Source organism: Oncorhynchus kisutch, linkage group LG6, assembly GCF_002021735.2.
Source record: "Oncorhynchus kisutch isolate 150728-3 linkage group LG6, Okis_V2, whole genome shotgun sequence".
Classification (NCBI taxonomy): Eukaryota; Metazoa; Chordata; class Actinopteri; order Salmoniformes; family Salmonidae; genus Oncorhynchus; species Oncorhynchus kisutch.
The window spans coordinates 81,504,873-81,649,051 of NC_034179.2; the positions used below are offsets into that span (position 1 = coordinate 81,504,873).

Genomic DNA, 144,179 nt, shown 5'->3' on the forward strand with positions numbered 1-144,179 from the left:
GAAATTAGGGTTAGGAGTTAGGGTAAATTGTTAAGGTTAGAGGAAGGGTTAGCTAACATGCTAAGCAGTTGCAAAGTTTCTAATTAGCTAAAATGCTAAAGTTGTCCTTGATGAGAATCGAACACGAAACCTTTGGGTTGCTAGACGTTCACGGTATATGCCCGACTTTCATTTTTGGCTTAAATTATCCATCTTATGTAACCATGCCGAACATATCATACTAATTTGAGTGTCCTGAATTTACATTTACTATGTTACATCTGGTCTATGAGACCAGGCTGCTGGATGAGAGCTATTTGTGGAGAAAGTAAAAGGTGACCAACTACCTAATGCTGATGGACAGGCTGAACAAAACATCCGTGGTTAGTTTGAGAGAGATTGGAGAGCTGCAATGACGTAGATATAGGTCAGGTGTATCATTCAAAGGTACAGGTATAACATTCAAAATCATATTTATTCAGATATATTCACACATTGTTATATTTGTATTTCATACTTCCATGTACCTGTGGGCTGTCACTAGAAAGAAGAGACATTTTTCCCCACATTGCTTGAGTGTTTGTCATTTTTTTAAACTAACAAATTACTTTATTGTTCTCTCCCTTCTTCCATTCAAGCTCTCCTTTTTCCTTCAGCTGTCCTCGTCACCTCATCCCTTCCTTTCTCAAGTTAACAGAGCGAGGTGGGAGGAACATGGGGATAAGGTTGAGGTTAAAGGTGTCAGGGCAGAGCCTAACATAATGCTGTGTTTGTAGGACCAAAGTGGTAGCTGGTGATGTGGGGGGGCAGAGGACACTAAAGCTCAACACTGAGCCTCTGAGAATAAGGGACTACACCTCACAGCTGTGTACATAGACTAAAAACAGACAAATTAACGTTGAGTCGGACTGATGAGGGGTGGCCATGTTGACACAGGGGTTCCAGAACATTCTGTCTCTAAAGCTATACTGCTGGCATTCTACAATCCCCCTAGCCTGACTCATTCTTATAAATATGAGGGAGAGGAGAAGTGTAATTGGAAGACAGACAGAGAGTGAGAAGGGTAGAGACCAATTGGGAGATGGGTAGAGACCGAGAGGGGGAAGGGTGGTAGAGACAGAAGGAGAAGGGTAGAGTCAGAGGGAGAAGGGTGGTAGAGAGACAGTGGGATAAGGGTGGTAGAGACAGACAGAGAGAAGGGTGGTAAAGACACTGAGACAGAGTGAAACTGTGGCTTAGAATTCAGCAAAAATTAGATGGGAGTCAAGGCAGTACCAGAGAGCCAGGCAGAGAATTGAATAGAAGATGGACAGCAGAAGGATTTTCACAAGGAGGGACAGAGTAACAGATCAGAGAAGAAATTTGAGGAGAGGGGTTGGACTTAACCAGTGACTCAATAGTGTCCTGGCAACACTGTATTATTGGACTGTGAAGCATGACTGCTTTGATGTGGTTTTATGTGCCCGCTTGAATATGTGTGCCAGTCAAGCCGTGCAATAAAATAGAGATTAATAGCAGGACAGGGTATGTGATCTGAATGACAGTTCTCTGACACTGCAATAGTTAAACACATAATAAATACACCTTATTACACTGTCTACAGCTATTACACAATGTACTTTTAAGAATTACCACAAACAAAATGCTGCATGGTGACATGTTCACGAAAGCGACAATTTCCCTTTGTCATCCTCCATTGAATTGCGTTAATGTTGAACGAATCTTCAACAAGGCATCGTTCTGGATGGGCAGAGAAAGAGGACATCTAGTGGAGTAGAGAAGACTGAAAACAACTGCCATTTCCCTCTTTCCTCAGCGTCCCCCACCCACCCCACTCTTGAATATGTATCCAGCAGCATCATACTGGCTATCAATACCATAGTCCGACAGACACAGTTATCAGGTAGTAATAAATATTAAATTTTTCCCATCAGTTCAATATTAAAAATGAAGTTCATGACATACGTTCAAGGTTAGCTCATCTGTCCATATTAGTTTATGTGTAACAGTGTGTTGAATGGTGTGCATTTCTCTACATAATTATTTACAAGTAGAAGAAACTGCTCCACATAAATCATGTTGGCATGGCAATCATCGGCCTCCTCCATTAGCTGCTCCACCCCCGGACTGATCCTGAGCTCCTGACATCATCAGGAAGAGAACGAGGGGAACAATGTACATCCACTGGAGAGAGGAAGGCAGATGTTCATGTTATTATCAAATGATACAAGATGTTAATCTAACTCAGGGTAAGACTACAAGCTGTGATTAGTGATGCTGCTCCTGCACAACAGTCCCACAGTTTCATCCCGTTCAATGTCCACCTCACTCACCTCACTCACTCAGGTGAACAGTGAAGTGAGACACAACTCAAGGTCAATGCCAATGACAAGTGTGTAAAAGAAGGAGGCACAAAATCACTGTGGTGACTTTGGCTACTTAAACTGTGATAATCTAATCCACTTTAGCAATGAAGGTGTGTATGTTGTCTAATCCTATTTGACCAGAGTGCTTCAGCTTATTACTAATCAATGGGACACACCTGGATTAATTAAAGGTCTGCAGTGACAAAAAAAAAAGATCATTAGCACTGGATCATTAGCATTGACCTTGAATGACAAGGACAGGAAGGGAGGGACAAACAGGAAAAATGATTAGTGAAAAATGTTAGCGTTAATCAAATCAGTGAACAGTATAACACATATATACATAAGCTTGCAAGAAGCAGAAGAGACACGGAGCGAGGCACAGACATAGGCTGACAGCCCAGAGTGAGTTGCTGAATGAGCCAAAGTGAGAACAGTACTTGAGTGGGAATCAGCTCTGCTGCTCTTCGGCTCCCCCTGCTGAGGGTTGTGCCGAACTGCTGGCCATGAGGAAGATTGCACCTCCCAGAATCAAATACCACTGGAACACAGCACAGCATAGCACGAAGTCAACAAACGGCACAGCACAGCACTGAGTCAACAAATGACACAGTCACAATCAGCAACACAAACTCAGACAACAGCACTGATTAAATCAAACACAGCAATGGAAGCACAGCACATAAAACAACACAGCACAGACCCCTATACTGTGAATGCGGTTGGAGCAGTTTGTGAGGTAACGTTGGTCAACGGAGTTAAACTCGGGATACTACCCTGCTCCCATTCGGGTTAACTCAGGGCTAACTCCATTTATCCTGAATGAAGTGTCTGAGCCACGAGTCGAGGACCAACGCAATCAGATTCCCTCCCTCTCGCAAAGATTGAGTCACCATCCCCTTCATTTGAGGAAGACGACTTTGTGTGTTAAAATACGTAGAGTTAGCGGCAGGCGGACAACCAATATCAACCGTCGGAGTACGGATAAAGCCTGGGCTGGAATGTGAAGCTAACTGAAGCTAGCTAGCTTTAGAAAACCCCGAGTAGCTTCAAATCGTAGCATACCCCTCAGGACAGGACATATCCGGATTGGCTAGGGTTAGACAAAACAAAGACACCTAACAACATGCACATATACACCGAGTATACCAAACTTAGGAACACCTTCCTAATATTCAGTTGCACCCCCCTCTTTGCCCTCAGAACAGCCTCAATTCATTGGGACATGGACTCTACAAGTAGGGCAGTTACAGTGACCGTATTACTGCCACACCGGCGATCACGAGTCATGATTACAGTCAAATTCCACGTGACCGTTTAGTCACGGTAATTAGGCTTCTCCAAGCTCTTATGCTGCTGCTGATCATTAGTAGCCTACAAAACTTGCTAACTGCCTGGTACTCAGCTCTCTACTGTCCCTCTAATCACTTTGACATCAATGCAAATTTAATCGAAAATCAAAACACGTAATGAGAGCCCATGCGTGTGATGGCCTCTTAAACAGAGGAGGATCCCGTCAGCTTTCTATGGGCTAGGCCTACTATATTTATTTCTCAACTTTCATAATATTAAGCACATTGCTTCTCTTTACAACAGGAGATTAGCTGACCTGGCTGGCAAGAAAATGAACCACGTGAAAATCGTCCTCTATTCGCTATTTAAGTGCATAGATGATATGTATTTCTTCCCCCTGCCCGTTCCGACACGTGGATAATGGTACATTCTAAATCAAATACTAAATAATGTGTGAAATTTAGTTATGTAAAGACAAGAATAAATCAAGAATAGTCTGATGGGTGATAATATTAGTCTTTCACTTGTGAATGATGTGTTATCACTTGTGAATGATGCCCAGCTTGTGTGCAGTAAGGAAAGAAACAGCGCATGCCTTTTTTTGCGACTTTTTCAAATCATAGTCGCACACCTCATGTAGCCTAGTTGTGATACAAACCATATCAAAAGTTGCCAAATAACTTCTGAAAATGATGCATATTAAAATCAGCTTTACAACGGGTTCAGAGCCTAACTGGCATACATACGCAGCATGTGAGTCAAGTTTGGGGGAAGACAATTTTCACCATAAAAATACACCTTATAAATATATAAATAAAAGCATTACATGCATAATCGCATTTGCGGTCACCTTTGAGAATGATATTTTCCCACTAATGGACAGCCGCACTTTTAGCCTACTGTCATGTGCGCATTGCTGCGCTTATAATGTGAAGAAATGCCTAATAGTTTAGCAACATTTTAAACTAAATGTTCTGATCTGTTGTATCAGCTTCATTGCTTAAAAAATGTTTTTTGATGCTAGTGGTGGTTTTCATTTGGGATCTATCCCATCCCACAACTGTCCTAGACTATTTTGGGAATATTTATTTCTCGCACAGAATAGGTCCATTTTTGTACTATGGGGGATTGACATGGTCTAGTGCTTTTGCTATTCGTTAGGCCTTCTCATCTTGTTGACTGACGAAAAGTAAATGTGGACAGTTCTTCCAATATCTTCAATATGCGCCTCAGAATTGGATAAGGACGCACGCAGTGGCGTCCCCAAGGTGTCTGTCTTCACTTGTAGCCTGTGAGAAAGACATGATCACGTGACGGAGAGCCATTTGAGTGAGAGGTGCTTTGGATCATGCAGCCAGGAGAAGGGAATTATAATTATTATATTCAGCCCAAGGGCACAACGACCACTGGTGGCAATGGCATGGATTTTTTAAGGAGCAATACGGCCACACAAAGGGGATGCCACCAGGAAATTCGAGGCATTATCAAGTGCTTGTCAAATTGTGAATGAGAGACTGATGTGTACAACCTACGCTAGAAACAAAGCAGAGCTCATGCCTTTCATGCAACTTTTTTCAAATCATCATTAGTCGCATCATGCAGCCTTAGAATGTATTAAAAATCAAAACATATAGCCCAACATTTGTATCACAACTAAAGTTACATAAATATCTCTAAATTAAGGAGTACCTGTTTCTTTGTTAATTGCTCAACACAGAATAGCCGCATGTGCGCACTCCCTCAAATCAAAATATCCTTTCTATTTTATTCAACCAATTGTATTCTTGATATTATAAAATAATATCAAATAATGCCACGGAATTTTAGCAAATCTTGTCTGCTAAATGAACTAGTGCAGCCCACAGCCACATGGCATAGCCAGATCAGGGCCTAACACTCAGAGTATGCTACCCTGTTCTGAAATAGACCACATTTTCTTCATGTCATGTTTCTTTAGACCTGTCTAAAATAAATAATGGATTTATTGTGAAGGTGTAGGCTATATTACATGGATTTATTACATTTTAAAATGTAGATGTTCCAAAGATCTCCATCAGTTGCTTGTAGGCTGTGCGTGGAAGACAGGAGATGCTAAATGTGTTTATGTTAATTAACGGTAAATTACCGTGAGACCGGCAGTTATTTGCTTGACAATCACCGGCTTATGAAATGTCATTACCGCCACAGCCCTATCTACAAGGTATGGAAAGCGTTGATGTCCTTTTGGTGGTGGACCATTCTTGATACACACAGGAAAGTGTTGAGAGAGGACAAATCCAGCAGCGTTGCATTTCTTGACACAAACCGGTGCGCCTGGCACCTACATACCATGTTCAAAGGCACTTAAATATTTTGTCTTGCCCATATACCCTCTGAATGGCACACATACACAATCCATGTCTCAATTGTCTCGAGGCTTAAAAATCTTTCTTTAACCTGTCTCCTCCCCTTCATCTACACTGATTGAAGTGGATTTAACAAGTGACAATAAGGGATCAAAGCTTTCACCTGGATTCCCCTGGTCGGTCTGTCATGGAAAGAGCAGGTGTTCCTAATGTTTCGTACACTTAGTGTATATGTATATAATGGAACAGAGCAGCTCAAGACTGAACAGCAGAGCGGAGTTTAAAAGACTTGAAGAGCCCACAGTGCAGGACACAAACCACAGATGTCTATGCACACTTACATATTTGGCAAAGAAGGATTTCTGCTCCTGTGGCTTGCCTCTCTTTTCATGTTCTATGTCCATGCGCTCAATAAACAGAGCAGTCTCCGGCCTGGGGGAGAGGATGATGAAGGATATTGTTAGACAGAGAAAGAGAAAGGTTGAAGTCGACTCCAAACTTCAAAAGAGTTAGAAAATCAAATCAAATTAAGATTTGATAAAGCCAGAACCATATTTCTGTGACCAGAACATCAATAAGGACTGATGACTCACTGGGGTGCATTAGTAGGCGCTATGATGGTCAGCGTAGTGTTAAAGGCCTCCAGATCAACTTCGTCCTCCACCTCTGTCCCCCGACACGCGCCTGGAATGGTCACTATGGAAACGCCGATGAGGTAGCCTGAGACATCCGTGTGGAGGGTGATGACATCGCTGAGGTGGGATTCAACTAAAGAGCACTGAGGGAGACAGAGAAGAAACATATGTTTACAAAACAAAATGCCAATGAGGTGTGTTGTCTTTTTAATTTCAGCTTGCTATGAGGGTAAGACACACATACCGCTCTGACGAACGCCGTCAGGTAGCCATCCATCTGGCGCTCTGTCTGCCTGTCTGTCAAAGACACTCTGGGCACTCGGATTTTGTACAAACCATCCACAGCAGCCACTTCCTGTGTCAGAGGGACAGGAGGGATACAGATTCAGAACAAAATCCTGACTGCTGACAGTAAAATCAAAACCACATCTGCCTCTACCTTCCTCTCCCACCTTCAGAGTTTTCCTGTCCTCCTCTGATAGCTGGCTCTGGGAGAGGGACACACTGGTCTCCCTCCCACCCCTTAACTGCAGAGCTCCACGCATACGGAACCGAGACACATCATCTGAAAGAAAGAAATGGTATAACAACACACGATGTTCACCAAAATCGTGACCTTGATATCTCCTTCATTTGGAAAATAGAACCTTGAAGAATAACGTATCAGTTAGACAATACATACTCACCAACTTCAAAGGAATGCTCAAGAGGGACAGAGAATCCACTGAAGTCTGTGTCCAGCCCATCACCAGTCTGTGGAGAAGGAAATAGATGCAGTTTTACTAGAAAGAATAGATTCCGACTCTTGCTTACAGGTACACTGTGGTGAAACAAGCTTCCTGTTTAGATTAAGACACTGCGGAGCTGGAGCGAGATATGGCTTGGAAAACGTACCTCAATCCACAGAATTGTGTTGTACTAGGAATTGTCCAATTATCCCAAATGTTAGACCGAGAATTTATTTTTTAATGGCAGTGTCTGTCAGCCAATCAGCTACTTTGTTGTCCCCCCGACTAAAAGAAAATATTGGTCGACCAAGAGTTGTCTGTTCTTTCGACCAATCGATTGACACATCCTATGTGTTTCAACTATATGCACAGAGCCTGTCTGATGCTTTAAGCGAACTGTTTGATGAAATAGTTAAGACACAAATGACTAGAGGGAATCCGACCGCAATTGATTTGATTGTGCTGCCTGGCTCAGATTTGCTGCTCTGTGTTACAAAAAAAAGAGACAGCGAATGACTGTGACTAGCACCCGTTGTCTCTCTCTCCTCCCTGCTGCAGAGACCACCACAGAACATCAGTGTGTATAGTGTTGTGTCTCTCTCCTTCCTGCTGCAGAGACCACCACAGAACATCAGTGTGTATATCACTGTCTGTGTTGCTGAAGCTGCAACATAATTACAGCCATTTCTGACTGAAAAGTTCTGTTACCGAAATTCCTCATGTTTAGGAAAAACTATCCCTATTCCCTCAACCTGTGCTCTCTTTATGTGACATATGTATGCTTTGCAATCACGTGACCAATAGGGACTGACCTATAGCATATCATAATCACATCAATAAATTGGTTATAACAAACTCTGTACACCTTAACACATGTGACAGCAAAATGAATGCAGAGGACGTGACAAATAAACTTGAAGCAGGGGAACATTTACTGGTTGCGCAGGAGGTAAAGGGGAAGCCAGATGGGTGGAATAAATTTAGCCAGTTGTGGAAAATACTGGAGATCAAGAAAAAGATGGTATGGAGCAAGCGCTGCGTGCATATTAGTCCTGTGTGTGCCAAACAGGTGCCATTAGACTACAATATAATTTTCCTGACCGTTTCAAACAATGTAAACAACACTAAATAAATTAGTCTGTTGTAATGTTTTTTTGTAAAGCCTTTATTACAGCAAAGACTAAAATAATTTGTGAATGCATTTCCGAAATGAAACGGTTTAGGCCTATTTATTGTTTACGCTAATTATTAATTAAATCATTACTTGTTATTTTAAAATTAAAATGCTTGATTCCATTGCTGTGTGATGACATCAACGGATAAATGATTGAGTGATGCAGTAGCCTATATAAGTATATAGGCCTAAGTAAGTTATGGTATTAAGACTAAACAGGATGCACTCTTTGGCCTAAAGCTTGATGGTGGTTATACGAGGTTGCTATACTATGCCTACTCATGATAATGACATGACGTATTATTATAAGGATGATCATAATAATAATAACAATATGAAGGAGATCAAGGAAAAGGGGTTATTATTATCATAAATATTTTTTTTCGGTCAATTTGGAACAGGGCAAACACTAAATACATTATAAATAATGCCAGAGAGGCTGGTCAATTTTTTTTTAAAAGTGTAAAGCCTTTATTACAGCATAGCAAAGATTAAAAACAGCAGAATTTGTGAAATTGTTGGTGCTCACAGAATCAGTAGGCTATCAACTAAACACTCAAATAGGCAACAGAAGCAGGATCTGTCTTACATTTAACAGTGAGGCTATTGATTATAGACCTAATTAATTTGGCGTTTCCTCTCTCCTCATTTTTCTTAGACATTTAAGGCAAGGGCTGTTTTCTCCTCTAACTAGCTGCTGCCCCAGCCGCATTGTTCTCAACACCAATATGATGGTTTACTTTGATTAGCAGTCCTTCATTCTTCTCGGTGGTGTAACAGTTGGGATAATGGGACATTTTGAAGTGTAAAGCATTTTCTCATCCCCCGTGGTGTATTAACCTAAGCAAGAATCGAAACTATCCGACCCCAACGCAGATGTAAACAAGCGTAGGATCGGAATCTATTCTGGCTAGTAGTTTTACTTACTGCATTGGCAGTTCCCAGGGCAGATCTGCACTATGGCCTGCAGAACTAATTTGATTGGCTTTTGAAAGTTGGGGGTAGAACATTTTTCAATAGAAGTGTTGCAGCAAGAAGGAGCAAAGAGTGCAGTAGGCTAACGTTAGATAGGGCCCCATTGGATGCTGTAATATAGATATATACCCTGGGAACACTTTACAATGAGCAGTTCAGATGTAAGATGACATTTCCACAAATTGGTCCTGCCATTCAAACATTGTGGTATTGATCCGAATTCTTCTTGGCTTGATTTACAGTGCGTATGTGTTGAACACATCCGTACAATATTACAAATGACTACCATGGCGTGACAAATTGAGCACCACCACCAAGGCTGTCAAAACCACCTACCTAGATAACGTTAGCTAGCTAAACAACACAATATCAATCTAGCTAGCGTTACTATAACGCTAATTTTGCTGCCTACTTAGCCAACGTTGCATGTTTGATAGACGTTGGTGAAAACATTATCTGCACAGTAAGTAACGCTGTATTTGATGCATATTGAACAGCTGTTTTGCATTCATGTGTTGTCTTCATTAACTCATTTGGCTAGTTAGCTAAGGTCGGACGGTTAGCAAGAGCTAACAGCAAGCACACTAGTTGTCCAAGTTAATGGAATTAGATATTGGCAAAGAAAAAAAAAAGTGGTTTTGACATACCTTTCTGCCAGTGTTGCAACACGCAAAATCAGCACACAATATAAGTATTGTGGGAATAATTGACAGTAACAAAAACGACCGTGGAACTGAAGCCATTTTGTCGGACCGTGCGTCAAAGTAAACATTGAACTACAATGTTACGCGATGACGTAGTATACTGGAGTACGAGCACTGACCTATAGTAAACTGCAGGTGGCTATAGAGTAGCGTTGATAGCTAACTTCATGCAGGACTGTTGAAATGTCTAAAACAGAAGATTGAAAAACGAAAGGAAGGCCAACTCTTTGGTGACTCAGGTGTGAAACGCCAACCCTCACAATTCAATAATGCTTAGGCCTAAATGTCAGAAATTATGTATTGTAGCGACACGCACAGACGTGTCGTGTGTGTTAGGCTATTAGCTGGTTGTGTTGAACTTACCAGTACCCAGTGTTCGCGGGATCCAACATGCCAATCAACCTGCTATATGCCAATCACGGGAATGCCTGTAATGTTCTGATGCCGGGCTTCCTGGTGGTTGGCGGAGTGGCGTGGAGGGGGGTTGGGCAGGGGGATGGAGCATTGGAAGTTAAGACAAGGTTTAGCCATTGTTCTTTCTCTTACGTCTGGCCTTCACAAGAGAAGGTCACGGTTGTTTTATAGATTGTAAAATATAATCAAGCCTACACAGCAGTGGTAGGCTTGATTACCAACAACGACGAGACGGCCTACAGGGAGGAGGTGAGAGCCCTCGGAGTGTGGTGTCAGGAAAATAACCTCACACTCAACGTCAACAAAATTAAGGAGATGATTGTGGACTTCAGGACACAGCAGAGGGAACACCCCCCTATCCACATCGATGGAACAGTAGTGGAGAGGGTAGTAAGTTTTAAGTTCCTCGGCGTACACATCACAGACAAACTGAATTGGTCCACCCACACAGAGAGCATCGTGAAGAAGGTGCAGCAGCGCCTCTTCAACCTCAGGAGGCTGAAGAAATTCGGCTTGTCACCAAAAGCACTCACAAACTTCTACAGATGCACAATCGAGAGCATCCTGTCGGGCTGTATCACCGCCTAGTACGGCAACTGTTCCGCCCACAACCGTAAGGCTCTCCAGAGGTTAGTGAGTTCTTGACAACGCATCACCGGGGGCAAACTACCTGCCCTCCAGGACACCTACACCACCCGATGTCACAGGGTGGCCATAAAGATCATCAAGGACAACAACCACCTGAGCCACTGCCTGTTCACCCCGCTATCATCCAGAAGGCGAGGTCAGTACAGGTGCATCAAAGCTGGGACCGAGAGACTGAAAAACAGCTTCTATCTCAAGGCCATCAGACTGTTAAACAGCCACCACTAACATTGAGTGGCTGCTGCCAACACACTGACTCAACTCCAGCCACTTTAATAATGGGAATTGATGGGAATTGATGTAAAATATATCACTAGCCACTTTAAACAATGCTACTTAATATAATGTTTACATACCCTACATGATTTATCTCATATGTATACGTATATACTGTACTCTATATCATATACTGCATCTTTATGTAATACATGTATCACTAGCCACTTTAAACTATGCCACTTTGTTTACATACTCATCTCATATGTATATACTGTACTCGATACCATCTACTGCATCATGCCTATGCCGCTCTGTACCATCACTCATTCATATATCTTTATGTACATATTCTTTATCCCTATACACTTGTGTGTATAAGGTAGTCGTTTTGGAATTGTTAGCTAGATTACTCGTTGGTTATTACTGCATTGTCGGAACTAGAAGCACAAGCATTTCGCTACACTCGCATTAACATCTGCTAACCATGTGTATGTGACAAATAAAATTTGATTTGATTTGATTGTCCTTCATTTATTTGGCGTGGGCTACGGCCAAACAGTAACCTGTGTGAAGTTAGGTTAATCACTCGTAAACTCAATCCTCTGTCTGGACAATTGTTCCTCTATGATGTAGTCAGGTCATTAAAAAAACAAATACATTACAGTTCCTCATTGTAGGATGCAAGCATTTGTGTAAACATGTGGTTAGCGTGTAATTGAATACATTTTTGATTTTGTTTAAAAAAGTCGAATAAGATAGTACTTTATTAATCTCCCAAAGGGGAAATTTGATAAAACAATAAAACACAACAAAGGACGCACAGACGCTAAAAGCAGAACATCAAATGAATGTAAAAAACGAAGTGTTCTTGTGACTTATTGAAGAACACGTGATTAGTCTTGTTCAAAACATAATGTGTTGAGCTCCCATTCTTTGCGTTTTAATTTCACTGTCTTAATATATTACCCTTCTTTTACAAAATCATTTATAGGCCTAGGGTTATCCGTGAGACTAATTATGTATATTATGGACTTCAAATATATTATTTGCTGTGACATAGAGAGTGAGTGCGAGCATAATAGTAAATCGGCTACACAGATACTCACATTGTCACACATTCAATACAAGCAAAAGGCCCAGGAGTGTAGTCATGTACCATCCTGTTCACTTGAAACCTGTATATTTTACCTTCCTTCCCAGGATTCCTGTTTCTGTCTGAATGTGTGAGCGTTGCTTATGGGACATGGCAACTCCCCTGCCATGTGATTCTCTCAAATTCTTGCTTTGAATCCATTCCCTCTCGCTGGGGCTGCCCATTACTCTCTGTCACCACTCTCAGACAATGGTACTGCCTCTCTGTACACCCCTCCATACTATTCTTAGGACAATCAGCACCATGTACACAGCATGTCCCTTCATGTGAAACTGTAGAATGACCTTCAAAAAGAATAATCTGGATGCATCACGAAACTAGAGTGAAATAAGATTTTCATGTAATTTAATCCACAGAGTAAGGATTGTTGACATATATTTGGCATATTTATCTTAACGCATAATTGAGAATTAATTAATTGAATTTAGAATATTTTTGACATTTTGGCCTTACCCAGGCCTCCTTTAAGACTCCATAATGTTTCATCTGTAGCTGCTACAAAGCAACAATTGGTGTCAACAATCCTTCCAAAAGACCCTTCTATGGATTACATTTTGTGGAAATCTCTGAAATCACCTTCTTTTGTTGTAGTTTGTGAGGAATCACCCATTAATATCTTATGAGCCCCTACTGAGAAGTTAAGAACCTTGGAAGATCAGAGTGGGTGCACCAGTTGGTGTATGGTCCTTAACTTGTATCTCAAATTAGAATTTTAGTGTTAAAATAATCAAGCGTCAACCTCTAATATGGATCATTCAGTCCACTCGGGTCAGATCTATAGTAGCAGTTCAGGTCCATTCCATGAAATCCAAATAAAAATCAATTTAAATTACAGGTTGTAATTCAACAAAATAGAAAAAATGCTAAGAGGGATGAATACTTTTGCAAGGCACTGTACGTTGTTATTCTGGCACCACTCGGCCAGGTCTCTGACCTCTTCACTTTAGGCTGTCTCGTCGTTGTCGGTGATCAGGCCTACCACTGTTGTGTCGTCTGCAAACTTAATGATGGTGTTTGAGTCGTGCCTGGCCACACAGTCGTGGGTGAACAGGGAGTACAGAAGGGGACTGAGCACACACCCTTGAGGGACTCCAGTGTTCAGGATCAGCGTGGCGGATGTGTTGCTACCTACCCTCACCACCTGGGGGCGGCCCGTCAGGAAGTCCAGGATCCAGTTGCAGAGGGAGGTGTTTAGTCCCAGAATCCTTAGCTTAGTGATGAGCTTTGAGGGCACTATGGTGTTGAACGCTGAGCTGTAGTCCAGGTGGGAAAGGGCAGTGTGGAGTGCAATAGAGATTGCATCATCTGTGGATCTGTTTGGGCGGTATGCAAATTGGTGTGTGTCTAGGGTTTCTGAGATAATGGTGATAATATGAGCCAATGCCAGCCTTTCAAAGCACTTCATGGCTACGGATGTGAGTGCTACGGGTCTGTGGTCATTTAGTCAGGTTATCTTAGTGTTCTTGGGCACAGGGACTATGGTGGTCTGTTGGTATTACAGACTCAAGTTAGGGACATGTTGAAAATGTCAGTGAAGAGACATGCCAGTTGGTTAGCAAATGCCAGGAGCACACGTCCTGGTAATCCGTCTGGCCCCACGGCCTTGTGAATGCTGACCTGTTTAAAGGTCTTACTCACGTCGGCAACGGAGAGCGTGATCACACAGTCGTCCGGAACAGCTGATGCTGTCATGCATGCCTCAGTGTTGCTTGCCTTGAAGCGAGCATAGAAGTGATTTAGCTCATCTGGTAGGCTTGTGTCACTGGGCAGCTCGCGGCTGTGCTTCCCTTTGTAGTCTGTATTAGTTTGCAGGCCCTGCCACATAAGACAAGCGTCGGAGCCGGTGGTGTACGATTCGATCTTAGTCCTGTATTGGCGCTTTGCCTGTTTGATGGTTTGTCAGAAGGCATAGGAGGATTTCTTATAAGCTTTCCTGGTTAGAGTCCCGCACCTTGAAAGCGGCGGCTCTACCCTTTAGCTCAGTGCGAATGTTGCCTGTAATCAATGGCTTCTGGTTGGGGTATGTGCGTACAGTCACTGTGGAGACAACGTCCTCGAACCACTTATTGATAAAGGCAGTGACTGATGTGGTGTACTCCTCAATGCCATCAAAAGAATCCGGGAACATGTTCCAGTCTGTGCTAGCAAAACAGTCCTGTAGTTTAGCATCTGCTTCATCTGACCGCTTTTTTATTGACCAAGTCACTGGTGCTTCCTGCTTTAATTTTTGCTTATACACAGGATTCAGGAGGATAGAATTGTGGTCAGATTTGCCAAATGGAGGGCAAGGGAGAGCTTTGTATGCGTTTGTATGGAGTACAGGTGATCTAGAATTTTTTCCCTCTGGTTGCGCATTTAACATGCTGATAGAAAATAGGTAAAACTGATTTAAGTTTCCCTGCATTAAAGTCCCCGGCCACTAGGAGCGCCGCCTCTGGGTGTGAGGTTTCCTGTTTGCTTATTTCCTTATACAGCTGACTGAGTGCGGTCTTAGTGCCAGCATCCGTCTGTGGTGGTAAATAAACAGCCACAAAAAATATAGATGAAAACTCTCTTGGCAAATAGTGTGGTCTACAGCTTATCATGAGATACTCTACTTCAGGCGAGCAAAATCTAGAGACTTCCTTAGATTTTGGGTACCAGCTATTCTTTACAAATATGCAAATAATACATATGGAATCATGTAGTATCCCAAAAAGTGTTAAACAAATCAAAATATATTTTACATTTGAGATTCTTCAAAGTAGCCACTCATTTGCCTTGATGACAGCTTTGCATACTCTTAGCATTCTCTCAACCAGCTTCATGAGGTTGTCACCTGGAATGTATTTCAATTAACAGGTGTGCGACAGACCATCATTACTTTAAGACATGAAGGTCAGTCAATCCAGAATATTTCAAGAACTTTGAAAGTTTCTTCAAGTGCAGTTGCAAAAACCATCAAGCACTATGATGAAACTGGCTCTTATGAGGACCGCCACAGGTAAGGAAGAGCCAGAATTACCTCTGCTGCAGAGGATACGTTTATTAGAGTTAACTGCATCTTAGATTGCAGCCCAAATAAATGCTTCACAAAGTTCAAGTAACAGACATAACTCAACATCAACTGTTCAAAGGAGACTGTGTGAATTGGACCAAGAAAACGAGCAAAGGACATTAGACCGGTGGAAATCTGTCCTTTGGTCTGATGAGTCCAAATTGTAGATTTTTGGTTCCAACCGCCGTGTCTTTGTGAGACACAGAGTAGGTGAACGAATGATCTCCTTGTGTGTGGTTCCCACCGTGAAGCATGGAGGAGAAGGTGTGATGGTGTGGGGGAGCTTTGCTAGTGACACCGACAGTGATTTATTTCGAATTCAAGGCACACTTAACCAGCATGGCTACCACAGCATTCTGCAGCGATACGCCATCCCATCTGGTTTGTGCTTAGTGGGCCTACAATTTATTTTTCAACAGGACAATGACCCAAAACACCCCTCCAGGCTGTGTAAGGGCTATTTGACCAAGAAGGAGAGTGATGGAGTGCTGCATCAGATGACCTGGCCTCCACAATCACCCCACCTCAACCCAATTGAGATGGTTTGGGATGAGTTGGACTGCAGAGTGAAGGAAAAGCAGCCTACAAGTGCTCAGCATATATGGGAACTCCTTCAAGACTGTTGGAAAAGCATCCCTCTTGAAGCTGGTTGAGAGAATACCAAGAGTGTGCAAAGCTGTCATCAACGCAAAGGGTGGCTACTTTGAAGAATCTAAAATATATTTTGATTTGATGAAAACAAAATTGGTTACGACATGATTCCATATGTGTTATTTCATAGTTTTGATGTCTTCACTAAACAGGTGGGGCACCACTGATTTTGTTGGATAAACCTGGGTCAATGGAAACTTGCCTAAGGTGTCTTGTGTTAGACAGTCAAAAGTGATATAGAGAACAGTCAGACAATCAACCTGTCAATCAATGCTAATCGGTGTGTAAATCAATTAGGTAATGGGCTGGCTCCTGCCCTACCGTGTTAACCAATTAACAGTTTCCAGCCCGGTCGTCCTCTTCATTACTGCATCCAACCCCCATTCACCTCTATGTTGTCTTCCTTTCCTTCTCACCCTCTACCCCTTCCTTCTTTCCTCAGAGCTCCTGGATCCCCTCTAGGTGTCATCTGACAGTCTTTTCCTGGGGAGGGGGACTGAAGTGGAGAGGGAGGAGGGAATAAAAAGGGATGAAGGAGGAAAAGCAGACACTAACAGACAAGGAGTGAGGGAGACACAGTCGAAGGAAGAGATAGACACACTATCGCAGCTATGCCCGAAGCCAAGAAGCCAGGTAAGCAGGTCCTACATATCATAAGCTTCAGTACTGTTGTACAGCTAGTGTCCTCTTTGGACTTCTGTGTATCTATATTGGTCAGTGTTCTTCCTGTCATCGACCGAGACAGACTCTCTAGTACTCCCATAGGCTGGTTCCCTACGTAAGATAGTATGTTGTTGATAATGGGATATGTTGTTGTTTTTGCACTTTATAACCCCATAGCGTTCAAAGTAGTAATATATGAAGTTTATTGGCATATCTGTTGGGAAATGTTACGATAAGCATGACAAAGTGATGAAATCCTCTGAATTAACATAGGCTGCATTCATTATGAAGGTAGAGTGAGGTAAAGAGAAAAGTGGATGGCAGGAAAGATAGTGAGAATCTGCATGTTTTTGTGATGGTGGAGAGTCCAGACAGTGGCAAGGTAGAGGCCTATCTCGTCTCAATAGTTAGTTTGGAACTTTTATTATTATAGACATTATGATAAGGGTTAAGTTAGGTCTATGGTTAGAGTGGATAGTTAGTTAAAATGTTGTTGATAGATTTTTGATCTACTGAACATCTACAAACCATCTATTTGACACCATCGAAAATAGCACATATCTGTTCAAATGAGGTTATAGATTATAAAAGGTTCATGTTATTATTTGCACAGATCTGTGCTCTTTTACACCACAAAGTCCTCCCGTGTCTGTAATAGACCCACACTGTTGATATGGGGGAAAAGGGGTTCCAGTGTGAGGACTTATACATTGTTGGCCTATATTCAGACAGCATTAACACCAGCAATACGTAGGTCTTTTATGCATGGAATTAGTTGTTGTGAAGACCTAGACATTGCAGCTCCGGCATCTGTTGACAAAACATTGCCATAAGTGTCAGTGAAATTTATTGCCCGTATGTAGTAATGTTTGTCTATCTGAGGGGATCTAAAATATGTCATGGTCTCTTTTCAACAGTGACCTTAAGGCACTGTAAATCACATGGCAACATGACATTTGAGAGACTCAAACAGGGAGGGAGGGAGAAGAATCATTCTTAGAAAGAAAGGTGCTATCTAGAATCTTAAATGGTTCTTGGGCTTTCCCCATAGGAGAACCCTTTGAAGAACCCTTTTGGGTTCCATGTATAACCCTTTCTACAGAGGGTTCTACCTGGAACCAAAAAGCGTTCTACCTGGAACCAAAAAGGGTTCTCCCATGGGGACAGCTGAAAAACCCTTTTGAAACAATTTTTTCTAAGAGTGTAGTGTGGAAGAACAGAGTAGAGCAGTAGCATAGTAAAGCATACCGATAAGATGAGGGGAGACAGATGAACGAGATGATGTGTCGGAGGAGGTTATGCCATGTCAGGTGTGACCTCTTCACATCACTTCTCTGCACCTCAGAGGCTCAATCTATCTGACCCTGATTGCCTGTCTACTTCACTTACACCTCTACTGAACTCTTTCATTGGGCTAACCGATTAATGTGGCCTGTTTGGATCCTTACCATAGACTATTAACTATATACAGTAAATGCATTCAAAGGACATACAATATATTGTACTGTATTTACTATATGTTTTATAACTCTTTTACTGTACTCTGTCATCTTACCTTACACACCCTTCGTTTCACCACTGTTATTCCTGTTTATACTGCCTGCCTGGCCGGCTCAGAGTAATCCCACACCAATTTCTTTATGTCTCAGCCATGTGTTGCCAATCTAGCATCATGACATCATGTAGATCGTGTTCCTGTCACCACATTAATTCCATCCTTTAGACTGCACTCCCTTACTTTTCCACCAACCCCAATCCTTGCCCCCCCTTTGAACTTCAACTCAGCCCCGGAGCCTTCCCCTCCCCCATGATGACTGTCTGGTACTCAAGAAGCCACTGGGACATGGAGAAAGCACGCTTCCCGATAAACAGCATTAAGAATAGTTCTGCAGCCTGTGTGCTTAGCCTGAGGAAGGGGATTGAGCATACCAGAGAGGGAATACCTAAGCTTGGTCAACCTAGTGTTGTGGAAAATATGAATATTTTATCAGAGATATTAATGATTAGCCATGAATGTCTTGTGTTTTGGACATACAGTATATGATTGTGAGACACATCATGGTATCAATTACAGACAATATGAGGGGTGATAACAGGTGAAGAGTTGTTTGTTGGTGCTGCTTCCCTTCATCAGGGGAGCGAAAATAACACAATTAATTATTCTCTGTAATGCAGTGAAAGATCAGCATCTTTACACCCCCCTCCCTGGGGGTCTGGAGCAGTAGACCGGTGCAGGGAAATGTCCCTAATAGAGTGTTATGATATCCCACCAACGTGTTTTGCGGTGGGGCCATTTGATTAGTGAAAGTTTAGGGTTTCATGACCCCTTCAAGTAGAGGCTCTTCAGAAGGGGAGAACCATCTTAATCAGTGAATAAAAATTTAAACAAATAGTGAAACATTTAAAAGTGATCTTTTTTAGATAAAACTCTACTAAAGATATTCACGTCACCAAATAACTGATGAAATCACTCTGTGAAGGTCTACAGTAGCCTTAACAGCACTCTGTAGGGTAGCACCATGGTGTAGCCAAAGGACAGCTATTTTCCGTCCTCCTCTGGATACATTGACTTCAATACAAAACTTAGGAGGCTCATGGATCTCACCCCCTTCCATAGACTTATACAGTAATTATGACAACTTCCGGAGGACGTCCTCCCACCTATCAGAGTTCTTGCAGCATGAACTGACATGTTGTCCATGGATCAGAGAATTAATCTAAAACTGAAAGTATAAGCTACAGCTAGCTATAGCACTGCAGTGCATAACATGTGGTGAGTAATTGACTCAAAGAGAAAGACAATAGTTGAACAGTTTTGAACAAATTAATTTGGTTGAAACTAAGGAACTAAGGAAATTAAGGAACAGTGAAAACACGTTGTCTGGAATAATGAATCACACTTCACCATCTGGCAGTCGAATGGATGAATCTGGGTTTGGTGGATGCCAGGAGAACGCTACCTGCCCGTATGCATAGTGCCAACTATAAAGTTGGTTGGAGGAGAAATAATGGTCTGTTTTTCATTGTTTGGGCTAGGCCCCCTAGATCCAGTGAAGGGAAATCTTAATGCTACAGCATGCAATGACATTCTAGATGATTATGTGCTTCCAACTGTGTGGCAACAGTTTGGAGGGGGGGGTTCCTGTTTCAGCATGACCTAATCGCCCAACATCAGTGCCCGACCTCATTAATGCTCTTGTGGCTGAATGGAAGCAAGTCCCCGCAACAATGTCTAAACATCTAGTGGAAAGCCTTCCCAGAAGAGTGGAGGCTGTTATAGCAGCAAAGGGGTGACCAACTCCATATTAATGCCGATGATTTTGGAATGAGATGTTCGACGAGCAGGTGTCCACATACCTTTGGTCATGTCGCATATGTTGACGTTAGCTAATATGGTGACAATGATGCAGGCTGTGTGTAGCACTTATGGTATGAAGGTTTGGCTTGGAAAGGTTTTTTCGCCTGGTCACAGAAAGCTGTTGTGTTGTGCACTGAAGTCCTCAAGTGAAGGGAAAATGTGAAAGGAGGAGAGTGTGTAGATGTGATGATGCTGTTTGTATGGCTGCTATGAATGTGAACTGTGTGATCAGGGGTGTATTCTTTCCACCAATTCTGTTGCAAAATGTTTCTTAAACAGAAGCAAATGGAACTAAACGGGATGGACCTACCTGTATTTGTCCAATAAAAACTTGTTTTAGTAACTGTTTGGACTAATGATTACACCCTAGATCAGTTAGGTGCAGGCAAGAGTGTGCAATGCTGTATTGAATGTGTCACTGTCTGTCACGTTGATTACACCAATTTGTCTCTTGACCTGTGCACCTACGTTAAACTTTAATTTGTAGGCTAGGATGTAGCAACCTCATGATGGGTATAGGACAAATTCAAATATCACGCCGTAGTCTAAACCTATCACTGTTACACAGAGCTTGGTGAAAGGAATATGAATGACAGTCATCCAATATACTGTAATAGAATTAAGGCCCTTAAAATGAACCGTCCTCCCTAATCTTAAATGGCACCGACTGCCACTGACCCGCTCTACCCACACCCCTCCCCACACCCCTCCCCACACCCCTTTCCACCCCTTCTGGACTGGGCCCTGCTGCTTGGACAGAGTGGCAGGGAAAGACTGGCTTCTCCTGAGCCTCCTGTTCCACACCCTGCCCTCATGAAACCGAGGCAGTGAGTATAGCATTACCTCATACCAGGGCCTTCACCATACCCCCCCAGGTATGCAGCTCTGGCTTGATGGATTACAGACAGATGCACAGTCAACAGAGAGCCAGAGGAGTTCACAATCAGAGTGTGAACCGTTAAGCCCCAATATGTCATTAACTGAGACTTTATAAACACTCCGTAAGCATTTTGTGGCGGATAGGAACACTGGCAGTAGTATTTGGTAATGTCCTCTAATGTAAAAGTGTTTTTCTGCGCTTTGAGCCAGGCCTATTTTAAGCGCCCTCTGGTAAGGCATGGAGAGAGATGCGGAGGGAATGGTAATGAATGGAAAAGATAGAAGACAGTTTGGGATGATATTTATGGGGTCTCATTTATTCCATTCTGAAGATTCTACTTCCCTTAAAGAGGTGTCATTTTCCTCTGTGCCAAAGTGGTTTTTGTTGAAAGCTTTCTATTCACAAGACGTTCTAAAATACATATTTACGACAATACCAAATAGTATTTGGTATTGTCCTCTCTCTCCGTTTACTTCTCTACCACTCCTATTACCATGTCTCATCCTCTCTCCTCCACTGTTCCACTATAGACCTTCACCCCAGATGCGTGCCTGCAGATGGGGGAGGGGTAGCGGAGAGAGACATCACTTGAGGAATGCATACAGGCTATAATTCTTATCATCATTACTGTCTAATAAAATACGGTGTGATATACTACCCTCCCAGGTTCCCTCCCAGGTTCTCTCCCCTCCCTTCCTATGCTCCCTTACAGGCTTACCTCAGTACTGTAGTACCCTAGTAAATGTCCATTCCACCTCTTCCTGTTGCCATGTTGGAAAACATGGTGAAACAGGTTAAACAGGTGAAGTTATAGTTGCCAGCCTAGTGACTTCTATAGCCCACACATGCTGTGTTAAAAGACAGCTGAAGCAATTACACAGCACAACTACTGCACAGTGGAAACAAATACACCTGGCTGAGACCCACCACAACCTCCGCCAAGTTACAACCACAAATAAATACTACATTAGAGTGGTATTAATGCTATTCATAGCAAGACCTGATGCCAGCAATATAGGCCTGCATATACAGTGCCTTGCGAAAGTATTCGGCCCCCTTGAACTTTGCGACCTTTTGCCACATTTCAGGCTTCAAACATAAAGATATAAAACTGTATTTTTTTGTGAAGAATCAACAACAAGTGGGACACAATCATGAAGTGGAACGACATTTATTGGATATTTCAAACTTTTTTAACAAATCAAAAACTGAAAAATTGGGCGTGCAAAATTATTCAGCCCCCTTAAGTTAATACTTTGTAGCGCCACCTTTTGCTGCGATTACAGCTGTAAGTCGCTTGGGGTATGGCTCTATCAGTTTTGCACATCGAGAGACTGCATTTTTTTCCCATTCCTCCTTGCAAAACAGCTTGAGCTCAGTGAGGTTGGATAGAGAGCATTTGTGAACAGCAGTTTTCAGTTCTTTCCACAGATTCTCGATTGGATTCAGGTCTGGACTTTGACTTGGCCATTCTAACACCTGGATATGTTTATTTTTGAACCATTCCATTGTAGATTTTGCTTTATGTTTTGGATCATTGTCTTGTTGGAAGAAAAATCTCCATCCCAGTCTCAGGTCTTTTGCAGACTCCATTAGATTCTTCCAGAATGGTCCTGTATTTGGCTCCATCCATCTTCCCATCAATTTTAACCATCTTCTCTGTCCCTGCTGAAGAAAAGCAGGCCCAAACCATGATGCTGCCACCACCATGTTTGACAGTGGGGATGGGGTGTGTTCAGGGTGATGAGCTGTGTTGCTTTTACGCCAAACATAACGTTTTGCATTGTTGCCAAAAAGTTCGATTTTGGTTTCATCTGACCAGAGCACCTTCTTCCACATGTTTGGTGTGTCTCCCAGGTGGCTTGTGGCAAACTTTAAACAACACTTTTTATGGATATCTTTAAGAAATGGCTTTCTTCTTGCCACTCTTCCATAAAGGCCAGATTTGTGCAATATACGACTGATTGTTGTCCTATGGACAGAGTCTCCCACCTCAGCTGTAGATCTCTGCAGTTCATCCAGAGTGATCATGGGCCTCTTGGCTGCATCTCTGATCAGTCTTCTCCTTGTATGAGCTGAAAGTTTAGAGGGACGGCCAGGTCTTGGTAGATTTGCAGTGATCTGATACTCCTTCCATTTCAATATTATCGCTTGCACAGTGCTCCTTGGGATGTTTAAAGCTTGGGAAATCTTTTTGTATCCAAATCCGGCTTTAAACTTCTTCACAACAGTATCTCGGACCTGCCTGGTGTGTTCCTTGTTCTTCATGATGCTCTCTGTGCTTTTAACCAATTTTTCAGTTTTTGATTTGTTAAAAAAGTTTGAAATATCCAATAAATGTCGTTCCACTTCATGATTGTGTCCCACTTGTTGTTGATTCTTCACAAAAAAATACAGTTTTATATATATCTTTATGTTTGAAGCCTGAAATGTGGCAAAAGGTCGCAAAGTTCAAGGGGGCCGAATACTTTCGCAAGGCACTGTATGTTATGGTATTCATTCAACTTCCATTACTCTCCCTCCACCATGCCTACTCCTTAGAATATGCCCCCTCCTTCTGCCTTTGTCCAGAAAACACTATACTGTAACTGCTCTCTTCTATCTCCTCCTCTGACGAAGAGGTAGAACAAGGATCGGACCAAAATGCAGCGTGATGATGATTCATGATTTATTTAAATGAAGGAAAACCCTATACAAGCAGAAACGACAAAAATAACGAAATGAAATAACGAAAACCGAAACAGCCCTATCTGGTGCAAACACAAAGACAGGAACAATCACCCACGAAAACACTCACAGAATATGGCTGCCTAAATATGGTTCCCAATCAGAGACAACGATAATCACCTGACTCTGATTGAGAACCGCCTCAGGCAGACAGACTACGTAGACACCCCACAAAACCCCTAAGACAAAAACACACCACAATAACCCATGTCACACCCTGGCCTGACCAAATAATTAAAGAAAACACAAAATACTAAGACGTGACATATACCTCTTATTTTACTAGGCAAGTCAGTTAAGAACAAATTCTTATTTTCAATGATGGTCTAGGAACAGTGGGTTAACTGCCTGTTCAGGGGCAGAACAACAGATTTTGTACCTTGTCAGCTCGGGGATTTGAACTTGCAACCTTTCAGTTACTAGTCCAATGCTCTAACCACTAGGCTACCCTGCCGCCCCAACTCATATCATCGGAACTGTCAAATAAAACCACCAAATGATGGAGCGATATAGAGAGCAGAGGCTTAAGTGTACCCCCATGCTGCCAAAAGCATCACTCTCTTCATCCTCATCATAAAACGATGAAACTCCATCAGTCACACTCTGCCCCCAGCATAGATGCCCGCCAAATGCCAATAATACCATTGATACTCCACCACACGCACAGCGGTATAAATAGACCCTTTGAATATAAATCTCCTCTTGAGTCCTTATGTGAATATGCCCGCTTGGTGCTACAGTTATATATATATATATATATATTTATGAAATGTGAAAATGCCTGCATTATACGCAGGTTGACGTTGATTTTCATTCATCTTGCCCCGTATGCAGAACTGAGCTTTTTCCAGTAGATGGGCCAGCTGCAAAGTCAAATTCATCTGTATCGTAAAAATGAATGACAATAATGAGCTTTTTGGTCATAATTTAAGGTTAGGGTTAGGCATTCGGGTTAGCAGTGTGGTTAGGTTTAGGTTTTGATGACTTTGTAACTGTGCCAGCTAGTGACCACACTTCAGAACTGCATCCAGGGTAAGATTCATGACAAAAAATTCCAACCTGCGTATTATACCATGGTGACTTTTATAGATAAACAAGCACATGCTGATGTCTAGATAAAGATGTTTATTTGTATCACATACTGTAGGTTATACACTTAGAAATATAATTACTAATTGAAGTACAATACTAGATACAACTACGAACACTGAACATTTGGACTTTATTAGCCCACACAGGAGGTTAGGTTTAGGTCCTCATATTGAAGTTTAGAGACCACAACTGATGTATAGAACAATCTTAAAATGATCTACTTTGGTTTAGAAACAAGCATCATGAAACCTCTAAACACAATAAATTCATTTGATTTGGTGAAAATCACCTGTTTGGACCTAACTTGCTTACTTCTTTTTCCATGTGGTTTCTTCCATGAAATGATGGAAGAAACCCCTTTGGCTCAACTTAACCCACTCTCCCATACTGATATGCATGATTTTTTGGGGTGTGCAGCATCACATTTGAGTAATGTTATGAGTAATGAGACATGTACGGTGCATTCTGAAAGTATTCAGACCCTTTGACTTTTTCCACATTTTGTTACGTTACAGCTTTATTCTAAAATTGATTAAATTAATTGTTTTCCTAATCAATCTACACACAATAGCCCATAATGACAAAGCAAAAACTGTTTTTTAGAAATGTTGGCAAATGTATTACAAATAAAAAAGAGATACCTTATTTACATAAGTGTTCAGACCCTTTGCTATGAGACTCGAAATTGAGTTCAGGTGCATCCTGTTTCTATTGATCATCCTTTTGATGTTTCTTTAACTTGATTGGAGTCCACCTGTGGTCAATTCAATTGATTGGACATGATTTGGAAAAGCCTGTCTATATAAGGTCCCACAGTTGACAGTGCATGTCAGAGCAAAAACCAAGTCATGAGGTCGAAGGAATTGTCTGTAGAGCTCTGAGACAGGATTGTGTCGAGGCACAGATCTGGGGAAGGTACCAAAACATTTCTGCAGCATTGAAGGTCCCCAAGAACACAGTGGCCTCCATCATTCTTAAATAGAAGAAGTTTGGAACCACCAAGACCTCCTAGAGCTGGCCAACTGGCCAAACTGAGCAATCAAGGGAATAAAACCTTTGTCAGGGAGGTAACTAAGAACCCGATGGTCACTCTGACAGAGCTCCAGAGTTCCTCTGTGGAGATGGGAGAACCTTCCAGAAGGACAACCATCTCTGCAGCACTCCACTAATCAGGCCTTTATGGTAGAGTTGCCAGACGTAAGCCACTCCTCAGTAAAAGGAACGACAGCCTGCTTGGAGATTGCCAAAAGGCACCTAAAGGACTGTCAAACCATGAGAAACAAGATTGTCTGGTCTGATGAAACCAAGATTGAACTCTTTGGCCTGAATGCCCAAGCTTCACATCTGGAGGAAACCTGGCACCTTGCATACAGTGAAGCATGCTGTGAGGATGTTTTTCAGCGGCGGGGACTGAGAGACTAGGCCGGATCGAGGGAAAGATGAACGGAGCAAAGTACAGAGAGATCCTCGATGAAAACCTGCTCCAGAGCGCTCAGGCCCCAAACTGGGGCAAAGGTTTACCTTCCAACAGGACAACGACCCTAAGCAGCCAAGACAACGCAGGAGTGGCTTCGGGACAAGTCTCTGAGTGTCCTTGAGTGGCCCAGCCAGAGCCTGTACTTGAACCTGATCGAACATCTCTGGAGAGACCTGAAAATAGCTGTGCAGCGATGCTCCCCATCCAACCTGACAGAGCTTGAGAGGATCTGCAGAGAAGAATGGGAGAAACTCTCCAAATACAGGTGTGCCAAGCTTGTAGCGTCATACCCAAGAAGACTTGAGACTGTAATCGCTGCCAAAGGTCCTTCAACAAAATACTGAGTAAAGGGTCTGAATTCTTATGTAAATGTAATATTTTTTATATACATTTGCAAACATTTCTAAAACCTGTTTTTGCTTTGCCTTTATGGGGTATTGTGTGTACATTGATTGAAGAAAATAACAATTGAAAATGTTTTAGAATAAGGCTGTAACCTAAACATTTTTGGAAGAAGGGAAGGGGTCTGAATACTTTCTGAATGCACTGTATGTCAGGCGTATGTCACACGTCTATAGGTTGTAGATATCTCTGTGGTGTTGAGGGTCACCAAGCGCCATTAACGCAACATGTTGCCTTTTAACTCACGGTTGTAGACGTGTTAAAGTGTCATGCCTGCTCCCTCTCCCCCTCCCTGCTGCTCGAAGGCACCAGGCTCCCCAGCATCACGCACACCTGCCTTCCCCTGTCATGCGCATCAGCAATTATTGGTCTCACCTGGACTCAATCACCTGTGTCATTACCTCCCTTATATCTGTCTGTCTCAAGCTCTGTTTCCTGGTTCAGGATTAATGTTCGTATGTCATTGTGTTACCCGTGTGCTGACGCTGTTCCTGTCTTGTTCCATGTCTGTTCCTCATTAAATGTTCAACTCCCCGTACCTGCTTCTCTACTCCAGCGTCAGCCCCTACATTAAAGAGCCTATAGGCAGGTATTTCAGAAGCTCTCTAACATTGGCTTAGGAAAAGGAATCCTCACCAAGCATACTGTAGATGCATTACCGCAAGGCTAAAATATATAACTCTAATGGTAGTATAAAACAAACATATGTTATTTTCAACATATCACAGATTCAACTCTTTAAGACAACTCTTGCTAATGTGAGCTGGGTCAGTGATGAAATTAGCGAACACTTCAAAGATTAAGCCTTTGAGAGTGATGTATAAACAGAGGCCACACATGGCAGTAGACTGTCTATGGCATACTACTACTGTATCTGAGGGAGGAGAAGCACACAGAGAGAAGGAAGAGAGGGAAATGTCAAGAGAGATTAAGAACATTCCACAGAGGTTACCCTTCAAAAGAGAGAGAGAGCGAGGGAGAAGTCGAGGGGGAGAGAGCTGAGAGAGTGTGTGTGTGTGTGTATATTTATATATATATATATATAAGAAATACTCAGGCTACCTGGTACGAATGTTGAAAGATTCTGTATATTTTGAGAAAGAATATGACATCCTTAATCCATATAACCCTGTGAGTGAAGACGTGCACTTTCATTTACTGTATAGCATAGTTCAAAAGCCAAATGCCCCCCCCCCCCCCCCCCCTGCACTTCCATTTCTTATTGAATGGTAAAGAACTTGCCATTTTGATTTGTCCCTGATTTAATCTGTTAATCTCAAATGATGATGATAATATAATATGATGGATTTTTCCCAAAAAGATGAAGCACCACTTTCGAGAGCATTGAGGCTGAGGCATGAATACAGAGAGAAGAAATATCCTCCGTCATATATGTATGTGTATGTGTGTGTGTGTGTGTGTGTGTGTGGTGTGTGTGTGTGTGTGTGTGTGTGTGTGTGTGTACTGAACAAAAATATTAACGCAACAGGCAACAATTTCAAAGATGTTACTGAGTTAAAGTTCATATAAGGAAATCAGTCAATTGAAATAAATTCATTAGGCCCTAATCTATGGATTTCACATGACTAGGAATACAGATATGGATTTTGGTCAGAGATACCTTAAAGAAAAGGTGTGGATCAGAAAACCAGTCACTATCTGGTGTGACCATTTGCCTCATGCGGCGCAACACATCTCCTTCGCATACAGTTGATCAGGCTGTTGATTGTGTCCTGTGGAATGTTGTCCCAATCCTCTTCAATGGCTGTGTGTAGTTGCTGGATATTGGCAGGAACTGGAACACGCTGTCGTACACGTCGATCCAGAGCATCCCAAACGTGCTCAATGGGTGACATGTCTGGTGAGTATGCAGGCCATGGAAGAACTGGGACATTTTCAGCTTCCAGGAATTGTGTACAGATCCTTGCGACATGGGGCTGTGCATTATCATGCTGAAACATGAGGTGATGGCAGCGGATGAATGACACAGTGGTGAAGAATTATCAAGAGAATATCCCCGGTCATCCTTACTGCCTCTGATTTGGCGGACTCACTAAACACACATGCTTCGTTTGTAAATTATGTCTGAGTGTTGGAGTGTACCCCTGGCTATCCGTAAATAAAATAAAAAACAAGAAAATGGCGCCATCTGGTTTGCTTAATATACAGAATTTGAAATGATTTTTACTTTTACTTATATTTTAGCATATACATTTACTTTTGACAGTTAAGTACATTTAAAACCAAATACTCTCAGACTTTTACTCAAGTAGTATTTTACTGGGTGACTTTCACTTTTACGTTTTCTATTAAGGTATCTTTACTTTTACTCAAGTATGACAATTGGGTACTTTTTCCATCACTTGAATGACACAACAATGGGCCTCAGGATCTCGTCATGATATCTATGTGCATTCAAATTGCCATCGATAAAACGCAATTGTATTCATTGTCCATAGCTTACGCCTGCCCATACCATAACCCCACCACCACCATGGGGCACTCTGTTCACATGGACATCAGCAAACTGCTCGCCCAGACGACGCCATACACGTCTGTGGTTTTGAGGCTGGATGAACATATGCCACGCCGCATTTTGGTCCTCCGATCCTTCTCGCCTCTCCTCTTCAGATGAAGAGGAGGACGTCCGTGACAACCTGTGTAATGACCATGCCGTTTAATCAGCTTCTTGATATGCCATCTTGGCAAAGGAGAAATGCTCACTAACAGGGATGTAAACTGATTTGTGCACATAATTTGAGATATATAACCTTTTTGTGCATATGGAACATTTCTGGGATCTTTTATTCCAACTCATGAAACACGAGACCAACACTTTATATGTTGCATTTATATTTTTGTTCAGTATATATTTAGAGGAAGGCTTGACAGTGATGCGGCAGCTTGGGTAGAGAAATTTAGGAAATCAAACACTGGTTCATCAACTATCTCACAGGATATTTGTTAAATATACACCATGGTATCCATCTCTGATGGAGCTGACCCTCAAGCCCTCAACTGAACACTTCTCACCATATCTGACCCCTGATGGCCTTTCTCATTTACCTCTCCCTCTCGCTCCTTCTCACTTTCTCTCATTTCTCGGCTCTCTTTTCTCTCCTTCTCTCGCTCTCATCTTTTCTGTCTGTCTGTCATTCTGTCTGTCTCTCTCCCTCGCGCTCTATGACTTAACGCTGTACTTAGAACTTTTGGTATGAGTACGGCAGACAGACAGACACTGAGCTGGCCTGTGATAGAGAGAGTGCTGACAGGTCGTAACCAGAGAGAAGCCTTGGCCAAACTGGGCTGAAGGCCTGAAGGAGAGAAGGGGTTGGGTGTTGGTCTAACCAAAGACAATCACTTGTCAAATTCCGGCCTGTTTTTATAGTATCCTAAGGCATCTTATTTAGCAACGGAATCTAGGGATGGTCTCATCTATCAATTTCTGCTATCATACATTTTCATGGGAATCTGAACAGGGGATTTGACTGGTAACCACCGTCCTGGAACATACTGTAGTATAGGGACAGGATTTGTCATTTTGATTGCTGACTTCTACACTGTTGTCACAGAGGAGACCATGCAGTGATAGTCACTACATGTTCCATATTTCTCCTGTGCTTCACAACAGCCACTCATCCTGTCATTTAACAATGTCATGATGGGTGGTTAAACAAATGCTTTGTGCCAGCTTAGTACACAAGGCCTTGTCATCGGGGCTTACCGTCTCATGGCATGTGCTCAATGGTGCATAACACCCATCCCAGTCAACAATAGTGGACTGAGCAGCAAATGGAGCATCAGAACTTCACTGACCCACTTACCCTCCCTCTATGGACTGAGCCTGCTAAAAAAGGCTCAGAACCTGGGCTAAAGAAGGCTTTTAATGCCCTGTGTGTCAAAGACCCCCCGAGACCTAAGACAGTGGGTGTTGCCAGGGATAAAACTAGATGTGCTGAGAACGCTAACATATTGCTGCCTGAAAAACAAACCTTTTCAAAAATAGATGTGTCAGTTGATCAGTATGCCAACACTGAGAACACAGCCAGGGTCATTCAGCACAACCAGAGTGTCAAGGCCAAAGCTTAAATCTCAGAATCGCAGTTCGGTATACTCATGGGACAATAGTTCTGAAAAGTCTGTTGTGATTGATCAGATGGAGATGGTTCGGGAGACTTGGTTCATGTTCTACATTCTGTGGTTGGGTAGTTTAATGGATTTAGCTCACTACAAACCCCAAGGCACTGAGACTATTTATGTTATCACTTTAACAGGTGCTCTGAACAGGGACACTGTCTGTACAAATTATAGCTTTGGATGGCAGATCCATGTGTCCGGCGAGAGTTTGAGCCAGAGATCATTACCGTTACTGTGTGGTTCAGTTTGTTTTTCAGTAACTAAGACTTCATCTCTACAGTTATTGTAAATGACATCGCCAAAGTCAAGGATCGGTAGGATAGTCAGTTACTGAAAAATAAAAATAACGCATCCTCAAGACTAAGATGCTTTTGATAAACCCTATCAAAACCCTAATAGCCTCCAACAGTCTACTCAGCAAATTGGATGCAGTCTATCACAGTGCCATCTGTTTTGTCACCGAAGCCCCATATACTACCCACCACTGCGACCTGTATGCTCTCGTTGGCTGGCCCTCGCTTCATATTTATCGCCAAACCCACTGGCTCCAGGTCATCTATAAGTCTTTACTAGGTAAAGCCCCGCTTTATCTCAGCTCACTGGTCACCATAGTAGCACCCACCCATAGCACGCGCTCCAGCAAGTATATTTCACTGGTCACCATAGTAGCACCCACCCATAGCACGCGCTCCAGCAAGTATATTTCACTGGTCACCATAGTAGCACCCACCCATAGCACGCGCGCTCCAGCAAGTATATTTCACTGGTCACCCCCAAAGCCAATTCCTCCTTTGGCCGCCTTTCCTTACATTTCTCTGCTGCCAATGACTGGAACGAACTGCAAAAATCACTGAAGCTGGAGACTCATATCTCCCTCAATAACTTTAAGCAGCAGCTGTCAGAGCAGCTCACAGATCACTGCACCTGTACATAGCCCATCTGTAAATAGCCCAACCAACTACCGCATCCCCATACTGTTATTTATTTTATTTATTTTGCTCCTTTCTACCCCAGTGTCTCTACTTGCACACTCATCTTCTGCACATTTATCACTCCAGTGTTTAATTGCAATATTGTAATTATTTCACCACTATGGCCTATTTATTGCCTTGCCTCCCTTATCCTACCTCATTTCCACACACTGTATATAGACTTTTTCTATTGTATTATTGACTGTATGTTTGTTTATTCCATGTGCAACTCTGTGTTGTTGTTTTGTGTCGCACTGTTTTGATTTATCTTAGCCAGGTCGCAGTTGTAAATGAGAACTTGTTCTCAACTAGCCTATCTGGTGAAATAAAAAATTAAAATGATCTTCTCTTTAAAACTTCCCATCTCTATCAAGAATATACACACAGTAGCCACTGTTTCTATAGCATGTTGATGTTTATTGGGATGAATCTTGTCCTGGAGGCATAAATGAGTGATATCCACTACAAAGTCAAAATTAGCTATATATTGTAAAAAAATGTATTTAAGGTTAGGGTTAGTCGTAAGGTTAGCAGTGTGGTTAATGTTAGGGTTAATTATTTTATGATTTTGTGGCTGTGCCAGCTAGTGACTACATGGCAGAGCTGCCTCCAGTACATGAGTCATCCCAATGAACGCCAACCTTTTTTTTCTATATACAGTTTACTTACATTGACTCCAATTCCAATACTATTTCTTTGCCAGAGGCAATGCCTGAAGAAATTGGTAAGAACTGCACAAAGCAAGGTTGAGTGAATGTGCAACTCCTCTGTGGTTACATTAGAATATGTATTTGTTTATCGTATGAACTTATGTGTTATGTGTCTACGTACCGGTACAATATTGTATGTACAATGTACATGGGAATGCATTAATGTATCAACATTCTGACTTTACACTACAGTGCTGTGTGCATGCGTGGATTATGCATATCTAGACTTCTACATAATACATGTGCATTCAAATAAGTTGTGAATGTTTGTATGTATGCATGTTTGCACAGTGTGAAGTCAAATATTGGTAATTCACAGTGGTGATTATTTTATATTATATCAACTATATTGTAAGTTTAATGGTCCATGATGTTTTTGAGATGGTATGGTTGGAATCTAACCTTTGCCCTATTTACATACTACTGATGAAAACATATGTCACTTAGTTATTCATTATTGTATATGTTTGTCTTTAATTGTAGCAGCCAAGACCGATAAGGCTGCAGCAGCACCTGCTGGTGAGTCCACTCATAACAAATGGATGACAAATACTTATACATGAAATACTTCGATGAATGGTTAGGCCTGTACTACAATCAATGTCTGATTCAATTTTTCTCCTTTTTTATTTTTGAAATTTTTATTTTTACAGATAAGGGTGGGTGAGAACAGGGCATGTGTGTGTGTGTGTGTTAACCTGTGTCCCTTTGTGTGTGTTTGTTAGTCAGTAGGGCATAACCATCCCCTCATCATTCCAATGTAATGTCGGTTAACTGTTTTCCCTCACTCAGCGAAGCCATCGGAGGATCATGGTAAGGCCTCTAAGACCAATCAGAAGTAGCTTTCTGTGGGGATGAGACAGAGTGGCCATGCATGATTCTCACCACGCACCATGACAGTGTTGATCAGATAGAACACCAATACACTTAACTTAGGCTTCACACGTTTATATTCACGCCTATCACAATATCCTACTGGTTTATGCCTGACAAAGCAGACTATATTCATTTAAATGATATAGTAGTCATTATTCTTCTGATTCTTATTCTGTTTTCTTTGTTACCTGAGATAACAGGTCACCAATCAGTTGGTAAGAGCTATGTTATTGTTGAGGTGATGTTTGTTATATGGGTTATTTTGGCAAGCACTGGAGTGTGTGTTTCTGGGTGCGTGTATGTATCTGGGTGTGCGTGTGTGTGTGTGTGTGTGTGTGTGGTGTGGTCTGTGTGAGTGTGTTATTTTTTATTTTGGGTGTGTGTACTCTGTAAAAAAAAAAATATGTTGGATCAACGTACATTTGTAAAACAACCAGCTGCAATAGGATTGTGAGTTTGCTCAACAAACTCACAACAAAAAACAATTGTACGTTGAATCAACATCTTTTTGTTACAGTGTATACATACATGCATACGTGGAGGATTGTTCAGGAAACGTTTCGGATTTCCTTGTACTCAGTGTGTGAGTTTGTGTGAGTGTCTGCTACTGCAGTATACCACCTTTATTACACACTTACTCCACACTGAAATCCTCTCGTTTTAGTGGCAGAGGCCCAGCCTGCTGAAGAGGGTTAGAGCTATTCTGTTGTGACATTTGTGGATGTATTGCATGTGGATGTGTGCAGGTATAGGTTTTTGTCCGTGTTGTATGTTTGTATCTGTTTTTGTACGTCTGTGTGTGTGTGTGTGGGTGTGTGTTTGTGCGTGTGACTGTCTGTACATAATGCTAGCTCCAATACAGACTTAAGTCCAGTACCTCCTACTGAAATCCATTTGTGTGTATTAACAGAGGCCCAGCCTGCTATAGAGGGGAAACGTTTTTGTGGCTGAATGAATTACATAAATGAGTGTATGCAGCACGAGCACATGGGTTGTTGTGTGTGTACACGGTAAGTTTGCATATATTGTGAGAGTGCTGTATGTGTACACCGTGCATCATGTCAGCTCTATTCAACAATGAAGTCCAGTCGTCCTCCCTGATAGCCCTGTTTATCTTTACTGACAGAAGGCGAACCTGCTGTAGAGGGTAAGAGCTGTTCTGGCTTAATATGGTCCTTCAATGTATAACACACACAGCATTAAGTTGAAGTCAGTGTGTTATCTACGGTTCATCAGAGAGATGGTGGAGGCATTTGCTTGTGGGTATACGAGTAATTTATGTGTGTGTGAGAGTGTATATGTAGGATTTTAATTTGAGCCAGATTGCTACAGCAGGAAAATAATCCTGCAGTAACTGGAAATGTGAATTATTATGTTGATTATAATTCATGGATATTTTTGTAGGGATACACTTTACGTTAAGGCAAATCAAGTCTGACGTTTTAAAGTGGAAATTACAAACTTTGGAAGCCTTTTTAAACCTTGAGTGCACGACAAGTTTACATTTCCTGCTGTGCAGGAAAATTCTGATCAACAAAAGAGTGGTCAAATTAAGAACCTACATCTGTATGCATACTGCATTGATGCTAGCTTTGGTACAGACTCAGATAATTTGGTACAGTCTAGTTCATATCACTGAAATTCTGTCATTGTATTGACAGTGGTCGAACCTGGCTAAATGTGTTAGTTGCGTCTGTGTACACTATGTGTTTGTGGATGTGTATGGGTGAGTTCATATTACGTCATGTAAGGTAGCTCTACTCAACATTTAAGTCCAGTTCCTTAAACCCTCTTATTTATAATGGGTAAGAGCTTTTCTGGCTGAATGTGATACTTACGTGAGTGAATGCAATGTATGAAGATAGCATTCTGTATGAACAGGTGTGTGTGTGTGTAAGTCATCCTATATTTACTAAGTAATTACTCAAGTTCCTCTTCTAAAAGCCCTTCATTTTCTTGGCAGAAGACCAGTCTGCTATAGAGGGTAAGAGCTTTTCTGGCCTAACATGTCACTTGTACGGAATGTGTGTGTGTGTGTGTGTGTGTGTGTATACATGTGTGTGTATATATGTGTGTGTACGTGTGTGTGTGTGTGTGAATGCTTACATGGTGCAATACTACTTATTCAGTTCATCCCCCAAAACCAGCCTGCTGCAGAGGGTAAGTGCTTCTCTAGCTGAATGTGTTACTTGTATGTGTGCGCATACTGTTATGTGGAAGTGTACCTGTATGTGTGGATAAGGTGCATCATGCTAGCTTTACAAATGGACAAAACAGTTTTTCTAATTCTACACATTCTCAATTAATGCCCTGCCTAATATCTTATCATTTTCATTAGCAGATGGTGTTACAGATAGCAAGAGCTTTTCTGGCCTATTGTGTCACTTGTAAAATGTGTATGTGATGTGTGTGCTTGTGTGCAGGACCGGCTTTAGCCTGTTTGGGGCCCTGAGCGAGATTTGGTTGGCTAACAAAATCAATGGGGGTTGAGACCCCGACAGAGTGTTTAGGGGGGGGTTTGGGGGGCGTAAGTGACCGCTTTTGACGCTTATGCCTGGAGCCAGCCCTGTTTGTGTGTACAAGTTGCATCATGCTAACATTAAAATCATATAATTTTCATTAACAGAGGCCCAGCCTGCTCCAAAGTATAAGCTTTTCTGTCTGGATGTGTTACTTGTACAGAGTGGGTGTGCAATGTGCACCATGCTAGCATTACTAGTCGTGTGTGTGCCTACTATTATGTGGAAGTGTGATTGTATGTATGTGTGTGTGTGTGCCTACTATTATGTGGAAGTGTACCTGTGTGATTGTATGTATGAGTGTCTGGCGCATCATGCTAGCATTACTAAGTTATTTCACCCCCTGCCTAATATGTTATCATTTTCTGGTATAGATGGCCTAACATGTCACTTGTACAGTGTGTGTGTGAGTGGTGTGTTTGTCTTTTTAAAATGCGTGCCTCATGCTTAACAACTCATGTTAGTTAAATGTATCCCCTAAATCCTCATGATCTTTTATTAACAGAGGCCCAGCCTGCTACTGAGGCTAAGATGTTTTCTGGTCTAACATGTCACTTGTGCATAATGTGTGTGGTAGAGTGTGTGCGTGTGTGCGTTGTCTGTGTACGTACAAGGTGCAACATACTAGCATAATCACTGTGTTAGTTCATTCATCTGCTAAAATATTGTAGTATCAGAGGCCCAGCCTGCAACATTAAAACAGTCCCAGCCTGCAACATTAACACAGGCCCATCCTGTAACATTAACACAGGCCCAGCCTGCAACATTAACACAGGCCCAGCCTGCAACATTAACACAGGCCCAGCCTGCAACATTAACACAGGCCCAGCCTGCAACATTAACACAGGCCCATCCTGTAACATTAACACAGGCCCATCCTGTAACATTAACACAGGCCCAGCCACAACAGAGGGTAAGAGCTTTTCAGTCAATGTGTTAAGCCTTAATTTACACCCTACGCTGTATGCAACTACAATAAGCTTGGCAAAATACCAATCCTCTATAGTTGCGAAGCTAAAATATGCAGACGTGTGCAGCCCCACAATTAGAAAGTTGATACAAGTACGCAGGAGGATCGCCATTTTACGTAGCTAATTGCATTGGGAAAGTATTCAGACCCCTTGACTTTTTCAACGTTTTGTTACGTAACAGTCTTGTTCTAAAATGTATTCAATAAAAATCTACACACAATACTCCATAATGACAAAGCAAAACAGGTTTTTAGAAATAGTTGCACATTTCTTAAATAAAAAACATTCCTTATTTACATAAGTATTAAGACCCTTTGTATGAGACTCGGTATTGAGCTCAGGTGCATCCTGTTTCCATAAAAAAATATATATATTTAATCCATTTTACAATAACGCTTTCAGGTTAAAAGAAATATGGAAAAAGTGAAGTGGTCTGAATAGGATCCGAATGCACTGTATATTAGCCTTTACTTGTTTATTTGTATCTTGTATACATATTTGAAGAAGTGTCTTTTGGGTGGGTGTGTGTGGGTATTTCAGTGTGTGCTTCTGCATATAGTACCAGTGAAAGTTTAGACACACCTTCTCAAACCAGATATTTTCTACATTGTAGAATAATAGTGAAGACATCAAAACTATGAAATAACACATATAGAATCATGTAGTAACCAAAAAAGTGTTAAGCAAATCAAAATAGATTTTAGATTTTAGATTCTTCAAAGTAGCCACCATTTGCCTTGATGACAGCTTGCACACTCTTGGTATTTTCTTAATCAGCTTCATGAGGAATGATTTTCCAACAGTCTTGAAGGAGTTCCCACATATGCTGAGCACTATTTGTGGAGACCAGGACATCTGATGCAGCACTCATCACTCTCCTTCTTGGTCAAATAGCCCTTACACAGCCTGGAGGTGTGTTTTGGGTCATTGTCCTGTTGAAAAACAAATTATATTCCCACTAAGTGCAAACCAGATGGGATGGCATATCACTGCAGAATGCTGTGGTAGCCATGCTGGTTAAGTGTGCCTTGAATTCTAAATAAATCACAGACGGTGTCACCATTAAAGCACTCCCACACCATCACACCACCTCCTCCATGCTTTATGGTGGGAACCACACATGCGGAGATCATCCGTTCACCTACTCTGCATCTCACAATGACATGACGGTTGGAACCAAAAATGTGGACTCATCAGACCAAAGGACAGATTTCCGCCAGTCTAATGACCATTGCTCGTGTTTTTTGGCCCAAGCAAGTCTCTTATTATTGTTGTCCTTTAGTAGTGGTTTCTTTGCAGCAATTTGACCATGAAGGCCTGATTCACGCAGTCTCCTCTGAACAGTTGATGTTGAGAAGTGTCTGTTACTTGAATTCTGTGAAGCATTTATTTGGGCTGTAATCTGAGGTGCATTTAACTCTAATGAACCTGTCCTCTGCAGCAGAGCTAACTCTGGTCTTCCTTTCCTGTGGAAGTCCTCATGAGAGCCAATTTTATCATAGCGCTTGATGGTTTTAGTGACTGTTCTTGACGTGTTCTGCATTGACTTACCTTCATGTCTTAAAGTAATGATGGACTGTCATTTCTCTTTGCTTATTTGAGCTGTTCTTGACATAATATGGAGTTGGTATTTTACCAAATAGGGCTATATTCTGTATACCACCTCTACCTTGTCACAACACAAATGATCAAACACATTAGGAAGGAAATAAATTCCACAAATTAACTTTTAACAAGACACACCTGTTAATTTAAATGCATTCCAGGTAAAAATCTCATGAAGCTGGTTGAGAGAATGCCAAGAGTGTGCAAAGCTGTCATCAAGGCAAAGGGTGGATACTTTGAAGAATCTGAAATATAATATATCACTTTTTTGGTTACTACATTATTCCATATATGCTATTTCATAGTTTTGATGTCTTTGCTATTGTTCTGCAATTTAGAAAATAGTAAAAGTAAAGAAAAGCCCTTGAATGAGTAGGTGTGTCCAAACTTTTGACTGATACTGTATATATTAGCATTCTCCTTATACTTAACCATAAAACCTTTTACTTTCTTTTATCAGAGGTGAGGCACCCTGAGACAAGGAAGGGTACTGTAACAAAAAGGATTGTAGTGCAGTGGCTGTATGAATGCACAAATGTATCAATGCATTCTGCGTTTGTGTGTATTTGTATAAACCAGCATGTATGCCAGTGTCATCATGGGTAAGCCTATGTATTTTTGTATGTCTTGTTTTTATGATCTAGTATTTCATATATTCATATATCTACAACTTTTTTCTCCAGTCACAGACTCCGTACACAGGAACAGTATATTTGGTTGCTGTTTAACCCTTCGCTGTCCGCAGTACTAATGTCTATGTACCAATTGTTTCTTTTCATTCAGAGGGAAGTGAGTGCAGAGATGGTAAGGAAAGGAAACAATACACAACTCCCCCTCTGTGTTTGTGTTTGTATGCTTCCCTGCTTCCTGTCAATCACCTGGTTAACGTGCATGTCTGTCAGTCTCAGTCACGGCACTGTGTGTCGGTGACCTGAGTGTCCGTCACGGTGGACTGACAAACGGAGACTACTGAATCCTGGGATTGCTCTGGCGAAGGCCTTCATAGTCTGACTGTAGCAGTACAGACCATTGTAGATGGCAGTCAGTAATGGAAAAGATCCTGCAGGCCTATTTGATGGGTTTATGGATACTGTATCATTTATGTAGAGATCTTTAGGAATCATCTGTTAAGGAGTTAGACCCAGAGAATCAGTCTGACAGATAGTTGTTGTGATATCAGCGCCGACTGATACTAATTACTAGAGATCAGCGGTGAGTTTCCCAAAAACATAAAGATCATATTGGCAAAATGGCATAAAATCATAATTTCTCTTGCATATGAATGGACTTAAGATGATCTTTAGTGCTTAATATGATATTCATGTTTTGGGGAAACCCCTGATCTGTTGAGATTAGACATTACATGATACAGTATCATGGTTTCGCCAAAGCATCCAAGTGAAGGAATTGTATTAAACATCAAATGACCTTGACTTGAAATTGATGCAGAGTGAAAACGTAATCTAAATTACAAATGACCAAATGATATATACTGTATATATTTACTCTGGGTATATATCGTGACCTGTGTGTATGTGTGCACTTACTAAGGTAATGGTTTAATAGAAGGATAAGTTGATGATAAGTTTTGCTGTTTTGTTACGTTAGTTCAAATACTGTTCCTGCTCAATACCATATCCCTTGATCATTGATCACTGTTTTGCAAAAGATGTTGATATGAAATATCAAGGTATTATCTGTCCCTGAAGTGTTACAGTAATAATGAATTAAGTGATATTTACCTACAGTAATATTTCCCATAATACGCATTATCCCCCAAAATGATCTTACTGAAGAATTGTTATGGTTTTGATGGATGCCGGTTCTGCTGTTCCATTTGAGGTGTTTATCGCTGCACTCCCAACCTCTCACAGTCTGGAAAGTCGCTGCGGTTTGAATGTGAGAGTGAAATGGTGTAAAGAGCTGAAGGAAAAGTGTCCCTTGGGTGCTGGTCCAGGATCAGCTTGACCTATTCATTCTTACTGAAATGATTTAAATCACACTAGAGAACTGAGCCTGGATCTGTGCACAGGGGTCACTTGATTCCAATCAAATTAACTGAGCCCATAAAAGCAGAGAGAGGGGCATATGCGGTGTGACTCTGAGTTTATGGAGGTGCATGACCTCACTTGATTCTTGACCCTTGTTCCATTCTCTCGACAACCTTTTCACCCAATCGATTGGTCAATCGATATGGCTTTTTACCTGCTTCTCTATGCTTATAAACTCTCTTTTTCCATTAGAGCTCTTGTCAGATTCAGAAGGTGAGAGAACAAATAAATTGTGTTCCGTTTGCACAGCTAATAATTCCCCAAAATTCTCAATAATAATAATCGTAATGATGAGTACAGTGTCACCAACTGGTTTGAATTTGACGAGTGAGGAAATAACTCATTAACCGTCTAGTTTTTACCTCCATTTTGAAAAGAAAGGAAATGTTCATCCAAGTCAGAGAGGGAAGAGAGAGACGTTAAGTGTGTGTGAGAGAGCACCTGCAGGTCAGGTTTTCATAGCCGCTCAGTAAACGCTCATCTTTCAGATTACAGTAAAGATACTGCGGCTAATGTGTTCCCCTGCTGTGTTTCTCTCTCTCTCTTTCTCCCTGATACAGAATTGCCCGATGATGGTAAGACAAACAAATACATAAGCTTGTATTTGTCTATCTGCTGACACAAAACAATGCAATCCTTTTTTTGAAAAGGAGGGAGCACGCAAAGGAACAGCAGCAAGCAGTCATGCTTTGATAATATCACAACATTAAAGAGCTATATTTACTTTTGTCACAGTGGGAGAAGACTAGTGGAAAGGGATGGATAAACACGTCTTCAGATGTGTTTTTAGTTCCTTGTTCATTCCCAGGTGGGCTTACCTTACTGCTGTTAGAGGCCCTCTTCTGGTGTTGACTAGACGCTTGGATACTGACCCTCAGTTAAATACAAGACTGATGTCATTGTCATGATTATCCATTAGAATAATGGAGACATTTCAGGGAGTGGAAACACATGACGCAGCACTTGTCTCTGTCTTTGAGAAAAGCTGTTGCTAAATGTGGATATTTTTTATTTTATTAGGCAAGTCAGTTAAGAACAAATTCTTATTTTCAATGACGGCCTAGGAACAGTGGGTTAACTGCCTGTTCAGGAGCAGAACGACAGACCTTGTCAGCTCGGGGGTTTGAACTTGCAACCTTCCGGTTACTAGTCCAACGCTCTAACCACTAGGCTACCCTGCCGCCCCGGCAGTCTCAAGTCGCAGGGTGAACAAAGACTAGCTTTACCTTTTGATCTTGCTGCCTAGTAGACAAAATATTAATAAATGAATGGTATTTATAAACAAAGGTTAGGTGCTTTGGTCTAATGTTTGGTTTTCTGTCTCTACTTGTCTGTTCACTGATGTTGTTGTGTCTATGATGTCTGATGAGCAGTCATCCATGACCTTATTCTAACCCCTGACCTCTATGACCTCTCTCTACTTTTAGAAACTGTCCCAGGGGGACAGTCCGAGCTGACCGGACTATTTGTAGAGAGGCCAGAGAGCACTACAGTAATCAAAGGTGAGACCCCTGCCCTCTTGCCCCTCTCTGAGACATACTGTAGCACTCTGAAGTTTGGATTGACACTCACATACGGATCATGCATAACAACCCTAAAAACACCATTATCCAGAGGTCAGAATTTCTGATTGCTGATGTAAATTGTGGGTGGCAGGGAAGAACATCACCTTTGTGGCTAAAGTGGACTCATCTGACCTGCTGAGGAAGCCCAACATGAAATGGCTGAAAGGGAAGTGGCTGGACCTGGGCAGCAAGGCTGGCAAGCACGTGCAGTTTAAAGAGGCCTATGACAGGAACTCCAAGGTGTGTGTGTGTGTGTCACTGTTTTCACATTCTCTCAAATCTGCACAAGTGAAAGTCTACTGTACATCTGTGTTACTCTTTTGTGTGTGTGTATATATTGTAAGGGTGTATGTCTTCCTCTCTCCCTATCTCAACCAGGTCTACACATATGAGATGAGCATCATCAAAGTAGTGGAAGGAGACGCAGGTGGCTACCGTTGTGAGGTCACCTCCAAAGACAAGTGTGACAGCTGTACATTTGAAGTCACAGTGGAAGGTGTGTCCCTCCCAGGCCATCATTGTCAGCCATTTAGTCATGTATCTGTCACTTAACCTGTGGTCAGTGAGTTTGTCAGTAAGTCATTCAATATTTGATACAGAATGTATAATGATAAAGCAGGTAGTGTATATGTGTTTCAGTGTCAGTACTCAGTCCATTATTCATCCTGATTTTTCAACTGTCTGTCAGTTAGTCCAGTGTTCCTCTCACCATTCCCTCCCTCTGTCATTTTTCAGCCGTACAAGAGGAGCAGCCCGCCAACATCCTGGATGCCTTCAAGCGATCGTGAGTGTGACTGTCAGGCTGGTTCCATTCAACATATCATCTGTCTTTCTCTCCCACCTCACATATGTTGGTTATTCTCTCTATCTTTGCCTCCGGGCATCTGTCCCACTCTGTGAGTATATCTTCCCCTGACTGTCTTTCTGGCTCCCATATCTGTGTTTGTAGGTGTCTTTGGTATATCTGTGTCAAGTCACGTTGTCTGTGTGCGTTTTGGCTTCACTGTATGTCTGTCATTGTACTATACATCTGCCTTTTCTATGTCTTTATCTGTGCATTCATGTCTATTTGTGTCTCTGTGACTTACTGGTGTGTCTGTGACTTAATGTCTCTCTGTGACTTACTAATGTGTCTCTGACTTACTGGTGTGTATCTGTGACTTACTAATGTGTCTCTATGACTTACTGGTGTGTCTCTGTGACTTACTGGTGTGTATCTGTGACTTAGTAATGTGTCTCTGTGACTTACTGGTGTGTCTCTGTGACTTACTGGTGTGTCTCTGTGACTTACTGGTGTGTCTCTGACTTACTAATGTGTATCTGTGACTTACTAATGTCTCTCTGTGACTTACTGGTGTGTATCTGTGACTTACTAATGTGTCTCTATGACTTGCTGGTGTGTCTCTGTGACTTACTGGTGTGTATCTGGGACTTAGTAATGTGTCTCTGTGACTTACTGGTGTGTCTCTGTGACTTACTGGTGTGTCTCTGTGACTTACTGGTGTGTCTCTGACTTACTAATGTGTATCTGTGACTTACCTGTATGTTTGTTTGTGTGTTTTTATGTTTCAGTTGTACATTGTGTCCATATGTTTCTATTTCTGTGTCTGTTCACTATGTATATCTCTGTATCTCTGTATTCGTGTGTTTTCTCTTCCCTGTCTCCAAAGACTTGTTTCAATATGTGTGCAGCAGTTCTGTCTCTCACTGTGAAGCTGTAGAAAATCCCTGTTTGTTGGCATAGTGCTGCCGCCAGTCAGTTCACTCTAGTTACTGTTTCAAATATGATTTCCTCTCCTAATCAGACAAAAAGACAAAAAAGCAAGGGTAAGACAGGAAACACAACATGCAAAGAACCATTTCAGATTGTGCTTTTGTTTATTTTGTGAATTTTGGTATGAAGAAAATAAAAAGAGAATGAAAAGATATGAAAAAATAGATGCGTTACAAGTGTGAATTAAAGTGTGAAAACTCAAGATGCCAAAAAACCGTCAACACCCCAAAGGTTGCTGGATGGGTTAGTGTTGACCTTGCCACAGTATGTGGCAGTCTTTGCATTCCCACTCCCACTGTCAGTAAGTATGGAGAATCCAGTCATTGCGATTCATCCGTGTGTACCCCCATCTACCTCCTCAGCGATTCTGTGTCTGGCCTTGCTGCCTCTCTGTTATAAGGCAGCCTTGTCCTAAGCTTCTTCCAGAACCTGAATCCATTGTGTGTGTTCAGAATATATTATTTGGGATTCCCTTCCGTGTGCTTCCATATTCCCACCTTTTGTAATTCTTCATCTGTCCACTGTGTGTGTTCAGATGTGAAATAGCCCGTGCTTCCCCTCGTGTGTTCTTTGTCATGTGAGGCTATTTCTGGTACTGTACGTCTGGCCCATTGACAAGGCCTCAAGTGGAACTAGTGTATATTTCCCATGGATTACATACATTAGAGATGCAATCATGAGGTGTCATATGTGTGGATCTTTATGTGAGTGTAAGAAAAGCTCAGTGTGGGTGTGTATCAGCAGTACCTGTGCGTGTACATTTACACAGTATTTACCTTGTATATATGTGTCAATGTACAGCCTTGTACAAGTACAGTGTATCTGTGTTTGGGTTACATACAGTAACAAATAGAGGTCAATACTGTGTGTGTGTGTGTGTGTGTGTGTGTGTGTGTGTGTAAACTAGTATGCTGTTTTTTATGTCCCATTGAATTTAGGCGGGCAAAGTGTCAGTATGCGCCTTATGCTATGCTCTATATGCTCACTCATTACCATCCTGTTTTGTGTTATCAGAGGCATAAAAGGCGCCAAAAAAGGGTAAGACATGGCTACAGACACTGTGCGATACTGTGCAACCACAGTGCACTGTCTGTATATTTGTGTGTACAGTATATGACAATTCCGACCGTTATAACTTTTATATCAATACTGTATCGTTGATGTCAGGGAAAGTGAATGTGGGTGTGGATGTTTGTGTGTGTGTGTTCGTCTTAGCAGGGTACAGTGTAGTACCATCTACTGTATGTCCAGTACCATTCGTTCACTTCCATATTTTTTGTAAACTAACAATGATTCACTACTATAGCTTTGAAATAGCACAGATATTCATTGTTGATTGATCTTATGTAAAACCTCAATAGACAACAAGTATATTTGTATGTACAGTATACTGTATGTTATGTTTGAAATGACCGACTCCTCTAACCTGACCTAACACTGTAGGAAACCTAATTCTCCCACTCGTGACCTTTCTTGTCCCCAGGGGAGATGCAGGAGAGGATGCAGGTGACCTGGACTTCAGTGCCCTCCTCAAAAAAAGGTAGGAGTGGAGTTAACTCCATTATGAGCAATCACACATACTCTCACACACACAATCAATCTCCTCTCCCCCTCTCTTTCAGGGAAAAAAAGGCGAGGGACGAGCCCAAAGAGGATGTGGATGTGTGGGAGATCCTGAAGGATGCTAAGCCATGTGACTATGAGAAGATTGCCTTTGACTACGGCATCACAGACCTCAGGGGCCTGCTCAAGAGACTGAAGAAGATGAAGAAGGTGGAACCCAAGAAGAGTGACGGTGAGGGGAGAGAAAGGGGGGGATACTGGAGGAGGAAGTAGGCAAGCTGTGGGCATTTCTACTTGAGAGTGTTTGGGACAGGGAATGTTTTATTATAGTGAATGCCTGAGGGGCTCTGAAAGGGAGGTAGTCTGGTGTAGTGTTGCTTGGGTTATTCTGGTTGTTGTGTCTGGTGTGTAAAGGCTGGAGACATAACAGTGGTTCTTTCCCTCCCTCAGCCTTCCTGAAGAAGCTAGAGCAATGTTACTCTGTGGACAAGGGCAAGAGGACCCAGATGCATGTTGAGCTCCATGACCCCAACGTTCAGGTCAAATGGCTGAAGAACGGAGTGGAGATCAAACCCTCTGCCAAGTGAGACTGGCTGATTTGTGTGTGTGTGTGTGTGTGTGATTGTCAGTATATTTGACTATATGAGCGTGTGAGTCATTCATTTGTCGATGAGTTGAGTGAGCGACACTCGGTCACTAGTGTCTTTGTCTGTCCTCTCTGTTTTCTGCCAGTGTCTCTCTCTGCCCCTGTCTGTCTGTCATGTCAGGTATGTGTTTGAGTGCGTGGGCAACAAACGGACACTCACCATCAACAAGAGCAACCTGTCTGACGATGCAGCCTATGAGTGTGTGGTGGGAGAGGAGAAGAGCTTCACTGAAGTCTTTGTCAAAGGTAAAGCATCTTTACATAGGTTGTTTGAGGGGAGGGAGTTGTTCCCTGCTTAGTTCAGTGTCTGAGTGTGTAGGGTCTGTCAACATTTACTGTGTATGCAGTACATGTCTCAATGTTTATATGTATGTGTGTATTAATGTCTATGAACAGTAAGTTTGCACAACGTTGTCGTCCTATATTTGTTGTCCAGTTTGTAGCGTGTCTTATGCGTGTTCTGTGTGTCTCGTTGATTTTGGGTAGAGGGGCAAAGATGCATTTGCTCCTCAATCATCATGCGCTTTGCTCTCTCTCTGTGCCCATTCATTTCATCCTGTTTTTGCATTTATCAGACCGTACAGCAACGGGTAAGCTTCCCCACACAGACGCCATTCCAGTGTGACAACCACAGTATGTTGTTGTGTGTATTTAGACGTTCCTACTGCTTCTGTCAGTGTTTATATCAATGCCGTACGTGTTGATGTGTCTAACGTGAGAGAAGGTGTACGTGTGTTTAGCGGATGGAAGCTAGCTTAGCATCGACCACACAGTTCAGTCACCTTCTGGAGACCTGAAGTACTGCTCCCCCCCCCCTTCGGAGTACGTTGTTGTGTTGTTGTGAGCATGGTACTGTATGGGAGCCCGCGACGGACGGGTTCATGTTACAGTGGTCCCGTGACTCAGACATCAACTGGTATCTATCATCTGCTGAGGTTGCTGAGGAAAAGGAGGTCAGAGGGAGGTGGATGTAGAGGACGGCAGCTAACGGATGCTAGCTTAGCATCACTCATTCACACTGTGATGATGATGTCACCTTCCCAGAGACCTGAGGTACAGTCTCCCCCGTACCACAACAGCTCAGTTCTCTGTTTCTATAGCAGTATTAACGGAGACTATGGAGGACATTGTGTTGTTGTGAAACATGGTATCGAATCCTGGTGCGGACTGGTACATGTTAGGTGTTTGTGTCTTTGTGTTAGCACATTATACAGTGCTGTGCCATGAAATCTTCAGCTTCATCATTCTTCCACTTCTTCCTCCTTATTCTTCTGCTTACTTTGGTGTTGAGTGATCAAGTCTTTGTTGGTGAATTTTCGTGTAAGTGTGGTTGTGTATGTGTGTAACTTCCCCATGGTGTTTGTATGAGGTGTATGAGTTGTGTTGACGGCTGTGTCTATCCACAGAGCCCCCGGTCACCATCACCAAGCTGCTGGACGATGTGCATGTAGTGGTGGGAGAGAAGGTGGAGTTTGAGTGTGAGGTGTCAGAGGAAGGAGCCAACGTCAAATGGTGAGGGACTCATACTAATACCCTTTTTAATCAAATGACTAAGTAACTAAATCAATCAATCTCTGTTACAGCTGTGGCATTTGTGTGTATATGTGACTCATCGCCGCTGTTAAACGCTATTTCTATGTCTGTGTGTGTCTCACCCGTGCTCAGGATGAAAGATGGAGTTGAGCTGACCAAGGATGGGAAGTACAGGATAAAGAAGGATGGGAAGAAACACACTCTGGTCATCAATGAAGCAACCATAGAGGACATCGGAATGTACTATGTTTACACTAATGGGGGAGAATCCAAAGGAGAACTGGAAGTGGAAGGTACCACTTCCGGATATCATACAGTACACTAAATAAGGAAATGTTTTATTAACTTCATTTTTGAGAGAGTCTGAAATGCTGTCTCTTTCTGTTTTCTCTTTCTCTCTCCTTCCCTTCATCTCTACCCCTGGTGCCCAGCCAAGGAGCTGGAGGTTCTGCAGAGTATAGCTGACCTGTCGGTGAAGGCGTGTGAACAGGCCATGTTCAAGTGTGAGGTGTCTGATGAGAAGGTGGTGGGCAAGTGGTTCAAGGACGGTGTGGAGGTCAAACCCGGCAACCGCATCAAGATGTCACACATCGGAAGGTTTGGCATCACATTGCTGGGGCCTTGGGGGGGGTCCTCATTGAGTTGCAGTAACTTCAGACAGGCCTGAACATCCTCAAATTCTCCTTCTCCATGGGATCTTGTCAGTACAGTACATATTCTCAATAGCTAGACCCACCTATGGCAGGTGTTTTTTGCCATGGCAACACTGGTCATGCAGGGAGAGAGCTTTCCCATGCGTCTTTTTACTTGATATTGCATAATGAAGCATGTTGCCAGGGTAACTGTGCTTTGCATAATTGTGGGTCACTGCAAGTGTCTGTTGTCTCCTTGGTAATGTTGGGTTGCCTTTGGTTCTCCAGGATCCACAAGCTGACGATTGATGACGTGAAGCCGCAGGACGATGGAAACTACACCTTTGTCCCTGAAGGATACGCACTCTCTCTCTCCGCTAAACTCAACTTCATTGGTGAGTGAGAGAGTGAGTGAGAGAGAGCAAGAAAGAGAGAGAGACTCCTCTATGTTTTACTGAGTACAAGGAAGCAGAGCCTGCATTTTAAACGATACTGATTCATGTGTTTTCCCTGTTAATCTCAGAAATCAAGATCGAATATGTTCCACGCCAAGGTAGGTGTGGCTATTGTCACCTATCATCCGTTGGCATTACCTATTTATTACAGTGTATTTAATACTGTGATAATCACCCAGGACCCCCTGTCCCTCTCTGACATTCCTCCGCCCCTCACAGACCCTCCCAAAATACACCTGGACACCAGTAGCACGGGCAGCAAGAACACCATTGTTGTGGTGGCTGGCAACAAGCTCCGCCTTGATGTGGAGATCACAGGAGAGCCTGTCCCCACTGTGTGCTGGATGAAAGGAGACACTGTGAGGGTCTAGTCTTTCTGTTACATCCTCCTCACACACACATCAAACCCCTGTCCCAGCATGCCTCTCTAAGGAAGGCAGGGTGTCACTCACATTAATCAACCATTAGGCCATCCAGGTTACACCCAGTAGCTGAATCACCAGACAGTGTCAGTCCAGTTGTCTAAGTGCCCTCCATGGTGCCCTCCTCTAGGTGATATCGGAGGCGGAGGGCAGAGTGAGGGTGGAAACCAGGGCCACTCTGAGCAGCTTTGTCATTGAGGGGGCGGAGAGGCCAGACGAAGGCCAGTACTCCATCATAGTGACCAACCCAGCCGGAGAGGACAGGGCTGAGCTCAATGTCAAGATTGTTGGTCAGTGGTACTCTCTGTTTCCTTCTCTCTCTCCTCTCTCTCTTTCCAGTCTTCTACTCTCTCTCTGTACACTCCTCTCCTCATTCCCCCACATCTCCCTGCTCTCTCCCTTTTCTCTCTCTGTGTCTTGTTCTCCCCTCTTATGCAATATATATGTAAACAGATATGTAAAAACAATTCACTAAGAGAGATTCAATAATAGATGTGACATTAAGTTAGAACCCATTCTGAGCTGGTAAGAACACCTCTGTCCTGACTGTTCCCCCTGTCCACTCCAGATGTGCCTAACCCTCCAGAGAACGTCAGATGTATGGGAGTTGGCGAGGACACAGCCACCATTACATGGGATCCCCCCAAATTTGACGGGGGTGCGCCCATCAAAGGTGCACCTTTCCTATTTTTACATCTATCTGTTGAGCTATCAGACTCTCTTTCCTCTGGGTTAACAGGCATCTGTTAACCTCTCTCATTACATTGGTAAGATCTAATGATGTCGCTCTGTGAAGATGTCGCTCTGTGAAGATGTCGCTTTGTGATGATGTAATGTCGCTCTGTGATGATGTCACTGTGATAATGTCGGTCTGTAATGATGTAATGTCGCTCTGTGATGACGTCACTCACAGGCTACTTGATGGAGAGGAAGAAGCAGGGTTCCTCCAGGTGGACCAAGCTGAACTTTGAGGTGTTTGAGTCAACCACGTACGAGGCTAAGAAGATGATTGAGGGTGTTTTTTATGAGATGAGAGTGTTTGCTGTCAACGGGATCGGGATCTCCCAGCCCAGCGGCAACTCAAAGCCCTTCATGCCCATAGGTGGGTAGACACTTATTACTAGAGCAGTGGAGAGAAGCCTTTCAATCTCCTGATACTCTACTTATACAGCTTACCTCGGTCTTCCTCTCCTCTTAACTATTCTCTCTCTCTCTCGCTCTCTCTCAGCCCCTACCAGTGAGCCCACTCGTCTGACGGTGGAGGATGTAACAGACAGCACCTGTGCCCTGAAGTGGCGTCCTCCAGAGAGGGTTGGAGCAGGGGGCGTTGACGGGTACATAATCGAGTGGTGCAAAGAAGGAGGTGAAGGAGGATTTGGGGATTGTTCAATAACATTATTATTCCTTCTAATTCACTAATCGCTCCCATAGAATTCCTATATAGAATTCTTATAAAACCCTACAGATGAACCATCTCATTTCCAAATGGATGACAATGAATACTCTTGCTATTGGTCCATCCCTCAGAGGATAACTGGGTGGAAGCCAATAAGGAGCCAGTGGACAAGAACACGTACCGTGTGAAGGGGCTGCCAACAGGAGAGAAGCTCTTGTTCAGAGTGGTGGCTATGAACATCGCTGGACGCAGCCCCCCTTGCACCATGAAACAGTCTGTCATCATCAGAGAGATCATGGGTCAGACTCACACACATGCATGGACACACACACACACATATCTCATTAGACCTCTGACACACACGGTATACACAGCCACTTCTGTGTTGACATTCCTCTCTGTCTCCCTCCATGTCTCAGAGTACCCAAAGATCCGCCTGCCTCGCCAACTAAGAACCAAGTTCATCAGGAAAGTGGGCGAGAAGATCAACCTGGTCATCCCCTTCCAGGTCTGAGAACACCTAGCACCACACAGTAGTAATCTTCTGGCAGGGAGGCAGGGCTGACTTCATGTTATCTGGGTCTCAGTGTGTGAAAAGAAGAGCAATCATTGTCCTGTAATGCAAAAATAAACCAATCAGAAAATGGGATATTCTTGCCAGTCTACACCTTTCTCACTTTAGGGTGTTCCTCCTGCACTTCTCCTGTAGCAGCATCTCACTCTTTAATTCAGTAAATGTCATTTTCATTCACTGACCATATCACCCCTCTGTTTCCCCAGGGGAAGCCTCGCCCCGTGGTCAACTGGCTGAAAGATGGTGAGCCCCTGGAGAATAAGTCGGTGGGCATTCGCACCAGTGACTTTGACACCATCCTGTTCATCCGCTCGGCAGAAAGGGACCACTCTGGGACATATACCCTGTCTGTCCAGATAGACAACATGCAGGACAAGGCTGACATACACATCCAGATCGTAGGTCAGTCACTGGCACCAACATCATTAGGGGCTCTGGTCAAAAGTAGTGCACTATATAGGCAATAGCGTTTCCATTTGGGATGGAGGCCATATGTACAGTGGCAAGAAAAAGTATGTGAACCCTTTGGATGTATCTGGATTTCTGCATCAGTTGGTCATACAATTAGATCTGATCTTCATCCAAGTCACAACAATAGACAAACAGTCTGCTTTAACTAATAACACACAAAGTATTGTATTTTTCTTGTCTATATTGAGTACATAATTTAAACATTCGCAGTGTAGGTTGGAAAATGTACGTGAACCCCTAGGCTAATGACTTCTCCAAAAGCTAATTGGAGTCCGGAGTCAGCTAACCTGGAATACAATCATTGAGATGAGATTGGAGATGTTGTTAAGAGCTGGCCTGCCCTATAAAAAACATTCACAAAATTTGAGTTTGCTATTCACAAGAAGCATTGCCTGATGTGAACCATGCCTCGAACAAAAGAGATCTCAGAAGAATCAAAATTAAGAATTGGTGACTTGCATAAAGCTGGAAAGGGTTACAAAAGTATCTCTAAAAGCCTTGATGTTCATCAGTCCACGGTAAGACAAATTGTCTATAAATGGAGAAAGTTCATCACTGTTGCTATTCTCCCTAAGAGTGGCTGTCCTGCAAAGATGACTGCAAGAGCACAGTGCAGAATGCTCAATGAGGTTAAGAAGAATCCTAGAGTGTCAGCTAAAGACTTACAGAAATCTCTGGAACATGCTAACATCTCCGTTGACGAGTCTACGATATATGTAAAACACTGTTCATGGGAGGACACCACAGAAGAAGCAACTTCTGTCCAAAAAAAACATTGCTGCACGTCTGAAGTTCGCAAAAGAGCATCTGGATGTTCCACAGTGCTACTGGCAAAATATTCTGGGGACAGATGAAACTACAGTTGAGTTGTTTGGAAGGAACACACAACACTATGTGTGGAGAAAAAAGGCACAGCACTCCAACATCAAAACCTCATCCCAACTGTAAAGTATGGTGAAGGGAGCATCATGGTTTGGAGCTGCTTTGCTGCCTCAGGGCCTGGACAGCTTGCTATCATCGACGGAAAAATGAATTCCCAAGTTTATCAAGACATTTTGCAGGAGAATGTAAGGCTATCTATCCGCCAATTGAAGCTCAACAGAAGTTGGGGGATGCCACAGGACAACGACCCAAAACACAGAAGTAAATACGCCTTCTGGAGTGGCCCAGTCAGAGTCCTGACCTCAACCCGATTGAGATGCTGTGGCATGACCTCAAGAGAGCGGTTCACACCAGGCATCCCAAGAATATTGCTGAACTGAAACAGTTTTGTAAAGAGGAATGGTCTAAAATTCCTCCTGACCGTTGTGCAGGTCTGATCCGCAACTACAGAAAACGTTTGGTTGAGGTTATTGCTGCCAAAGGAGGGTCAACCAGTTATTAAATCAAAGGGTTCACATACTTTTCCCACCCTGCACTGTGAATGTTTAGACGGTGTGAATGTTTACACAGTGTGTCAATAAAGACATGAAAACGTATAATTGTTTGTGTTATTAGTTAAAGCAGACTGTTTGTGTGTTGTTGTGACCTAGATGAAGATCAGATCAAATTGTATGACCAGTTTAAGCAGAAGTCCAGGTCATTCCAAAGGGTTCACCTCCTTTTCCTTGCCACTGTAACTGTATGTCCCCACTCACCCTTCAGTCACTATACCTAGTATGTTTTATTACTTATTACAGTCAAATATGGAGCCACCATGATGCAATGACTTAAATCTAGGATGACACCCCAGAGTTTAATGTGATGATAATTCCTCATTTAATCCTCGGAGGGAATCATCAAAGAGGCTGATTCCACTCTTCCTCTCCTCTCATCTTAATCCTTCCCTCCTGCCCTGACTGCCACCGTACCGCCGCTTGGCTCCCTCCCTCCCCTCTTTCCCTCCTTCCTGCTCCCTTTAGCACCCGTGTGAGGGTCAGGGTGCTGTATGGCTGGGTGGGTGGATTGTGCAGTGGGGTTCCATTGGCATTATTGGTGTGTAGACTGGGATTAGGGTGGGATTAGGGGCCTTTGTCTCCTTTCCCCTGCTGGGAGGTGAGCTAATGAGAGGGCCCAGCCTCCTCAGATCAGCCCCCACACACATTTAGTCACAGCAGCAGCAGCAGCACGGCAGAGACCAGGATTAATGACAAACATACTGGAGTACTGACGTACATGAGACACACTCCACATGCTCCATTTTCGCTGTCTGTTAAAAGAGATCTCTTTCTCACTGACACACAATGTACTCTCCCCCCTCCCCCCTCACAGACAAGCCAGGTCCTCCTATAAATGTGATGGTAACAGATGTGTGGGGCTTCAATGCTGCTCTGGAGTGGAAGCCCCCCAAAGACACAGGCAACACTGATATCATCGGCTACACCATCCAGAAGGCTGATAAAAAGACCCAGGTCTCCAACTCCCTCCTCTGTCTTTCCTCATCTCTCTCTATAGCTCTCTCTTTCTTTACTGTGTATCCACCTCACCTCTCCTTCTCTGCCCTCTCTACCCTCGTCCTCTGTTCTCAAACATCTGCCTCTATATATCCACATATCATCCCCTTTTTTTTCAACCTCTCTAGTTCTCTGTAAACATATTTCCCTCTCCCTCTCCTCCTCTCTCTGGTCAGGGTTGGTTCACAGTGTACGAGCACAACCGCCGGCCCAGCTGCACAGCGTCTGACCTGGTCATGGGGAACGAGTACTCCTTCCGTGTGTTCAGTGAGAACATCTGTGGCTTGAGCGATGAGGTGGCCTTCAGCAAGAACACTGCCATCATAGGCAAAACAGGTAACACACTACAATACTACACCATACTATACCCCCCTGCACGCTCACGCAAACACGCACACACCATCGCTGCGCAAATGTAGCCTGTCATTACAGCCATAAACAGTGATGCACTTTCAAAAGGCAAGATCTAGATCCGTTTTATACCAGCATTTTGAGATTAAAGTCATTCATAGCTATTAGCAGCCAATATCAACTAGGGATATCATGTCACTTCTCTGGAGTCCAGAGCAAGCCGGGTCATATGGTCTACCTGTATGTATCGGAGGATGGAAACCATGGTTAGGGTAAGCACTAGCCTACAGTATGTCAATCTACTATCCCCCATAGTACAAAAGTTGACCTATTGTATTGGTCAACTTGGTCTTCTGTGTGAGAAAGAAATATTCCAAGCTTAGTCTGGGACAGTTGTAGGATGTGATAGATCCCAAATTAATACAACCACTGGCATCAACAAAAACTTTTAAAGGCATTGAGGCTGATGCAACAGATCAGAACGTTTCTCTTAAAATGTTGATAAACTATTAGGCTATTTCTTCATATTATAAGTGCAGCAATGCGCACACGACAGTGCAAATGTTCCAAAATGCAATCAATTAGTGGGAAAACACCATTCTAAAAAGTAACCACAAATGAGATTTATGCATGTAATGCTTTTTTATGGTGAAAATGATCTTCCCCAAATTTGAAACTCACACGCCGTCTATCTATGTATGCCAGGCTCTACACTGGTTGTAAAGAGGATTCATGTGCTTCATTTTAAGAAGTTATTTGGCCACTTTAGTTTTTTGATACAAACCTTACCAAACCTTATCAAAACATTTAGGGCTTTGGGCTAGGCTACATGAGGTGTGCAACTATGTAAAAGTCATTAAAAAATCATCATTCACAAGTGATAACGCATCATTCACAAGTGATAACACATCATTCACAAGTGATAACACATCATTCACAAGTGATAGGCTAATATTGTCACCCATCAGACTATTCTTGATTTATTCTTGTCTTTACATAACTAAATTTCACACACATTATTTAGTATTTGATTTAGAATGTACCATTATCCACGTGTCGGAATGGGCAGGGGGAAGAAATACATATCATCTATGCACTTAAATAGCGAATAGAGGACGATTTTCACGTGGTTCATTTTCTTGCCAGCCAGGTCAGCTAATCTCCTGTTGTAAAGAGAAGCAATGTGCTTAATATTATGAAAGTTGAGAAGTAAATATAGTAGGCCTAGCCCATAGAAAGCTGACGGGATCCTCCTCTTTTTAAAAGAGGCTGTGAAAACTCTGTTTTCTCACACATGGGCTTTTCTCATGGGCTCTCATGAAGGGTTTTGATTTTCGATTACATTTGCATTGATGCCAGAGTGATTAGAGGGACAATAAAGGGCTCAGTACCAGGCAGTTAGCAAGTTTGGTAGGCTGCTAATGACCATCAGCAGCATCAGAGCTTGGAGAAGTCTAGTTACTGTGACTAAACGGTCACATGGAATTTGACTGCGGTCATGACTCGTGACTGCCGGCGTGGCCGTAATACAGTCACCGTAACAGCCTAACCATGGTCTGTCTGTAGTCTATTTCTTCCTCACAAATCTTGTAATAAATTCACCAGAATATGTTACATCTTCACCCCATAAGTAAAAAAAGACTGTTACAGTGTTACAGCTATCTTTAGAAATATAGCCAGTACTAGCCACCCAAACCTTCTAAAATGTGAAAATAATCAATGAAATTGCCAGGTAGCCTATTGTTCTGGCAAAGATGTGTTCGTAGCAGATTGCTAAACTTTATGTAGCTGAATTAAAATGTGTGAAAAAATTGTTTCAAACTTGCGACCCCCCCCCCCCCTCCCCTCCACAAAACCTTCTTGCGAACCCCAGTTTGAGAACCACTACACTACACAATACTATACTAAACCAAATGTAGTATGTAGATATAATAGACAACATGTGGTCCTCTGTAGCTCAGTTGGTAAAGCTAAAGCATGTTGCTTGTAATGCCAGGATAGTGGGTTTTATTCCCGGGACAGCCATGCGTAAAATGTATGCATGCATGACTGTCAGTCCCTTTGGATAGAAGCACCTGCTAAATGGCATGTATTAATATTATTATTATATAGCCTAGTAAACACAGCTATCACAGTCCCCATCTATATCCCTCCCTCAGATCTGGAGTACAACAAACCAGCCTTCAAAGAGAAGGACATGAGCAGCTCCCCCAAGTTTACAGCTCCCCTAGTGGACAGGGTTGTTGTTGCAGGCTACAGTACTGCCATCAGCTGTGCTGTCCGGGCCTACCCTAAGGTGAGGGTGTGTGTGTGTGTGGGGGCAGTACTGTAATTGAGTGTTTGAGTGTGTGTTGAGAGAGCGAGAACAAGAAGCTGTTTGAAGGTGTGTTTGTGTCACAAGCTGTGGTTCCATTAACTTGTCTGGTGACTTTTCAACATTTAGAAAGTTGGCATAGAAAATAGATGCGACATTTGCCTGCTTGGGTGCGTTTCCATTTAACGATCTTGTGTCGATTAGAAACAGCTGGACGTAATGATGTTACACCTAAAATACAAACGTAGTGGTTGAAGTGTTACCATTTAGTCAAATTTTACATTAATAAATTGTCAACAACCTGTATCCCTTCCCACCTATCTGTTTCGTGTTTCAGGCCGGTTGTGATACACAACCGGTTGTGATACAGCCTGAAATTGAACCAGGGTCTGTAGTGACGCCTCTAGCACTCGAGATCCCGAATTCAGGACAATCCATGTACTACAAAGAAACTATATTTTTGTACACTGAACAAAAATTTAAACTCAACATGCAACAATTTTCAAGATTTTACTGAGTTAGTTCATATAAGGAAATCAGTCAAATTTAAATGAATTCATTAGGCCCTAATCTATGGATTTCACATGACTAGGAATACAGATATGCATCTGTTGGTCACATATACCTTTAAAAGAAAAAAAGGGGCGTGGATCAGAAAACCAGTCACTATCTGGTTTGACCACCATTTGCCTCATGCAGCGCAACACATCTCCTTCACATACAGTTGATCCGGCTGTTGATTGTGGCTTGTGGAATGTTGTCCCACTCCTCTTCAATGGCTGTGTGAAGTTGCTGGTTATTGTCGGGAACTGGAACACACTGTTGTACACGTCGATCCAGAGCATCCCAAATATGCTCAATGTGTGACATGTCTGGTGAGTATGCAGGCAATGGAATAACTTCCAGGAATTGTGTACAGTTCCTTGCGACATGGGTCTGTGCATTATCATGCTGAAACATGAGGTGATGGCGGCAGATGAATGGCACGGCAATGGGCCTCAGGATCTCGTCACGGTATCAATGTGCATTCAAATTGCCGTCGATGAAATGCAGTTGTGTTTGTTGCCCGTAGCTTATGCATGCCCACAGGTGCGCAACTTTCATTGGGGACATGTCCCCCCCACATTCTGAAATTGCATTTTTGTCCCCCCCCCACAGTTTTATCATTGGAATGTGATACAAAACGAGGAAACTGCTTTAGGACCTTGCGGATGTCTCCGAGCGGTCAGTTAGGCTGTCTGGAGTATTTATCCAACTGGATAAAAACCAAAGTTGTTCCCATGCCTGCCTGTCTGCCCATACCATAACCCAACCGCCACCACTGGGCACTCTGTTCACAACGTTGACATCAGCAAACCACTCGCCAACATGACACCATACACGCTGTCTGCCATCTGCCCAGTACAGTTGAAACCGGGAATAATCCGTGAAGAGCACACTTCTTTAGCGTGCCAGTGGCCATCGAAGGTGAGCATTTGCCCACTGATGTCGGTTACGATGCCGAACTGCAGTCAAGTCAAGACCCTGGTGAAGTCGACGAGCACGCAGATGAGCTTCCCTGAGATGGTTTCTGACAGTTTGTGGAGAAATTGATTGTGAAAACCCACAGTTTCATCAGCTGTCAGGGTGGCTGGTCTCAGACAATCTCACTGCAAGGACCTGATGCCGGAGATGAGAAGCAGGTACGGGGAGTCAAACATTTATTCAGGAACAGATATAGAACACGACAGGAACAGCATCAGCACACGGGTAAACAAGGACATATGACAAACACAATACGGAATAATGCAGACACAGGGAACACAACCAAGGAACAGACAGATATACAGGGGGTAATCAACAAAGTGAAGGAGTCCAATGAGCGCAACATGTTGGTAACAGGTGTGTAGGATGGCGGGTAGCCTGGCGCCCTCGAGGGCCAGGGAGGTGGAGCGGGAGCAGGCGTGACACCCACAGGTGAAGAAGCCAGATTTGGAGGTCCTGGGCTAGTCTAAAATGACTTTGGTAGAGAAATGAACATTCAATTATCTGGCAACAGCTCTGGTTGACACTCCTGCAGTCAGCATGCCAATTGCACACTCCCTCAAAACTTGAGACATCTGTGGCCATTGTGTTGCGACAAAACTTCACATTTTAGAGTGGCCTTTTATTGTCCTAAGCAAAAGGTGTACCTGTGTAATGATCATGCTGTTTAATCAGCTTCTTGATATGCCACACCTGTCAGGGAGATGGATTATCTTGGCAGAAATGCTCACTAACAGGGATGTAAACAAATCTGTGCACAAAATTGGAGCGTAATAACCTTTTTGTGCGTATGGAACGTATGGGATCTTTTATTTCAGATCATGAAATATGGGACCAACACTGTACATGTTATGTTTATATTTTTGTTCAGTGTAGTTGGAAAAATGTATATTGGAAGTATAGAATTAAATGTGGAGTGGAGCTTTATAGTTACTCGGTGACATCACGTGCCCCGGGTACCTTAAATGATTAGGCAATCATCATTTATTCTGAAAAACATCATTTCCATCATCTTTTTTTCACAAATAAAGAAAAATGACTAAAATCCACCCCTCTTGAATCGATAAAACTGTTATCGTTCTTCAGAAAATGTCTCCTATATCTGCCTTTCCATTACACATGTCACTTTGATATTTCTTTTGTCGAATAAACCCGGGTCAATGGAAAATTGTCTAGTGAGTTGGTGATGTATATTTCAAGGTCAAATGTTTCCCCAATTAAAAGTCCCTCCCTCCTCTCTTAACCCCCCCTCTCCCATCCTCTCCTCAGGCTAAGATAGTGTGGATGAAGAACAAGATGATCATTGGGGAGGATCCTAAATTCTTGATGCAGAACAACCAGGGGGTGTTGACCCTGAACATCAGGAAGCCCGGCCAGTTTGACGGGGGCAAGTACTCCTGTAAGGCCATCAACGACCTGGGGGAGGACGAGGTGGAGTGCAGGCTGGAAGTCCGAGGTACTGGCACACACACACACACTGTCACACACACACTGTCACACACACACTGTCACACACACACTGTCACACATTCACACATAGACATGCACGAACACACACACACACTACAACTCCTATCATACTCAGCATGAGACAGACTTTTATTGGCAGTCAATAGTTGTCTAACTAATCATCAGTTATCATCCGTTAAACCCATTATTACAAAGCTGGTCATGGATTCACAATCTATGACTTATGATTATCGCTTGTTGGGAACACTCTGATAGTGTGTAATTTTCCCTAACAAGATTAAATGTAGAGATTGTGAGTGTATGATTCAGGCAGTTGTACAGAATACAAATCATCATATTATACTGAACAAAAATATAAACACAACAATTTACAAAGTTACACTTCATATAAGGAAATCAGTCAGTTTAAATAAATTCATAAGGCCCTAATCTATGGATTTCACATGATTGGGCAGGGGCACAGACATGGGTGGGACTGGAAGGGCATAGGCCCACCCACTTGGGAGCCAGGTTTTTCCCCACAAAAGGGCCTGTTACAGAAATGCTCACTAACAGGGATGTAAACAAATTTGTGCACAACATTTAAGAGTAATAACAGAAATGCTCACTAACAGGGATGTAAACAAATTTGTGCACAACATTTAAGAGTAATAACAGAAATGCTCACTAACAGGGATGTAAACAAATTTGTGCACAACATTTAAGAATAATAACAGAAATGCTCACTAACAGGGATGTAAACAAATTTGTGCACAACATTTAAGAGTAATAACAGAAATGATCACTAACAGGGATGTAAACAAATTTGTGCACAACATTTAAGAGTAATAACAGAAATGCTCACTAACAGGGATGTAAACAAATTTGTGCACAACATTTAAGAGTAATAACAGAAATGCTCACTAACAGGGATGTAAACAAATTTGTGCACAACATTTAAGAGTAATAACAGAAATGCTCACTAACAGGGATGTAAACAAATTTGTGCACAACATTTAAGAGTAATAACAGAAATGCTCACTAACAGGGATGTAAACAAATTTGTGCACAACATTTAAGAGTAATAACAGAAATGCTCACTAACAGGGATGTAAACAAATTTGTGCACAACATTTAAGAGTAATAACAGAAATGCTCACTAACAGGGATGTAAACAAATTTGTGCACAACATTTAAGAGTAATAACAGAAATGCTCACTAACAGGGATGTAAACAAATTTGTGCACAACATTTAAGAGTAATAACAGAAATGCTCACTAACAGGGATGTAAACAAATTTGTGCACAACATTTAAGAGTAATAACAGAAATGGGACCAACACTTTGTTGCTTTTATATATATATATATTAGGAGGGAGATTAAAGTAGGATAAATTCCCCCTCTAGCCTCTCTTTCATGGTGAGTTTCTCTCTCTGCCCTCCCCAGTCTTAAAGGAGAAGAAAGAAGGAGACGAGGAGAAGAAATGAGTTACAGTGACCGATAGAAACACCAGAGGATACAGTTCTGCAGGAATCATAATGGATTATGTATAACAGGATAGACGTGAATAAATATGATTAGAATAAAAAACTGGTGATGTTTTCTAAATATGCTCTCTATCTCCCTCTCTCTCTCTTTCTTCCTCTCTCTATCCCTCTCTCTCTCTTTCTTCCTCTCTCTATCCCTCTCTCTCTCTCTTTCTTCCTCTCTCTATCTCCCCCTTTCTCTCTCTCTCTTTCTTCCTCTCTCTCTTTCTTCCTCTCTCTCTTTCTTCCTCTCTCTATTTCTTCCTCTCTCTATTTCTTCTCGTTCTCACATCCTCACCAGTGGCATGTCAAATACCATATCGGTAATAACTGAATGAATTATGATAATAACAGACCACTACATTGAGACAAGCTAATTGAGAGTAGTAATAGAGTACCTTAATAATGGCTGAATATTACAGCTCAGAGATGGATTCTTCTTATCTGTGACATGAACCTGTCAGTGCAGCACACATAAAACAGTAATTTACCAAAGCGTTGTCCGTGTTGTGTGTGAGGTCCCGGGCGGCTTTATCATGGCTGGTGGAATTTATGATTGTAATTCTGCTAGTGAAAGCATTGGTGTGTGTGTGTGTGTGTGTGTGTGTGTGTGTGTGTGTGTGTGTGTGTGTGTGCACCTACCTTCCATCATATTGGTTGCATTAGGTGTGGAGGGTAGGTAATAGGTATGGGGAGTGGAGGGTAGGTAATAGGTATGGGGAGTGGAGTGGAGGGTAGGTAATAGGTATGGGGAGTGGAGTGGAGGGTAGGTAATAGGTATGGGGAGTGGAGGGTAGGTAATAGGTATGGGGAGTGGAGGGTAGGTAATAGGTATGGGGAGTGGAGGGTGGGTAATAGGTATGGGGAGTGGAGGGTGGGTAATAGGTATGGGGAGTGGAGTGGAGGGTGGGTAATAGGTATGGGGAGTGGAGGGTGGGTAATAGGTATGGGGGAGTGGAGGGTAGGTAATGGGGAGTGGAGGGTAGGTAATGGGGAGTGGAGGGTAGGTAATGGGGAGTGGAGGGTAGGTAATGGGGAGTGGAGGGTAGGTAATGGGTATGGGGAGTGGGTAATGTGTATGGGGAGTGGAGGGTGGGTAATGGGTATGGGGAGTGGAGGGTGGGTAATGGGTATGGGGAGTGGAGGGTAGGTAATGGGTATGGGGAGTGGAGGGTAGGTAATGGGTATGGGTATGTGGAGGGTAGGTAATGGGTATGTGGAGGGTAGGTAATGGGTATGTGGAGGGTAGGTAATGGGTATGTGGAGGGTAGGGTATGGGGAGTGGAGGGTAGGGTATGGGGAGTGGAGGGTAGGGTATGGGGAGTGGAGGGTAGGGTATGGGGAGTGGAGGGTAGGGTATGGGGAGTGGAGGGTGGGTAATAGGTATGGGGAGTGGAGGGTGGGTAATAGGTATGGGGAGTGGAGGGTAGGTAATGGGGAGTGGAGGGTAGGTAATGGGGAGTGGAGGGTAGGTAATGGGGAGTGGAGGGTAGGTATTGGGGAGTGGAGGGTATGCAATAGGTATGGGGAGTGGAGGGTAGGTAATGGGGAGTGGAGGGTAGGTAATGGGGAGTGGAGGGTAGGTATTGGGGAGTGGAGGGTATGCAATAGGTATGGGGAGTGGAGGGTGGGTAATGGGTATGGGGAGTGGAGGGTGGGTAATGGGTATGGGGAGTGGAGGGTAGGTAATGGGTATGGGGAGTGGAGGGTAGGTAATGGGTATGGGTATGTGGAGGGTAGGTAATGGGTATGTGGAGGGTAGGGTATGGGGAGTGGAGGGTAGGGTATGGGGAGTGGAGGGTAGGTTATGGGTATGGGGAGTGGGAGTGGAGGGTAGGTTATGGGTAATGGAGTGGAGGGTAGGTTATGGGGAGTGGAGTGGAGGGTAGGTTATGGGTATGGGGAGTGGAGGGTAGGTTATGGGTATGGGGAGTGGAGGGTAGTTATGGGGAGTGGAGGGTAGGTTATGGGGAGTGGAGTGGAGGGTAGGTTATGGGGAGGGTAGGTAATGGGTATGTGGAGGGTAGGTAATGGGTATGTGGAGGGTAGGTAATGGGTATGTGGAGGGTAGGGTATGGGGAGTGGAGGGTAGGGTATGGGGAGTGGAGGGTAGGGTATGGGGAGTGGAGGGTAGGTTTTTTTCAATTTTTTTTTTTAATTTTACCTTTATTTAACCAGGCAAGTCAGTTAAGAACACATTCTTATTTTCAATGACGGCCTAGGAACAGTGGGTTAACTGCCTGTTCAGGGGCAGAACGACAGATTTGTACCTTGTCAGCTCGGGGGTTTGAACTCGCAACCTTCCGGTTACTAGTCCAACGCTCTAACCACTAGGCTACGCTGCCGCCCCTGGGTATGGGGAGTGGAGGGTAGGGTATGGGGAGTGGAGGGTGGGTAATGGGTATGGGGAGTGGAGGGTGGGTAATGGGGAGTGGAGGGTAGGTAATGGGGAGTGGAGGGTAGGTAATGGGGAGTGGAGGGTAGATAATGGGGAGTGGAGGGTAGGTATTGGGGAGTGGAGGGTAGGTAATGGGTATGGGGAGTGGAGGGTAGGTTATGGGTATGGGGAGTGGAGGGTGGGTAATGGGTATGGGGAGTGGAGGGTGGGTAATGGGGAGTGGAGGGTGGGTAATGGGTATGGGGAGTGGAGGGTGGGTAATGGGTATGGGGAGTGGAGGGTAGGTAATGGGTATGGGTATGTGGAGGGTAGGTAATGGGTATGTGGAGGGTAGGTAATGGGTATGTGGAGGGTAGGTAATGGGTATGTGGAGGGTAGGGTATGGGGAGTGGAGGGTAGGGTATGGGGAGTGGAGGGTAGGGTATGGGGAGTGGAGGGTAGGGTATGGGTATGGGGAGTGGAGGGTAGGTTATGGGTATGGGGAGCGGAGGATAGGTTATGGGTATGGGGAGTGGAGGGTAGGTTATGAGTATGTGGAGTGGAGGGTAGGTTATGGGTATGGGGAGTGGAGGGTAGGTTATGGGTATGGGGAGTGGAGGGTAGGTAATGGGGATGGGAGTGGAGGGTAGGTTATGGGTATGGGAGTGGAGGGTAGGGTATGGGAGTGGAGGGTAGGTTATGGGTATGGGGAGTGGAGTGGAGGGTAGGTTATGGGGAGTGGAGGGTAGGGTATGTGGAGTGGAGGGTAGGTTATGAGTATGGGGAGTGGAGGGTAGGGTATGGGGAGTGGAGGGTAGGTTATGGGTATGGGGAGTGGGAGTGGAGGGTAGGTTATGGGTAATGGAGTGGAGGGTAGGGTATGTGGAGTGGAGGGTAGGTTATGGGTATGGGGAGTGGAGGGTAGGTTATGGGGAGTGGAGTGGAGGGTAGGTTATGTGGAGGGTAGGTAATGGGTATGTGGAGGGTAGGTAATGGGTATGTGGAGGGTAGGTAATGGGTATGTGGAGGGTAGGGTATGGGGAGTGGAGGGTAGGGTATGGGGAGTGGAGTGGAGGGTAGGTTATGGGTATGGGGAGTGGAGGGTAGGTAATGGGTATGGGGAGTGGAGGGTAGGTTATGAGTATGGGGAGTGGAGGGTAGGTTATGGGGAGGGGAGGTAATGGGTATGTGGAGGGTAGGTAATGGGTATGTGGAGGGTAGGTAATGGGTATGTGGAGGGTAGGATATGGGGAGTGGAGGGTAGGGTATGGGGAGTGGAGGGTATGGGGAGTGGAGGGTAGGTTATGGGTATGGGGAGTGGAGGGTAGGTTATGGTATGGGGAGTGGAGGGTAGGGTATGGGTATGGGGAGTGGAGGGTAGGTTATGGGAGTGGAGGGTATGTGGAGGGTAGGTTATGGGTATGTGGAGTGGAGGGTAGGTTATGGGTATGGGGAGTGGAGGGTAGGTTATGAGTATGGGGAGTGGAGGGTAGGTTATGGGTATGGGAGTGGAGGGTAGGTTATGGGTATGGGAGTGGAGGGTAGGTTATGGGAGTGGAGGGTAGGTTATGGGTATGGGGAGTGGAGGGTAGGTTATGGGTATGGGGAGTGGAGGGTAGGTTATGGGGAGTGGAGTGGAGGGTAGGTTATGGGTATGGGGAGGGTAGGTCATGGGTATAGGAGTGGAGGGTAGGTAATGGGTATGGGAGTGGAGGGTAGGTATGGGATGTGGGGGCTAGGGTAGATAATAGGTATGGTGGGTGGGGAGTGCGGTAGGTAATAGGTATGGGGAGTGGAGGGAAGAGGCTCTCAGACCAAAGCCTCTTAGCACTTAGCTGGATACACAGGCTGCGTGAAGGAGATCACTACTCAGCCATGCGTGTCCAGCATCATATATCTTAAGAATTACTATTTACTTACAACCAAACTCATACTCACACATATACACACTCACTCATACACACACGAATTAGGGTCTCATTAGCATAACACACTTGAGACTAATTAAAGCACCCATCAACACTGCCCTAATTAGCTCTCCCACGTCATTACTGAGCAAACGAATTACTGCTAATTTAAACACCCGCAAAACAAACACAGCACCGTCTCCGTTGGGAAAGACCGCCGCGTGCGCCTTGCACACTAAATTAAAGCCTTGCACAGTGCGCTGCAGCCCCAACCAACCAGGCCCCTGGTGGAGCCTGCTATTCATCGGTCTGACAACACAAGATTTACAAAAGATTCAAGTGGAGAGAGCACCGAGAGAGTTTTATCAAGTTGGCTGAGTTGTGAGGACTAGGACTATCCAGAGTCATGTCTCTGGGCCTCTTTATGTTAAGTATGCTTTCACTGCGACTTCAGGGCTTAGTTGGCCATTGGACTGACTGACTTACTGACTGTAGCCTGTAGGCCTATGTGTTACCTCTAGAGGGAGTGAGAGTATAGTGGCTCAACCACTGAGGGACCCTAACACTGACCAGCCCCATACAGGATCCTTAGATTGACAGGTCATTAACTACTTTATCAACCATAGCATCAGGCCAAGCTTTCATAGACTCCTTATAGCAATGTATTTTTTCTAAAGAAGATACAGTACATTATTGACGGCCTACACTTTATATAGACCGCTGTACTTAGGTATGGCCTACATAAGGGTCCATATTGAAAGTGAAAGAACTCAAATGTTTTGCCATTGATTTCATGTTGGTCAAAAGTGAAAATATTGAAGTTTGCACACGTCATTAGTTGAACTTGTAAAGGCAGAGGGAAACCCTGTGGCTTTGTTAAGTAGGACATGGTTGATTTGTAGTAGCTTGGAATACAGTAGAGCAAAAAAACATTTAACTTTAGAACTAGCTCCACTGTATGCTCCATCGAAGTGCATGTGTGATTATAAATAGCTGTCCTTTGTTTTTTAAATGTTTCTATTTATGAAATCAGCGTTTTAAGTGTTTCTGATTTAAAGCACAGAGCAGCTATGATAATGTGATCTAAAAAGTGTAGGGAAACAACTCCTTGTGAACACTACAAACAAAGGAGATGTAACATGGAACCAATGCTTCATCTGAGCTTTTCACACTCTCTGATGTCACTTCCTGCTGCTAAGCAATCAAACTAATTGTACCTGCTGGGACAACATTTGCAAGCTTTCACATATTTTCAATATTTAAAAAATAAAATAATTTTAATGCATGGGGAACCTACACCCCCATCCCCCTCTCTCTTTCTCTCTCTCACACACACACACATTGTGTTTTTTTGTGAGTTCGGGGGAAAAAATTGGCTTTGAAGAGAAATAATGCATTTTGTTTTGCTTCTCACAGTGACACACCTCAAGGCTTTTAAAGTTTGAGATTCCTGAATTAATAATGAATAATTAATGATGAAACCAGGCCACTGCAGCCCAGGAGTAGACCAGAATCTCTATCATCATCCCAATATTAGCACAGCTCCTTCTCACACAGCTAAAGACAGAGAGACATCTACAGAGAGAGTGACAGACAGACTAACCCAGGGAGAGAGAGAGAGCGAGATGGGAGGAGGGTGAAACAGAGAGGTGTTCAGAAGAGACAGAGCTCCTGAAACAGTGAGATGGAGAGAACTATAATTATGCCACTAATTATACATGCAATCACAGAGTTGGAGGGGGAGAGAGAGAAAGAGGGAGAGGGAAGGGGGAGATGAAGCAGGGGAGGGAGCGAGTCTCTACCGTGTAATTACAGTATAAGAACCAAATGAGACACAGAGGAGGAAACACAGGAACATCATACAGTACAGCTCATCCACTTATACATAGTCCACTCTCTCTTACCAATTACAGCATAGATACTCTAACACAATCCATGTTCAGTTGCTAAAATACACACACACGTGCACATACAGTACCAGTCAAAAGTTTGGACACACCTACTCATTCAAGGGTTTTTCTTTATTTTTACTATTTTCTACATTGTAGAATAATAGTGAAAACATCAACACTATGAAATAACACACATGGAATCATTTATTAACCAAAAGTATTCAAAAAATCAAAATATATTTATATTCCCTTTGCCTTGATGACTGCTTTACACACTCTTGGCATTCTCTCAACTAGCTTCACCTGGAATGCTTTTCCAACCGTCTTCAAGGACTTACCCCATATGCTGAGCACTTGTTGGCGCCTTTTTCTTTGCTCTGCGGCCCAACTCATCCCAAACTATCTCAATTGGGTTGAGGTCGGGTGATTGTGGAGTCCAGGTCATCTGATGCAGCACTCCATCACTCTCCTTCTTGGTCAAGTAGCCTGGAGGTGTGTTGGGTCATTGTCCTGTTGAAAAACAAATGATAGTCCCACTGAGCGCAAACCAGATGGGATGGCATATCGCTGCAGAATGCTATGGTAGCCATGCTGGTTAAGTTTGCCTTGAATTCTAAATAAATCACAGACAGTGTCACCAGCAAAGCACCCCCACACCATCACACCTCCTCTTCCATGCTTCATGGTGGGAACCACACATGCGAAGATCATCTGTTCAACTACTCTGCATCTCACAGACACGGCGGTTGGAGCCACACATCTCAAATTTGGACTCATCAGATGAAAGGACAGATTTCCACCAGTCTAATGTCCATTGCTCATGTTTCTTGGCCCAAGAAAGTCTCTTCTTCTTATTGGTGTCCTTTAGTAGTAGTTTCTTTGCAGCAATTCAACCATGAAGGCCTGATTCACACAGTCTCCTCTGAACAGTTGATGTTGAGATGTGTCTGTTACTTGAACTCTGTGAAGCATTTATTTGGGCTATAATTTCTAAGGATGGTGATTAACTTCTTGTGTCGAGCCATCCCGGATCCGGGATCGTGAATACAGCCACAGTCACGTTTGGCTACCAAAAAAAACAAAAATTCAGTCTTCAAAACGCCGAACTTTTTTCAAAATTAACTCCATAATATCGACTGAAACATGGTAAATGTTGTTTAGAATCAATCCTCAAGGTGTTTTTCACATATCTCTTCATGATATATCGTTCGTTGAAAGCCTCCTCTCTCCTCTCAATCACTGGATGACTGCGTGCAGCTTGTAGATTACGCACCAATTTAGACAAAGGACACCGGGCGGACCCCTGGTAAATGTAGTCTCTTATGGCCAATCTTCCAATGATATGCCTACAAATACGTCACAATGCTGCAGACACCTTGGAGAAACGATAGAAAGGGCAGGCTCATTCCCGGCGCATTCACAGCCATATAAGGAGACAATGGAAAACATAGCTTCAAAAATTCTGCCCATTTCCTGGTTGAAGTTTCATCTTGGTTTCGCCTGTAGCATGAGTTCTGTGGCACTCACAGATAATATCTTTGCCGTTTTGGAAAAATTTGAGTGTTTTCTTTCCAAAGCTGCCAATTATATGCATAGTCGAGCATCTTTTCGTGACAAAATATTGCGCATTAAAAGAGCGCCCCCTATATCCAAGAAGTTAACTTTAATTAACTTATCCTCTGCAGCAGAGGTAACTCTGGGTCTTCCTTTCCTGTGGCGGTCCTCATGAGAGCCAGTTTCATCACAGCGTTTGATGGTGCGACTGCATTTGAAGAAACTTTCAAAGTTCTTAAAATTTTCCGGACTAACTGACCTTCATGTCTTAAAGTAATGATGTGCTGTCATTTCTCTTTGCTTATTTAAGCTGTTCTTGCCATAATATGGACTTGGTCTTTTACCAAATAGGGCTATATTCTGTATACCACCCCTACCTTGTCACAACACAACTGATTTGTCTCAAAAGCATTAAGAAGGAAAGAAATTCCACAAATTAACTTTTAACAGGGCACACCTGTTAATTGAAATCCATTACAGGTGACTACCTCAGGAAGCTGGTTGAGAGAATGCCAAGAGTGTGCAAAGCTGTCATCAAGGCAACTTTGAAGAATCTCAAATATAAAATCTATTTTGATTTATTTAACCCTTTTTTGTTAATACATTATTCCATATGTGTTATTTCATAGTGTTGATGTCTTCACTATTATTCTACAATGTAGAAAATAGTACAAATAAAGAAAAACCCTTGAATGAGTAGGTGTCCAAACTTTTGACTGGTACAGTATATGTGCATTCACACGAGCACACAAGCATACATTCATAACCAATAGCTCAAAACAAGATGCAAGACTGAAAAATAAACAGCGAGGTTGTAGGTCTATTCATGTCCTGAGGACATCGGGAAATGCCGTCAAAGCCGGGCCACTAGCGGTAACAGTGAGCGCTATTACCATCAAGTAATCTTGGGTCAGAAGGTTGCGTGTTCGATCCCAGTCGTGGACACTGGCTTTTTATTTGACGTTTTAACCTTTCCAAAATCTTAACCCTTACCTTAACAATTCGGAATGAGTGCCTAAACTTAACTTCAAAATGAGATGTTTGGTGAAATGGAACATAGAGAAGCAGGAGCAGCAAAAACACTTTGAATGTGATGTCATGTAGATGACCATCTAATTCTGCAGTGAGACTAAGCTTTTTTTCATTTTTTTCACTAGGCAGGTCAGTTAAGAACAAATTCTTATTTTCAATGACGGCCTAGGAACAGTGGGTTGACGGCCTTGTTCTGGGGCAGAACGACAGATTTTCACCTTGTCATCTCAGGGGTTCGATCTTGCAACCTTTTGGTTACTAGGCCAAGGCTCTTACCACTAGGCTACCTGCCTCCCCATTGTTGAAATAGAATTTAAAACACACTCATCCTCCAACACAGTCTCATGTTTCTTTTTGTTGTTGTTACAGTATGCTCCACTGAATATCAGTGTGACTTATTCCATATCAGTGTGACTTAAACCCGGTGTCATTGTATTCATTGGTTAAAGAGAGAGAGCAGAGAGAAGGATAGATCACAATAACTACATCACGCTGGTGTGACTGGAAAGGACAACTTTGTGTTTATACTTGGACAAGTTGGAGAATGTAGCATTTTTCAAACAACTGACACAGCAATCTAGAGCCATAATAATTATGCCTAATTCTATGTAAGAAAAATAGGTATATTTACAAGAAAAATAGGTATATTTTTATGCATAGGTTATCTAAACATACCTCTTTACCTATTCAATTGTCATTTTAATTAATTGATACTTTACAAACTTTCATGCCTTAGGAGTTGCCACACTGGTACAGTGCCTTCAGAATGCATTCATACCCCCTGATATATTCTACATTGTGTAGTGTTTCAGCCTGAATTCAAAATTGATTAAGTATATTTTTTTCTCCCACAATGTACACCTCATAATGACAAAGTGAAAACATGTTTTTAGAAATGTTTGCAAATGTATTTTAGGTTATTGGTCACCTACAAACAAGCAATATTTCTGTCTCTCACAGACCTGTAACTTCTTCTTTAAGAGGCTCCTCTGTCCTCCACTCGTTACCTGTATTAATGGCACCTGTTTGAACTTGTTATCAGTATAAAAGACACCTGTCCACAACTTTTTTTTGCAAATAAATTCATAAAAAATCCTACAATGTGATTTTCAGGATTTTTTTTCTCATTTTGTCTGTCATAGTTGAAGTGTACCTATGATGAAAATTACAGGCCTGTCTCATCTTTTTAAGTGGGAGAACTTGCACAATTGGTGGCTGACTAAATACTTTTTTGCCCCACTGTATAACATGATGCAGCCATCACTATGCTTGAAATGATGATAAAATGTGGACTTACATTTAGTAATTAATTTTGCGTTAACCAGTGATAGCAGACATCCACATAGAGGATGTTTTGGCGGTGTCGGAGGTGGAACTACGTTGGAGCCGTCAAATCAGTGACCTTGCAGGGGTCCAGAGGAACTGCATTACGCCAGTGAGCCACACCCGCCCCACTAGCATTATAAGTTCTGAATGAGAAAGTGTAGGCTATATAGAAAGTTACCCTGAAAATAATGAGGATTTCTATCGTAATCAAGGTGTAAATTACATCTCACATTTCAGTGTTCAAACTTGTAAACAGGGCTGCATGGGATTTCTCTGTGCGGCCACTGGCAATGTCCACTTTAGGTATAATTCCAGGAGCCGCTTGTGGATTTGACAGTTCTAACGCAGTTCCACCTCTGACACCACCAAAACAACCACTGTGGATGTCGGCTAAAGCGGATCTGACTGAATAGAGCCCTTTAAACCTGAAAATGTTTAAAACAGGACAAATCTGAGGGGGCACATGCCTTTGTGCCCCCTATGGGCATGAAGCCACTGCGTGTGTGTGTCCCCGTCTGTCTGTGTGTATTTGTTGTGCATCTGTGTGTGTCTCTGTCAGCGTGAGTTTCCTCATGATATCATCCCCTGTTCTTCTCTATCCCAAAATGGCTCCTCCTCATAAAGTCCCTGCCTGACTTCCAGATCCTTGAATGTAAAAAGTATTTTCATGGCCGTGGTTGTGCTTCAGCCTGTATCAATCATCTCTCTCATTACTGCGGCCCAACCCACTCACTCCCCTCCCCAGAGTCCAGGGAGCTGGTTGAACTACCTACTAATCTCTGCACTTTGGGAGATAGGGCTTGTTCTCATGGGCCCCACAGCACTAGAAAACCACTGTGTGCTCAATTCCAGTTGCTTACTCTCTGCCCATCTTCAAAGACCCAGATAACTGAATATACCTTTTATTCATTTCAAGGCTTGGTAATTATTTTTTTCTCTCTCTCTCACCGTATAAATCCTGAGCAGGTCTTTGGGGAATTGACTTGTGAATAAAGTGCTTTCATCTGCAGTATGTTTATTACTGTGTTATGTTATATGTAGTATTACTGGGGTACTTTACTAATGATTCATATTCTCACTACATTTCTATTCATGTTATTTGATGAACAGTAAAAACTGATGTGCTTTTCATTCTGTTTCTGATTGGTGTTTTTTCTTGGGGACACTTGCGTTTTAGGTGAGTGAACTCATCTGCTATCACAGACTGGCAGAAGGAAAACGCCCAGAGGCCTTTTCATTAAAACAATTACGCTAATTACACTTTACTGGCTGTGGGGGAATGGAAAGGCTTTTATTTTAAGACAGAGCGGGAGAGAAAAGAACAAACGTTTGAAAATGAAAAGGTTGGGGGGGAAGCACAGGGATATTCCCCCTCTATTTCTCTCTCCCCCTTCTCTCTTTCTCCCCACTTCTCTTCCTCTCAAATTATTCAATGTTTTTTATCTGTACATTTTAGACTGTGAGTAAAGAGAGTGATGTCATTAGTAGTGTTATTAGGTTCCCCATGTGTGTATAATCAGGGTCTTACAATCAGATCCAGGAGATAAAATCACAGCCTGCTAAACCGTCTTAGCAGCAGTAAGATATCCATTATATCCAACGAATCTGAAGTAGGCCAGATTAGATTTCACACTTTTGACAGCTGGTCTTTTTTGGGGGCTTTTGAAGTCAAGTCACAGAGAGCATTGTCTGTATCTGTGTTCTTCTTCTGTAGGAGACATCTTTTTACATTGCTAGTTTCACCGTCACAATCAAAGCCCTAATATGAAAGAAACTCCTCTTACATCAACCAAACTGAAAAAAACAACTCTTTGATGGTTGCTAGACGCTAACTCTGCAGCGGTAGTCATGGGATCAAGCTATGCAGAGACTTACTCAGGATTGCATGGTTTTAGAAACTACAAAGTATTACTGTTGAAGAGCCTCCTCGAAGCAATTAGCCATATGTAACCATTATGTGCTGGCTGTATCCTGGTCCTGGCAATCCATTCCCAGTGCTACACTATCCCACCTCCCATCTATTAGGCCCAGTAAATGAGGTACTAAATATGTTTGACTGGGTGAACCCTGTGGTGAGAGCCATTTGGCCTAAAACGCCTGTATACTTTATGTGCTATCTGGATATAGTGAGCATCACTTGGCTCTGACATAAACCATCCGGTCTCCAACACATATGGTTTACCATGGATTATGGGTATGATTTGGCTTTTTTTCTCTCTCCCTCTCGCTCTTTCTCTCTGGTCATTGGTCCATGGTGTTGGTCCGTTGTGTGCTCTGTGGCAATCCCACCTGTAGCCAGGAGAGGGCTGCTCAGGCAGGCAGGTCTGGATGGATCCACGTTGCTCAGCTTCACATAGGAAGTGCAGCAGCAGCACTGTTCACGGTTCACGTGATGGAGAGAGAGACTGCATGCTATAAGCCAGGGGGAGAGGCAGGAGCCCAGGGGGAGGAGTTAGACAGACAGACAGACAGACAGACAGGTCAGTATGTTCTTGCGTAACACTTGAGAAGAGTCAAGGTGCAGGGAGAAAGGAGGGGAGGATTGGGAACACAAACATAATCATGCTTAGCTCACATGGCAGGTAGACAGCAGAAGGCATATACTCTCACACTTATGCAAACCGGCTTACATGCTCACTCTAACACTCCTGGAGACGTTTGCACATGCTCACCAACACACAACCGTCACTTGCCGATTTCTTGCACACGCTTACACCAACACACACACACACTAGTTGACTGGATGAAATAGCAACACAGTGCCGATATGGAGGGAGCGAGAGAGGGAGGAGGGAGAGATGGAGGGAGGATGGGAGAAAAGGAGGTAGAGAGAGGGGGATGAATGCAGCAGTTTTGAAAGAGCGTTTGGCTCAATTCAAATAGTTGCCATGGTTTCAAGATGTTTCCATGGAAACACAAGCTGCCAATAAAATGAATTTGAACAATCTTTGCAGGGAGATGGCAGGAAGGTGAGAGATGGGTAGAGGAGAGGATGGCAACAAGGGGGAAAGAGAGAGGGGTACTTCAGACCCTCAGACAGACTGAGCCCCTATGAATACAACAGTCACTTCACCGGGTTGAGGGTGTGGGCGTACGGGCAAGGGCGGAGGTGGGGTGGGAGTTTCAGGTAACAAGGAAGAGAATAACAAAAACAAGGCACACTATAGAAGCAAAGGGGGTTAGAGTGGACTATTTTAGGCCACAGGTTGTCATAGTAACTGTGGCCTCACAGCAGAGGTGTTTGAGATGTGAGGGTGTGTGATGTGAGGGTGTGTGTGTGTGAGATGTGAGGGTGTGTGTGTGTGTGATGTGAGGGTGTGTGTGTGTGAAATGTGAGGGTGTACAATCATGATGTTCCATGCTTTAACGGCTCCTCTAAATACAGAACAAGGCCTTTAATGTCTATTCAGTCAGCACGTCTGCTTTCGTTCCCCATGCTCTTTGCATCTTCCTCCCTCACTCTCTCTCTTTTCTCTGTCTTACTATACCTCTCCCTGCTTTCACTTCTTTCTCTCTCTCACTGTCTCTCTACCTCTCCTTCTCTCTGTAGGACAGAGGTATTCCCACATTTCTCGGTCACCATGGTAACGCTGCAGCAAGCAAGAAGAAGGGGGAGGGGAGACGAGGCTGGGGATGTGTGAACAATGCTAATGCTACTTCACTGATCATTGATTGTGTATTCCCCCCTTCTCTCTCTCTCTCTCTCATTCCTTCTTTCCACCTCTTTGTATCCTCATTACTCTCTTCATCTCACTGTGTCCCTCTCCCTGTGGTTTTAAAAGCCAATCTTTAAATAGTGCTGTCATTGTTATCATTATTGGGTCATTTAGCAGACTTCTGTATCCAGGGCAATGTGGAGAAGTGACATTGGTTCCTTGGTTAATACAAATATAGACAGAATCCATCAACATCCCTAGGAGTCATTATCAGTCTGATGGTGAAACTGTCCCATCCCACTATACATAACGCCATCTCATTACACCACCAGTCCAGTAGTAAACAGGCGTGTGTGTGTGACCTCAGGGGGTGTAAACAGTGATGCTAATGCGTTAATGCTAGCAGGGCAAGCATTAGCATATCACACACCAGTAGCAACAGAGGCCCCTTGGCCTGCGGGAGCAGACAGCCAGGCAGGCAGGTATACGGCCATCCATCCAGGCAGGTAGTCAAGTATACAGGCAACCAGCCAGGCAGGCAGACAGGCAGGCAGGTATACAGGTAGGGAGCCAGCCAGGCAGGTATACAGGCAGGCAGCCAGTCAAGCAGGCAGGCAGGCATACAGGTAGGGAGCCAGGCAGGCATGTATGCAGGCAGGCAGGTATACAGACAGCCAGGTTTACAGGCAGGCAGGTATACAGGCAGGCAGGTTTACAGGCAGCCAGCCAGGCAGGTTTACAGGCACACAGCCAGGCAGGTTTACAGGCACACAGCCAGGAAGGCAGGTATACAGGCAGCCAGCTGCAGCAGAGCCTGTCTAAGAGGGCTGAGGCTGACTCAATACACCAGGTAGTGGAGTGAAGTAAATAAGAGCCAGTCTCTCAGGATGCTTCACACAGGTGTCCACCGCTGCAGGCTCCACTAGTGGCTTTACGTCCTGTAGTTAGTTAGCCTACCTGCTGTTCTCTCACACTCAGGCACACACACATGCACACACGTGCGGACGTATGGACACACACACACAGTCTTCCAGGACCACATTGTCTGCTGCCTGTCATTACTCTGCAGCTAATCGATGGATTGAAGGTATTGATTAGAGGTTCACCTCTCCACGGCTCCACAGCCCCAAGTCACTCACTGGTGCCACTCTTTCAACCAGTTGACACCGAACCTTTTGATCTGCTGTGTACAGAGAGATTGCCTACCCTCAGTAGATACAGTATATAATGCAGCCCAGCCACACTGTATACTGTATCTGCATGTCAATCACCACAGTAAATTACACTGTGTGCAGCAATCCACTCACTGTCAATTCACCATTTGTGTGTTTGTTTGTGCTGTATCTACGTTGATCTAGCCAATAAGTTGTCTCATCCATGTCAATCATCACTAATGTATAGGAAATCTGTGTGCGCCGGTACCCATAATTCTACAGGGCGTGCGACAAGCCGTTTGTCGATTGCCTGTCTAGTGTAGATATTAAAGTGTTCATAGCCGGGTGTGTGCGTTCGGATGTTTACCAGTTGTTCTCTGTTCTAGTCTGGAATGCTGAATATGAGAGATAATTATCCTATCACACAGATAACAACAGTGTCAAATCCTCTGTCTGCAATCCTCCTCCGTGGTCTCCTCAGTCAGAGCCCTGCCTGTCACACGGCTTCAGGATTTGGGGAGCCATGGAAACAGACGTGTGGATGAGTAGCTGTCAGTGTCACTGGGGTCTGTGCTGAAGCCGTGTGTTCTGTCATACTGTGATGAAAGTCAACAGTCCGTACAACTCTTCCTGCCACCTACTTTCAAGGGTTCTTTACCACACAGTCACAGTCACACACGCTTTGGCTGGTAGTGTTGTGTTATGTTGACTCTGGCTGTGTGGCGTGGAGTGCAAACTGTGAACATATGTCTGCCTTCACATAAAAGACGTCTCTTCATGCATAGCTGTGCGTGAAATATGGTCCCTTGATAAACTCCTATAGATATTGCATGTCATGTGTTCTCTTTTCTACATTTACTGTATACGTTCTGTCACAATAATATTTATAATATATGAACCTGTCGGAGCTGCATGTGGGTAGAAAACATGCAGCTTGTTGAGATCTGAATATATGAATGTGTTTGTACACTCTCCAAAAGGGTTATTCGGCTGTCAACATAGGATAACTAGTTTTCGTGAAAAGGGTTCTACATGGAACCCAAAAGTGTACTACCTGGAACAAAAAAAAAATATTCAAAGTGTTCTCATATGGGGACAGCCGAAGAGCCCTTTTAAGTTCTAGATTGCACCTTTTTTTCTAGGAGTGTGTGTGTGTGTTTATATACTGTCCTCTATGTCCAGTCATCAGATATTGTGCTTGTACGTTGTATGTGTCATGTGCTTGGTGTGTCATCTCGTCACCCCTCTCTCCCTCTCTCTCTCACTCACTCACTTTCTCTGTCTCCTCTCACTCTCTCCTGCTCCATGCTTTCTAATCAATAAGTCCTCTCTCGACGTCGATTACCCTCTTCCCCCACAGGAAAACAAACGTCCTTCCACAGGACAAACAGAGGAAAGTGAAAAGAGAGGGAGGAAAGCGAGAGAGAATAATTTAGCAAAAATACTGTAAACGTGATAAAATACCTAAACAACTGTCCATCTCGGAGGAATGGAGGAGAGCAGGAGAGGTGAGAAAGAGTAGGACATTGAAAGGGTAGTTATGGGATGGATGATTACCTCCTGTCTCCAAGGTTACACTTTACAACTGTATCACCGCAGAGCGAGCAGGGAGGGAGGAGGGAGGAGGGGGTGACATGGGCAGTCCATCACAGGGGACTGAAATAAAGAAGGCAGAGGCACCTTCCTCTGATACTGACCTTCACATTAACGCTGGTCCTGACCTCCAGACTAAAACACCATGGTACCTGCGTCACATTCAACATGGCTAACCCTAACCATGACCAGCAGACCAGAAACCAAACAGAAACAATGGGAAGGTGAAACATGGGTGATATACGACAGACCTCAATTAGAGGAAGAGAAAACACTTAGATTCCAGCCAACTGCAAGAATTGACCTTTTAAAAAGCACCCCAAAAAAGGAAACTTGTTTGCTTCTCTCTGTCCCCTCCTCCCTCTCAAATCACTATCCATCTCCTCTCTGTGTCCCCTCCTCCCTCTCAAATCACTATCCATCTCCTCTCTGTGTCCCCTCCTCCCTCTCAAATCACTATCCATCTCCTCTCTGTCCCCTCCTCCCTCTCAAATCGCTATCCATCTCCTCTCTGTCCCCTCCTCCCTCTCAAATCACTATCCATCTCCTCTCTGTCCCCTCCTCCCTCTCAAATCACTATCCATCTCCTCTCTGTGTCCCCTCCTCCCTCTCAAATCACTATCCATCTCCTCTCTGTGTCCCCTCCTCCCTCTCAAATCACTATCCATCTCCTCTCTGTCCCCTCCTCCCTCTCAAATCACTATCCATCTCCTCTCTGTGTCCCCTCCTCCCTCTCAAATCACTATCCATCTCCTCTCTGTCCCCTCCTCCCTCTCAAATCGCTATCCATCTCCTCTCTGTCCCCTCCTCCCTCTCAAATCACTATCCATCTCCTCTCTGTCCCCTCCTCCCTCTCAAATCACTATCCATCTCCTCTCTGTCCCCTCCTCCCTCTCAAATCACTATCCATCTCCTCTGTCCCCTCCTCCCTCTCAAATCGCTATCCATCTCCTCTCTGTCCCCTCCTCCCTCTCAAATCACTATCCATCTCCTCTCTGTCCCCTCCTCCCTCTCAAATCGCTATCCATCTCCTCTCTGTACCCTCCTCCCTCTCAAATCGCTATCCATCTCCTCTGTGTCCTTTCCTCCTGTCTCCTCATCCTTCCATCAGTTTCTATTTTCCTTTGCGGTCTGCTCGGTTAAAACTCCTTCAAACCCGACAGAAATGATTCTCACCGCAGAATGAATAAGGAGCTAATGGTTGGAATGAGTTAAACACATACTGCAATGTTCAGTTCTATTACATACGAAGAGCCTGGATTTCACACAGTCTGTTTTTCATCTTAAATAAGTAGTCGCTGCTGTACCCTTGAGTCATGCAGATCCCACCATCAGAGAGCTGAAAATGATCATTGTTAGGATAGTTTTGCATAATCTATTCAGTGTGACTGTGTACTGCACCATAGAGTAGGTAAGATGTATGCTATGGGAGTGATGTATAGCATCAGTAATTTGAAGGGCATGTTCACACACAAGACTCCCATGATTAAAATGCTTGTTGATGTTTTTTACTTACCTGGATTACTGCACATCTACAGATCCAGAGATAGATACAAGGAATACATGCAGACTCACAAGGGCATACTGAAGACGCATGCACAAGAAGCAAGACGCAAACAAATGTAAAATGATATGTTTAAATACACACATATGGATATGCACAGCACATACGATATGCAAAGCAGGCCACTGGTTTTTAGCGAAATATCTTCACACACAAACACACACCCTTGGGTTAGCCAAGAATTGTAACCCTGAGTCCGTAGCATTCAGAAGCTGACCCTTTGGCTAACCTCCAGTCCAACCAGCACGAGAGCAGTGTATACCGCAGGCTAAAAACTGTGACACACACAGACTCACACACGACTCACACACACACTCACATATACACACAGACTCTCACACACACACACACACACACACACACACACACACACACACACACACACACACAGATGTCAGGCGGGCGCAGGCGGTGGTCAGCCATTAGGGTCAAAATACACACCCCGCAGCCAGCCAGTCCACAGCCATACTGTAGTGTCAAATCAGCTTTAACACACTGACATAATGCCTTGCCTTTTAAACACACACACACACACACACACACACTATGGTACATACACATACGCACTATGGTACACACACACACACTGGTACACACACTGGTACACACACACTATGGTACACGCACACACTATGGTACACACTAAAAAACAGATGCACTCAAAAGGAAAACAAATATTTGACATATACATTGGAGAATTACATAGTTCAAACAAAAAGCCCACACATATTTAAATCTTACATTTCTAATTTCTATACACTGATATTATACACACTCAATCAGATACAGATACAGCTGAAGTCGGAAGTTTACATACACCTTAGCCAAGTACATTTAAACTCAGTTTTTCACAATTCCTGACATTTTAATCAGAGTAAAAATTCCCTGTCTTAGGTCAATTAGGATCAACACTTTATTTTAAGAATGTGAAATGTCAGAATAATAATAATATTAATAGTATTTCAGCTTTTATTTCTTTCATCACATTCCCAGTGGGTCAAGTTTACATACACTAAATTAGTATTTGGTAGCATTGCCTTTAAATTGTTTAACTTGGGTCAAACGTTTTGGGTAGCCTTCCACAATCTTCCCACAATAAGTTGGGTGAATTTTGGCCCATTCCTCCTGACAGAGCTGGTGTAACTGAGTCATGTTTGTATGTAGACCTCCTTGCTCGCACACGCTTTTTCAGATCTGCCCACAAATTTTCTATGGGACTGAGATCAGGGCTTTGTGATGGCCACTCCAATACCTTGACTTTGTTGTCCTTTGGAAGTATGCTTGGGGTCATTGTTCATTTGCAAGACCCATTTGCGACCAAGCTTTAACCTGACTGATGTCTTGAGATGTTGCTTCAATATATCCACATAATTGTCCTACCTCATGATGCCATCGATTTTGTGAAGTGCACCAGTCCCTCCTGCAGCAAAGCACCCCCACAACATGATACTGCCACCCCGTGCTTCAGGGTTAGGATGGTGTTCTTCGGCTTACAAACATCCCCCTTTTTCCTCCAAACATAATGATGGTCATTATGGCCAAACAGTTATATTTTTGTTTCATCAGACCAGAGGACATTTCTCCAAAAAGTACTATCTTGGTCCCCATGTGCAGTTGCAAACCGTAGTCTGGCTTTTTTATGGCGGTTTTGGAGCAGTGGCTTCTTCCTTGCTGAGCAGCCTTTCAGGTTATGTCGATATAGAACTTGTTTTACTGTGGCTATAGATACTTTTGTACCTGTACCAGCATCTTCACAAGGTCCTTTGCTGTTGTTCTGGGATTGAGTTGCACTTTTCTCAGCAAAGTACGTTCATCTCTAGGAGACAGAACGCGTCTCCTTCCTGAGCGGTATGACGGCTGCGTGGTCCCATGGTGTTTATACTTGCGTACTAAGGACGAACCAGACTTGCAGTGGTCTACATTTTCTTCTGAGGTCTTGGCTGATTTATTTTAGGTTTTCCCATGATGTCAAGCAAAGAGACACTGAGTTTGAAGGTAGGCCTTGAAATACATCCACAAGTACACCTCCAATTGACTCAAATAATGTCATTTAGCCTATCAGAAGCTTCTAAAGCCATGAGATCATTTTCTGGAATTTTCCAAGCTGTTTAAAGGCACAGTCAACTTAGTGTATGTAAACTTTTGACCCACTGGAATTGTGATACAGTGAATTATAAGTTTAAAAATCTCTGTCAACAATTGTTGGACAAATGACTTGTGTCATGCACAAAGTAGATGTCATAACCGACTTGCCAAAACTATAGTTTGTTAACAAGAAATTTGTGGAGTGGTTGAAAAACGAGTTTTAATGACTCCAACCTAAGTGTATGTAAACTTCCGACTTCAACTGTACTCTCTCTGAGACATTCAAACTTCACTTGTCACTCAAAATAACGACCAGCATCTCAATGGGGATTATGTGAAAAAACAACGTAATTTTTATTCCATAAATGTCTGTGTGGCACATGAACAGAGGTTGAATGATCTGAAAAAGATTAGGCACGGGCCCTTTAAGCAGAACAAATAACCCCTCCTCCACACACACGTGACATGTTTCCAGTGTTAATACACACACCCATGGTTAGAACAGGCTAGAACAGAGTCATAAGAAACAATCACGAGAACAACCATAGTCAATATTGCAGAAGAAAAGAAGAAGCGAACCAAAAGAGCAGATGGAGTCTATGTTTAATTAAACAGAGGGAAGGAAATATCTCAAGTGTTGGCTTGTTGTAGTGTTAATTTCCCTTTTTTCCTGAGAGAGGGTTAGGGTTGAAGTAACGTGTGTGTGTGTGTGTGTGTGTGTGTGTGTGGGTGTGTGTGTGTGTGACTCAGAGCGAGGCAGGGACAGGCAGGGACAGGCAGGGACTGATGCTTTATCTACATTTCTGAGGGACAGGGTGAGAAAAGGGAGACAAGGAGAAAGGGGGTAAGTCAGCCATGCTCCTTCACTTCCTATGGGTGAGGATTGGAGTCATCGGCCCCTCCAGCACTGGTTGACATATAAGCACCGCAGCGTTCCCCCTCATTTCCCTCTCTTCTTCACACACACACACAGATACACACATTACATGCTCTTACACACGCTGCACACACATGCTCTTATACCCAAGCACACCGCACACACTAATAAACGCACAACTGTGCACAAGCCCATATAGACAGGCACACACACTCGTACACACACAGATATACACAAATACAGTGTATATACACACAGATACAGTGTAGCATACCCAGGCCAGTACCCAGACAGGATAAGGAGTGACAGGACATCTCAGTGTCCTCTGACAGTCAACCTCATCGCTCATTCCTCCTGCTTCTCTGTCTCTCTGTGAGAGGGAGTTGTCTGCCTGAGAGGAAAGGGTTGTTCTGTGGTGAGTGAGGTATACACTGTGGGCGACCATGTTGGATATATGAGGTAAAGCACAGGAGGCTGCTGAGGGGAGGACGACTCATAATAATGGCTGGAACGGAGTAAATGGAATGTCATCAAACACATGGAAACCACGTGTTTGATGTATTTGATACCAATTCCCTGATTCCGCTCCAGCCATTACCATGAGCCAGTCCTCCCCATTTAAGATGCCACCAACCTCCTGTGAGGTAAATGTATGATGGTGTGGAGCGGGGTAAAAATAAAGTATCAAAGGGGGGGGTGTCAGAGACGGAGGTTGAAGGAGACCCGCCTGAATAAATACATCAGCACCAATGAGGACAGCAGCACACCTCCGAGACAACAAGGTTTTAAAAAATGTAAAAGTTAAAAGACAAAATCAATATCTCCAGTTAAAGGGCCTTATAAATTCATGTTGAAAGACCTCAAACACCAAATGACCTCAGGTTGCATCACTGATGATGTGTCCATGAGCATCAATAGATGTATTCATTCAATATACGCATTGATTCTTGAAGAATCTAAATGCCTCATGGGCTTAGTTCAACTCTAAACTATTAGCTTGTTTTACTCCAATGTTTGTAAACAAAGTAAATGTAAACAAACACTGTATAGCCTTAAAACATAGTTAGAGCTAGAGTGTTGATATCATGGATGGTCAGTACTTGCATCCATAGCTCTGTCTATGAATTTGAGAGTGGTTACATTGCCTATGAATTTGAGAGTGGTTACATTGCCTATGAATTTGAGAGTGGTTACATTGCCCAATCCCTCCGCCTTTTACTGAAACAATGGTGGAGGTGCTTTGTTAGAACTGAGGGTTTCCCCATTAAAATTGATTTCATATTGATGAATGTTTACTGCTACTCTGCTTCTCCCTTTCAAGTTGGTTCATTGCATTGATTCTGGAGGTAATATAATAGAACAATTCTATGCCATTTAGCAAACGCTTTTAAGAAACTTAGTCAGGTCAGCCCTCAGAGCCCTGACTCCTCCTCCAGCTCTACTCTGCTGACTAGGGAGGTTCTGACCACCAGTGTTGGCATCTGGATTGAACTTGACCCTGCATCACACTGGGTTGCTGGCGCCGCTCTATCCCCACACAAGGAAACGACTATCAACACATGATCCCCTGGCTGCGTATTCCTCTCACACCGTGGTTATTCTACACTGGCCCTCCATAGGGTGCAGCGGAGCAGACCGCCATTTGCACTTCAAAGCTTTGTAATGTGCGCTATGGCCGCCGCCCAGCTTCAAACAGACATCAGACACAGTAGAGTGTGATTATGATGGCGAGCCAAGGCGCCCATAAACTGTAAATCTGTGTGCTGTGTTGCTGTGGAGGAGAGGAGAGCAGAGTAGCAGAGGGGGGTGAATGTGTGTTGCTGTTGGGAGACTTGACTGGGAGCTTGTCCTCTGAGAGGAGAGGAGCACAGCTGCTGGCTCAGCACATCCTTTAATAGTCGCCGATGGTTCAGGACATTCCAATATGATTCCAACAACTCCACAACACATCCCTGATAAACATGGAAGGTTCATGAGCAATGCAGGGGACGTCAGAGTGTTCTAGAACATCTGTCATAAGCGGTTCCAATTATCAAGTATGGAACAATTTGGATTAGAGGAGTCAATTTCTCTAATCTAGAACTTCCAAAAACAAGGATCTTAATGTTCTAGAACCTTCAGAAGGAAGTGTTCCATAATGTTCCTTCTCAGAACAGGATGTTCAAAGACATGAAGAACAGTGTCCCAGCTGAATACCACAGCTACGGTGCGCTCAGGAAGACCTAGCCTGATGACCAGATCCATTATGCTGGACTCCACAATTAGAGGCTTTTCAGCATGTCCCATTAGAGTGTTGGAGTAACAGTGATGGCTGCTCCCTGTTTAAGGAGAATTTAGCTTTTTTGCAACCAAATCTCTATTTTTGATGTAAATGGCATGTTATAGAAGGGTCTAGTTTGCGGAAACGGATAAGCTCTCAAAATAGCGATGCAGGTCTTTAGATGTTATATACTGAGAGCTTTGCCGTTCCTAAAATAACGTATATGGGTGTTTTAGGAGAATTTGTTCATGTTTTTTCAGAGCCCCCTTACAGGGATGAGGAAGTGAATCACTGGTTGGGGTACGTTTCTCAAAAACAAGTGAAATCTAAATAATAGTAGATTTGGTTGGTAAAAATAAAACTTCCCCTCTTATGAACCTCTCCACCTGAGGTTGCCTGACCTTTAGCACAGGACAGTCATCGACAGAAGATGAAGTCATCCACGATGAGACGCCGCTAATCTCCCCGGCGTCACAGCACGCTAACACTCTCATGTCATCCGCCCAAGTCAACCAAAACGGACATCTTGTGACAGAGGGCATGGTTGCCAAGGAAACAATGAAATAAGCCATATGTTAATGTCTCTCTGTTCTCAAATTAAGGACACCTTCACAGAACACAAAGCCCCAGCCTCTGAACCGCAGCCCTGCTGGGAGCTGGCGAGAGGTTTGTGTTAAGCCCGCCGCACAAAGACACACATCATTAAGAAAGCCCCTTTCAATCAATCATTCACAATCAATTAGTCAGTCAATGTCAGTCAATCCGCAAATGTGTGTGCGCTCATGCCTATATGTGCTTGTGCGTGTGTATGTGTGCTCCTACGTATGTGTGTAGGCAACAGGGAGGCCTGTTTGATAAGTGGCTGCAGGCTCTTGTACAAATCACACGGATGGCGCAGACTGACGTCCATGAGCATCTGATCTCAACCTCCACAAAACCTCACAGGGAGAATATGGACAGGAAACTCTCTGAGCCACACGCACAAGCAGAATAACCAAGAGAGCATCTAAACACCATCCTCGTAGAAGTAGACGTGCTTAAAACCCATCTAAACACCCGCCTCGTAGAAGTAGACGTGCTTAAAACCCATCTAAACACCCGCCTCGTAGAAGTAGACGTGCTTAAAACCCATCTAAACACCCGCCTCGTAGAAGTAGACGTGCTTAAAACCCATCTAAAGGCCGACTGGCGTCATAGTAATAAAATCACCCACTGACTACTAGTCTGACATTGACGTAAAGTTAAACTAGGAGACTAGAGACTACAGACACACAGATCCACCGTCTCAGTCGCCATCATCCTCATCATCATCATCATGATGTGTGACAATAGAAGCTACAAGGTTTCTCTGGGTCTGTATTCATAGGCCATCTGATGGCTGTTAAAAAATATGATAGCAATAATAATGCTTATAAATTACAGTGGTTTGACACTTCTGGCCTTGACAACTGGGAGGAGCATTTGCATTTGGCGCTGGAGCGTATGCATCATTAACACTATGAGGATCAATAATGTAGCAGCTCCACTGTCGTTTCACAACTAGTTTTAAATGGTTCAACTCTACGCGGGAAGATAACAACAACTTACTAATTCTATGGCTTACATCTGTTCAACACCCACATATGGGACCAGCTCCAATGGTGGACCTGGCTGGTTCCCTAAAGGTGTTGTCTCACCTAAACAAGGCTATGCTCATGTAACAGTAAGTGGCGTCACCGATTGAAACGCCACTAGCGCGCACCATCTCTAACTAGCTAGCCATTTCACATCGGCTACACTCACCTCAAGCTCAAATAACGCCCCTGAAACATGACTATCTAAACACACAAAGATCCCCTCCCAACTCTTTAGCTCTTTGTGTCGCACTGCTTTGCTTTATCTTGGGCAGGTCGCAGTTGTAAATGAGAACTTGTTCTCAACTGGCCTACCTGGTTAAATAAAGGTGACATAAAAAAGCTGCTCTGATCAGAACACAGCAGGTTCTACCAATTAAGATAATTAAGATCACATCCTAAATATATCAAAAGCCTGATTAATATTGTCTCATTAGACCAGGACCTGAGCTAGAACAGCCAAACATGTCAAGATAACCGAGGCCATCGGCCCCTGTCCAATTAGGAAACACTATAGCCTTGATTGGCTGGTTTAACAGTGAGGATAACTAGGGCAGTGTGAAACGCGACTTGACCACAAGCTCGTAACCTCAGATTGACTACGAGTTGAGAGAGGCAGAGGCCAGTGGAATGCTAAAGAGACTGGCCGTGATAGAGCAGACCTTTGATCTCTTGGGCTTATCCCAATAGGCAGAGGGGAGAGGGGGGAAAAACCCTGCTTAACTAGAAATCCCGTTTTTACTTAAAGTGTCAGTGAGAGGATCACAAACCAGCCTGGAGCAGAGGGAAACAGACAGAGAACTGCTTTAAACTGGGGATTTAAAATGGAGGTCTGACTGGCCCCCTCCCTCCCTCTCTCTCTCACTCTGCATCCTCCTTATACAACCCACACATTACATACACTCACCTAGCAGGCGCATGCACACACACACTGATATAGCTGCATTCTAAATAATGGAAACAATATCAAGTTGCCATAGTAATCAAAAATACTACTGTAGGTACCGTAACTGAACGCGCACACACACACACATACATACTTGACTTATTCCCTGAATGGTTGAGCGAGCGGGTCTCTTCCTGCACAGTAAACACAGCGTTTCCATTAGTGTTAAGTGTGTGTTCAGTGCTGTGTGACTCAGTCACTGCAGTGATGTTCCTGGGACTGTGGGGCACTGGCAAAACTTGTTCTGCCACTAAGCCTTTCTAGCTCTTCTCTGTGACACTTCATAAGAGCTTCATAAGGCTTCATAATGCTTTCTGAGGTGACAAGACAGGCAGGGAGTCACATCCAGAGTACTGGGGGAATAGTTGTTGTCAGAACCACTGAACACACACACGCACACACACACACACACACACACACACACGAATATGTAAATAACTAGTGAGGGGATTAAAGATCCCTGGTGTTGGGAAAATAAATATGTTAATAACTGGTGCATGGGATATGAGTGTTAATCACAAGTGCAAGGTACATGAATACGTTCAGCACTGGTGTAGGAATATGCAACTGACATGTAGAAGTGATATAGACGATGTAAATCACTGCATTAGTAAATCAAAAGTGTGTGTAGATGATATAGATACAGGATGTAAGTCACTGGAATAAGCCAATGGAATATGTTCATTATTTCCATGAGCAACATGAATGTGTAAATCACTTGCGTAAGCGCTGTGAAAAAATAGAAATATCTATTGTGAGGACCATGGATATGTTAATAGCCTTCTATACTGTCTGTTCCCTCCTATTTGCATCAGAAACCCAAATCAAGATGCTATGATGAGGACTGTCGCAGCTGCAACAGTTGCCAGGGAAACCTGGTGGCAGGAACCTGTAGGGACATTGTGTTAGGATATGGGCACACTGTGAAAGGTGATGTGCTACTGTTGGAAGAACACTGGCCGGCTTGTAGAGGGATATGTTGTCTTAAAGGAACATGATTGACAGGGGGCATCGGGCACCATATGAGGTGCAAGCTGTGACGCTGTTTGGCGCATTATTCTGAGGGTAGGTAGTCATGGAAACAGGGTGTTGACTTAGCGAAATCACACTCGGAGCACTGATAGCTATGACATTCTGAAAATCACAGAGTGAGAGAGAGCGTGAGCAAGCTTGTAAATCAAAGCAGGATCTATCCTGTCCTCCTTGTGCAGGAAAATACCCTTCGCCGGCCATTTCACATTCTGTGTGTCTCATCTCAAGCACAGCTGTATTAGCCAAAGGGATACACACAAACAGTGATGTTTCAATTAAATGGAAAAAAACACAAAAAAACTAATGCCACCAAGTTTCACAGAGTTCAACCGTCATTTTGTGTGCCAGGTATTTTAATTTTTCAATGTGACTTCTGCTGACAGAACATCTTTCAGAATTATAACCAGTGTAATTAGCAAATTATAATAACAATAACAATATTACAATTGAGAGAACACTTGATTTTAAAAAAGATAAAGGAAATAATCAAACTAGATAAAAAAACTAAATGAAAAAACACTTATAATAGCTTTTTTTAAAGAGATCTATACGTTTCTATATTTTTCATTTATTTGTCCTTTTCCTTAAAAAAAAAGAAATCACCCATCGCCACATGATTCATCTAGGCTCTCTGTCTCCTTCATTGAATAGGTTTCTCTTACCTTTCAAACGCTTCAAAATGCTGTCCTCCTTTAGTTCCCTGCTGCCATGAATTCCATTCACACATGAGAACACTGAGTTCTGATATAATCCTCTGCAAACGAGCAGTCTTCGTCAAAGGTTCATGTCCTGTCTTTTACACAACAGAATAAAATGAGGGGTCCTGATCGACTGAGACTGGTGTTGTTGTACAAAACAGAGGAGTTTCTGAGGAGGCATGGGCTGTGAGGATGCCATGTGGGAGCAGCCATTTTGAGGACCATGTATTTCCTGTTTCTGCAGGTTGATGTTTGGTGGAACACAGACCATCCCCTGTTGTTGGAGTCAATATGGTGGTTGAAAGGATCGTCGTCATTCCATGTGTAATCAAATCATTCCCCACTGAATCAATTATAAACATAACTTTCATAAGGATGTACTAGACTGCTCTGCCACCTATACACTGACTGTACAAAACATTAGGAACACCTGCTCTTTCCATGACATAGACTGACCATATGAAGACTATGATCCCTTATTGATGTCACCTGTTAAATCCACTTCAATCAGTGTAGATGAAGAGGAGGAGACAGGTTAAAGACAGATGTTTAAGCCTTGAGACAATTGAGACATGGATTGTGTATGTGTGCCATTCAGAGGGTGAATTTGAACGGGGTATGGTAGTAGGTGCCAGGCGCACAGGTTGGAGTGTGCCAATAGCTGCAACACTGCCGGGTTTTTCAAGCTCAACAGTTTCCTGTGTGTATCAAGAATGGTCCACCACCCAAAGGACATCCACCCAACCTGACAACTGTGGGATGCATTGGAGTCAACATGGGCCAGCATCCCTGTGGAACGCTTTTAACACCTTGCAGTCCATTCCCCGACCAATTGAGGCTGTTCTGAGGGCAAAATGGGCTTCAACACAATATTAGGAAGGTGTTCCTAATGTTTTGTACACTCAGTGTATGATAATAATAATAACAATAATAATCAATAGTAATAATAATAGTAATAATGATGATAATTATAATAATAATTTGTTCTCAATATCATGATATATTGCATACAGATATACTGAATGCATGAAGTTGAAACCGATCACATTGCAATTTTAGATATTACCACTTGAATCAGAGAAAATGCTAAACCTATATCTGCTTTTAAGAGCTATCTACAGTATACGGTTGATAAGCATTTACTGAATTATTATAATTATCATCATTATCATCATTACAATATCCATATTGTTTGTATCAAAGGGTGAAGTTTTGTAATCATATTTCATATGTTCTCATTAAATGGAGAGTAAAGATCCCCCTTCACCAATGACCCTGTTTATGTAAATGTGGCATGAGAGGGAATGCTTTGTGATGCTACAAAAATTGAAGCCAAAATAAATTCAATCAAACACTGTGCCAGTTTCCAATTTTAGCTCTTGCTCATCCACAGCCTCCACTACAATATGTCCCTTTCCAGCACAGAATGTCGGCCATCTTGTTTCTAGCCAAACAAAGTTTTCATAGTGATGACCGCTATGACAGCAGTTCATATATTCTTCAGAAGCTGTGGCTATTTAGTCAGAAACTTGGTAAAGATTCTTCATAATTTATTTCTTCGAATGAAAATATATTTATATATAATATGTACTTTCACAGTTTATTTGTATCTTTCGTAGTCCTTTTTGCTATTACATTTTTTGTTTACGACGATTCACTCCATATACCTTCCTCTCCTTTAAAGAGAGTAGCCAGTCAGGTGTGAAAGAGGGGAGAAAGTGAGATTGAGCCCACTAAGTAAAACACAACCGTTGTTGATGTGGATTCCTCTTCCTACACATTGCTTGTTGTCCGACACTAAACTGTGTTCTGCTCAATGGTTTACTTTCTGTCCTGTTCCACAGAGTGCGTCTGGGCAGCCCTGTACTGCTCTGACACAGTCCCAAACACTTATCCGCCTACTTCAACATAGTGACTCAGATCTTACCTCTATATATACACAGTGACTTGGATTGTATCTGGTAATATACGAGGTGATCTGTATTTAGTTATAGCCGTGGTGATTCTTATTGTGTCTGGGTATTGAACCTGGTCACCTGATTCAGTCTGGGAATGTGCGGATGGATATATAGATTGCAAGGGCTTTTACTTTGGCACAGATATGCGCAAGTTTGGCACATAGTTGTCAATCTCATAATGCACTGTGTATGTGTTAGCTGATGTTGTTCCTGTCCTTGTGTCGGGCTGTGTGTGTCTGTGTGTGTCTTGGAGTGTCTCAGAAGATGTTAATGCTTGGACGGGTGTTGAGCAGACACAGTAGAGGTGTGAGAACAATCTCTCCTCTCTCTCTCTCTCTATGCACTAACCATACAAAGCAATGTCTATGTAATATTTCATATTCTGCCTGCCTACACTTTCTATCGAAATATGGCCATGGGGATAGTACAATCAGACTCCTCTCTCTCCCTCCATCTCCCTGTTTTCTGTCTCTTCGTCTCTCTCTCTTTTTCCATCTGTCTCTCTCTTTCTCTCAGATCTGAGTCTCTTGCACATTCTCCTTGGAGCCACTCTTGAAGAGCAGAGGCTCGATTTGAGGGTTCTGGCCTTTTCCCATGAGCCCCTTCAGAGAGCTGTGGATGCCTAGCTGGGGCAGGGGCACAGGGGAGGGCAGCAAGCCACCTGTGGGGGTGCCACCGCTGGTGGAGGTGGGTCCCTGTGCGCAGGAGTTGGGGGTGCTCTGGGAACAGGGGGAGAGGGAGGGGTTGTTGTTGTTGTTGAGGCCCATGCCCAGGCCCATCATGTTGTTGTTGAAGTGATGGGCCTTGTAGTAGTGGTTGAGGTGCTCCTGTCTGGCCAGGTTGGGCAGGTTGACCATCTCCGGGTGATGCATCCTCAGGCTCTGCCCTCCTCCTACTCCTCCCCCTCCGCCTCCATCCCGAGAGACGGTGCCGCCCCCTGAGATGCCGCTGCCGTGTCCACCAGCACCGGCGCCAATCTCGTCCTCCACGTTGATGATCTCGATGGCGCGGGCGGGGCCGTGGTGCTTGTGCAGCTGGTGCTGCTTCCTCAGCTTGTAGAAGACCACCAGCATCACGGCTGCCATGAAGGTAATGGCCACAAAGCAGCCAATGATGATCTTGGTGGTCTTCATCACGTCATCAAGGCCAGAATAGCCCGTCTCGGCAGTGATGGGCACAGTAAAGGTGGGCCGGGTGGCCCGGGATGAGGACAAGGACCAGGCTGACAGGGAGGAGGCGGTGGTAGGGAGCCCCCCCCTCCACTGGTGGCCAGACGGGGTAATGACGTATGACTCGTTGTGGCTGTTCATGACGCCCGCGTAGACTGTCGGGCCCTCGTTGGGCTCCACCGTCTCCACGGTGACAGTAGTGAAGTAGCTGACGCCAACGTCGGCGGCAGTGACATTAAGCACGGCGGTTGCCGTGGTGTTGCCAGCCGAGTTGGTCACCATGCAGGTGTACTGACCTGTGTCCCTCAGCGTGACGTTGGTAAAGTTGAGCGTACCGTCGTGCAGCACGGAGATCCGGACCCGGTAGGAGCCGTGGGTCATCAGGGTGCCGTTGGGCGTGAGCCAGTTGACCGAGGTCATGGTGGTGCCCGTGCGACACTTCAGCTCTGCAGCCATGCCCTCGGTAACGTTGAGGTCGGTGGGCGGCTCCACGATGACGGGAGCGTAGCAGGTGAAGTGGCTCTGGTCCAGCTCCCCGATGTACCTGCCCTTCAGGCCGGGGGGAGCGTGGCAGCGAGCGCAGCACGTAGTGTTACTGGGCACCGTCTCCTTCAGCCACCAGCTGAGCCACAGCACGTCACAGTTGCACACCCAGGGGTTGTGGTTGAGGTGCACCCGCTCCAGCTGGTGCAGCGGGGTGAAGAGGTCATGGGGCAGCGAGTGCAGGGAGTTGTGGGAAAGGTTGAGCTCCTCCAGGTTCTTCAGGTCGTCGAAGGCGTTGCGCTCGATGACCTTCACTTGCGAGTGCATGAGCCACAGCTTACGGAGCGACACCAGGCCCTGGAAGGAGCCAGGCCGGATGATCTCCAGACGGTTCCCAGACAGCTCCAGCTCCTCCAGACGCACCAGGGCCGTCAGGTTGGGGATGTCCTTCAGACCACACATGCCAAGGTTCAGGTAGCGCAGGTTGACCAGGCCCACGAAGGCGGCGTCTGAGATGTAGTCCAGCTTCTTGAGCTCTCCCAGGTCCAGCCGGCGCAGCGAGGGCACGCGGTGGAAGGCATAGCCCGGCAGCGTCTCGATGGGGTTGTTCCGTAACCACAGCTCCCGCAGCTTGCTGAGGTACTCGAAGGCCTGTGAGGGGACCAGGGTGAGGCGGTTGTCGAACAGCTCCAGTGTATTGAGATTGGGCAGGCCATTGAATGCTCCCACCTCAATCTGACTGATTTTGTTCTTAGACAGCTGCAGGATCTCAAGGTGCCTCAAGTGCTTGAAGGTGTCTGACTTGATAACCTGGTGGGGAGAGAGGGAGAGGGAGAATGTTAATATCTCACAACATGAAGAGTGACTAGACTGTGTAAACAGGGTGCAGCTCCAGTGGCTGTGACAGCTGGGTAGAGTGTGAAAGCAATAGCACAGGTGTGAATGCAGGGACACTATCGGAACATTACCATAATGTTTTATAAACATGAACATCAACTCAAATCTTACAGCGAGAGAAAACAAAAACTTCAAATCACTGATATGAGCCAAATCAAAATTCACAACACTTTAAAAACATTATGAACACAGAGGCTGAAATGATTAATTGTGGTGTATCCGTTTTGGTAAATGAACAGACAACAGACATGGTTGTTTTTCTCAGAGAGAAGATGTGCTGGTGCACTTGGACTGGGTGGGCCCCTGGATCTGGGCTGTCCAAACGGAGTTCATTTGTCCAGGCATCAGACACACAGCTAGTGAGCAGGACTAAAATCCCTTTAAATCTATTTTTAAAAATGTATTTAACCTTTATTTAACTAGGCAAGTCATCTATGGCTGTGTGAGATATTTGTGGGCAATGCTCTCAGTGAGGGAGGCAGTGAGAAGCTCCTGGAGCCAGGCCACTGCATCCACCTTATGTGGAGCAGGAGGGGGGAGGGTGATAGGGAGGGTGGGGGTGTTTAAGAGGGGAGTGGGAGCTGTCAAAGCTTTACTCTCAGGGTACTTGGGGGAGAGAAGAGAAAAAATAAACCAGAGAATCTAGGATGCCTCCAGGTGTTACAATATTTTTAGATTTTTAATCATTTCAAGTGGGGCTTCGGGATACAACAAATCCAATCAGAATCCGTTGGCTAAGAGGGAAGTGTAATGAATAGTGTTATTATTTCTTCATTTCATATTTTACCAAGCTGCATCTCTTTAACTCATAAGACCAAACCATGAGAGTTGATGTTCCCTTTTCCTTCTGTAGCCATCATGTACAGTTCAATCATCTGCCTTTCTGAGTGGGATAGAATGGCTGTCCACTTCCTCTCTCTGCAGTCACTTTACTGATTTACCACAAACTTTGCCAAAACTAAATGAGCATTAGCCTAAAACACTCTGTATCCAAATTCACAAATGGACTTAGCGTATTCAGCAACCTCGTGTCTGTGAAGTTGTCTAGACATTTCTAGAGTGCAGCACATTTCTGAGCGCAAAGTTCCTAAATACATAAAGTGAAAACAGCGGGAATATGTCTTCTATTACACGGCTGACATGCTGAGGACGTTCACATTGGGAAGCTGGGGTTAAATGGAGTGTCCCAGTGCAGCTGTAAAACCACAACAACTACCTTGGGGTTCTGACATACAATCTGCTAACACATGTGTTCCTGTTTCTTTGCTGTTTGCTGTGTTAATGTTTGATTTCCATATTAACATGACCTCCATTTGAATTGCAAAACGGTTGGGGAACACTTGTAGAACATAGGCATTATTCCATGGTAATTATGAGTGATGACAGGTAATTACATTGAAACAAGTATATAAAAACAGGCATTTACATAATGCTTACCAACATACAGTACACGCACACACTCATGCATGGGCATGCACGCACACAAACACACAGATACACACACACACAGTCAAACAAAATAAATTAACATAGTGGATAATGCTCAGCACAGTCCATATTTACCTCTATTGAATTCTCCTGCAGGTTGAGGTATCGTGTGTTGACTGATATGCTCTCAGGCACCCCATCCAGACTCTGTCTTGTACAGATGACTCGACTGGCCTGATTGGAGCAGCTGCAATGGGTGGGGCAGGGGGAGGCGGCCTCTACAAATTCTGGCCCAGAGAGGAGGAGCCGCAGTAGCAGCTGGACCAATAGGAGGAGGAGGGGAGAGGGGCAGGGAAGGCAGGTCACCGTGGTGATGCGCATGGCAACTGGGACATGACCCTGCCCTTTCTCCGAAGGTGTTGATCCCAAGATGATGGATTCCTCAACCAGGTTGACTTTGCTTAGTTTCTCCAGTGGCAATTTGTTCCTTTTAATGTTTCATTTTTAAAGGTGTTTTATCTTCCGTCTATCTCTGTTTTTTCCAGGGGGGTTTAACAGAAATATGTGCATAAACAGATGTTACTCCTTTTTTTCTGTCGTCTAGGGATTTGAGTGGGGCCTTTGAGAAGAATCCACGAGTTACTGTGAGAGAGAGAGAGAACACAGACATTAGAAATAGTACAGTATATTATGCTCCTCCAATTGGTTAGAAACATTTACACTGAGCAGAACTGATGGAAAAGTCAATATTCTTCCAGGTATAAGTTATTCTGAAAGGACTGTGGATCCTGTGCATAACTTGAGAAGCCTTAAAAGGTGCGTGTCATTGCTCATTAGTGAAGGTCAAGTTTTACAGCAAATCACTGTAGTGAACAGCAGTGTCATCAAACAATAGACATCTTTACAATATTGCAACTCTGGATCATGCTTTTCAGGTTACTGTCCACCCTTGGAATGACTATGTTATTCATGAATTGGTTCTACAGTCTCACGCGTTCAAGACAACAGTTCTCAGGACGACAGTACAATACCAATAATATTGTTTAAAGAGATTCTCTGGTACTTTTGTATACTTTTTAGCCAGTAGTTCTGAAAGTAAAGCTCACGATCCAAAAGTGGTCCCCGAAAATTGCGTACTACGTCACATACTGTTTGAGTAGATATGTCATTGCGCTCTCTCTCTCTCTCTCTCTGTGTGTGTGCCTCTTGCTAGCTGTCACTCAAATGGCGAGGGGCTGAAGCTCATTGGTTAGAACTCAAATTGCTAGGGGGCTGGCCCACAAATGTAGGGAAATGGCGCAGTACAGCCTTCAAACTAGGGATTTCATCGCTAATTGAGGTAAGACAGTAATTCTGCTCATATAATATGCATATATGAACTACACATTGACACATTAAGCCCAAAGCGGCAGATTTTAAAAAAATACTAAAGTTCCAGAGCATGTCTTTAAATCGCAGTGTCCAAACACTGAGTTGTGACTTCAACCCAAATCCTCTCTCTATTAGCATTGCACGGGTATTGGATTGATAGTACTAATTCTATTTCCATACTGGCTCTGTATTACATGCTCTAGGGGCCACAGAATGGTGGTGAAGGGAGCAGTCTTCCTTAACACTGATAGATAGTTAACTCTACCCAGGCTCCTGGAGCCGGTGAAGGAGAATTGCTCTCCCTCTGCAGGTCACTTAGACCTGAATAACCTTAAATAAGGGCATACAGTCCACTATTATTAATGATGATGGCTGTAATGATGGGACTCTGACACGCAAATACATTTCACACACTTGGCATTCACACTTGGCTCAGGGAAAAAAACAAGAGGAGAGATTGAGAGAGAGAAAGGGAGAGAGAGGGATTATTAATCTGATAGATGACTGTACAGCTGAAGGAAGAGAAGGGAATTATCAACACTACAGTAATAGATGAAAGAGAGGCAATGGGAGAGCGAATGAGGGGGTGAAGAGGGAGAGAAAGAGAGAGGGAGAGAGAGAAAGAACATGAGGTTGGGCAAAGTGGGAGAGAGAGAAAGTGAAACAGGGAGAGAGATGAGAGAGAGGGGTAGAGAAAGAACAAGATATTGGGGAGAGAGGGAGAGAAGGCAAGAGAAAGCGAGAGTGAGAGCGCAAGAGAGAGAGAGAGAGAGAGAGAGAGAGAGAGAGAGAGTGAGAGCAAGAGATTGGGGATAGAGGGAGAAAGAGAGGGAGATAAAGATAGATGGATGGAGTAGAGGGAGTGAGAGGGATGCTAGAGGAACAGAAGCAGAGGAGAGAGGGGGGGGTAGAGAAAGAACAAGATATTGGGGATAGAGGGAGATAAAGATAGATGGATGGAGTAGAGGGAGTAAGGGGGATGCTAGAGGGACAGAAGCAGAGGAGAGAGAGAAATAGTTGAGGGAATGAAAAAGAGAATGGTTGTAGAGAGAGGAAAAGATGGAGTAAGAAAAAATAAAGATTAAAAAGTATGAGGGAAAAATAGAGAGAGAGAGAGGCATTAATATGAATAAACTCAGAGAGAGGGGGGAGAAGATTAGATAGATAGATAGATAGATAGATAGATAGATAGATAGATAGATAGATAGATAGATATAGGGAGGGAGGGAGGGAGGGAGGGAGGGAGGGAGGGAGGGAGGGAGGGAGGGAGGGAGGGAGGGAGGGAGGGAGGGAGGGAGGGAGGGAGGGAGGGAGGGAGGGAGGGAGGGAGGGAGGGAGGGAGGGAGGGAGGGAGGGGAAAGACTCAATAGAGAGATGAATATAAAGTAGACAGAGATGGAGGGAGGGGAACAACACAGAGATGCATATAAAACAGAGAGAGTAATGGAGAGATGGAGGGGAAAGACAATACAGAAGAATTAATTTAAAAAGATGGAGATGGGTGCACAGAAGAGATTTCTCTCACTGAACGCAGATGAGTAGGGAAAGAGAGAAGGGGAAAGAAAGAGGGAGCAAAAGAGGGGTGAGATTGATCAATAATTTGTACGCAGAGTGCAATGACATTAAAACACAAACAAGGACACTGTGATAAATCATATCTCCAGCACCATCTCTGTGTGATAGAAGTGAACAGGACACAGGTCCGGTCCTGACCTGCTGCTGCTGGGACCGTCACAGCTCTAGACCAGAACCAGTAGGGTACTGGGACAGTCACAGTTCTAGAACCAGATACTGTGTACTGGAACTGTCAGTCACAGCTCTAGACCAGAACCAGTAGGGTACTGGGACAGTCACAGTTCTAGACCAGAACCAGTAGGGTACTGGGACAGTCACAGTTCTAGACCAGAACCAGTAGGGTACTGGGACAGTCACAGTTCTAGACCAGAACCAGTAGGGTACTGGGACAGTCACAGTTCTAGACCAGAACCAGTAGGATACTGGGACACTCACAGCTCTAGACCAGAACCAGTAGGATACTGGGACAGTCACCCACAGCTCTAGACCAGAACCAGTAGGATACTGGGACAGTCACAGCTCTAGAACCGTCAGTCACAGCTCTAGACCAGAACCAGTAGGGTACTGGGACAGTCACAGTTCTAGACCAGAACCAGTAGGGTACTGGGACAGTCACTCACAGCTCTAGACCAGAACCAGGGTACTGGGACAGTCACTCACAGCTCTAGACCAGAACCAGGGTACTGGGAGTGTCAAAACTCTAGACCAGAACCAGTAGGGTACTGGGACAGTCACAGCTCTAGACCAGAACCAGTAGGATACTGGGACAGTCACTCACAGCTCTAGACCAGAACCAGTAGGATACTGGGACCAGTTCCATCACAGCTCTAGACCAGAACCAGTAGGGTACTGGGACAGTCACAGTTCTAGACCAGAACCAGTAGGGTACTGGGACCGTCACACACAGTTCTAGACCAGAACCAGTAGGGTACTGGGACAGTCACAACTCTAGACCAAACCAGTAGGGTACTGGGACAGTCCAAACTCTAGACCAGAACCAGTAGGATACTGGGACAGTCACAGTTCTAGACCAGAACCAGTAGGGTACCGGGACAGTCACAGTTCTAGACCAGAACCAGTAGGGTACCGGGACAGTCACAGTTCTAGACCAGAACCAGTAGGGTACCGGGACAGTCACAGTTCTAGACCAGAACCAGTAGGGTACTGGGACAGTCACAGTTCTAGACCAGAACCAGTAGGGTACCGGGACAGTCACAGTTCTAGACCAGAACCAGTAGGGTACTGGGACAGTCACAGTTCTAGACCAGAACCAGTAGGGTACTGGGACAGTCACAGTTCTAGACCAGAACCAGTAGGGTACCGGGACAGTCACAGTTCTAGACCAGAACCAGTAGGGTACTGGGACAGTCACAGTTCTAGACCAGAACCAGTAGGGTACTGGGACAGTCACAGCTCTAGACCAGAACCAGTAGGGTACTGGGACAGTCACAGCTCTAGACCAGAACCAGTAGGGTACTGGGACATTCACAGCTCTAGACCAGAACCAGTAGTCACTATGGACATAACACTGGACCCTTATACGGCAAGCTTGTCACAATGTTAAATACAGATAAAACGACACTCCTTGTCATGACAAAAACATTTTTGGCAAGACAAGGAATGGCAAGGCGTGGGATGTTAGCGCAAACAGACTGATATATACCCAGGCTACCTCAGATTTGGTACCTCCCTGCGTTTGCGTGAAACTTTGAGGCAAATCTCTTAGAAGCATACCTCCACATCATATGCTGTGACATCATCATATACATCATCCCCATGACAGTTTCATTTAAATATTGTCTTTCAGTGCCAATCTCACAGCGGGAAAGAATCATTTAAATCTGCATTTAATGTTCTGAAAAACGAATCCCCGGTGTTTCTCTTCTCTATCGTGGCCCCCGGTGTTTCTCTTCTCTATCGTGGCTATTATGTGCATCCCAGCATATGTAACATAACAACAGACTGCAGGCATTACCCTTGAAATGACAGCCACCTCTATGTTTCATTTTAGCCACCATTAGGACTGATGTGTAAGTACGGCAGTTATTTTGGGGAGACGACAGCTGATCCAAATCAAAGGGAGCCGAGGGAGATGGGATGAGATGTGAGGCTGAGAGAGAGATGCAGGCTGAGATAGTTTGGTTGGTTAGTGAGGAGTGGAGTGGAGTCCATCGAGGAACTGGAAGTAGTTGGAGTTGGCGTCTGCTTCACTGTTGTCGAATCGCAGTCACCATCAACATTTTAGTGGCCTCTGCCTGTCTCCATCTCTCTCTAGGTCACTCTCTTTCTGCTCTCTCTCTCTCTCCTCCAATCCTATTTTTCTCTCCTCTCTCCCCATGTGTTGCTGCTGTGTCCAGTGGCTGTGGAAATACTGCATTGACCTCTCAGTTTGATGAACGATTAACCTGCTACACTGACACATATTAACCCCTTGATCTCGGTTCTCTGTCTGCCTCGCAGGAGATCACTGTCGCTTCAATCGTTCCCCTGTTTTCTCACTTTCTCTCAATTCAAATCTTAGCCAAGAGAGTAACCATGGTTACCTATTCACCACACTATGCCCCTTTCTCCCTCTTCAGCTGTATCCCACCCTTTACACATGCCCCTCCCCTCTGCCACTCATTAAAAAGCAACATTGTTTTTGAAGAGACAGACAGACAGACAGACAGACAGACAGACAGACAGACAGACAGACAGACAGACAGACAGACAGACAGACAGACAGACAGACAGACAGACAGACAGACAGACAGACAGACAGACAGACAATCTCCAGTGGTGCTCTGCCATCCTAACAGTTTGGAACTGGGAGCCAGCCATCAATAATGAGTGTGCAGACACCACGATGTCAGCTCAATAGACAGAGCCCAGGCACCCAGTAGACAGACAGAGCTCCTATCTATTCTACTATCTGTATGTAGAGAGGAGACCCCTGACCTATCTGATCAGACTGATCAGAAATGCGAAACGCGATAGAAATGTTAAGGCCATTTTGATTGAGCCGACACATGCAGCGTTTACCATGAATGCAGTCTCCGTTAACGCGGGAACATTGCCTTTACATTTCAATCACGCTGTCCGTGATACAGATTGAGTCCCTGGCCGGGGTTAGAACATAACACCCAAGATGGTGACAGATAATATTCTTGACCTCTTCTTCTTGACCTCTCCTGTTACCAACAATTTTTACAAACTCATTTTCAAGAGCTCGAGTGTCATGAAACTGTTGAAAGTTACTGCAGAGAGGTCTATCATTTCCCCGCCCTCCCGCCTAACTTCCACAGTGAGCCCGCTCTCTGTTATCATGGGATCTACACTGAACAGCTCACAGCGGAGAAGTGTAAGATATGATAAATCAGCACTAATATGATTACCCTGTGTGTCTGCTGGTTAACGTTGGCTGTTTTTTACTCTCCCCAGCCCACAATCTCTCTCTGTTTATCCCTTCTAGTGGAAAAGCAGCTCATGCAGGATAATACTCAGGAGCCAACCCCAAAATAAAACCATGCCACCGAAGAAAAACTAAATCCCTTGATACAGTATTTATTTGAAACAACTATGTTGACAACATTTCAAATGCGGTAACTTTAAGCTACTGGTTTGTTGGCAGATATTAGCAGCAGTCTTCATGTTTTGTTCTTACAGTAGTTCTCAGCCATAGAGGTGCTTGGTTCACGTTATTCTACATATTAAACTTCTGTGTAATCCAATAGAACAACTACACACAATCTAGACTAAAATGTTGGGCTGATGTACTCATCCTACTTCATTTTACTCTCACATTCAGAGCCACTTGTAAATGTTTAAAGCATTTGAATAACAGCCAAGTGAAATTTACTCTGGGACCAAAGACCAGGAGCTTTTACATAAATGAAAAGGAGAATACTGCATCATTACACAGTCCCCGATTTAATGGAAAACAAAAACATGGTTTTATTCTGCAGGAGGAACACAGTCACGCACAGACTAGTGGAGGGAAACCAACGGAAAACACACACACACACACACACACCTATTATTTTCTACTGAGCCAGTTACTCTATGATCACCTTCCTATCTATTATTATTTCTTATTGTTGTTGCATTGTCCAGAAGGAACCTGCAAGTCAGCATTTTGTTAGACAGTGTACATGTGTATCCTGTACATACTGTCTGACTAATACAACTTCAAACTTGGAAAAAAACAGAAATTCACACAGACACACACACACAAACACACACCTACAAACACACACACACACACACACACACACACACACACACACACACACACACACACACACACACACACACACACACACACACACACACACACACACACACACACACCTTTTCAATAGGCAAAACAAAGCTACACTTGTATGCCACTGCCTTGCTAACCGAGGTACACTGAGAGGAAGCCTATAGGAAGCCTCCTCCAGCTTCACCCCTACCCTGATACACCTCCTCCCTACACTGATACACCTCCTCCCTACCCTGATACACCTCCTCCCTACCCTGATACACCTCCATCCCTACCCTGATACACCTCCATCCCTACCCTGATACACCTCCACCCCTACCCTGATACACCTCCATCCCTACCCTGATACTCTCCACCCCTACCCTGATACACCTCCATCCCTACCCTGATACACCTCCACCCCTACCCTGATACACCTCCATCCCTACCCTGATACTCTCCACCCCTACCCTGATACACCTCCATCCCTACACTGATACACCTCCACCCCTACCCTGATACACCTCCACCCCTACCCTGATACACCTCCCCCCTACCCTGATACACCTCCTCCCCTACCCTGATACACCTCCACCCCTACCCTGATACACCTCCACCCCTACCCTGATACACCTCCCCCCAACCCTGATACACCTCCTCCCCTACCCTGATAAACCTCCTCCCCTACCCTGATACACCTCCTCCCCTACCCTGATACACCTCCTCCCCTACCCTGATACACCTCCACCCCTACCCTGATACACCTCCACCCCTACCCTGATACACCTCCATCCCTACCCTCATACACCTCCATCCCTACCCTCATACACCTCCACCCCTACCCTGATGCACCTCCACCCCTACCCTGATGCACCTCCACCCCTACCCTGATGTACCTCCACCCCTACCCTGATGCACCTCCACCCCTACCCTGATGCACCTCCATCCCTACCCTGATGCACCTCCACCCCTACCCTGATACACCTCCACCCTTGTTGTTGAATGACAGCTGACATCACATGCCCACACACACACATGCACACGCACACACACGCACACACAATTCAGGGTGTGCTATAAGCAGCGTGAATAACAGTGTGGTAACTTCCTGCTTTGAGTTGGCTCAGTAATACCTGATTTATGTGGATCTCAGGGGAGGAAGCCCCCAGGTTATTGAAATATTGTGCACAGGGTTCGAGTGGGGATGTTAGTACAGGTAAATCAATGGTAGCAGTCAATACCCTACCTGGGCTAAAGGCACAGGAGGTCAGCTACCAGATTCAGCTGAAAACACTACTATTGTGCTGCATATTGATTTCAACCATCATCCCGCATTTTTTACCCACACAGGTTTCTATAAAGCACATTTTTGTATGTCAGAGGCAACATCCGTTTTGGACGGTTGGTAATCCATATTTATGCAAATTATGATACAACATAATGTATCATAAGTCATTGAATAAATATTGCAGAGTTCTCGATTTATAAATGATGAGACAAACCTTAACACCTTCAAAATAGCCGGGATAAATTGTAAAGCAAGACTTTATTTGTTGAGACTTAGCACTACACATTCACTGGACTTTACACACACACACTCACTCTATACGTAGACACATCAAGCAGTCTCTCTCAATGCACACACAGTCTGTGTGCTTCATTTGAATTCAGGATGCAAAGTGAAGGCCTGATCTATTCAGAATTGCTCATACAGGACAAAGAGAGAGAGAGAGAGAGAGAGAGAGAGAGAGAGAGAGAGAGAGAGAGAGAGAGCTAGCCCTCCTCTCCTTCTGAGAGAGGGCCATGAGCAGCAGATTAAAAGTCAGTGTGTTCATCACCCTTCTAAAGCACTCCCATTAGCACACATTACATTACCTTCCCCACATGTTCAAATCCCTCACTGCAAGCTTCATACGACTCATCATTGCATGCCGGGATGAAAGACCTTTCAATGTTAACATCTTAACTCTAACATTGTCACGCCCTGACCTTAGATATCTCTGTTTTTCTATATATTTTGGTTAGGTCAGGGTGTGACTAGGGTGGGTACTCTACTTTTTGTATGTCTAAGGTTTTTGTATGTCTAGGGGTTTTTGTATGTCTATGTTGGCCTGATATGTTTCCCAATCAAAGACAGGTAACCATTTTCCTCATTTGTGTTGTGGGATCTTGACTATGTTGAGTTGCCTGTCTGCACTAAGTTGTATAGCTTCACATTTCGTTCGTTGGTTTTATTGTTTTTTGTTAAGTGTTTCATTCATTAAAAGAGAATGTACGCATACAACGCTGCGCCTTGGTCTCACTCATACGATGATCATGACAAACATTCACTAGATGCCTTCAAAAAGTATTCATACCCCTTATTTTTTTCCACATTCTGTTGTGTTACTGCCTGAATTCAAAAATTCACCTACACACACTAATCCATAATGACAAAGTGAAAACATGTTTTTAGAAATTTTTGCAAATGTATTGAAAATGAAATACAGACATATCTAATTTACAAAAGTGTTCATACCCCTGAGTCAATGTAGAAGCACATTTGGCAATTAAAGCTTTGAGTCATCTTGGGTATGTCTGTCTCAGCTTTGAGTCATCTTGGGTATGTCTGTCTCAGCTTTGAGTCATCTTGGGTATGTCTGTCTCAGCTTTGAGTCATCTTGGGTATGTCTGTATCAGCTTTGAGTCATCTGGATTTGGGGATTTTCTCCCATTCCTCCTTGCAGATGTCTTTCCACAGATTTTCAATGGGATTAAAGTCTGGGCTTTGGCTGGGCCACTCAAGGACTTTCAGATTCTTGTTCTGAAGCCATTCCAGCGTTGCTTTGGCTGTATGCTTGGGGTCCTTCTCCTGTTGGAACATAAATCTTCGCCCCAGTCTATGGTTTTAGGCTGGGTTTCTGTACAGCACTTTGAGATATCAGCTGGTGTACGAAGGGCTATATAAATAAATTTGATTTGATATGGTCGTTTGCACTCTGAAGCACACTAGAAATTGTTTTATACCCTTCCCCAGATATATACCTCATCACAATTCTATTTTGGAGAAGTATGGACAGTTCCTTGGACTTCATGGTGTTAAGGATTGGCCTGTATTTGGCTCCATTCATTTCCCCCTCTATCCTTACCAGTCTCCCTGGCGATGAAAAGCATTCCCATAGCATGATGCTGCCACCACCATGCTTCAAGGTAGGAATGGTGTTATATGAGCAGTGCCTGGCTTTCTACAGACATAGCGCTTTGCATTCAGGCCAAAGAGTTACGTTTTTCTCTTATTAGACCACACAATCTATTGCCTTATGCTATCAGTGTTTCACGTGCCTTTTTGCAAATCCAGGCATGCTGTCATGTGCCTTTCTCTCAGAAGTGGCTTCCGTCTGGCCACTCTCCCATAAAGCCCAGATTGGTGAAATGCTGTAAAGACTGTTGTCCTTCTGGCAGGTTCTGCCATCTCAGCCAAGGAACTCTGTAGTTCTGTCAGAGAGGTCCTTCTGGTCCGGTTGCTAAGTTTGGTCAGACGGCCAGCTATAAGAAGTCCCCCCACCCACCCAATGATGGAGACCACTGTGCTCTTGGAAACTTTCAACACTCTACAAATTGTGGTATACCCTTCCCCAGATATGTGCCTCATCACAATCTTGGAGATGTACAGACAGTTCCTTGGACTTTATGGTATATATTCTGCTCTGACATGCACTGTCAACTGTGGGACCTTAGAGAGGTGTGTTTCTTTATAAATCATGTCCAAACAATTGAATTGGCAACAGGTGGACTCCAAGTTGTCATGACATCTCAAGGATGATCAAAGGACATTGAATGCACCTGAACTCAATTTGGAGTGTCATAGCAAAGGGATGTGAATGCTTGAAATGAGATATTTCGGTATTTCATTTTCAATAAATTTGCTTACATTTCTAAAAACATGTTTTCATTTTGTCATTATGGGGTATTGTGTGTAGATGGATGAGAAATAAATCTATTTAATCCATTTTGAATTCAGGCTGTAACACATATAAATGTGGAAAAAATCAAGAGGTATGAATACTTTCTGAAGGCACTGTAGGTGAACCAACGTTCTGTTCAAATGATCACTGTCCTCTCTGTTCCGGAGCCTTAGTTGCGAGATGCCGATTTTGTGAACAATTAATCCATATTTAAGGGTGTTAAGCATGTTGATACACTCAATTCCTGTGCACTGAGGGGGAAGCCGGAGTCAGCCGTTCATCAACATGTCTCTCAGCCATTTACAGAGCCATGTAAACGGCTCCCTTTCACCGGCTCTGTTCAAAGCCCCCTCCGCACACAGCATAGCTCAGCACTGCTTGTTGCTCCAAGCTATTTTTGTGAGAACTTGCTTCAGCATTTTTTCCGTCAAACCTTGTTTTTCAAGTTGCCTTTTCCACTGCAGGGGAAAAGCACGCAAGCATGTGTGTAGGGTTGTTTTTGTGGGGTTAAAATATGATGTGTTTTACAGAATGCATAGAATGTGTTTGTGCATTTATCCTCACTTGTTCTGTGTGTGTCACATTCTGTGTGTGTCTACATTCTATGTGTGTAACATTCTGTGTGTCTACAGTGCTATATGTGCATTTTTGAATGTATATCCTTATGTGTGACGGCACATTTCATATGTGGGTGCGTTAAGATCCTACAGTGCTGTGTGAGAGTGTGTGAATTTTTGGACAAATAAGCATAGTGTGTGTATTTGTGTGTGTATATGTTTTGTGTGATAAGTAACACTCCTCCATCCGTCCAGGCCTTGCCCCAGCATGCTCTATGACTGACACACTGACTAATACACAGACAGATAAACACCCTCACTGAGAAACACGATAAGGATTCGCCTAGGAAACACTGACACAGACTGACAGATGGACGTCTCCATGGAGACCAGTCACCAAGACTGACACCATGTCAGTCTTTATCACAGCAGAGTGCCGTGCCAACAAAATCATTACGAGAGTTAGAGACAGATACAGAGAGAGAGAAATGGAGGGATAGATGGATGAATTGAGGGACAGTGAGAGAGAGAAACATGGAAAACGTACTTTATATGGAGTGAAAAAGGTATTGGCTGAGAATATGGAGGAGGAAACAGGAAAGAAACAAGCTTGTAATACCTGACAGCAGGGCACCTCTTTATCACAGGACACGTCCCTGTCATCCCTTCCTTCTGCTTTACTGTTCTAACATGCCTTCTTGGTCTCACCCCATCATTCACATCTCACTTAGTTTTACTCCATCCACTCCCTCTATCATCCCTCTTCTTTTCCTCTGATCTTTCAATCCTCTCTTTGTATAATGCTTGTGTCTCTCTCTCCTCACCCCTTTCAGTCCGACTGCTCTTTCCACACCTCTCCTCTCTCCTCCGCTGGTTTCTACACCATTCCCCTCTCCACGATCTCTCTCCACCCCTCTCTCCCACGCTGTGCGAAATAGAAGCGCTCGCGCAGACTCGGGTTGCCATAGTGACCTGCTCACTCACCATCTTGCGTGTCTCCGTCACTTCAGCAGCAGGGGTGTCCGTCACCTGGCTCTGCAGTTCCCAACACGGGGCAGCTCCATCACTTCACACTGAGGACTGGGGCCTGGCCTGGGGGCTGGGGCTCTCACTCACTGGTGCTGCTGCACCCAGTAAAAAACTAGGAGAGAAACAAATGCAAGAATAGCAAAATATATAAATAAATGAGTACAACTGAGTCAACAGTCTCCATATAACCCCATCCAGCAGACCTCTGAGAAGAGATAAAATAATAAAGGCGTGCGTGTTGTTCACCATGGCACTCAGAATAATCATCCTTCCTAACCATAGGGCAGAATCAGTGATTTATCGCAGTAATCATGTATGACGTCACTAACTGCAGCCTGCCTGCTCCTCTCTGGCCTTCAGAGAGCTCTACTAGGAGACACTGGGGGCTGCTCTCCCCCACTGTCACATTCTCCCTGTGACATCACCAGCCTGGATGTGTAGCCCTCTGCCTATGTGTCCTTCTCAGTCATGTTCCCACTCAGCTTGTTGAGCATTGTTGGAGTGACCTCACCAAACAGTGACCTTACCAAACGGTCAACCAAAAATACCACTTGGTAAAATACCACACATTTTAGTCATTTAGCAGATTCTCTTATCCAGAGCAATTAGGGTTAAGTGCCTTGCTCAAGAGCACATCAACAGATTTTTCAACTAGTTGGCTCAGGGATTCGAACCAGCAACCTTTTGGTTACTGGCCCAATGCTGTTAACCGTTAGGCTACCTGCCACTCCATGATGCTTTGTGGTCATCATAATCATGGCAAGATCATTGCAATGTCTAGTTGCTGCATTACTACCATTATCATCATCACCATTACACTGTAATAAACATCATCCTCACAGGCATGCAGGCGCTAACTGTAGTGCTCTCTGATCACACACAGCCAGTCAAGCAGACAGAGGAAAAGCCCCTAGCCTCAGTTTGTCTGACTTTGCATGGCTGTATTGAGCTCTTATGTTGCCACTGACCCGAAAAAAAACTCCCTCAAGATATTGTGCCTTGATGCAGCCAAGCTGCCATGGCTCCAAAGAAGAGAGGTCACTGAAATGACCACTTTCATTACTAACACGTGATCTAACCAAAGTCCCCCACCCCACTACCATCACCCAACCGGCTTAGCCAATATACGACCAAACCATGTAAAACCGACTGCTTTCATTACCCAACCAATTTTTAATAACATGATCCAACCGTAACCCTCCCGCTTCCAGTCACCCATGTGACACATGAGTGAGCAGCAGCATGATCGCGTTCCATTATGCGACCGGCTTTACTAACACATGGTCGAACCTTATAGTATAGCCGACCACTCTCACTCCCATGGAGCACATGAAGGAAAACCATCTATGGCCCCCAATCCCTACCCAGCAGTCCCTACCCAGCAGTCCCTACCCAGCGGTCCCTACCCAGTGGTCCCTACCCAGCGGTCCCTACCCAGCGGTCCCTACCCAGTGGTCCCTACCCAGCGGTCCCTACCCAGCGGTCCCTACCCAGTGTTCCCTACCCAGCTGTCCCTACCCGGCGGTCCCTACCCGGCGGTCCCTACCCAGCGGTCTAGTAGAGCCGACCACTGTCACTCCCATGGAGCAGATGAAGGAAATCCATCTATGGCCCCCAATCCCTACCCAGCGGTCCCTACCCAGCGGTCCCTACCCAGCGGTCCCTACCCAGCGGTCCCTACCCAGCGGTCCTTACCCAGCAGTCCCTACCCAGCGGCCCCTACCCAGCGGTCCTTACCCAGCGGTCCTTACCCAGCAGTCCCTACCCAGCGGCCCCTACCCAGCGGTCCCTACCCAGCGGTCCTTACCCAGCGGTCCCTACCCAGCGGTCCCAACCCAGCGGTCCCTACCCAGCGGTCCCAATCTAGCGGTCCCTACCCAGCAGTCCCTACCTAGTGGTCCCAACCCAGCAGTCCCTACCCAGCGGTCCCTACCCAGCGGTCCCTACCCAGCGGTCTAGTAGAGCCGACCACTGTCACTCCCACAGTACCTTTCATTAACATAATAAGCTAACCCATTTATGGCTCCCAGTCTCTACGCAGACTCCCCTGCTGTAAGGTACATAGACATGAGCACATCCCCCCCAGGGGAAATTCCACTATTTCTAATGATGTCAACTCAATGGATTATGGTATTCATTTGATATCATTAACCATTGTCATTCTCCCCAACTATTTTTCAATTATTAATGCCAGTCATCATGGCCCCAGAAGGGCCGACACCCAGGCCAAGGCTGGACACTCAATCAAACCAATCACAGCTAATTATATCTGCTCTGTCATCAGTGGCAGATGGCTTAGCAGCTCTGCTGAGAATGGGTCAGTCAGTGCTCATGCAATATCCAGACTCTGGTTATTCAGATTGAAGTGATGCCAGATCATGCAAAAGGAAACCTAGATCTTTGTTCTTCCCTCCTGTGGTTAGGACAATGTATGGGCACATGAGGGGACAATGTATAGGCACATGAAGGGACAATGTATAGGCACATGTGGGGACAAATGCTGATATGTGTGACATGATAACAGAGGCTGTAATGCCATGCGGTTCATCACACTGCATTATTCAGGGACAGCCCTAGGTTGTTCCCACAAAATCAGCCTATCATAGCTGATCAGCAAGTCTCTCCAGCATGCTAGCAGTCAACTTCAACCTCCATCCTGTCGACACCAGCAAGTTGGGCTGCTATCAATCAATGACAATCCCAGCCTACATAGAGATCAGCCAACTTCTTGCCCTATTGAGAATAGGGCCAGTCTCATCTATATCCCCCTATTTTCTATTAAATATTTTAGATATTTTCTTTTAAAAAGTCAAAAGTTTCTCACACACACACACAACCACATCCACCCACACACATACACATTTATCCAGTAAAATACACACATCTTACTGTGGTATTGTCTCTCTAACATAACATTCCAAAATGGTGAACAGAACTGTGCAGATTGACAATGCTCAAGTCTGAAAGCACTTGATTCAGGTGACAAGAGCCCTGAGAGGTTAAGGCATTATCTCCCAGTCCCAGACAGCTTTGCTCTTGGCAAGGTGTGCAGGTGTAATCTCCCCTGTTCCTGTTTGCTTGTTTTCATCTGCCTCATCAGTTATGCAGTGATGTGACTCTGAAATGAAAGTGCAGGCTGGCCTGATTTCTCATATGACTGAGATCTCCCATCCCACACTTAATTTGTGACAACAACAAAGTTATGACTCTCAGCTTGGTTTTGGCAGTTCAAATTAGTCTGCCAACTGGGCATAGTTGACCTGTCCGCTCTACTCTTCATAGGGGCAAACAGCCAACCAGGGGCTTGTGTGGAATCTGTGGGCTTGCTAACACAGTGATGTTCCTTTATTCTTTACTGTATAACTAAAATCTAGTGAGCTATATATTAAAATCTAGTGAGCTATATATTAAAATCTAGCGAGCTCTACATTCAAATTTAGTGAGCACTATATTAAAATCTACTGAGATCTATATTACAATCTAGTGAGCTCTATATCAAAATCTATCGAGCTCAATATTCAAGTCTAGCGAGTTCAATATTAAAATCTAGCTGAGCTCTATATCAAAATCTAGTGAGCTCTATAATCAAATATTGTGAACTCTGTATTAAAATCTAGCAAGCTCTATATTCAAATCTATATTCAAATCTAGCTGAGCCCTATATTAAATATAGCAATCTGTATATTAAAATCTAGTGAGCTCTATTGTAAAATCTAGCTGAGCCCTATATTAAAACTTAATGAATTTATTTGCAAATTATGGTGGAAAATAAGTATTTGGTCAATAAACAAAAGTTTATCTCAATACTTTGTTATATACCCTTTGTTGGCAATGACAGAGGTCAAACGTTTTCTGTAAGTCTTCACAAGGTTTTCACACACTGTTGCTGGTATTTTGGCCCATTCCTCCAAGCAGATCTCCTCTAGAGCAGTGATGTTTTGGGGCTGTTGCTGGGCAACACGGACTTTAAACTCCCTCCAAAGATTTTCTATGGGGTTGAGATCTGGAGACTGGCTAGGCCACTCCAGGACCTTGAAATGCTTCTTATGAAGCCACTCCTTCGTTGCCCGGGCGGTGTGTTTGGGATCATTGTCATGCTGAAAGACCCAGCCACACATCTTCAATGCCCTTGCTGATGGAAGGAGGTTTTCGCTCAAAATCTCACGATACATGGCCCCATTCATTCTTTCCTTTACACGGATCAGTCGTCCTGGTCCCTTTGCAGAAAAACAGCCCCAAAGCATGATGTTTCCACCCCCATGCTTCACAGTAGGTATGGTGTTCTTTGGATACAAGCATTCTTTGTCCTCCAAACACGACGAGTTGAGTTTTTACCAAAAAGTTATATTTTGGTTTCATCTTGCCATATGACATTCTCCCAATCTTCTTCTGGTCATCCAAATGCTCTCTAGCAAACTTCAGACGGGCCTGGACATGTACTGGCTTAAGCAGGGAGACACGTCTGGCACTGCAGGATTTGAGTCCCTGGCGGCATAGTGTGTTACTGATGGTAGGCTTTGTTACTTTGGTCCCAGCTCTCTGCAGGTCATTCACTAGGTCCCCCGTGTGGTTCTGGGATTTTTGCTCACCGTTCTTGTGATCATTTTGACTCCACGGGGTGAGATCTTGCGTGGAGCCCCAGATCCAGGGAGATTATCAGTGGTCTTGTATGTCTTCCATTTCCTAATAATTGCTCCCACAGTTGATTTCTTCAAACCAAGCTGCTTACCAATTGCAGATTCAGTCTTCCCAGCCTGGTGCAGGTCTACAATTTTGTTTCTGGTGTCCTTTGACAGCTCTTTGGTCTTGGCCATAGTGGATTTTGGAGTGTGACTGTTTGAGGTTGTGGACAGGTGTCTTTTCTACTGATATCAAGTTCAAACAGGTGCCATTAATACAGGTAACGAGTGGAGGACAGAGGAGCCTCTTAAAGAAGAAGTTACAGGTCTGTGAGAGCCAGAAATCTTGCTTGTTTGTAGGTGACCAAATACTTATTTTCCAACATCATTTGCAAATAAATAAATTAAAAATCCTACAATGTGATTTTCTGGATTTTTTCCCCTCATTTTGTCTGTCAATGTTGAAGTGTACCTATGATGAAAATGACAGGCCTCTCATCTTTTTAAGTGGGAGAACTTGCACAATTGGTGGCTGACTAAATACTTTTTTGCCCCACTGTATATTCAAATGTACTGAGATCTATATTAAAATCTTGTGAGCTCTATATTAAAGTCAAGTGAGTTTATTATTAAAATCTAGTGAGCTCTATAATAAAATCTAGTGAGCTCTATAATAAAATCTAGTGAGCTCTGTAATAAAATCTAGTGAGCTCTATAATAAAATCTAGTGAGCTCTATAATAAAATCTAGTGAGCTCTATAATAAAATCTAGTGAGCTCTATAATAAAATCTAGTGAGCTGTATAATAAAATCTAGTGAGCTGTATAATAAAATCTAGTGAGCTGTATAATAAAATCTAGTGAGCTCTATAATAAAATCTAGTGAGCTCTATAATAAAATCTAGTGAGCTGTATAATAAAATCTAGTGAGCTGTATAATAAAATCTAGTGAGCTCTGTAATAAAATCTAGTGAGCTCTGTAATAAAATCTAGCAAGCTCTATATTCAAATTTACATAAAAATCTAGCAATCTGTATATTACAATCTAGTGAGCTCTATATTCAAATCTAGCGAGCTCTATATTCAAATTTAGTGAGCACTATATTCAAATCTACTGAGATCTATATTACAATCTAGTGAGCTCTATATTACAATCTAGTGAGCTCTATACTAAAATCTAGTGAGCTCTATATCAAAATCTATCAAGTTCAATATTCAAATCTAGTGAGCTCTATATAAAAATCTAGCAAGCTCTATATTCAAATCTAGTGAGTTCTATATTAAAATCTATTGAGCTCTATATCAAAATCTAATGAGCTCTATAATCAAATCTAGTGAACTCTGTATTAAAATCTAGCACGCTCTATATTCAAATCTATATTAAAATCTAGCTGAGTCCTATATTAAATATAGCAATCTGTATATTAAAATCTAGTGAGATCTACAGTGCCTTGCGAAAGTATTCGGCCCCCTTGAACTTTGCGACCTTTTGCCACATTTCAGGCTTCAAACATAAAGATATAAAACTGTATTTTTTTGTGAAGAATCAACAACAAGTGGGACACAATAATGAAGTGGAACGACATTTATTGGATATTTCAAACTTTTTTAACAAATCAAAAACTGAAAAATTGGGCACGCAAAATCTTTCAGCCCCTTTACTTTCAGTGCAGCAAACTCTCTCCAGAAGTTCAGTGAGGATCTCTGAATGATCCAATGTTGACCTAAATGACTAATGATGATAAATACAATCCACCTGTGTGTAATCAAGTCTCCGTATAAATGCACCTGCACTGTGATAGTCTCAGAGGTCCGTTAAAAGCGCAGAGAGCATCATGAAGAACAAGGAACACACCAGGCAGGTCCGAGATACTGTTGTGAAGCTCTATATTCAAATTCTGTGAGCTCTATATTAATGTCTAGTGAGCTCAATATTAACTTCCAGTGAGCTCTACATCCAAATCTAGTGAGCTCTATAATGAAATCTTCTGAAGTCTGTATTAAAATCTAGCAAACTCTATATTCAAATCTAGCTGAGCCCTATATTCAAATCTAGCAATCTGTATATTAAAATCTAGTGACCTCTACTGTAAAATCTATTTGAGCCCTATAATAAAATCTAGCGACCTCTATATTAAAATCTAGCGAGCTCTATATTAAAAGCTTGTGAGATCTATATTAAAGTCTAGTGAGTTCTATATTAAAATCTATTGAGCTCTATATTGGAATCTAGTGAGCTCTATATCAAAATCTTGTGAACTCTGTATTACAATCTAGCAAGCTCTATATTCAAATCTATATTAAAATCTAGCTGAGCCCTATATCAAAATCTAGCAAGCTCCATATTAAAATCTAGCGAGCTCTACATTAAAATCTAGTGAGCTCTACATTAAAATCTAGTGAGCTCTACATTAAAATCTAGTGAGCTCCATATTAAAATCTAGCGAGCTCTACATTAAAATCTAGTGAGCTCTATATTAAAATCTAGAGAGCTCTATATTAAAATCTAGCAAGCTCCATATTAAAATCTAGCGAGCTCTACATTAAAATCTAGTGAGCTCTACATTAAAATCTAGTGAGCTCTACATTAAAATCTAGTGAGCTCCATATTAAAATCTAGCGAGCTCTACATTAAAATCTAGTGAGCTCTATATTAAAATCTAGAGAGCTCTATATTAAAATCTAGCGAGATCTATATTAAAATCTAGCGATCTCTATATTAAAATCTAGTTAGATCTATATTAAAAGCTAGTGAGCTCTAAATTAAAGTCTAGTGAGCTCTATATTAAAATCTAGTGAGATGTATATTAAAATCTAGTGAGATCTATTTTAAAAGATAGCTGACTGGGACAAACAAAATTATGTCAGTGCTCCTTAACAACAACAACTCAGTTTGGGTGAATGGGGTAAGAGTTCAAATTCATGGGATGTCCTACAGCAGGTCAACTATGTCTTGAATAAAATATTCCACTTGCATGCTATTAAGTAATCTGAGTTAACCTTTCCTTGTGAATCATGACATTGTTTAAATTGAATAATATGCATATTAGGTAAAGAGGTGACAATGGCTGTGCACTGTCAAGACTCAAAAGGATTATGAGGCAGCCTGGGCCACAGCTACATGACAGATCCCTAACAGTTCCAAGGCCTTTACTAATTCAGTGTAGCAGGCTTCTGGATTTGCTTGGAGTGTGAAGCCCGGGGAAATTATGTCTAAACCCTTCAATCCATAGAGGACAATGCTTAATAAATAATGTTCTTGTTTATCTCTGACTGTCCACCACTTGCTATTGGTCACCTTTTGACCCAGTCTGGTTTTAATCCATGTCAATTCATCTCAAGGACATTTTTAGGGAATATCTTTGGTAGGGGGATGGGAGGGAAGGAATGAATGAAGGAAGGGAAAGAACAACGTGTGTGTGTTTGAAGAGCTAGATTTATCCTTGTCTTTACAACTACGAGATGTCTTGATCTTTTTAAAACCCTGCCCTTGGCTAAAAGGACTTGTCTCTAATGTGATATTTAAAGTGACATTCTTCTCCTCCTCCCAGGGCCACTCTGTGACTTGTACTGGTCCTATGAGTGGAGAGGAGAGGGATGTGCACTTCGATTACCCACACAGCTCCACCTCACATGTACTAACAGGCCCCGTTTGATCTGAGCACTTTAACAATCTGCTATAAGAGAAACATTAAAAACTTAACGTCATCTTAAATTTTTACATCTGTAGTTACAAGCCAAATGGTTAAGAATAAGCACAGAGGCTTGTAGTTATAATGGCATACATCACAGTCGTTCACTGAGCAATTAAGAGTGAAGCAGTGATACACTAGGTACTAACAAGCATCACATCTGACATGGTGCCAATGTTTAATGAAAACAATTTCCACTATCTCCACAGATGTAAGAGCAGTGAGACTGGTTTATGGGACTGGGTCTATGTTTAAGACCAGCAGTGGATGAGGTTTGGACGATTGAGTGGACCAGAGATGAGTGTAAAGTCAGACACATGTAGAATTATTTTTTTTTTTTAAATGTTCATTTTGCTCACTACTTGGGGTTTCTTGGGGAAAATATTCTCTCTAAAGTTGTGTATTTATTGGTTTATTAACTTGTCCTGTCAATTGCTCTCCATTCCATATATTTAACCCTTAAGTCCAACTCCACTATTAAATAACTTTTCATTCTCAGAATGGCAGCTTTTCCCCAGTCATATCTCAAACAGAAATGCCTCTGAGCACTGCTCCAAAATTAGCTTGGGGCTGAAATCCAACTTCAGCCATCCACCACCAGCTGAGGCAGAACTGGCCCAGGACCAGTGCCTGAAGGGCCTCTTTTAAAGCACTCTCCTCTCCCCATTCTAGCCTAACCACCTATCGCACAACACACTTCACCCTCAATCTAATCCTGCCCAGTGCTCCACTTTGCCCCCCTAACGCCCCATTAATAACTTAGCCCCTATCATAAACTCACGAAATCAAACTGTACCCACTGACTGCTGTGCCAGGCAGCAATCTCATTCTGCCAGACTGCCCACCCAAAACACACTGCTGCACATCAGCATTTCAATCCGCTCGTAACCGTATCGTTGTGTTGCAGATAGAGGCGGTAGATCTTCATTCATCAACCCTAATCTACCTGCTCCTTGTTCTCAATCAGAGGGGCTCCTCTGTGGGCCACAGTTATAGTGGCTTAACCTGCATGCCTCAGTCATGTGCAGCGCACGGTGCCTCCGCATTATTCACACTATTTGGGGACACTAATCATTGTCAAGAGAGAATAACCAAACGAAACAGATGACCGCAAATAATGTGGCTTAATAGTACCCACTGTGCACACACTGGTTGACTCAACGTTGCTTCCACGTTATTTCAGTGAAATTACGTTGAACCAACGTGGAATAGACGCCTGTACCCAGTGGGTATAGCCTAATAACTTTCTCAGAACTATTGGCCTATTGAATAGGAAATATTTAATAAGCCACACATTCGGCTACTCAGCAGAACTGTGAAATACGAGCCATAACAATACAATTATTTTAATTATAGGCAATTATTTATTTATTTTAATTAGGCTAATGTCCTGTGCATTTATCAATTGTTATCAATGCCATTTGCCAAAGACACGACACCAATGTCAGAAACAGGCAATTTAACGAGACGGGCATATGTCTTCTTATGAATTAAGTATGAAGTACACGAATCACTTGACTTTCCTGTTTCATTCGTACGCACTCTCACCAAATTAAATGTATCGTCTCGCCACAATTCATGGTTAAAGGCGCCGAAACCCCTCACATTTCAGGACGATAATGTAGGCTATCCGCTTGTTTCTTTCCAGAAACATGGTTGATATTCCGTCCTATCAACTCTGAAACGCGGTCCTTATTAAAGCAATAGCCTTAACATTTATTAGTTTACTGTGCGTGCACGCACAGACGAACGAGCGCACAAACCCAGACATACAGACACCACCGCATTCATTTCGTTAACGACAACCGCAAATGAAATATATTGGAACAGCGAAAACTATTCAGTAGATAAAGAATAGGCTGGTCATACCCCAACGCCGCCATATGAAAGCTGAGAATCCAAAGTCAAACCACGGGATTTGTTTAACATGCGATACACGAATAACGTCCCTTATACTCTGATACCATTTAATGAATCTTACCTTTCCTTTTGATATATTCCTTAAACTGCAGAGGCGTAGCCTATAGTCAACGTCTTCTCTCCCCTCTCCCTCTCTCACTCTCGTCCTTTCTCTCGCTCTCCAACCCGCCCTCTCTCTCTCTCAAATTGATTCACCCTTTTTCGGCGCTTGTACCACAGTGCCGTGTTTTCCCGACCTAAGAAAGCAGAGCCCGTTCATCTTACATGGCCAGATGGAAAAATACAACCACCGAAAGTGGGTGATTGAAAAATCATGACGAATCATAGGCCTAGTAAACTATTTCGTGTAAATACGAATCGTTGAGGATAAATATAGACATCTAATAGAAACATGTCCGTTTCTCTAGGCATGCGTAGCCGACTAATAAACACGCGCGCACGGCTGGAAGGGATGAGAATTTACAACAAACAACAGAAAATGAACCTTCTCCCATTGATTGAGACCAGTCTGGTTGAATAGGATTATATTCCCTTGTCTCGGAGTCAGGACAGGCAGGACGATTAATAACTTAAATAACTTAATTAAATATGTAGGCTAGTCTTTCTTATTATATATATATATATATGTATTTCTTATACAATTAAGTACTGCACCTCTCTTGTGTAGATGCACCTTGACATTCCCTGTATCCAACGCGTAGGTGTTTACTATTGTCCGTATTGCGCTTGGGTGGTGCACATCCCACTCCTCTCATTGCGATGTAACGAGGACGCAATGCCTTTTGCTATATAGATTCATACACCAGCAGCGTCCTAAACACGTTATTGTACTAAATAGTTTACTTTCTCAAAGTTGGAGCAACAATATCAATCACTATAATTAAATTAATGCCAAAGTTGTTGCGCAAATGAATGTCACACACTCCAAGACGCAACAAATTGTGTTTTTGAAAAGGTGGCCATATTACCCAAGCTTTATAGGGTGCAGGTGTGTGAAGGTGAACACACATTTGTCACATGTCACAAATAGCAGATCATGCCAGACACATATTCTCACTGCTTCACTGGGTTTAATGGACGACCGGTTCTGATGTGGCAGGGCCTGCAAACTATTACAGACTACAAAGGGAAGCACAGCCAAGAGCTGCCCAGTGACAGAGCCTACCAGACAAGCTAAATAACTTCTATGCTTGCTTCCAGGCAAGTAACACTGAAACATGCATAAGAGCATATAAAGGGGTTCCCGGTACAGAGTCAATGTGTGGGTTCAGCCACCCTAGTCATAGACTGTTCTCTCTGCTACCGCATGGCAAGCGGTCCAAGAGGCTCCTAAATAGCTTCTACTCCCAAGCCATGAGACTCCTGAACAGCTAATCAAATGGCTACCCAGACTATTTGCATTGCCCTCCCCACTGGAATGCTGCTGCTACTGTCTGTTATATCTATGCATAGTCACTTTAATAACTCTACCTACATGTACAACATATTACCTCAATTACCTTGATACCAGTGAACCCACACATTGACTCTGTACCGGGACCCCCTGTATATAGCCCCGCTATTGTTATTTAATGCTGCTCTTTAATCATTTGTTATTCTTATCTCATACTTTCTTTTTGTATTTCCTTAAAACTGAATTGTTGGTTAAGTGCTTGTAAGTAAGCATTTCACTGTAAGGTCTACTACACCTGTTGTATTGTGTGCCAAATACAATTTACTTTGATTTGATTTAGATCGAAAAGCATGTGCAGTTGTGAATGGTGGAGGCTGCTAAGGGGAGGAAGGCTTATAGTAATGGCTGGAATGGAGTCAATGGAATGGTATCAAACGCATGGTTTCCATGTGGTTGATACCACTTCATTGACTCCATTCCAGCCATTATTATGAGCCGTCCTCCCCTTAGCAGCCTCCAGGAAATACATATAATCCTGCCAGAAAGCTGATGAAGATAAATGTGCATCTGTGTGTTTTTTTTATATTTTAATTTCACCTTTATTTTACTAGGCAAGTCAGTTAAGAACAAATTCTTATTTTCAATGACGGCCTAGGAACAGTGGGTTCAGGGGCAGAACGACAGATTTGTACCTTGTCAGCTCGGGGATTCGAACTTGCAACCTTTCGGTTACTTTTCCAACGCTCTAACCACTAGGCTACCCTGCCACCCTAAAGTGAGGGGGATAGAGAGAAAAATAGTGTTTGGGTGTATGTGAGAGAGGAGGGGATAGAGAGATTGGGAGAGAGAACGAGTGTGTGTGAGAGAGAGAGACGGATAGAGAGAGTGTGTGTGTGAGAGGGGGAAGGTAGAGATGCACGTGTGCTTTTATTAGGGAACGTTCTCTGCTATTTGGCTCTGACAGGTTCCCTTGGCAACGATCAAGCACATACAGTACCTAGAGCCCCACCCCCCAGCACACACATTCACTTATTGCTATGAATCTTTCAGAGCGGGTCTGTGTTCTCTCCATTTAGTATGATTTCTCTCAAATATGAGATCAATATTGTGATACTCATGATGGGAGGGGGCGTGTCAGTGGGAGACAGCGATTGGGGGACAGAGAGGAAGGAGAGGTCAATGCAATGAGAGACTGTGTCTATGCAATAGAGAGAGAGAGGGAGAGAAGGGGTGGCAGGGGATAATCAGATGGGCGATTAGTGGTGAATTGATAACGTTCTATATTCAGACATGGTGAATCAGTCTTTTTCACAGCCACTCTTCTCTCTCTCTCTCTCTCTCTCTCTGACACACACACACACACACTGGACAGAACTTCTGTTTGTGCGAACACAGCCTGCTTCACTGTCATGTCCTATCTCCCTATACCTTCCTTGTCATTCCATGTGAGTAACGGACCATTTCATGAAAGTCAGTATGTTACATGTGATTGGGGCTCCCTCTAAGGTCTGTGTTTGGAATGGTGCCCACTTAATACCCCCATTATGTACATGGCCTAAGCTGCCCCCCCAACCCCTTACCCCCCACCGTCTCTCTTCCGTTTACCCCACCAGTCCCACTCGCTGCAGTACACAATAGAGCACTCACTCCACTGACATATCTATACGATTAGCTTTTTTTCTCCCTCTTCCTCTCCTTCCTGTCCCCTACCCCCTCCATCTCTCTCTGCAGTAACGGTGTGCCATTGTTCACAGCCTATAGATGTCCCCTGGAATTCCATACCAATGTGCAGTGCTTTTGCATTGCATCGCTCTCCCCTCCTCCTCCTCCCCTCCCCTGCATGCCTCCCTCCATCCCTTTCTCTATTAAATTTCCAGTCACACAACAGTGCAGTGGATATCCCTCCCTCTAACTCACACACACCACATCCCTCCCTCCTCCTCTCCCTTTCTTCTTCTCTCTCACACACACAGAGCTGTTGTCTGTCTGCCTGGATCTCTATCACTGCCTCTTGATATTGACTGTTCTTTCTCCACTTTGAACCTCTCAATCTCCCTCACCCTTGATATAGACCGCTCTCTTTTCACCTCCAATCTCTTCATCTCTCCACCCTCATCATTTAAAAAGAGCCACACACACGTCCACTCCTCCATCCAACTCTCTTTCTCCGTCCCCGTTTGTGTCCCTGTACCGCAGTGTCTGCTCAGGCTGTATGATCAGGAGTGACCCCCTCTCTCCGGCGCTGGGTTCTGTTCTGGCCGTCAGGGCAGCCTATAAATGACTGATTGAGTGGACACCAGGGACTGTAGGGTATGAAGTGAGCCAGACACACCGGCCGAGCGGGAGGCACCCCGTTTCTCTCCTCAGTAGCTCAGAGCTGAACACTCTGCATCATCTGGGGGCCTTGGGAGACCTTTGGTCTTTATCTGATGGGTTAACAACATGGACCCCAGCAGTAGACAACAACCTGTGATACATACCAAATTCAACATTAATCTCTTGTGAGTAGCCAGGCTAGGATCCATCCATGCTCTGAAGCTTAGCTTTACACTCTGAAAGAGGAGCTGCACTCTGACACAGAGTTAACCAAGCCTGCATCTTCACCACTGTGTCGATAGACCTCCTCCATCACAAACACCATCTGGCACCCCACATCCATTAGGCAGCATTGACCTCCACCACCAGGCCCAGTGTAGCTCCACCACCAGGCCCAGTGTAGCTCCACCACCAGGCCCAGTGTAGCTCCACCACCAGGCCCAGTGTAGCTCCACCACCAGGCCCAGTGTAGCTCCACCACCAGGCCCAGTGTAGCTCCACCACCAGGCCCAGTGTAGCTCCACCACCAGGCCCAGTGTAGCTCCACCACCAGGCCCAGTGTAGCTCCACCACCAGGCCCAGTGTAGCTCCACCACCAGGCCCAGTGTACCTCTACCACCAGGCCCTAAAAAGTAAAGACCAATCCAATTTAAGGCATGATATGATCCCCTCTCCAGGCTAAATGTAGCTGTACCAGAAGGCAGTAAAAACACATCCACTCACCGCTAGACCTGATAACACTCCTCCTCTCCTTCAGCATGCCATAAAACAAACTCTGCCCCCAGGCCCATAAACCCCATCAGGCCCAACACTACTTCTGCCACCAGGCCAATAAACTCCATCTCCAGGCCCTATAAACACCCAGGCTCACACAATGGCCCACTGTCCCCTTGACAACCAGGACGGACAAACCACAGCTAGAAAAACAGCGTCAACAATCCCATTCAATAACATAGGAAAAAGAGCCTGTCACATCTGCTCTATCAACTCAATATATATCACAACAAAATCATCATACTTTACTTTTAGTCTCATGCGTACTATTCTGCTACTCCCTGCTCATATGGTAGAAGCATCATTTCAGAGACGTGTGGCTGGCATTAAAGGACACGCAGTGATGTCGAAATAGAGATATTAACTCAGCCCATTAGAAAGACTGAGAAGAGAAAGGGAGAAAGAGAGAATGTCAGCTCACAGGGTCGACCAGTGATGGAAGGAGGGAGGCAGGTGAGAGATGAACGCCAGCCACTGGGGGACTAGTCAGTGTCTCTGTCTTTCCGTCTGTGTGAGTACGTGAGGGAGAGGTGGAGAAAAAAGCTTAGAAACAAGAACCCAGTGTCATGGTATCTAAGCAACCATCTCCGTCTCCCTGGTGACAGGGACTGACATCACTTCCTGTCTGTGCATCTGCATAGGGCTAACAATGTGTTGGTCTGTGGGGTAATACGGTTCAAGTGTACATAATGTTTAGTTTTGCAGCATGTGTATACAGCTCACTGGACTGTGTGCAGTTAGTACAGGTGTCTGTGTATAATACACGCTACAGGATTTATTGCCAACAATATTTAATGGACGAGTTGAGTTATGCGAGTGTCTGCAATGTGTATGTGTGTTTAGTCTGTTTTTAGCCGTGTGAAGCTCATTTTGGGCACATATGTGGACACTGCCATGTGCGCATGCGGTCAGCCTGATTGTGCATTATGCCAGGGAAAACATGGCCAAGCGACGCCATCTGGTATAACTACTTGGCACAGGAGGCCTCGGTATGGTTCCACAACATATTGGAGTAGTTAGAATTAACACTGACACCATTTGGCAGAAACACACTTTAAACTATATATCGGTGTGTCTACTTTAGTCATTCGCACACACTGCTGTAGTGTTAATACACACACATTCAGACAGACTACTGTCAGAAAGAGTTGGATAACAGGCATTCAGGCACAGATCAATCTGTCAGGGCTCTCCAACCCTGTTCCTGGAGAGCTACAGTCTTGCAAGTTTTTGCTCCAGCTAATTATTAGAATCAGGTGCGCTAGATTAGGACTGTAGTGAAAACCTACAGGACGGTAGCTCTCCAGGAACAGGACTGTAGTGAAAACCTACAGGACGGTAGCTCTCCAGGAACAGGACTGTAGTGAAAACCTACAGGACGGTAGCTCTCCAGGAACAGGACTGTAGTGAAAACCTACAGGACGGTAGCTCTCCAGAAACAGGACGGTAGCTCTCCAGGAACAGGACTGTAGTGAAAACCTACAGGACGGTAGCTCTCCAGAAACAGGACTGTAGTGAAAACCTACAGGACAGTAGCTCTCCAGGAACAGGACTGTAGTGAAAACCTACAGGACGGTAGCTCTCCAGGAACAGGACTGTAGTGAAAACCTACAGGACGGTAGCTCTCCAGGTACAGGACTGTAGTGAAAACCTACAGGACGGTAGCTCTCCAGGAACAGGACTGTAGTGAAAACCTACAGGACGGTAGCTCTCCAGAAACAGGACGGTAGCTCTCCAGGAACAGGACTGTAGTGAAAACCTACAGGACAGTAGCTCTCCAGGAACAGGACTGTAGTGAAAACCTACAGGACAGTAGCTCTCCAGGAACAGGACTGTAGTGAAAACCTACAGGACGGTAGCTCTCCAGGAACAGGACTGCAGTGAAAACCTACAGGACAGTAGCTCTCCAGGAACAGGACTGTAGTGAAAACCTACAGGACGGTAGCTCTCCAGGAACAGGACTGCAGTGAAAACCTACAGAACAGTAGCTCTCCAGGAACAGGACTGTAGTGAAAACCTACAGGATGGTAGCTCTCCAGAAACAGGACTGCAGTGAAAACCTACAGGACGGTAGCTCTCCAGAAACAGGACTGCAGTGAAAACCTACAGGACAGTAGCTCTCCAGGAACAGGACTGTAGTGAAAACCTACAGGACGGTAGCTCTCCAGGAACAGGACTGTAGTGAAAACCTACAGGACGGTAGCTCTCCAGGAACAGGACTGTAGTGAAAACCTACAGGACAGTAGCTCTCCAGGAACAGGACTGTAGTGAAAACCTACAGGACGGTAGCTCTCCAGGAACAGGGTTGGAGAGCCCTGGTCTATGTGTATACTCACTTTTAAAAAGGACTCTACACATTGGTTGGCTCCTTGAAAAAATGTATGTATTTCATCTCAATAAAACAATGTAATATAGCTCAAAAACACAACTTCAGAAAAAGTTAAATCTCAATAAAAAATACATTTCATATAAACAATTAAATTAATGCAAAACAGGTTTCCATACAAGCACACAACAGTGTAATGAACACTGTCCTCCCATTGCGTTGGCTTCATTAGGTGTGTGATAGGGTGTGTGTTTGTGTGTGTGTGTGCATATGTATGAGAGTGGGTGCTGCCTTGTCCTCCCCTCATCTCCAATAACTCTACAGTACAAACTTTTGATATAAAATAAAAGAAAGCCAGAGTAGAAACTAGGAAAACTACATCTCCCAGTCTGCCCCCATGATGAAACTGAAAATGCTGGTTGCTGGGGGATGTAGTCTTTTTGGGTCCAAACTCAAATAAGGTCCATGAGAATCTCGTCCTCCATGACGGAAGACACCTGGGGCATCCCGGGGGGCTGGGCTCCAGGGCCCCTCTGACCAGCAGCCATCATCATCTGACCTGAGAGAGAGAGGAGAGAGAGTTAACCTGGGACAGCAACATGTGCATTGATTACATCATCATAAACACAGTGGTAATAAACTACATATTAACTACTGTTGAGTTACAGGTAGAGTCAGCGACGCACGAAGTAAACAGCATTAGAGCAGACTTGAGCAAAAACCAAGAATGTGAAGTGCGAGTCTAAACTGTTCAGCTATCAGGTTGCAGCAAAGTGAAAGGCACCATGCACATACTCTATGAGACAGCATCACTCTAATCTGTGACATCCTCAATTCATCCTGCGGCTGGTGTCAACACCATATAGCCCAGTTTCAGTCTGATAACCATAGGCACGGATGGGAGAGATATGTTCAATCACCCTCCCTTTTGAATTTAGCAGTTTACACACAAAAGCTCATTCATTAGGAAACAATTGCTTCCTAATGACAGATTGCATTCTAAAGTCAATCCTTGCACTGATGTCTAGCTCCAAACTGTCTTTACAGTGTGTGATGTGAGTAAAAGGGTCCATGGCTGTAGCTAACCTGCCAGGGGCTGTCTCCACTGGGCCTGCATTTGGGGGCCCGCTCCTGGAGTAGGGTGGACCAGCTGCCCTCCCAGCCCCTGGTGAGGCATCATGCCCTGCATGTGACCAACACCACCCTGCTGAGAGACAGGAACACAACACCTAGGTTACCATCAATCATACAGTAGGTAGGACCTTCATTATCATTAACCAATAGAGACAAGTATTACATATTTAGAAGCCTTTCTAGAGTGTGCAGTGGTGATCTAGCCCTGGCTACAAGACGATGCACTATAACAACAAATGTATTTCATGAATGACGGTCAAGGCTGGTAGAGTTAACTGTTGTGTTCTTACTGGCTGCTGTTGGCTGAGGAGGAGACTGCGCAGCTGCGGATTGGCTCCTGGGTTTGGAAGGCGGAGCATGGCACCCTGGGGCGGGGCCTGTCCACCCTGAGCGACCTGGTTGGGCGGAGCACCGGTGACAGGTGGCTGCTGATTAGGTGCGCCGGATGCTCTCATCGTCATCTGGATGGGAAGCAGAGAGCCAGAGGTTTAGAAGAAGGTTGGAGAGATAAGAGGACTAAGTAGAGTGAGACTTTAAATACAGTGCCTTCAAAAAGTATTCACACCCCTTCCCCATATTTTGTTGTGTTACAGCCTGAATTTAGATTTTGTGTCACTGATCTACACACAAAATTAAATTTTGTTTCTATAGATTTTTTAGAAAATAAATAAATAAAGTCTTGAATCAATAAGTATTCAACCCCTTTTTTTATGGCAAGCCTAAATAAGTTCAGGACTAAAACTTGGCTTAACAAATCACATAATAAGTTGCATGCACTCACTGTGTGCAATAATAGTGTTTAACATGATTTATGAATTACTAGACCATCTCTGTACCCCACATACACAGTACAACCATCTGTAAGGTCCCTCAATCAAGGAGTGAATTTCAAGCACAGATTCAACCACAAAGACCAAGGAGGTTGTTCAATGCCTCGCAAAGATTAGTAGATGTGTAAAAAATAATAAAATAAATATTAAAAAGCAGATGCTGAATATCCATGGTGAAGTTATTTATTTTATTTTACCTTTATTTAACTAGGCAAGAATGTAACAAATTCAATGACGGCCTAGGAACAGTGGGTTAACTGCCTGTTCAGGGGCAGAACGACAGATTTGTACCTTGTCAGCTTGGGGATTGAACTTGCAACCTTTCGGTTACTAGTGCAACGCTCTAACCACTCGGCTACCCTGCTGCCCCAATTAAATAGGCTTTGGAAGGTGTATCAACACACCCCGTCACTACGAAGATACAGGCGTCCTTCCTAACTCAGTTGCCGTGAAGGAAACTGCTCAGCGATTTCACCATGAGGCCAACGGTGACTTTAAAACAGTTAAAAAGTTGAATGGTTGTGATAGGAGAATGGAAACCTGTACAGCAGGGATCATAAACTACATTCAGCCGGGGAACGATTTTTTCTTCAGCGGCCAGAACATAATAACAAATAATTTGTAGACTTCAAATTGACCGCAAGAAGCACGAACAGATAATATTTGACTAAAATATTATCATTTCAAACCTTGCTTACATTTATACACAATCACATATATCTCTCTATTATACATTGGAATAGTTTGGAGATTTCAAAAATTAAAAACACTTGGAGATGATTTGCTGGTGTTTTTTCAGTCTTATGTCCAACAGAATAGATTCCAAAACATGCATCTTGTTTGCAACAAGGCACTTAAAATGTGACAAAGAAAATGAACATTTTGTCCTGAAAACAAAGTGTTATGTTTGGGGAAAATACAACAACTGAGTACCATTCTTCATATTTTACAGCATGGTGGTAGCTGCATCATGTTATGTGTATGCCTGTCATCGGCAAGGACTATGGAGTTTTTTGGGATAAAAATAAATTGAATACAGCTATAAGCACAGTCAAAATCATAAAGGAAAACCTGGTTGTCTTCTTTCCAACAGATACTGGGCGAGGAATTCATCTTTCAGCAGGACAATAACCTAAAACACAAGGCCAAATCTACACTGGAGTTGCTTACCAAGACGACAATGAATGTTCCTGAGTGGCCTAGATACAGTTTTGACTTAAATTGGCTTGAAAATCTATGGCAAGACTTGAAAATGGCTGTCTATCAATGATCAACAATGAACTTGACAGAGTTTAAAGAATTTGAAGAAGAATAATGGGCAAATATAGTACAGTCCAGAAACTTACCCAGACAGTCTCAGCTGTAATCATTGCCAAAGGTGCTTCTACAAAGTATTAATCAGGGGTGTGAATACTTAGGTTAGAGATATTTCTGTAGTTCATTTTCAATAAATTTGCTAACATTTTTAAACACATTTTCACATTGTCATTATGGGGTATTGTGTGTAGATGGGTGAGAAAAAAAGCAATGAATCCATTTTGAATTCAGGCTGTAACAAATAAGTCAAAGGCTATGAATACTTTCTGAAGGCTCTGTACATATGATTCATTGGAACGGTGTACCGGGTTCACTTTAAAAAGAGACAGGCCGAATGTAACTCGCTGAACCCAGAACATGCTGGGCAGGCTATATTGGTAGCAGTGAGCACCCATTGAGACAGTGTGAGAGAGTAGCTAACACATGCAGAGTGGAGAGGAGCTGCTCACCAACCAGGCAGGTGCCAAAACGAGCACAAGGAGAGTTTGTGCCTGGTAAAGTTCAGTGCATTTTTTAAACATGTATTTTGGGTGAGAGTTTTTGTGTATATGTGTGAGAGTCTCACCAGGTTGGCCTGTCTCTGCTGTTCCTCCATCAGAGTGACCTGACTAACAGAGGGCATGCCCACCACCACAGACTGAACAGAGGAGAGAGAGAAGGGGAGGAAGAGAAGGTGCAGAAGGGGAGGAGATGAAAGTCATTGCGGGACATGCAGTCATTGCGGGACAATAGAAACAGGAGATGCAGACAGGAGGAGTGTGTGAGGGGAGAGGGAGGAAATGAGGAGTGCACAAGCTGAGACACCACAGGATTAATCACAGTACCTGCTGCTGCACGTTGCCATGGGAGACAGGCATGGGCCCCTGCGGCCGGTTGAGGAAGTTCTGATTGGGTTGAACCTGGCCAGGTGGCCCTGGCATCGGCCCTCCTGAACCTAACTGGAGAAGAGAACCAACAAGGTAACTTTTCTAATGTAAGGTTTACATGTGTAACCAACATCCCTATAAACTGTGACACATACTTATAATGCTATTCCTGCCTATCCTAACCTGTCTAATCCTGGCACTGAATGAGACAACAGCACCATCTACGACGTGTCAAAATCAAGGCCACAAGATGATTCAAACCTGCCTGCAGTTTTTTAAAATCTATAATATTTTTTCGGGGGAAAACCAATCTCAATTGACATTGCAATGACTAAAACAAAATCGAAACTGTGTATAAATTATAATTGACCTACATTTAGTCTCTTCACTCTGTCCAGTTTGCTAACAGTCAACGAAAGCTAGACAGTCAGGGAGCATCGAAAATTCCAAAAGTGATGGAGGAATATTTTTGCACATTTTGACGGCGAGGAAATATTACCCATTTGAAGTGCAGCCCTCCAGACCTCAGTGAAGACAGAATGTGGCCCGCGGGGTAAATTAGTTTGACACCCCTGATCTAGGATCTGCAGTCTCTCAGGATAAAAGCTGTCCATCTCCTCTCCTCTATTTTCTCCTCTCTCTTCCCTGTGGACTTCCTATTTAACTCAGCAGCCTGCCTAAAAACACCCAGAGCACACATTAAAAAGGCCCAGTGCAGTCAAAATGTGATTTTACTGTTTTACACACTGAGGTTGGAATAGTACTATGAAAATTATGATAATGCTCTTTTAGTGTCAGAGCTGTTTTAAAAGACCATCTGAAATATTGTTTTGGTGGGTTGGCGTTTTGGCCTACCTGGTGATATCACCAGGCAGTAAATTAGATAATAGACCAATAAGAGAGTTCCAAACCTCTCTGCCAATAACAGCTAGTTAAGTTTTCCCCTCTCCACTCAGACAGCTTAAGAAAATGCTCTTTGCTAAGAAGCTATTTTTGGACCATTTTAACTAGGGATGTGCATGTATTCAAATACTTGTGAGTATTAATTTTATCAACAAAAAAACAATATAGGCCGATTTTAACACTGAAAAAGCCTTTTACAAATTAAATGTGACATTTCAAATAATTAATAAAACATTTTCTGTAGTTTTTAATAAAACAAACTTTACAATGTAGTTATGACATGCTCCCCAGAAGAAGAAAAAAAGAGGTATCCTTCTTGTGTAGCTTGTTATTTATGTTGGCCAATCAAAGCTGCGAAGAGTCTCAATGTGTAGAAAGTGGAGTGAGTTTACTAATACATGCGAGATGGAATAAAATTATGTAATTAAAAGTTAGCGAAATGAGAAGGGGTAGGCTACAACGAGCAACCAACAAGTAGGTTGTTGTTAGCCTAGCTAACTATAACCGCCTCTCTCTCTCCCTCCGGTCCCATCTCACATACACTGCCCCCTCTGCAGCATAGTGCACCAGCCTCTCTCCTTCAGGCAGCAGTGCTCAGGTTAAAGTTTAAAAACCACATGTATTTAGAATATCCAGATATCTGAAAAATATTCATGAAACTATTCCAATAGTGAAATTATTTCTAACCCCATCCATAATTATAATTGAATACAATCCCAGTAAGGTACTTAATTGTTACCCAGAAATGATTTGATATTGAGAGAAAAACAGCTGCATTGGACCTTTAACATCAAGTCATCTGTATGGTTCAGGGAAAATATTCAATTTGGGTCTTTCACGGTTATAAAATCATATCTAAATCACCAGTAACACTATTCCAGAGCCACGTCTAGAAAAAAAATACCCCAAACAATGATCAAATAATTGAAATTTGAATTGTGTTGAGATTGCCATAGCAATTCTCCATTAGCAATGCAGCTTTGAATATGTAATAGGACACAAGGTCTCCGTCTTCTCTAAATACACATGGTCTAACATGTTTTTCACTTAAATTTGCAGCATGAGTAGACAGGCGGCATCAACTATAATGGGAGCAGAAAGGCTGTGAGGATATAAAGTCATGTAGACCACAGGCAGGTTGGATTTGTAACTGAGGCATTCCGTTTGTCACAAAATCTGCACGCTAAATGTTAACCTGAAGGAAAACACGGTATCCTAACGGTTGTTAGAATTGTGTTGGCTGTAATCGAGATCAAACCAGAAATGACAAGGGGCGGTGCTCTCAAACTGGAAAACATTTTCCGCAGGTGTGGTTAGTGTTGGACTAGTAACCGAAAGGTTGCAAGATCAAATCCCCGAGCTGACAAGGTGAAAATCTGTTGTTCTGCCCATTAACAAAGGCAGTTAACCCACTGTTCCTAGGCCATCATTGAAAATAAGAATTTGTTCTTAACCAGTTATGCATTAGGGGGCGCTATTACATTTTTTGGATGAAAAACGTTCCCGATTTAAACAAGATATTTTGTCACGAAAAATGCTTGACTATGCATATAATTGACAGCTTTGGAAAGAAAACACTGACGTTTCCAAATCTGCAAAGATATTATCTGTGAGTGCCACAGAACTGATGCTACAGGCGAAACCAAGATGACATTTCAAACAGGAAATGCCCCAGATTTTGAATGCGCTTTGTTCCAATATCTCCTTATATGGCTGTGATTGCGCAAGGAATGAGCCTACACTTTCTGTCGTTTCCCCAAGGTGTCTGCAGCATTGTGACGTATTTGTAGGCATATCATTGGAAGATTGACCATAAGAGACTACATTTACCAGGTGTCCGCTTGGTGTCCCCCGTCAAAATTATTGCGTAATCTCCAGCTGCATGCATTTTTCCATGTGGTTCAGAGGAGAAACCAAACTTCCACGAATGATATATCATCGAATAGATATGTGAAAAACACCTTGAGGATGGATTCTAAACAACGTTTGCCATGTTTCTGTCGATATTATGGAGTTATTTTGGAAAAAAGTTTGGCGTTATAATGGCTGAATTTTGGGGTTTTTTTCTTAGCCAAACTTGATGAACAAAACGGAGCGATTTCTCCTACACAAATAATCTTTTTGGAAAAACTGAACATTTGCTATCTAACAGAGTCTCCTCATTGAAAACATCTGAAGTTCTTCAAAGGCAAATGATTTTATTTGAATGCTTTTCTTGTTTTTGTGAAAATGTTGCCTGCTGAATGCTAGGCTTAATGCTATGCTATAGCTATCAATACTCTTACACAAATGCTTGTTTAGCTATGGTTGAAAAGCATATTTTGAAAATCTGAGATGATAGTGTTGTTAACAAAAGGCTAAGCTTGAGAGCCAATATATTTATTTAATTTCATTTGCGATTTTCATGAATAGTTAACGTTGCATTATGGTAATGAGCTTGAGGCTATAATTACGATCCCGGATTGCTCGTCGCTAGAGGTTAACTGACTTGCCTAGTTAAAAAAGGTACAAAAATAAATTGACCACCTCATTGGCCCAAGACTGCTCTTGGGAAGCCCTTCCACTGTGCTGGCTAGTATAGCTCCAGTCACTAGCGCGTATACTACCCCCTTTTCTCCAGGTTGAATCCCTTCATTCCCTCCTAAGTCACAGTGGTGCTGCTGGACCTGTCTGTCTGACGCACCGAGCAGTGTTTGTGGTTGTTGATGACCCGTGTCTGTATGACTCACCGAGCGGTGCTGCTGGACCTGTTTGTGGTTGGTGATGACCTGTCGGATGCCGTTGACGAAGCCACTCTGGTCGTTGGGGATGAGGCCCATGAAAATCCTCTTCTTGGAGGAGTAGAGCAGCATGAGCACCCGCACCTCACAGGGGGCGCTGTGGGGGAAGTGGACGCACCCCGCCTGCAGCCAGAGGGGGGACATAGGTCAGAACTGTCTGTCAGTCTGTCACAGCCCTCGTCATAGTTCAAGTGACACAAAACCAGTCAACCTGACCTGAATTTAATCGGACCTGGGTAAATCTCACAGGCTGCATGCAGTTTTTCTATGACGCCCGACAGCGTTGAAAATCTCTGTAGCCCTTTACTAAATGAACATGGTGCCCCCTCTAGTGTTCTCAGAGTGTTACTGCAGCCTATTTATATCTGCCTAGTCCATCTAGTGCACAATGGAGGGAACCGCTGATGTCTATTGTTGAGACTCCACTGTATTGAATATTGAGACAGAAAAGGATAGGGACAAATGGCAGCAAAAATAGAGCATGTGAAGCAGAAGAGCTGGACTTACAAATCCAGTGGCCATGATACGATAAAGACCTTTTAGTGACTCCACATCTTTGTTGGTGAAGAGAAACTGAACCATTCTAGAGTTTCTGAAGAGGGGACCGAGTGTTGTCTGGGGAGGGAGAAAGACTTTATTTAGATGTCTGTATTCTCAATGTCATCGAGTCATTTCTGAACACACACACACACACACACAACACACACACACACACAGAGAGGGTTCTCTCACCAGTAGCTGTTGTGGGATCAATTGCATGATGAGCTTCTGTGGCCACTGGTCGGCATTTCTGTCATGAAGAACAGGGAACAAACCAATCAGAACTCTCCATACATATAGCAATACACACACAATGACCAATCAGTGCAGCTGACACTGGCATGATATCAAAGATAGTTTCAGTGAAACACTCACAGGTTCTCTCCTTGGTTGACTTGCACCTGGCAGGGCAGGGAGCGAGTGAGTTTGGTATTGGAATCCATAGACGAGGCTTTGGGCTTCTGAAGTGATGGATGGAGAGAGGGTGGGGGAGGTAGGGAGGGAGGAGAGGAATGTTTGGAGAAATGGAAGAAGAGGTTTGGAAGTTAGCATACAGAGTGACCAGGGGGCTTCGGTCCTACACCCAGGGGCACCGTTTGAATAAAAACCTCCATGTTAGAAATTACCCAACATGCAAAACAGTGCTGCCAGTGGAACATTGTGAAGAGGATGGATGGCGCCAATCCTACAGGAAAATAAGCAGCGTTCATCTTCAGGGGATCAATAGTGGATCAATAGTTAATCAATCCCAGATCGGTCAGCTCTGCTGCAGTCCCTGTTGACCATTACTACTGCATTGTGTTGGGATTAAAGACCAGATGTATGGGTTCTTTATATGTGTACTGTACAGCATTTGGGAGGACTCTGGTGGATTAGAGGAGACTAAGATATGATCCAGCAATATCCTGACCTGAACAAGGAAGATATACAAATCTAACCTGAATGCTGCATCTATTGATACGTGACTTCAGATGCACTTTAGTGACCTGTGGCAATACTATGTCTATTGTCCACGTGTTTGGGGATGTTGTGGTCTAACTGTGTGTTGGTTACAGTGTGTAGGCTTGCTGCACATTGTTGTGTGATAGAGTTTCATGGTCAACAGCTATCACAGAAGAAGTAGTGCAAATCAGTCAATACTTAGTGATTATTGACCAAGTCAGGTTTTCAAATGGCTTGGAAACACAAACATCTCCAGAGTTGATTAGTATTTTAGATCATTCAAATCCATGTTCCCCTACAACAGGTTCAACCATGTCAAGTAACTCCATCACTTTGACCGGAGGTGAAATCCATCACAAAGGTATAGTATGATTATTCACATCACAATCAATGACAGTTGATTCAATCAGTTCCAAGCATAGCTTTGTTGCAGACCTTATAACATTTCCTTACAAGGTCAGAGGATGACTTGAACACACAAATACAAGAAGTATAGACCTCTTCAGCAACATGTTTACACCAAGTTCTAGTTTCCCTCACCTCTTGCCACTCCAATACTCCACTCCATGCTACAATCTTATTGGCAACGCCTTGCTGCTGCCCCCCAATCGGATTTGCCTGGGCTGCAGACACACCAGGCTATCAGAAGAAAATGAGAAAGAGAAAGCGTTCGATGGAGAGAAAGACAACTTGACTGGAGGCAGAGAAGTTGAATATTGACGTGGAGTATTGTGGGAAGATGATGCAGCATATGGACAGGCCTCACCATGCCAGGCTGTGAGGATGGGGGCGTCTGCTGACTGGCTGTGGGCTGCTGCTGCTGAGGGGGCACTGGCTGCTGCTGATTGGGCTGTGGTTGTCCCGGCGGCTGGACTTGTTGCTGCTGTGGGGGAGGGGCTTGTTGCTGAGGCAACATGGGTGTGGAAACTATGGTGACTGTGGATAGGCTGGGCTGACTGGAGGGAGCCAACTTCACTCCTGCTACAGATGGGAGAGTTGACTGACCGCTGAATGGGGGACCAGGATTGACCATGCCTGGGACTGGATGGGGGATGCCAAAAAAGAAAAGGTAACAGACATAATAGACCCCTCATATTCAACTCTGGACTTCGAAGCCAGTTCCGTACTGTCCCCCCCCCCCCATTCTAACCCGGTGCATTTAATTATCAGGTAGAACAGAAAACCTGCAGGCTCCGGACCTCGTAGGGTAAGAGGTGAACACCCCTGTAATAGACTAACAATCAACCTGGGCTGATGATCAACCATACTGGTGAGAGGATAGAAGAATGCAGGCTATTGGTACTCACAGCGACTCTTCTGGTTGTTGGCTGCCTCTACAGCCATCTGTGCAGCTGCCTGGGCCGCGTTAAGGGAAGGTGGGGGCTGACAGGGCAGCAAGAGAGGGAGAGAGATCACTGTGTCAGCTAAGAGCCTGTCAATCCAATGTTGATGGGCTGGTAAAAGCTACCAAGTTAAAACATATCTTCAGTACCTGATATGGATGGGCCGTGCTTATTGGTGGAGGAGCCTGCGAGGCGGGACCAAGAGGAGGCTGACTGACAGGCAGGGGTTGAGGGGGTAGAATTGGTTTGAGAGGGCCCGATCCTCCCCCTGATGACACTGGAGAAAGAAACATTTTAGAATTTGATGGGCCGATATTGACTTCAAACAATCTGTTCTCTGTCAAGTATTTTGAGTGCTGCTCCTCACCAGGAAGTGAGATACCCCTAACCAGGATCATGTGGAAGGGGTCTTGGCTGTAGTCTGGGTGGGGGTCGACCTGTCCCCCGACTGGTGACGCCCTGTCGAACAGCGCCCGTAACGCTGGCAGTTTCCGTGGCGACACTACAGAAAAATGAATCCCTCTCTGAGGAAGAGGCACAAGGTTATTATGGGGTATCAGCAGCCATTAATAAGTACAGAAGTCACATCATTCCCCAAAATGCCCCAGCGGGTAGTCTATACAGGCTATCTGATAGAGGTGCTATGTTACTTACATCTCTGATGATCTTGACCAGATTATCTGCAGTGCAGCCCGTATAGCTGACACTCTCCACGGCAGGGAGCAGGTATGGCGGAGAGTTACACAGCAGCACACAGACTTTGTGTGTCTGACCTCTGATTAATAGAGACAAGAGACATATGCTAGTGTGTGTGTCTACTAAACTCAGCAAAAAAAGAAACGTCCCTTTTTCAGGACCCTGTCTTTCAAAGACAATTCGTAAAAATCCAAATAACTTCACAGATCTTCATTGTAAAGGGTTTAAACACTGTTTCCCATGCTTGTTCAATGAACAATTTACAATTCATGAACATGCACCTGTGGAAGGGTCATTAAGACACTAACAGCTTACAGACTGTAGGCAATTAAGGTCATAGTTCTGAAAACTTAGGACACTAAAGAGGCCTTTCTACGGACTCTGAAAAACACCAAAAGAAAGATGCCCAGGGTCTCTGCTCATCTGCGTGAATGTGCCTTAGGCATGCTGCAAGGAGGCATGAGGACTGCAGATGTGGCCAGGGCAATAAATTGCAATGTCTGTACTGTGAGATGCCTAAGACAGTGCTACAGGGAGACAGGACGGACAGCTGATCGTCACGGTGGCAGACCACGTGTAACAACACCTGTACAGGATCGGTACATCCGATCACCACACCTGCGGGACAGGTACAGGATGGCAACAACTGCCCGAGTTACACCAGGAACGCACAATCCCTCCATCAGTGCTCAGACTGTCCACAATAGGCAACAACTATGGGCACAAACCCACCGTCGCTGGACCAGACAGGACTGGCAAAAAGTGCTCTTCACTGACGAGTCGCGGTTTTGTCTCACCAGGGGTGATGGTCGGATTCGCGTTTGTTGTCGAAGGAATGAGCGTTACACCGAGGCCTGTACTCTGGAGCGGGATCGATTTGGAGGGAGAGGGTCCGTCATGGTCTGGGACAGTGTGTCACAGCATCATCGGACTGAGTTTGTCGTCATTGCAGGCAATCTCAACACTGTGCGTTACAGGGAAGACATCCTCCTCCCTCATGTGGTACCCTTCCTGCAGGCTCATCCTGACATGACCCTCCAGCATGAAAATGACGCCAGCCATACTGCTCATTCTGTGCGTGATTTCCTACAAGACAGGAATGTCAGTGTTCTGCCATGGCCAGCGAAGAGAGGACCTGGGATCAGAGGGTGAGGGCTAGGGTTATTCCCCCCAGAAATGTCAGGGAACCTGCAGGTGCCTTGGTGGAAGAGTGGGGTAACATCTCACAGCAAGAACTAGCAAAATTGGTGCAGTCCATGAGGAGATGCACTGCAGTACTTAATGCAGCTGGTGGCCACACCACATACTGACTGTTACTTTTGATTTTGACCCCCCTTTGTTCAGGGACACGTTATTCCATTTCTGTTAGTCACGTCTGTGGAACTTGTTCCATTTATGTCTCAGTGGTTGAGTTCGCTAAAAATAAAACACAGTTGACAGTGAGAGGATGTTTCTTTTTTTTGCTGAGTTTAGTAATAAAAAAAGAACTCACATTTGCTCCCTCATCTTTTTGAAGTCATCAAAGAGCTGCAAGGCCACAGACAGACCCTCTGCGATGAGACTACAGCTCTCTGCTCCTCCTCCCATGAACCTGACAGAAACAAAGTTACACATTGATCAAGGAAGATTAATACTAAAGAATCTTAACATGTCCTTCTAAATGGCATTACAAAAACAAATCTTACTGGATGCTGTCAATCCACGAGACAAACTCAAAGGCCGAGCTGGTTGGTGCGTGACACTGGACGTAGGATTCAGGAGCACAGTCCACTGTGTTGAACACAACAAGACCATACTGTGTGCCTCCATACTGAGAGTAGAGGAGAAGAGAATTGGCATTGTTGTTCTCATACCTTCTTAAATAAAGACTAAATAAATAGTAATAACCGTAAGGAGAAAACAAAGTTGAATTAAGACTCACATCTCCTCCAAAGTCTGTCTCTGCTGGAGGGCCTCCATTGAAGTACCTGTGATGATGGGACAGGGACCAAGTCAGGACTCCACAGAGCGATATTGTACATAACCCAATGAAGCAAAAAGTATATTTGAAGTCCCCTTACTCGATTGCAGGTAGTATGTAATGTTTTCTGAGGGATTCAAAATAGGGGCCGAGGTTTGCAGTTCCTTCGATGACGAACACCACGTCTGCCACTTGATTGGCGCCAGGTTTAATGGGCAGGTCCATGATCTAGATGGAGAAAAAAGTTGACTAGTTGAATCAGTTCCTGGGCCATAATAAAAGTTGCTCTCCCTGTGATTATCGGTTGTGACAGGTATGCATAACATACTGTGATATGTTACCTAGGTTTACGTTATGACAGCTAACTATTTAACAATACCTCACATGAACACTCGATCTTGATAAAACGAAATGCATGGAATAGCAGATGGAAAGTTGTCCATCAGTCCAGAATCAGTTGTCCATATTGAAAAATAACCAAATCAGGCATAGTGCTTTAGGCAGAAGATTAGAACTAGACAGGCGTAAAATGCATAATTAGCTACACTCCGTTTGTCGTTTTTAGCTGGACAACTATAAATAAACGTATACTGATGGAACACGGCTACTGATTATGCTCAGTCAAAGCATCCTAATTACGTGTGTGTGTGTGTTCATTACGTCTTGCAACGGAAACCGTTTAAGAACCAAACGGGAGCAAAAAAAGAATAACGGGAAGGGTCCTAACTTAATTCGCCTAATAGAAACTATTGTTCGTGGCAAAACGTTTTCCGTTTGGAGTAAAAGGTAGAATCGGCGTAATGAACACACACCCCCAGTCAGCCAAAGTTAGCTTAGCTCCCGCTAACGTTTGTACATCAATTACCAGCAACTCTTACATTCACTATAAAGTTATACAGCTAACAGTAATGTGGTTAACATGTCAAACATTTTAATAGACTAATATAAAAGCTTTAGTAAGCGAAGTAGAAATTCCATTAATCGTGGGCATGTAGATATTATAGCATTAGCGAGGTGGCCATAAGCCAATGCTAGCCAAAGGATTTCCATCAGCAAATCATTAATTGCGTTCAGCTAGCTAGAGGGCTACTCACCTGGCGGTATTTAGCCGTCAGCCAAATAATTGTGTTTTAGACGAGACCAAATACTTAAATTGTACAGTTAATAAAACGAAACCATTGTCATTTTGACACACAAAGTAGGCCGTGCCGAAAACAAACCACTAGTCAAACGTTCTGTTATCGACATCTCAGGCCTGGTTGAGCTTGAAAATGGACCATAAGGGATGCTCAATCAACAACCGAGCAATTGATCAAGAACTGATTGACCTCTCTATGGCTGCCATGAGGAACCTAAGCGGTAACTGACAGTCCTGACAGTCAGTGACAGTCCTATCATTTATACCAAATTGATGACATTTACAGTAAAATTATAGAGACATATAATATATATGAGATATTATTTATTTGCCATATATGCCATACCGCCTTGTTACACCAGAGGTCAGCACAGTGTGCCAGTCTTAGAAAATGACTAGGCCTTGAAGGCAGTGAGCTGCATGATTTGAGAGACAACAGGCAAGGAAGTGATACATCAGTGATTATAGCCCCCCTTGTCCATGTATCCACTACATCAAGCATAAACCTATACGTCCTGTACGTTTACATAGGTTGTGAAATGGGCCTACAGATTCTGCCTAACCCCCTTGCCAACGTAACCTTTTTATAACCAGGACATGTCTCGATCACCTCCTATCCTCTGTGCTGAAATAAGCACATAATTACTGGGGCGGCCTTCAGCGAGCTAACCTGTTGTCGAATCAACACAATGCGCCACGAGTGAAACCTGTGAACGGAACGCAACGGGGGCTGTGTTTCTCTCGTCCTTCAATATAATCTATTCCCCTGTGGCACTGTGAGCCAGTCAGCACAGCCCAGCGAACAGCAAACCGCATCAGAGCTCATCAAACTCAATCCCACAGAAACAATGTTCTGAATCCATTTAAGCCAATTTAAAGCAGTGCAAGGCGTGGTAAAGAGGCAGCGGTTCTATTTAGGCCATGGGCAAACAGCAAGTGAGGGCCACATCATGGGCGCCGGCTCCCAGTGACTTTAGCAGGGTTTGTGCAGGGCCAGGAGTGTGCCCAAGGCTATCCTTGGGTCCCAAACACATTGAACCCACACAGCCTTTCATTCTGACTTAAGCACAGTGGCCAAATTAATTCCGGTATAAGGGACCGTGTGTCCATCCCTTTCTAGAGGACTTTGATGTATTTTGTAGCTCTGAGGGAAGTGCAGTTTGTCACTGCTTTTGAAATTCAATTGGCAGAACCGGCAGTTCTCCTGCAATTAGAAAAGCTTACAACTCCTGATGTGGTTGGAAAACAAATTTAGTCACTGTTGTATTTTGACTTCCTCTTGGTGATGAGAAATGGCATATTGCTTTAGGGGACTGTTCTGTGGGGTTTGATCATTTTTCTCTATCAGGTGCTTTGATTGTCCTGTCTGGTTGTTCTAGGGGGTGTGTCGTATAGACAATCCCTCTTTTGACCGGCTCCTCCAGCTGGGAGAGAGGGGACCATCTGGTTCTCAACAGGTAATCACCACCAACACACTGATACACCTGACATACAGACAGAACTGGGTTACGACAAATAACTGACACTGATTTTGTAAAACAGTATTAGGTCAAAACACAAATAAACACACACACACACACACACACACACACACACACACACACACACACACACACACACACACACACACACACACACACACACACACACACACACACACACACACACACACACACACAGAGGTTATTTCTAATTCTGGGGTGACATTTTTTGAAGGCATAACATTAAGTTGAAAATGTGAAATTGAATAGGGAGTGGACTGAAAAGTGTAGCCATATTGCATATGATGAGTCTTACACCGCACAGTGAATATTTATATTTTTGTCACATAGATATGAGGTTTACATTCCCTTTATCTATATGGTGTCGTTGCTTTCTTTCATTGCTAAATTCAAAAACACCAAAGGCTCACCCACAGCAATGACATGCATATTTAATAAGATAACAGAATACATTACCATTATATATAGTAATGTGTAATATATGAGCAATAATGCGCAGCTGACAGCTTCCTAATAAATCCCTCCAGTGTGATAGAAACAGTTATATGTAATGTATTGCACACACCTCCCCCAGTCTCTCTCTCCCCCCTCTCTGCTTCTTTCAGCTCACTGAACTGAGTGAAATGTCTTTCCGACTAAATTATTTTTTTTGCACGGTGGGAACGTTGCCATGGAGACAGCAGTTCCCCCGGCCCCTTCACCCACCTCTAGCCCCCCCCCCCCCCCCCCCCCTCTCAGCAGTTCATGGTGTTGTAGCAGTGCTAACTGGTGCTTCTGAACTTCTGTGTGTATGTGTGTGTGTTGTTCTGAACTGTTATCATGCTGCTCACACTGTCAAAGTGCTGCAGGTGCCCCGTTCGCCCCTAGTCAAGTGTGTCTATATACAGACCTGTTCTCCTCCGCCTCTCCCTCACACACAAACACTCACTCTCACACACACACTCTTTCGCTTCCATTCCTTGTCTTTTTAATTCATCTCCTCATCCAATCCTGCCTTCCCCTTTCTCTGTGTCATTCCCCCTCACTCTCTTAATCCTTCCTTACTATTCTCTCTTTGTCTCACACACACACACGTGCATGCAAGCGCGCACACACACTTCCCCCTCGGTTGGTGTAGCAGAGTTTCAGTGTGCTGATAGTGAGCATGACTATAATGCTCAGTTCATAAGGGTATAATCACTGCATGACTTCCCTGGCATTTATATGACTACTAGAAAAGACTCACAAAGCAACAGTAGGTGGCAGACCAGAGAAAGACACACTCAAGGCAGGCAGCAGCACTCCACTTTGCATTTAGATAAAGTGAGGACACAATAAAGAATTCATGACAAAGTGACTAAATAATTACACACGATGATAATGCATGGTAGGAAAGAGAGAGAGGAAGGTCCTATAGGTTCAAAGAAGATTCAATACAGTATGGATACAGATATATACAATGGGGCAAAAAAGTATTTAGTCAGCCACCAATTGTGCAAGTTCTCCCACTTAAAAAGATGAGAGAGGCCTGTAATTTTCATCATAGGTACACTTCAACTATGACAGACAAAATGAGGAGAAAAAAATCCAGAAAATCACATTGTAGGATTTTTTATGAATTTATTTGCAAATTATGGTGGAAAATAAGTATTTGGTCACCTACAAACAAGCAAGATTTCTGGCTCTCACAGACCTGTAACTTCTTCTTTAAGAGGCTCCTTGTCCTCCACTCGTTACCTGTATTAATGGCACCTGTTTGAACTTGTTATCAGTATAAAAGACACCTGTCCACAACCTCAAACAGTCACACTCCAAACTCCACTATGGCCAAGACCAAAGAGCTGTCAAAGGACACCAGAAACAAAATTGTAGACCTGCACCAGGCTGGGAAGACTGAATCTGCAATAATTTTGTCTGTCATAGTTTAAGTGTACCTATGATGAAAATTACAGGCCTCTCTCATCTTTTTAAGTGGGAGAACTTGCACAATTGGTGGCTGACTAAATACTTTTTTGCCCCACTATATATATAGGTCCAGTGTGTGTGTAGGCTACTGTATACGTACATAATACACAAGGCACACACACACACCTACTTCACACACAGTGATTAATAAACAAACACACACAGAATGAGGCTGGATGATACATATCCTTTATTTCCATGATCAGCCATGATTCAGCCACATCATCTCCCACACATTCACCTACATCATCTTCCTCTTCACCCTCCTCCCCCTAGCTCTCTGGCTGAAACAAGCATCCTGACTGAATGTCTCACTTCTGTTCAAATGTCTATTTATCCATTTAACCCATATAAAAAAGGAAACTTCTGAAGAAATTATATATTTTTTAAAGAATCAAAAATTAAATCAGGAATAACTATTTAATGAAGACATACAGGATAAACAATGTTAATTATAATCATTGTTTTGATTACAGAGATAACGATTGCTAGGTCTCCATTTTCATCATTAGTAGTATTAATATCAAGTTCATTGTCAGGTTTTGCTTAAAGCATCACTTGTTTAATTTTCATTGCATCAAGTTGACATCATTCATGTTAATATAAGCATGCACACATGTTTCCCCATGTCCATTCAGAACTGCACTAACACTGAGAGAGACAGAGGAGAGAGGAGTCCTACACACAGAGAGAGCGGGCAAGATGGAGGGAGGCGGAGAGAGGGGGTGAATGGCTGTGTGGAGAGAGAGAGGGAAGTGGGGAAAAGGGAGTTTTCAGAAATAGAGTGGGAGAACAAGCAATCAAAGAGAGCGAGAGACAGGTATAGAAAGAGATAAAGGGAAAAGAGAAAGGTATATTGAGAGAGAGAGAGAGAGAGAGAGAGAGAGAGAGAGAGAGAGAGAGAGAGAGAGAGAGAGAGAGAGAGAGAGAGAGAGAGAGAGAGAGAGAGAGAGAGGCAGAGAGAGAGAGAGAGAGAAGCAGAGAGAGAGAGAGAGAGGGGCAGAGAGAGAGAGAGAGAGAGAGAGAGCTGCAGGCAGGCATAGAAAGAGATGAAGGGGCAAGAGAAAGGTATATTGAGAGAGAGAGAGAGAGAGAGAGCGAGAGAGAGGCAGGCAGGCATAGAAAGAGATAAAGGGGCAAGAGAAAGGTATATTTAGAGAGAGAGAGAGAGCGAGAGAGAGAGAGAGAGAGAGGTATAGAAAGAGATAAAGGGGCAAGAGAAAGGTATATTTAGAGAGAGACAGAGTGAGGTATAGAAAGAGATAAAGGGGCAAGAGAAAGGTATATTTAGAGAGAGAGAGAGAGAGAGAGCGGCAGGCAGGCATAGAAAGAGATAAAGGGGCAAGAGGAAGGTATATTTAAAGAGAGAGAGAGAGAGAGAGAGAGCGGCAGGCAGGCAGGCAGGCATAGAAAGAGATAAAGGGGCAAGAGGAAGGTATATTTAAAGAGAGAGAGAGAGAGAGAGAGAGAGAGAGAGAGCGGCAGGCAGGCATAGAAAGAGATAAAGGGGCAAGAGGAAGGTATATTTAAAGAGAGAGAGAGAGAGAGAGAGAGAGAGAGAGAGCGGCAGGCAGGCAGGCAGGCATAGAAAGAGATAAAGGGGCAAGAGGAAGGTATATTTAAAGAGAGAGAGAGAGAGAGAGAGAGAGAGAGAGAGAGAGC

General features: G+C 43.7%; 5 protein-coding genes across 28 annotated transcripts in view; 1 reads left to right on the top strand and 4 right to left on the bottom strand.

Annotated features, from left to right (window-relative positions):
- Positions 1–435: 435 nt before the first annotated feature.
- Positions 436–10,293, bottom strand: LOC116352742 (ER membrane protein complex subunit 10). 2 transcript variants are annotated; one of them, XM_031827884.1, is made up of 8 exons: positions 10,143–10,293; positions 7,305–7,371; positions 7,071–7,183; positions 6,863–6,973; positions 6,577–6,761; positions 6,325–6,415; positions 2,786–2,886; positions 436–2,163 (listed from the first exon to the last, which is right to left on the bottom strand). In XM_031827884.1, exons 1-7 carry the CDS (start codon positions 10,236–10,238, stop codon positions 2,797–2,799), a joined length of 753 nt encoding a protein of 250 aa, XP_031683744.1. In that variant the 5' UTR covers positions 10,239–10,293; the 3' UTR covers positions 436–2,163; positions 2,786–2,796. The 2 variants fall into 2 exon arrangements, with proteins under 2 accessions (XP_031683744.1, XP_031683743.1); XM_031827883.1 differs by lacking the exon at positions 2,786–2,886 and having other exon boundaries at positions 10,143–10,275.
- A 6,472-nt stretch (positions 10,294–16,765) lies between these two features.
- Positions 16,766–61,879, top strand: LOC109897414 (myosin binding protein C2). Of its 15 annotated transcripts, none has more exons than XM_031827885.1 (34): positions 16,896–16,951; positions 32,729–32,749; positions 33,219–33,254; positions 33,389–33,394; positions 35,575–35,595; positions 39,490–39,510; positions 41,318–41,332; positions 42,185–42,259; positions 42,414–42,562; positions 42,701–42,818; positions 43,058–43,106; positions 45,111–45,134; positions 45,580–45,636; positions 45,719–45,891; positions 46,110–46,242; positions 46,427–46,551; positions 47,712–47,817; positions 47,971–48,131; positions 48,270–48,435; positions 48,759–48,865; positions 48,994–49,023; positions 49,145–49,284; positions 49,478–49,637; positions 49,916–50,020; positions 50,261–50,449; positions 50,576–50,710; positions 50,875–51,042; positions 51,163–51,251; positions 51,524–51,719; positions 54,039–54,178; positions 54,397–54,556; positions 56,731–56,867; positions 59,679–59,865; positions 61,305–61,879. In XM_031827885.1, the coding sequence occupies exons 1-34, from the start codon at positions 16,930–16,932 to the stop codon at positions 61,343–61,345; spliced, it is 3,462 nt and encodes a 1,153-aa protein (XP_031683745.1). In that variant the 5' UTR covers positions 16,896–16,929; the 3' UTR covers positions 61,346–61,879. The 15 variants fall into 15 exon arrangements, with proteins under 15 accessions (XP_031683747.1, XP_031683750.1, XP_031683751.1 ...); XM_031827886.1 differs by having other exon boundaries at positions 35,578–35,595; XM_031827887.1 differs by lacking the exon at positions 32,729–32,749 and having other exon boundaries at positions 16,766–16,951.
- A 19,975-nt stretch (positions 61,880–81,854) lies between these two features.
- Positions 81,855–118,191, bottom strand: LOC109898720 (leucine-rich repeat-containing protein 4B). The gene is made up of 4 exons (XM_031827899.1): positions 117,875–118,191; positions 107,539–107,695; positions 95,021–95,527; positions 81,855–93,370 (listed from the first exon to the last, which is right to left on the bottom strand). Exons 3-4 carry the CDS (start codon positions 95,264–95,266, stop codon positions 91,421–91,423), a joined length of 2,196 nt encoding a protein of 731 aa, XP_031683759.1. The 5' UTR covers positions 95,267–95,527; positions 107,539–107,695; positions 117,875–118,191; the 3' UTR covers positions 81,855–91,420.
- Positions 118,192–124,662: 6,471 nt separating this feature from the next.
- Positions 124,663–139,217, bottom strand: LOC109897636 (mediator of RNA polymerase II transcription subunit 25-like). Of its 8 annotated transcripts, none has more exons than XM_031827900.1 (20): positions 139,028–139,216; positions 138,034–138,161; positions 137,895–137,940; positions 137,659–137,783; positions 137,466–137,564; positions 135,932–136,052; positions 135,645–135,801; positions 135,427–135,554; positions 135,242–135,317; positions 134,701–134,975; positions 134,475–134,573; positions 133,368–133,453; positions 133,185–133,242; positions 132,960–133,067; positions 132,402–132,575; positions 128,728–128,841; positions 128,469–128,540; positions 126,047–126,217; positions 125,709–125,829; positions 124,663–125,181 (listed from the first exon to the last, which is right to left on the bottom strand). In XM_031827900.1, the coding sequence occupies exons 2-20, from the start codon at positions 138,156–138,158 to the stop codon at positions 125,075–125,077; spliced, it is 2,262 nt and encodes a 753-aa protein (XP_031683760.1). In that variant the 5' UTR covers positions 138,159–138,161; positions 139,028–139,216; the 3' UTR covers positions 124,663–125,074. The 8 variants fall into 8 exon arrangements, with proteins under 8 accessions (XP_031683760.1, XP_031683768.1, XP_031683767.1 ...); XM_031827904.1 differs by having other exon boundaries at positions 124,665–125,181; positions 135,242–135,290; positions 139,028–139,217; XM_031827902.1 differs by having other exon boundaries at positions 124,665–125,181; positions 133,368–133,450; positions 139,028–139,182.
- A 3,467-nt stretch (positions 139,218–142,684) lies between these two features.
- LOC109886463 (synaptotagmin-C-like) overlaps positions 142,685–144,179 on the bottom strand; it is a 48,242-nt gene continuing 46,747 nt past the window's right edge. For both annotated transcript variants that reach the window (XM_031827910.1, XM_031827909.1), the window contains one exon: positions 142,685–144,179. This exon is cut by the window's right edge and continues 2,335 nt beyond it. The gene's annotated coding sequence lies outside the window, so the exon portion shown is untranslated.

Coding starts and splice junctions, on each gene's coding strand:
- LOC116352742 (XM_031827883.1), bottom strand. CDS start 10,238: ATGGCTTCAGTTCCACGGTCGTTTTTGTTACTGTCAATTATTCCCACA. Junction 6,974..7,070: donor AGGACAGGAAAACTCTGAAG/GTGGGAGAGGAA, acceptor CCTCTGACACAG/GAAGTGGCTGCTGTGGATGG. Junction 6,416..6,576: donor GCGCCTACTAATGCACCCCA/GTGAGTCATCAG, acceptor CCTCTCCCCCAG/GCCGGAGACTGCTCTGTTTA.
- LOC109897414 (XM_031827885.1), top strand. CDS start 16,930: ATGCCCGAAGCCAAGAAGCCAG. Junction 50,021..50,260: donor CGGGGGTGCGCCCATCAAAG/GTGCACCTTTCC, acceptor CGTCACTCACAG/GCTACTTGATGGAGAGGAAG. Junction 59,866..61,304: donor GTGCAGGCTGGAAGTCCGAG/GTACTGGCACAC, acceptor TGCCCTCCCCAG/TCTTAAAGGAGAAGAAAGAA.
- LOC109898720 (XM_031827899.1), bottom strand. CDS start 95,266: ATGCGCATCACCACGGTGACCTGCCTTCCCTGCCCCTCTCCCCTCCTC. Junction 93,371..95,020: donor TGCAGGAGAATTCAATAGAG/GTAAATATGGAC, acceptor TCTCCCCACCAG/GTTATCAAGTCAGACACCTT.
- LOC109897636 (XM_031827900.1), bottom strand. CDS start 138,158: ATGGACCTGCCCATTAAACCTGGCGCCAATCAAGTGGCAGACGTGGTG. Junction 137,784..137,894: donor AGACAGACTTTGGAGGAGAT/GTGAGTCTTAAT, acceptor CTCTACTCTCAG/TATGGAGGCACACAGTATGG. Junction 125,182..125,708: donor GTGGAGACAGCCCCTGGCAG/GTTAGCTACAGC, acceptor TCTCTCTCTCAG/GTCAGATGATGATGGCTGCT.